Consider the following 144179-nt stretch of genomic DNA (forward strand, 5'->3'; position numbering starts at 1 on the left):
CTGCGAAATGCTTTAGTTCCCATTTTAGAGATGCAGAAACTGAGGCATGGAAGTTTAATGACTGGCCCAGTGTTACCCAGCAAATCAGTGGCATTCAGGAATTGAACCCAGTTGTCTTCTGAGTCTTAGCCCAGTGTCTTATCTCCATCTAAAAAAGCTTAAATAATTTATCAGGGTGTGTACCTATTGGGTTTCTGGGTATCAGGGTGTGTAGTGGGGTGGTTACCCCACTCCTGCCCTGAAGGGCTTAAAGCAGCCCTGGGGAGGGCTGTGGCTGGGAGAAAGCAGCTAATAAGTTGATTGGGGAAACAGCCACAGCTGGGCCATGCCCCAATCAGGCCACAGCTGGTCCTATAAGAGGGCTGGGGCCAGAAGCCAGAGTTGAACTCTCTCTCTAGCCTTTGAGAGGGAGGGGCCTGGCTGCTGGGGAGTGTACCTGAGGTGGAGCAGGGCTGGGGGAAAGCCAGAGGAGCTGGGGAGCTCTGGCCTGGAAACTCCCCAGGCTGTAGGTCTAGAATAAGGCTGAATAGGTATTGGGATTGCAGGGGGCAGCCCAAGGGCAGAGGAAAGCAGCAGGCCCAAACCCTCCTTGCCTGTGATGAGTGGCTTATACTGCAGTCAGACCCAGGGAATGAGGGCTAATTGGTGACTGGCAGTAGCCTATGACTGAGGTGAGGTGGGGATAGGGGGTGGGAGGTTCCCCGGGGAGGGGAGACCCTGAGACTGAGGGGTGTACAGCCAGGGGGCAGCACCCCAGATAACGGGGCACCGGAGTACAGGGAGGGACACGGGGGCCAAGCAGCAGTGGGAAACCGGCCTGCAGAGGGCACTCCAGAGGCTGGAGAGCTAATTCCCTGAGATGACCAGCAGGAGGTGCCGCAGTGATGAGTCCTGCACCATCACAGAGTGGCATTGGGGTCTGGTAGATTAATCGCAGGCCTGGGTGTTAAGAGCTTGATCCTGCCCCATTGAAACCAATGGGAGTTTTGTCCTTGTCTTCTGCAGGAGAAGAATAAGAACCTCTGCCTCTGCCTTACGGGATGGGTACATTTCTGGAGTGATGATATTTACCTACTAAAAAACTGTTAATAAATGTCAAGTATTAATATTTCTAACTCTACCATTGGGTAGCCTTAGAGCATGGGATCTACTGGTTTCAAGCCCCATGCTTAAATCACCAAATCACATGGCTTTAGGAGTGGCGGCTCTGTGTCCTCCTCCAGGATAGCTTTCAAAATGAACAAGATGAATGTTTGCATAAAAGCAACTTAAATATTCTGCTCCTTCAGTGTGAACAATTTTCAGGAACCCGGAAAACAAAATTTTGGGGGCTTCAGAATAATACGAAACCAACTGGTAAACTATGTTGCACAATTTTTTATGGCCTATTTTCCCAGCTCTAACTTCTCTAGCCTTCCCAGTCAGAACTGTAATTCTGACTCATTGGACAAAAAGACCATTTTGTGTTGTAGAACCTGTTCTTATGTGCATAGTTAATATGGTTAAGCAAGACGAGAGTAACAATCTTTCTTAACCAGAGCCATGTAAGCTCAGGATTAACCGCGTTGATGTCCCAGCTGATATTTCTGTTCTTCACTACAGGCATCAATATCACTCACAATTAATACAAATCTGATTTTATAGCTAATAAAAAATGGAACACTTGCCTGATTTTTTTTGTGAAAATCAAAGTCAGGTATCATAGGTGGGTAATTGCCATTTTTGAACACTAATACCCGCAACAGAAAATTGGCATTTTTGCAGAACTCTTCCCTTAACAGACACTAATGAAGCACAGACCTATTCACTCTGTAGCCTAGACTTATCCCCATGTGTTAGGGTGGCATTGGTCATTGTGACCAGTGACAAGGAAGCATGTCATTTTCAATAGACCCAAATGCTTACCAGTGATGGACTAAATAGCTAGTAATGAATTTCTGTGGCAGAAAGGTTTTTCCTTGTGACTAAAATGCCACATTGATGATCAGAGACTAATTGCATTTGACACGATCTCTCTTCATGAGTGTAGATTAACTCATTCACTAAAAGAAAAATTTGGCATGCTTTACAATAATGATGTTCATTCTTCTCTGCATCATGGATGCTCTACAGTCTGCTTTTCTTTGCATGGCACACTAGGCACAATGGTTACCTCTTGACTCCTGAAGTTATGCAGTGGTGATCAAACAATAGCTTTCCCAGGTCTCCCTGGATTTCCCCCCTGCCTTTCAGCTAGGTTGTACATACATTTGGTTCATTATTTGTATTCTATGCCTTCTGATTCTTCATCATAGAATTGTTCAGAGCACAGTGATTATGCTCAATTTTTTCCCTCCCTTTTGAAAGAGTATCCATTTGAGATAGCTCTCCTATTCTTACACTATGTGAAATATCACTGAAATCTGTCATAAGGGAGGAAACTTTATTTAAGTGTGGCCATTTATTGTTCCAATGTGTCTTTCTTTATTCTTGTACTCAGTCTATGGCTACTCTAAGTACTATATAATTCCCTATACTTTATGCTGTCAGAGATGAAGACCATCAACAGTAGTGTAATGGGTTCATTGGTCCTATCCAGTTGCCTTAGGAACTTAGGAATTTCCTTAGGAATAAGGAAATACAAAACCTTCTGTTGAGTTCTATGATGCCTATAGTTATCCCTGATTTGAGGTAACTAGAAATGGAAAGATGAATCTCAAATTTCATTTAAAAAAATGTTTCTAGCCCTTTTCCTTTCAGAGAGAACTTAAAAAATGCAATTCAATTTGAATCAACGTCTGCTGATTGTAAGGATTGAAAGGAATGAAGCAGCTGGACTCCACATCTACAGCAGAAAGCTGGGATGAAAGAAGCAGGGAGTCTGATGATTCCAACACACACAAACATACACTGTCTCTCTCTCACTTTCTTAATGTAAACTCAACCAATTACACTTGGGATGTACCTCAAAAGATCATCCTCAAAATTCTTTAGCTTCCTTGTGCAAAATGATGTGCAGGAATTGGCTATGTTAGGAGTGTTGATACTGGGAAAGTAGCAAAATATCATTTCAAAAGCTCTGCCCAAAAATGCTTGGGCTGACCAGTTGATATAATAATAGCTCAGTATGAACTTGAAGGTACTGTGTTGATTATACATCCTTCTTCACTCTTACAGCAGACAGGCCAAGACATGGTAAAATATGGATGAACTTGATATTTCTAATTGCTTATACAGTCTGTATTTGCAGATCTGATACACGCTGAAGAATGATAATACAAGTTTAACCATAATTTAATAAAAAAGGTAAACCTATGTTTAGTAATCTTCCAACTTCTGCTGCATGTTCTAAAAGCCAACAGAATCTCAGTCCTCATAAAAATCTCTTAGCAAAGTGCACAGGCTTCTGTTACAATCCAGCTAAGTGCTTAAGCATGTGCTTAACTTCAAGCATGTGAGTACTCCCATTCCCCTTAAGAGTGGAAGAGAGAGACATAGAGAGTCCCTACAAATATTCTGCACAGTGAGGGTCATATTTCCAAATAGAGGCACATAGTGATGGTGTCAGTACTATACCCAGTGCATCCATCAGCTATATTACCCTACACATTGTTTGGGTTAACATATGCAACTGTGTTTACTTCAAACATTAAATTGTAGTTCTATCTTCAATCCTCTAGTTTTTTTTCTTTCTCTCCATTCACTGAAGCTATTAGCTGAGTCTTTCTTCCTCTGATGAGGAGTGGGGATTCTACTGGTTAAGTTAGCTAGCAGGAAAGGTGCAATTAATATGGATCATGATGAGCTGAAATTAGCAAGAATGGTCTCGGGAAGCTTAACGTGTCCACACAGCTCCACTTAGCAGCCCATGAAGATGAGCCAACTGGAGCTCAGGGAAGGGGCACAAAGCAACGTTCCAAGAGGTACCAGGGCATTTGGGGTTAAAGGAATGTGAGCAAGAAACTGTCAGGTTTTTTTTGGTGAGCCCAAAGACAGTTGTGGATTTGTTGTGTAATAGGAATGCATGTCTTTAAAAACAAAACAAACATACCTGTTAAATCTTACTCTAAGTGTTATACTGGCTACCCTTGAGAGCTTGTCTAATAAGTACTTTGATTAGCCGTCTAGCATATGGTCTAGTGATACAACTGCTTCTACTATTATTAGAGTGGTTGCAACCAAATGAATGTCAGCTTTGAAAGATGTAATTCTATTTGCTCCACAATTTTTCCTTGCTGTAAGTGAGTCTCAGCTCTCCAAGAGCACAACTCCTCATAAGAAAGCTGCACTGAAGATTTTCAGACAAAAGCAGCAGTTGCCTTAGCAACAGGAGTCATGTGCAACCTCTCAGAACCCCTCCTCCTACACTCCTGTTTCCTTGGCAGCAGGTTCCTGTCCAAGTGTATGAAGAGTGAAATTGACGCGAGAGGGATGGAAAGAGGGACTTATCTCCCAATCTCAAAAAATAATTTAGCAAGCTGCTGTGCCTCTGTTCCTTTTGCATTTGAGAATGTCTGGCCACATGATCCACATACCTACAGAATCGGTGGCCCTCCCTCAGACTATCTTATACACTCCCCTCTGCACCAGCCCATTTGGAGCTGCACCCAGCCTACTCCCCCAACATACAGATGATGTAAATGTTCGCTGACTTATCCATTTGCTGGGGCAGCCCCACTCACCAGTAAGGGTCTTTTGTGGCTCTGCTGGCATCTGCTGGATTCATTTCACCGCATATGAAAACAGGATGGAGCATCCCGAAAAACCAGCCAATAATCTCCCCAGCCTTCTTTCCTAGGAGCAAAAAGTAGGTAAATTGGATGTTCCAGTAAGCTGTCTAAGACACTTTTCACTGCATGGTTCCAGCCTTGTTAGGCCTGCAATACAATTAAGAACTAAAGACGCACACATTATATTGTCTAGCTTGCACACAGGGTGAAGGGGGGTTACATTTTATTTCTTAAATAACTATAACACAAATGAAAAATGTGCTCTTTGTATTATGACATCAGGGCAACAATAGTGTCTGCAAATGCCAACTCATAAGTCAGTTTGGAAGGAAGCTTAAAGATTAAGGCCCCAGATGAGATTTTTTTTGACAGCTGTTCCACACACCTGCACAGAACCCCTCTGATTCTTAGGCAATCTTTCTACATGAAGAAACAATTTTAGGATTTTTATATCTCATATAAACACAGTCACTTCTTTAAACTAAAACTGGAACCATGGGTTAAAACTGAAGCAAACTTATGAAAATGTTTAAACCAATAAATCTATTCCAACAACCAAGAAATCATGAGCTCACTTCAATTAGAACTTCTAAAAGTCTTAAAAGTTGGATAGATGATGTCCCATTTTAAGGGCTTATTCTGGTCCTGCTGAACTCAATGACAATTTTGCTGTTGACTTCAGTAGGAACAGGATCAGACATGCTCCCCTCCTCCCCAATCTTCTTCAAATAGTACTTCCCAACCACTGGTATGCATGCCAGTGCTAGTACTGAAGGATTTTGTGACAGCTAATCTACACATCCCATCCCAACTTTAATAATGCATCTCTGTGCTGGACCACTGCTACCGGCCAGCCAATCATTTTTGTTCACTCTAACCTACAGAAGAGCTTCAGATGTCTTGAAAAGAGCCTGGGGTTTGGAGCTCTACAAATGACATTGCTAAGTAGAGGTGAGGGGCACTACTAGGTGCACAAGTGAGGTCCTACTGTAGTAACTTAGTACAATTGCCTGAAAAAAAAATAGGAACCACACTCCAAAAACAACCACTGTATTAAGCAGATGAATTTATTAATTCCTTTTTAATACAGTTTCTGGTAAGTGTATGTACTGCTTACTTAAAATTCTCCTTTTAGTTTTCAGTCAATATGGTATTTTGCTGTTCCTGGTTTAAACTGTTGCATAATGCTGTTAACCAGCTACTGGAGGCTGTAACAGAAGTGACTCTCAGCACCATGACAGACGTAGTGAAGTCTATATACTGTGATTAAGGCTTGTAAAGTGCTTTGAGAGCTTCATATGAAAAAGTGCTATGGAAGAACAAATAATTGTATTATTATTATTCAAATCTAGTTTGTTAGTTGTATAGTAAAATAGACATTATGGGTTAACTGGTTGACTCAGAATATTTTGGGATGGAGTCATGCCCCAGCCATCCCTTCCTTACTGTTTTGTAAGTGGGGGGAGGGCGGAATGTCTCCTACCCACTCTGTTTTGTTGAATAGTTGGATAAAGCAGCAAGTTCCCGTCTGTTAGTCTATAAGGTGCCACAGGATTCTTTGCTGCTTTTACAGCCTGGAGTGCTGTGACCAGAGAGGGATTGTGGTTGTACTAAGTGGTCCCTTTTCAAAACTTTGTCTCCAATATTGCAGATTTGCATTAGTGTTTTCTTCTTTTGAAAACTAAGAGGAAGGTGGTGTTGATAGCATATATAAATATTTGCCAATGGGAGTCATATAATCACAGCTGCATATTTTGTGCTTGCATTGATGTGTAAGGATTTTCTGATGACTAGGAGATCTTATGTGTGAGACAGAGTGAATGTGTTATTGTTCAGATTGAATTATAAAAATGGAAATTAGAGCCAGGATTTCTGCAGTACCAAATGGCACTCACACAAAACAGCTAAATATAATTTATTGGGGGAAGATAGCATAATTTTATTGCAGAACTGTCAATCATTATCGGAAAATGTTATTCCAGTCAGTAACAGCCACAGTTAGCCATACAGAGTCAGCTATTTTTCTTCCAGTCTACCTCAGAACTATAGCACAGGTGTTCAGTTATTGTTGGATTGGCAGTGGCAATCTAGTATGTGATATGATACAGCCTAGGGCAGTGGCTCTGTTGATGAAAGTGCAATCCATAATAGCTTTTACTGTGCATATCCACGTATGGAAACTGTATTCTGGGGAGAAATATAATGGAAGGATAAAAGTTTTTGAGGTGTATTTCTAATGTAGATACTGAAACATGTGCAGCCAACATCCAAGTGTTTACTGGAATTTCATGTATTAAACCCTGAAAGATAAAAGTGATTTTTAATTTACATAATTGTCTCAACTTTAGGGAAAGTCAATTAAGTTAAATGCCTGGAGCAAGGCCAGAAAGAACAGCTCAGTGATCTAACCATGACTGAAATATTAAGACTCCCTTAGGGTCTGTCTACACTGCAATAAAACACCCCTGGTTGACCCATGTCAGTTGACTCAAGCTCATGGGGTCCGGGCTATAAAATTACAATGTAAATGTCCAGGCTGAGGCTGGAGCCTGGACCCTGGGACCCTGGGAGGGGGAAGAAGCTCAGAGCCCAGGCTCCAACCCAAGCCCAGACACCTACACTGCAATTGTATAGTGCTGCAGCCCCAGCCTGAGTCAGCTGACAGAGGCCAGATATGAGTGCCTTATTGCAGTGTAAGACATACCCTTAGAACGGGGTTTCTCAAAACAGCCCCCAGTGGCCTGGAGCAGCTATCTGTGGCCATTGGGAGCCGCAATCAGCCAGACCTGCGGATGGGGCAGGTAAACACGCCGACCCGGCCCGCCAGGGACTTTCCCTACACAAGTGACAACCTGTTTGAGAAACCCTGCCTTAGAAACTATGCACCAGTAGGATAATCTGAACTCTTCATCTTTACAAAGCCCATACGTGAATGACCATGCTGTTTCCTTGTATGAGTCTGTTGGACGAGACTTAATTCAGCAAGGTTACTGCTCCACATGGCTCATAAAGTTCCCATTGCGCTTTTCCTAATAAAACCAGAAATTTGTCCTAGTAATATTAGCACAAGTTTCTGATCCCAGCGTTGCAATGCAATGCAACAGATGCATGCTGGCTGATTGCTGTTAGCCACAAATTAGGAGCGATTGAGGCAGCCCCACATTAGAATATCCCATAGCTCAGTGGTTAGGGCACTTTCCTGAGAGATGGGATGCCCCTGTTCAATTCAGTCAGAGGGGTTTGGTTTAGGATACACCCCTGTCCTTGGAACATCCCATTGACTAGCATTATCAAGTGGAGTGCCCCAAGAGTTGGTCCTGGGGCCGGTGGTGTTCAATATTGTCATTAATGATCTAGAGGATGGCGTGGACTGCACTCTCAGCAAGTTTGCAGATGACACTAAAGTAGGAGGAGTGGTAGACACACTGGAGTGTGGGGATAGCATACAGAGGGACCTAGATAAATTGGAGGATCGATCCAAAAGAAATCTGATGAGGTTCAACAAGGACAAGTGCAGAGTCCTGCACTTAGGATGGAAGAATCCCATTCACTGCTACAGACTAGGGACTGAATGGCTAGGCAGCAATTCTGCAGAAAAGGTCCTAGGGGTTACAGTGAATGAGAAGCTGGATATGAGCTGACAGTGTGCCCTTGTTGCCAAGAAGGCTAACAGCATTTTGGGCTGTATAAGTAGGGCCATTGCCAGCAGATCGAGGGATGTGATCATTCCCCTCTATTCGACATTGGTGAGGCCTCATCTGGAGTACTGTGTCCAGCTTTGGGCCCCACACTACAAGAACGATGTGGAAAAATTGGAAAGAATCCAGTGGAGGGCAACAAAAATGATTGGAGCACATGACTTACAAGGGGAGACTGAGGGAACTGGGATTATTCAGTCTGCAGAAGAGAAGAGTGAGTGGGGATTTGATAGCGGCTTTCAACTTCCTGAAAGGGGGTTCCAAAGAGGATGGATCTAGATTGTTCTCAGTGGTAGCAAATGACAGAACAAGGAGTAATGGTCTCAAGTTGCAGTGAGGGAGGTTTAGCTTGGATATTAGGAAAAATTTTTCACTAGGAGGGTGGTGAAGCACTGGAATGGGTTACCTAGAGAGGTGGTGGATTCTCCTTCCTTAGAGGTTTTTAAGGTCAGGCTTGACAAAGCCCTGGCTGGGATGATTTAGTTGGGGATTGGTCCTGCTTTGAGCAGGGTGTTGGACTAGATACCTCCTGAGGTCCCTTCCAACCCTGATATTCTATGATTCTATGATAAGTGGCTCCCTGACTAGCATTTTGTCTTTTGTGAACAGTGGCCCAGATCCACAAAGGAACTTTGATGTTGTAATACTCAGTATCATGGCACTCAGAAAATCACACGCAGAACACTGTTATCCTCAAAACCTGAGTTAGGCACTTAAGCTCCTATACAGTGAATAGGGAGAGAGAGGAACCTAACAGTGCAATCCACAGAGCCAGCACACAAGGCAGGGAGCCATCTAAGGTAGCCAGTGAGGAATACTAACAAGATGAGTGTATGTTAAGCCCCCACCTTCTCATGGAGATGGGTCCTAAGTCTGACCTGCAGGGAGGTTCCTCGTTCAGCTTGCAATTCATCATCCAAGGGGAGTTAGGTAGCAGAATGCCTAAGTTTCATACCTACAAGGACCAGGAAGAAAAAACCGGAGACTTGCAGTTCAAGTCCTCCCTACTATTGACTTGGGTTCCCTGCCCAAGATAACCAATGGGAGATGCATAACAGGGGTGCATGGTAAGCCTCATCCCTCTCATGGAGACAGGGCTGCTAGGAGGCATAACAGTTAGGCCTCTTTCCTGAGATGTGAGGGACCCAGGATCAATTCACCGCTCTCTGCTAGAGAAGGAGAAAGGATTGGAATGGGGGTCTCCCACCTCAGAGGTGAGTGCTCTAACCTCATTTCCTCTCTCTTCTCCTCTCTCTCCCTCCCCCCATGTGACTATTTAAGTATTTATCCACAGTGTAACAGTCACTGGGTGATAGAGCGAGTGATTCTATAAGGTGGGAGACCCAGGGTCCAGTTCTGCAGCTCCAGTGAGTCTTTCATTAGTTATCCACAGTGGAACAATTTCATCAGGAGAAATTAAGGAAGTCTTATGTTAGACTATTCCATAGCTCTGTGGTTTGGGAACTCTCCTAAGATTTGAGAAATGTTTGTTCAAATCCTCCTCTCACCCCCCCCCCCCGCCCCTGAGAGAGAAGGGGAAATTGAACGCTACTCTCACCGATCATAGGTGAGAGCTCTAATCACTGCACTAAAAGTTACAAAGTATGGACACCACCGCCATGGCCTCCTCCTCTGGCTGGATTTTGAAAGGGACCTGAGCTGGTAGGCAGCCTCTGAGCATGCCTACCTGATTGGGCCCCACACGTGATGCAGACAGACAAATGTCTGTCTTTCCCAATTCATGAATCTGTCTGGGGGCTTCAGCGGGAGACAGGCCTTTAGATGCCTAGCGAAAGGTAACAGCACGTATGCCTAGAGGCAGAAACATAGGTACCAAGGGAACTTTTATTTTGAAAATGGGTGTCAAATGAGTTTGCTGTCTACCAGGTTCGGAAGGAGTTGTGTAAATGACAGTCCACCCAAAACTGAGACTTAGACACCTAAACTCGAGACAGGCTGCTTAATACCTTTCTGGGCCTTCATGTATATAATTAAAACTAGAATTGTGTGCTTCATAATTATGGTTCTGTGTGAAACAGGGCTTAAAATTGAAAAGAAAATGCGTATACTTGCTATTGGCGAGAGCACATGTAGCTGTTTTTGAGTTTTTGGCTGCATGACTGTTATGCTCTGTTCATAATATAACAATTTTAATACTCATAATTAATTTTAGAAATGATTAGTACAAGTGCAGAGAAGCTGAGAACAAAAGCAGGTGTCAGGCACTGTAAAAACATAGTCAGAGACAGTCCCTGCCCTGAAGAGCTTATAATCATCTATATAGACAGACAGATGAAAAGTAGACAGGGAAACAGAGACACAAAGGGGTACAGTCACACCTCAGTCGAGTGGCAAAGCTAGCATGAGAAGTCAGATTGCTTGTCTGCCATGCCAGTGTCTTATCAATGAGACCACTCACGAGGCACTGTATTTAGTTTACAATTCATTCAAACAGTTCATTCTAGTCTTTTTCTAGCCTTGGCTTTGTGGGACACAAACTAGCTTGTTAGTTTCTTTCAGGGGCACAATGGGAATAGGAGCTGCAAGAAATTTGCCTTCTAGAATCCCCTGCAAAGGGAACAGACCTAACTGCAGTCCATGTGCTGTTCTGTGCACAGGGACAGTACCCTGCTAATGCTCTCTGACATGTTGTTCACCCCAAAGAAAGCTAGGTGGGGCAGAGAGAAGACAAGTTTTTGGATTCTCCCATCACCACACAGTCTGCAGAGGGAACCTGTGTTATGCCCTCCCAATGAAGGGCTTCTTTCTCTGGCATGCCATGGAGCGCTGAGGCCCAGTGCCTACTGGAGCCTCCCCACTGGGGGCAATGAATTTCTGCCCTATCCTCAACACAGGTCTATACAAATAGGCACAACCTGGCCCCATGTGTTGCCTCTCAACTGTTCTATGCTGCCTGACTCTCTCTGTGGCAGTGAGAGGCTGTGGGAGAAGTGCTGGACAGAAAGAGGAGGAATAGAAGCAGCCCCTGCTGCCTGGACTACAGCAGTCACAGTGGCTCTTTATAACTGAAGACAGAGACTGCAGCAAAAATCTCTTCCCTCCCTGCAGCTGGGCAGAAATGTGGGATGTCAGCAAAGCTGTGGAAAGGCATGATGGTTGTGGTACGGAAAATGCAGGGATTGTGTGAGCATCATAGCCAATGAGTGCAACTGGATGCTTATGTCCCTGTTGGCCAGTTATTTGTTTCTAGTCAAACCATAAGAAAAATGTGAACATGCCCTTCTGCTTATTTCTGGCAACTGTGTGTTAAATTTTCTCTTATTGTTTTGCAGTTGTATAAGTAGAGGCTGCTGACACCAATACTCTGGGCTCTTGCCCGGCCCCGCTCTGAAGCACTGTGTGAAATTCAGCGAAGGTCAGGGAGCAGTACGCAGTACACAGCAAGACTCATTCTGGGCCTGATTTTCACTTACCTATTTATTCCACCTGATTCTGGCATCATGAAGGGGCTCTTAAGTAGGTAGTAACAGTCCATAGAGAAAGCCTGCTGGACAGAGCCTTCTTGGGTGGTCTAGAACCAACATAAGGTCTTCATACCAGCCATGCTTCCAGCTCTAGTGCAGGGGTGTATTGGGAATGGGCCACAGACAACAGAGTACTATTCTCTGCTTCCAATGGGCATAACCAGAGTGCATAGCGCTGCTATTACCTGCTTGCCAGGGCTTATAGGGGGCCAAGGGGAATGGAGCATAAGTTCTATCAGCCTTGAGTCTGCTCTACTCTACACCAAGGGGCAGGGCCTCAGGATACAGGGAACATAGAGGTGGCTTAAAGCCACCATTTCCCCTCTTTTAGGTGCATGCCGCAAGGGCAGAGATGAAGTAACAGAGATTTGAGTCTGGATATTTCTGAAAAATATGCTTGTGCAGTGAAGGAGAGTGCTGGAAGTAGGACAAGAACCTGCAGCAAGGAGGGGAGAGGGAAAATATATTTGTATTTCAAATATTTGTACTAATTATAGCGTGAAACTGGGAATGTGGGAGGCAGTCAGCAGCTCTTGGTAGAAGAGGGTGGGCAGAGCAAGAGGATTTGCATTTTAAGTTTGTTCATGAAAAGATGGCTTAAAATGGGAATGGGGATGGGAAAGCACTGATGGGAAGGGCAAATGAGGAACAATCTACAGACTTCTTAAAGATACGTTCACTTAAGCTTTAATGCACCACTGGGGAAGGAGTTGGGAGTATCTATCTCCATACACTAGCAAATTACTTTAATGAATAGAGATTCACTTTAAATAAAAGTAGCAGGTCACTAAATGGAGCTTTCCAGACCCTCAGAGATCTGCTTATTTGTTGTTCTATTTCACTAACATCACAATTGCTAAATTACTAAACAGAAGTTACAGAGCTGTCTTTTTCAGTGATGCATCTGATGTAGCCAATCAGCTTAGAGAATGGGGTTCTGGGAGTGCTTCCCTCCCTCCTGGTGGTAAGTAAAAGGGCCACCAAGAAGGATGCAAAGCAGTTCTGCAAAGAGAAACAGAGAGTGTATTCCGCAAAGAAGAAGATGGAGCAGAACTGAGGAGGAAGAATTTTCAGGCAGTACAGCAGATACAGATATGGTAAACTACTGCTCGGATCTGTGAGAAGTTACAAAAAATTGGGGACAAAGATTCATATCTTGAGTTGAAGAAGAATCTGCATTGTTAATAGCAAGTGCTCATTTACTGCTATTTTTGTTGTTAAGTATAACAACCTGCTTGGCACTTGTAGGGAAGAGTCCAATTTGTAAGAGAAGGAACCAGGAGGTCAGTCTGTGTGCACATAGCTAGAATGCTAGCTGCAGTTACAGCATCTCTGGAATTACTTCTCTTTATTAAGAGCCAGTTTAGTTGGAGTCCTTTCATATGGCTATCCAGCATATGGTCCATGAAACAGTTAGGCCAAGTGAATGTAGGGAATCAAGTGCTGTCTGACTGTTTACATAGTGTAAATGGCAGCAAAATTGGAGAGGAGATGTGTGTTGCTGATCAGAGGGTGGAATTGTCATTAAAAAGGGTCTCCCTAATATATGTGTGCATATAGTTAAAGCTGATTCTAACAGGAGTGCAGAGGTGCATAAAATGGCACATGCAAAGGTTTGGGGCCAGACTCAGTCAGGCTGGGCCGACAATGTGTAAAATTGCCTCTCCCTTTCGCCCAGGCAGGGACAGCGGATAGTGTTTCCACTGCCACTGCACGACAGTTTTTTCTGCTAGTGGCTGGACAAGATAGCTGTAAACTCTGCCTCCCTTCTCCCACTTACCACAGCAGGAGGATGATTGAAGCCACTTTGCACACCTGTAAAAACACTGGCTGATTCTGCCATGGAGGACCTCTGCTGGGTCCTATGGTAGCACCCTCCAAGCATAAACTCGAGCTGGAGGTGGCCTGCTGTACTCTTTTACAGTTGCATTTGGAGTTCTAAGTGCTTTTCTGAAGGTAATTCTGTTGTGTGTGATTGTGTGTCTGCCCTTGATTGCTCACTTAAAATTGACTCTTCATAAATCTAGCCCATTAGTCTGTCTGAGGATAGATTCTAGATTTCTCTGCATATTGATTGTAATTGCAACCTATTCCATTTCCCTTCAAGTACTCTCTCTCCTTCAACTACTTCTCAACACACTTTATAAAAGGGAAGTATTCATACCAGGGCTCAACTACTGGATGTGTTACTTAAAAGAACAAAATAAACTAGCAGCAATCTCCTAGCTGCTGCAGCCTCTTTATCTTAGCCAGGCAGGGTTGAGCTCTACATTATTTGTCAAGTATATCTGCAATACAATAGAAATCCCTTAATTGCATCCTAACAGATAGAAAATTAACATTATGATAGATGATTAATTAGCATAAAAGCCAAGGAACCAGTTCACTGCAAACTTCTTCAATGACTCTAAAAGACTGGAAAAATGACTTACTGAGTTGGTTTAATTCTCATGCTTGATCTGCTATGGTTTACAGGTGTAAGCTGGTTAACTAACATACATTTCCCACTGACTGTCCCTTTGTTCCACTTCCCTACTCTGCTTTGGGTAATAAAATAAGATTAAATATACTTTGATATTGAGTATTATTTTTTTTAAAGTAGTAATACTTAGACTCTTGCCACTAGGTTTCTCTAAATCTCCAGAATGGGGAATTTTCAGCTGTGCTAAAAAGTCTCTCATAATCTTTACTGTGGCACTAGTTTCTAAACAGAACACAGAGTGTAACACTCAAGGAGAGTTGTTAACTGTGCCTGGAGTACAGAAAGAAAAGTAACCCAACAGGAGGAAGGTTTTTACTTGAGGAAGGCTACCCTTATAAGTCTTCATGGATATTTAATATTTCTAGCTGTGTTTACATTTCACTACTCTTTCTGTATTTTGCATTGTAACATTACAAAAAGGCATAGGTGCACACAGTGTGGGATTACAAACGTTTCTGTATTGGTTGCAATTCTGTTTTTTTTCTGAGCTTGCTTGACTTATTATTTTCCTGTGTTTGTTAGGAACAAAGTTCTATATTTGAGAAAGAAATCTCTTCCCCTTCTTCAGCTTCTCATCCTCACCACATCTCCCAGCAAAATATATTCCTGCAAGCCTGAAACCTGGCATAATCACTTACTAGACACGTTTCTGTTTCCATCAGGGTGCTAACAAAGAGAAATCTGCTGCCCATCAAGTTTTTTTGAAATATAGGACATGCACAGTAGATAAACTAAATAACTGTTTCACAGTTCAGTCAAACTAGACTCATGATGTGCTAATTATATTCTGAGTGCATTAAGGAATGACATATGCAGTCCCAACACTGCAAAGTATCATAATACTTTCTCTTGTTAGATAATTTCGTCTTGGTATAAAACTTTCTCCTCTTTCTTCCTTCACCCTATAAAGTCTCCGTGCATTCCCCCCATGCCTAGAACTCCCCTGCTAACCTGTTCGACCATGCTGCTACATTCTCTCCCTTCAAGTCTCTTGTAAAATCAAACTTCTTCTGTGAACTCTATATATCTTATTCTTTTCAGTGAGAAACAAACAAATGTCACGGGGTAAAAAGTTCATCCGTACCACCCATATTTCTTCAACCACACTCTAATATATGCCTACTGTCATTAGCACTAGTCAAAAAATGGGGACAACCAGGTTTTTTCTGTAACAACTTTTGTTGAATTTTTTATTTTTGAGTGAAAGGGAATTAAGAAAAAATGATTCTTGTTTTTTTCACCTTTTCTGTCCCTTTTCCTTTAAAAAAACAAACCAAAACAAAATGGGAAAAAACATTTTTATTCCTCCCAATTAAAATCAAAATGAAAAGATTTAATTGTGAATCAATTCTAAATTATTATTTTTTTCTGTTTTAAATTTTATAAACAATAAATGGGAACATGAAAAATTCTAACTGTCCTTTTTGTCTACTTATAGTGCAAGTTTTCTGGGGGGTCTTTTATCTCCACGTCACTCTGTAGAAGTTCAAACACACTATTGGTGCTCAACATATATTAATCAAAATCATCTTATTGTAGGAAAGCATGTGTATTAGAACTGGCTGAAGTTTTCAGAGTTTTGAAATATTTGATATTTCAAAATTTGAAAAAAAATCACAATACTTGTGCAATTTTTGTCTCCTAATTTTTGGACTCACTATAGAGCTGGTTGAAATTAAATTATTTTTTTAAATAAAAATGTGATTTTTTGTTGTTTTGTTTTTTCAATTAGTTGTATTATGGGCACTGTTAAATTATTTGTTTAATCATTTGGACTTTCCAGATCAGGTGACCTTTTTTGAAGATCTAATATTGGAAATAAATGATAGCCACATTTTTTGCCTTTTGCTTATATGCTATATCACACTGCACTGGATGATAAGGAAGGATGAAGCTACAGTTGTGAAACATAGATTCCTAAAGCTAGACACCTATATCCATATTTTGGAATTTAAGTATGCAGCCTGATTTTAAGAACATAAGAACATAAGAATGGCCACACTGGATCAGACCAAAGGTCCATCTCATACAGTATCCTGTCTTCTGACAGTGGCCAATGCCAGGTGCTTCAGAGACAGAGGTACTGGAACAATTTTTATAATGGGGGTGCTGAGAGCTATTGAACCAAATTGTAAACTATATAATGGAAAATATAATGGAAACTACGTCAAGCAGCAGCACTACCTGCACACCCATTTCCAGCACTTATGTTCAGAGGGAATGAACAGAACAAGTAATCATCAAGTGATCCATTCTCTGTTGCACATTCCCAGCTTCTAGCAAACAGAGGCTAGGGACACCATCCCTGCCCATCCTGGCTAATAGCCATTGATGAACCTATCCTTCATGAAGTGCTGAGTGCCCACTACTACCAATGAAATTGTCTATCCAAACTTTGGTGCAATATATAGGGCCTAATGTTTTTCAGAGGTGCTAAGCTCCTCGTTTCCAATTATTTGATTTGGAGTGTGGGCACTCAATATTTCTCCAAATCAAGCTATATTGAGTTTTGGGGAATTTTTCATCCACAGTGGGAGTTTTTGTATACTTGTGTAACCCCTTTAGAGGGGTGCTCCTGGAATACCACACTGAGCCTCTAGGGGACTTGCCCTGGACTACAGCAGCTATGGTGGCAGAGGTTCAGGACTCCACTTCCCAGACTGCCTCGGATATAGGGCGGCAATAGGATTGGCTAATAACACTACCGGTAACGATTATAAGCCAGAACTCAAAGACAAAGGGTTTATTTTTAGTTTTGGTTTTGGCTTTGTTTGGGGAGTTATCATGGAAAGAAGCATCACAGACCCTGCTACCTTGCACACTGCTACCCAGGGAAAGACTTTGAGTCCTTTTGAGATTTCTGGGACATTGAATGGTGTCAGCTCAGCAGAGAACCGAAACCCAGGAGGCTGACAAGAGTCACAGTCAGGCTATCAAGAGCCAACCTAACTGCACGCTGGAATCCAGACCAGAGAGTCACAAGGACCATGTGCTTGATTGTTTGTTTGAAAAGTGTAAATTGGGAGTGCTTTGTTCCAGGTGGGCCTTGAGTGGGCCTGACTGTTATAAAAGGAAGTCAGCAGTGAACCAGCTGAGTGGCGAACAGTGGAGGCTAACAGAGGGAGTTTGCCTGGGATCTGTCCAAGAGGAGGCAGGGCCGCCCGGGGGGGCAAGAGGGGCAATTTGCCCCAGGCCCCGGGCTCTGCAGGGGTCATCAAGAGAGTTTTTCGGGGCTCTGGGAGTGAGGTCCTTCACTTGCTCCGGGGGGCCCAGAAAACTCTTGCGGGGCCGGGCCCCAGAGCTTCTTCTGCTCCAGGTCTTTGCCGGCGGGGGGGTCCTTCTGCTCCGGGGGGAAGGACCCCCTGCCAGCGAATTACTGCCGAAGCGGGACCTGCTGCCGAAGTGCAACCCAGTCTTTGGAGGTAATTCGGCGGTGGGGGGCCCTTCCGTTCAGGGACCCACCGCCGAAGTGCCCCGAAGACCTGCGGCAGGGGTCCCCCGCCACCGAATTACCGCCGAAGAGCGAGCTGCACTTCGGCAGTGGGTCCCACTTCGGCGGTAATTCGCCGGCGGAGGGCCCCCGCCACGGGTCTTCGGGGCACTTCGGCGGCGGGTTCCAAAACAGAAGGGCCCCCCGCCGCCGAACAGGGCCGGCTCTAGAATTCTGCAGCATGGGGGGCGCCCTGCCGCTTGCCGGTCCCGCGGCTCCTGTGGACCTCCCGCAGGCATGCCTGCAGATGCTCCACCGGAGCCACGGGACCAGTGGACCCTCCGCAGGCAAGCCTGCGGGAGGTCCACCGGAGCCGCCTGCCGCGGATGGCCCCAGGCCCCCGGAATCCTCTGGGCGGCCCTGAGAGAAGGTATGCTAAGTGCTGCATAGGTAGAATCTCCTTCCTTAGTGGTTTTTAAGGTCAGACTTGACAAAGTCCTGGCTAGGAAGATTTAGTTGGGGATTGGTCCAGCTTTGAGCAGGGGGTTGGACTAGACAACCTTCTGAGGTTCCTTCCAACCCTGATATTTTATTATTCTATTCTATGATTCTATTTATCTTTGAGTTTGTGTCTTTTATGCTTTCCCCAGCTAAGAAAAAGTGAGAGGAAATATAAAAATATCTTAGGTCCTATGTTCTTATATACGTGATGGAAGGCTGGGCTGCTGGGTGGCTAGGTAGGCGAACATAAATATTTTAATTGAAGTGTTTTAGTCTCTCCATCAGATCAAATCTAGTTATATGCACTTGTATGTCTAGACGCTTCCCAGGTTAATTAGGTTTATAATGTAGAGTCCCTAGTGGATTTCTTGAGTCTTCTGCTCATCTCCCTTTTGTAGGGGAAGAAGGCCCTAGGTAGGATGTGTATTTTATTAGCTTTCCTCTTTAGCAATCTTTGCTAAACAGTAACTGAGGGCCTGGAGGAGGCCCATGACATCAATCTACAAATATTTATTAAAAGTATAAACACCAAGAAAGGAGAGGGATTATTTATTCTGGTATACAGACATGTAACTAGAAGCAATGAGCTGAAATGCAAAAAGAACATTTAGGCTGAGCATTAGTGATTTCAGTTATACCATAAATTGCTCACAAGTCAAGTGTTGGAAGCCCAGTCATTTGGGATTTTTTAAAAATAAGTGGTACAAAATACAGGAAAATATACGGCAAGGAACGATTCTACAAGGTAAATTGAATCTGGTACTCCTTCTATGAGTTTGTGGTTTCCCCTTTGATTGTGTTCCTTCACATTACAAAACATTTGTCTAGTTGCTGCACATCAGGAATCTTGATGCAGTGCCTGGGTTTGAAATAAAGATTTATTTTTCTGGAGTAGCATTTTATAAATAGCATTATTTTGAACTCTAGTCATTTCATTAGATATTTGTAGCTGTCTTTATAGATATGGGAAGAATTTGCCATCTTGCTTTTACTGTTGCTTTATGCATATTTTTATCATGCTTAAAGAAAAACTCATAAATAGTATTTGATTATTAAAAAGGATGCTGAACTTTATTTCTGTATAAACTGCATGTTGAATAGCTGCTGGTGCCACCTTCGTACTGTCACCATGTTCTTTGTTGCTGGACGGAGAGAGAATTCGTGATCAACCTTCTCTGCTGTTAGCAAATAACACTTCTGCCAAGTACCTTCTGAGCTAACCCTTGAAGTAAATACAATTTTTTCTTGCTCTGATGATCTCTCAGATACATCAGGTCAGATCTTCAGCTGGTGTAAATAAATGCAGCATATTTAACCAAGATGTTGTTCTAGCTATGATGTAGGGACAGATTCTGCAACTTGTCTGAATGTTTATTTCTTTATTTTTATTTTATATAGATGTAGTCATGTGAGTCGTCCCAAACACTTCAGTGGGACTACTCACTTGAGTAACAGCTATACAGCATAAGGGTTGCAGAATTTGGATGAAAGTCAGTTTTCCTGAACATGCATTTTGAAAGGGATCAGGTAAGAATGTCAAAATATTGGGAATATTTTATATTCATCCTTTATTCTATATTTAATAACTTCTATTCTGAACTTTTGTATAATCTTCATTATCACTGTAAACTGTGTTCTGAGATCGGCCGGTTGCCTTTGCGAATCATGACCTAATTATATCATCTTTTTCCAAGTCTCTTGGGTCCTGATCACCTCACGTGGGATACTCAATTACCTCAATTCCATCTGAAGTCATTTAGAAGTTCAAGCTGCTCAGCACAGCTCAGGCTTGAGCCCATAAATAACTTCAGACTGTGCTTCCACTGGCTTCGTACCCAACACCTTCTTCAACAGATTTTAAAAATGAGGTGATAACAACAACAAAATCTGTTGCACACAAATTTAGGATCCTTGGACTGTTCACAACTACCCAGAGTCTTGTTCTAAATATTCAGACTTGTACCTTCCTTATTAACAATATAACCCTTCTGAAACACTAACACCTACTGTCATTTTGGGACTGGAATCAAATTGTCACCAGCTTTTGGCTGGGTGAACTCTTACTCCATTGTAGATAGCCCTGTGAATAATTCATTCCTCATTACAGGTGTATGAGGCATTATTTCTTTTTAGAACAAAGCTCTGGAACCACAGGAGTCAGTGGGGGACTGCATGGCTCAGGGCATTGACACTAAGCTATTGAAACCAGTGGCTCAAACCTGGTAATGACCAAAAGTGATTCTCATTTTATTATTGTGTCCTGGCTTGTATAAAATGAGTTGGTGATATCCAGCTAACTGCTAGCTGGGGCCACATCACAAAAATCGCAGCCACAAACAATTGCTGGAAGCCTTAGTTGAGAAACCAAGCACTGAATCAGCATGGAAATTTCTCGAAGGATAAGAAGGTAGTTCAGAGCATTGAAGGGACATTGTCAGGGCAGTGTGGGAAAGCTTAGGGCTTGTCTACACTACTGCTTTAGTCAATGTAACTCAGAGCCCTCAGGGATGTGAAAAAACCACCCCTCAGAGCGATGTATGTTATATCGACGTAAAGCAGTGTCCACTCTGTGCTATGTTGGCAGGAGATGCTCTCCCACTGATATAGATTCTACCTCTCTTTGAGGTGGAGTAATTACATTGACGGGAGAGCGCTCTCCAACAACATAGTGCATCTTCACCAGACCCTCTACATCGGTGCAGCTGCACTGATGTAGCGTGGTAGTGAAGACAAGCCCTTACACTGATGTTGATCACATATACATATTAAAGTATTTATATCTGACATAGTAAAGTGTATAAAAAAATTGTTCAGGGCCTTCTTTTAAAATGGTTATATAACTTCATTCACAGAGGTAAAAAGTAGCCACCTGAAATCAAATGAAATAGATGATGGAGGAGGTTTATGATTACAAAATATTCAGTTTGGAACTGAGATCTGGCTGTACATACTTCCAAAAAAGATGGAATGACATGTTCTTTTGAGTCTGCTAGCTACATGCTGCACTCGGAATGGTATGTCTGGTTGGATAATTATGTTCACATGCGTTATATGTACCTTGTCTTTGAATGACCAAAGAAGGGGTTGGTTTCTCTAAAAGATTGAGGTTTCAGAATAATTCCTTCACTTCTTCATCAGCTCCTGTCAAAAAACAAGTGCAAGCCACTTCACATAAAAACAGCATCACACAGAAGCTGTTTTAGGTGCATAGGCTCTGAGGAGATTGCTGCTGCTGTGTGATCTCAGAGATTTTTCAGGTAATTCAGGCCATGTCTACACTACAGACTTAAGTCGACCTATGGTATTTCCAGCAAAGATAAGGAGGTGTTAGTACCGTTATATAAGGTGCTGGTGAGACCCCACCTGAAATACTGTGTGCAGTTCTGGTCTCCCATGTTTAAGAAGGATGAATTCAAACTGGAACAGGTTCAGAGATGGGCTACTAGGATAATCCGAGGAATGGAAAACCTGTCATATGAAAGGAGACTCAAAGAGCTTGGCTTGTTTAGTCTAGCCAAAAGAAGGCTGAGGGGGGATATGCTTGCTCTTTATAAATATATCAGAGGGATTAATATTAGGGAGGGAGAGGAATTATTTAAGCTTAGTACCAATGTAGATACAAGAACGAATGGATATAAACTGGACACTAGGAAGTTTAGACTTGAAATTAGATGAAGGTTTCTAACCATTAGAGGAGTGAAGTTCTGGAACAGCCTTCCAAGGGGAGTAGTGGGGGCAAAAGACATACCTGGCTTTAAGATTAAGCTTGATAAGTTTATGGAAGGGATGGTATGAAGGTAGAGCCTAATTTTGGCAATTGATCTTTGATTATTGCCAGATAAGTATGCCCAGTGGTTGGTGATGGGATGTTGGATAGGATAGGATCTGAGTTACTGCAGAGAATTCTTTTCTGAGTGCTAGCTGGTGAGTCTTGCCCACATGCTCAGGGTTTAGCTGATCACCATATTTGGGGTCAGGAAGGAATTTTCCTCTGGGGCAGATTGGCAGAGGGTCTGGAGGTTTTTCGCCTTCCCCTGCAGTGCGGGGCAGGGGTCACTTGCTGGTGGATTCTCTGCAGCTTGAGGTCTTCAAACCACAATTTGAAGACTTCAATAACTCAGGCATAGGTTAGGGGTTTGTTATAGAAGTGGATGGGTAGGGTTCTGTGGCCTGCTTTGTGCAGGGGGTCGGACTAGATGATCACATTGGTCCCTTCTGACCCTAAAATCTATGAATCTATGAATCTATGTTAAGTTGACTTACAGCCACTGCAGTAATTACTGCAGTGGCTGATGTCTGAACTACCCTTCTATCAGTGGTGCGCATCCTGACAGGGAGTGCTTCCACTGACTGAAGAGAGGCAGTGTAGGGGTCTGAGAGCCAGGCTTTTTAGCTCCACTCAGCTCCCTGCATTCAGTGGGGAACAGATGGCAGCCTCCCAGGATTCTTGCCTCCTCACTCTGAGTAGAGGCCAGCCACTCGGGCTTCTCACCTCCCCTTTCCCAGACAGGAGCAGGAGGGCAGCCGCCGAGGTTTCTCAGCTGCCTGAGTTGGGAACCAGGAGGGTGCTGCCTGGCTGGAAGTGGAAAGCCAGGGCCAACCAGGCTTTAGTTGCCTGGCTTTCTTCACGGTTACACCAACGTAAGCCCTACACCTCCTGTGGAAATGGAGTTATTATGTTGGTGTAGGTCTGCTACATTGGTGGGACAAGGCTGCAGTGTGTGCACTGAGGCCTGGTCTACACTACACAATTAGGTCAAGGTAGGGCAGTATATATTGAAGTATATACAAATTATATCAGTGTACACACAACAGCCCTGTCCTGCTGATGTCACTTACATCTTTACTTACATTGGCTATTGGCGGGGAACAAGGAGAGGAGAAGCCTGGGAGGATGCTCCCCACTCCCGGCAGGGAGCAGGGAGCTGAGCAGAGCTGAAAGCCTTGTATCCCAGACACCCACACTGCCCCTCTTCAGTCCGTGGAAGTGCTCCTAGCGATGACCAGCACCAACAGTAGAAGGGTAGTGTGCACATCAGCCACTGCAGTAATTACGGTGGTGGCTGGAAGTCGACCTAACTTAGGTCAACTTAAGTCTGCAGTGTAGATATACTCTGACATAATTAGGTCAATGTAAGGCAGCTTACGTTGACCTAACTGTGTAGTGTAGACCAGGCCTCAGAGATCAGACTGTAAATGGCAGCATGCGTATCTTGTAGATGTGTGGCACCGATCTTTTTAAAGATAAAAAAGTAACTAAAATTATTAGCCCTTCCTTTTCAGTTATGGTCCTTTCTTTTTCTTGCCCCTGCTCTTCTATTACTGTAATTCATTTTAAGGGCACACAACATTTCTATGTAAAAACAAAATGTAACAGAGCAATGCAACTTATAAATGTTCATAATTGAAATATGCAACAGATGGGTTATATGCATCTATGTCACTTTTTCCTATATTCATATAATTATTAATAATTTAAACATTATTCCAAGAATAGTTCAATGCATGTTACTAATTCATTACTGAGTTTTTCATTTGTGGAAATTTCCTTTAAAAAAACAGTACAGATGGTACTACAGCATTTTGTGACATGTGGAGTAAAACGAAAAGTATGTCACATCATAGTTTTTAGAAGAAGGGTACATGTTATAGTTTAAAAAGCCAGCTTGGAATCTGCCTTTATTTTTACTGACGAGCATGCCCCATGCCATTGAATATTGCGACTCTAACAAACTGTTGATGTACATTGGTAGAACATTAGAGAGGCAATGAAGCCTGGCAGGCTAAGCATGGGACTGTGTTTTAAACCTAGCTCTCTCATTCACTGTGTGGCCTTGAGCAAGTCACTTTTCCTCTTTGTCTATCCTCTACCTTATAAGGAAGTATAGAGCTTGCTCATGGGTTTCCACTTGAAGGCCAAGATTATAAAAAGTGATTAGTGCCTCAATTTTTGGATGCCCAACTTAATGGGACCTAGCAGTCAAAGATTTGGTGCTCAGCACTGAGTCCATGCTTCAGTTACCACTCTGAAATCCCTGGCCAGAACACAGTTTTAGGTAAAACTAGGAGAGCCTAACTGGATAAGAGAGGAACATTTGGTTGGAAGAGCTCAGCAGATTGTCTGCCTCAGTAAGTAGGGGCCTAGAGAAGCTTTTAAATATATACATATATTGTTGAGGAGAAACACTTTAGAAGTCCATGCAGTCAGAACTGTGTTAGAAGATCCTGTCCACTGAACACCTGTGGAAGGATATGGCCACCATGGCAAAGGTCAACCCAAAGTGGAGGGAGCGGGACAGGTCTTCTTTAAGCTGGAGGCCAGAGAGGTGGAAGGAAGAGCTGGAGGCATGGGTGGGTTGGGGAAGAAGAGATGGAATAATGGTTGTGAAGAAGAACTGGAGGTCTTGGGACAGATCACCTGGTCTTGTATATGTTGAGGAGTAGAGGAAAGCTGGTTTTTCAGGGAAGAGAGAGGACATAAATCCTGGAGGCATAGGTGGGTGGGAGAAGAAGAGATGGAGGCCTGAGTGTGAAAGAGAGAAGAATGAGATAGGTATGGCAAAAGGCAAATGAACTGGAGGCATGCATACAGGTGGGGAAGGAGCGAGAGGTAAGCATGGTTGAGAGTTGAAAGAAATGGAATTTAAAGCTGTATATGGCAGAGAAAAAGTCAAGAATGCACAGATAAGTAGGACTAGGAGAAGAGTTTAAGGTGTGTGTGTTGTGGAGGAGAAGTTGTGGAGGGAGGCATTGCAAATATGTGGTAGAAGGTAAAGAACTAGATATTTAGGGATAAGGAAGAGAACAGTTGGGGGTGTGCCATGTGGATGTGTACAAGGAAGAAGAAAGACAAGGTGGGTGAGGTAATATCTTTTATTGGACCATCTGTTGGTGACAGAGACAAGATTTCCAGCCACAAACAGCTCTTCTTCACGTCTCAAAAGTTTCTCTCTCTCTCTCCAACATAAGTTAGTTCAATAAAAGATACTATCTCACCCACCTTGTCTCTCTAATATCCTGGGACCGACATGGCTTAACTACAGTGCATAAGAGGAAGAAGTCAGAGGCAAATGTTGAGTAGAATGGAAAATGATGCCATAGTGTTTATGTGGAGGTGGTTGAAAAGGAGTACTAGAAAGGGAGAGGCTGCAGATGGTGGTTATGAATGGGCGGACCCCAATGACCAATATTTGTCCAGTCCTTCCCATCTGAGGAAAACCTTCCAGCTCCAAAGCCAAGAGAGCCCAAAGCCTATTTCTCACAGGGCTCTGAAAATCTCAGAGTAGGTCGGGGTAGGCGGGCGAAGGAGCATTCAGGGCAAAGGAAGTCAGATTTTAGAAGTACCCTGTGGAGCAGCCAGCACACAGTTGGCAGTGCCAACCTGCCTAGGAAAAAAGCTGCACAGCAGAGGAATGGCATGCCTGCTTTCATGGGGCTTGGGAGGGAAGAGGTAGGGCTGGGGGAGGAAGTGCATAACCACTTTTCAAATTCATTCCTTTATTACCAGACTTGGCCTGTTGTCTGCACACTTACTCTCCTCTTTCATGTAGTCCCAGTGTGTGGCTAAGTCACAGAATTAAAACGTGCATTTTATTTTTCACAGCATGTAAAGCAACAGCTTAGAGAGAAAAAAAATCTATTCAAGGTCACAGATTGCAGTGAAAAACTGTATTTAACCTACCATCATGAAGGTCCTGGTTTGTTTGACTTAATTTGAACTCCTAAGTTTCATGAGCAGAAAGCAGGGTTGGTTTTTTTTTTTTTTAAAGAACTGGTTCCCACAGGGTAGTTTTGAATGTTGTGGAGAAATAGCTAAAAAATCTACTTCAAAGATCCAATTTGTTCCATAATGAAATCACATTAGCTTTCAAAGTTCAAGTGTACTTTACATTTTAAAGACATTTTCTTAAGAGAATATTTACTAGAAATAAAGGGCCTCATTTTTTTAAATCACTTACACCAGTATATTTCTATTGACTTCAGTGGAGATACTTCTCATGTATATAGGGATAAACAAGAACAGAGTCTGGCTCCGGGTGATTAAGCTTGGGTTATAAAACACTGTGAAGCACACGGAGTTAGATCTCCCAATCACTGTTAAAGTCATTAGGAGGTGTAAGCACAGTGGTGAAATATGTTTGGAATGTATATACTTGTACTTTATATAACGTCTCACGAGATAGACATGTTGCTTTGTAGAGACTCCTGTAAAGCTCCGTATTGAATAGCTTTATTTTATTATTAATTTGTTGTATTTCTACAGCATACTTGGCAGTGTACACAAGACAGAAGATGTGCTCCCTGCCTAGAGGCACAGCTTAAAAAATCCTGGGACACTTGAAAGTATAGTATTATAAATGCCTGTACCCTATTTTACCATAATAGTTTAGTTTGCCTAAATAAAGACAATTCATCTGAATACTGAAGAATACTTTATGTAACCAGAATAGTCAGATCTCATTCTAGGGAAGAACATTTTGTCATGCAGGTGTTCTATTTCACAGCAGCTTGTAATGAGTGTAATGAGCTACTCATTGACTTCAGTGGAACTATTTTCAAATGGAGGTATCACTCAGTATGACTAAGGGGCTCACAATCCGGCCCTTAATAAATGCCCTTTAATAGCCCGATTTTCAAAAGAGCTCAGGGATAGATTTTCAAGTGTTCAACACCTGCTGTTGGGGCCAGAATTTCAAAACTGTTCCTCTAAAAGCTCTGTGTGAAAATGCATTTGGCAAGATGCCTGTTTATTTATCTTCTTCCTTCAGTTTTAAAAAATAATTAGCCAGATCCTCTGCTGATGTAAATAAGCACTGAGCCACTGAAGCCAACATGCCAACCTCAGGATCTGGCCCAATATTTTCAGGAGATCAGCTGTCATTATGGCCACAAACCCGGTCAAATTTATATTTTATTACAATGTCATTTTAAAAAAAAAAGAAGATTGAAAAGACACTAATCAAGTCTGAAAACCTCCTCTAGTTTTTGTTGTTCACTTGTCATTGTTGAAAGGATGTTAAGCCTGAAATATTTGTTTGCTACTAAACCTTGAAGTGAAATACTGCATTATTCTACCTGCCCAAATCCCACGGGACCCAGCAGATTGATTCTTCTCCGCCGGGGCTGGCAAGTGATTTCATTCATTTTAGAACAAGAAAATATGAAAAGGGCCATATAAATGAGCTAGTTTCAATTACAGAGAAACACATACCAACATTCAGCAACCAGAGGAGATTTATAATACATAAAAACTTTAAACTACAGCATTCTCACAAGGTGCTATGGAGGGGAAAAACAGCATGCCTAGACTAGTGGTTAAAAAATTAACCCTTTGACACTGAACATCAGCAAGACCATTACAGGTATTAATTTTCCAATTAAAATTCTCTTTTGGGAAAAGAAAGGTCAAAATAACTTTAATATTTCTTCTAGACATATTTATTAACATTTGATTACTTGAAAGTAGTTGTCTTACTTTAAATCATACAAACTTGTGAAATTTAATTATATAATATGCATAAAAAGAAAATAATCTGGATCAACTCTTCTCTGAGCATCTCAGTTCACTGTAAATGCATGTCATGCCTACTTAAAGTCAATAGTTAATAATAATAACAAAAAGGTTGATTTTAAAGAGAACATTGATCAGAAGATGGCTATTGGAGCTGACTAAAATTTTACGGAAAAGTGCTTTTATTTAAATTTTTGTATTAATTTTTCCAAATACAACAAATGTACCAAAATACTAGATTCATCATAATACACAAGGTGGATAAGGGGAGGGGAGGGAAAGCGACATACCTACCTTCAGGATCTATTTTAATCATAGGCCTCTAAAAAGTCAGCCCAAATTGCTTTGAATTTTCTGGGCATTCCCCTTCTGCAGAATGCCAGTTGTTCATTAACTCTGAGGTTAGTCATATCACTGACCCAAGCATCAATATTTGGTGGGGACCAACTTTTCCATTTTTTCAGGATTACTTTTTCAATTATCACAGATGCGTGTTGAAACTATGCTGTCTTGTTACCATATAATCTCCAGATACCAGGAATATATTCAAGAATGAAACTTAAGGGAGAGGGCTCCAATTTAGCATTCAATATCAAATTGATCCTATGACCTACCACATACCAAACATTCTTAGTACAGGGGCACTCCAAAAGCATATGAGGACATTCATTTTTAGTATATTAATTTTATCCCACAAACTGAGGTTTAACAAACTCCATCTCCCCAAATCATTAGCCACTTGGGCAATAAGTGGTTCTATATTTATCTTAAGGTTGTCTTGAATATTTTTGGGAATCAGTATTCCTAAATATTTCATATCAGAGGATTGCCATTGACACTCCTAATTTAAGAAAAGACCTTGGTGGGCATATCTGTTAATTCCTAAGATTTCTATTTACCCTGATTAATTTTATATCTTGAGAGGTGATATAAACTTTTATATTATATTATATTATTAATAGTGATTGCAAAGTTATGAATAGTAATTTGGAGCTTAGATTCAAATACAAGAACACCGTTGGCATATAGAGCATAATTTTATGCTCTGTTTGTTCCACATTGATATCACGAATATATGTTGATTTGCGTGAATGGCAATGGTTAAATGTTCTAGACCTAAATCAAACAGAAGAGGAGAAAGGAGGCAGCCCTGCCTCATACCTCTTTGTAATGTACATGGTAAAGAAATAATATCTTTGGTAAGTACCCAGGAAGTCGGGGTAGAGTATAAAACCTTATTCCAAGCAATACATTGGTTTATTTTGCTAACACATGAAAAAGATAGCCCCAAACTACGTGGCCCAAGGCCTGTTCTGCATCCAAAGAAATGACAGCTAAGGGTTCTTTAGAATGTCTCAAAGCAGCAATAATATCAATCAGTTGATGCAAATTATCTGAGGATATCAGTTCTACGAGCTCTCCATTTCAGCATGGCAGCCGATGAAGCGGTGGGAGCATTTGTTTTTCATTTTTTATATAAAGTTCTAACTCCTGCTGGATAGAGTTAACAGATGATGTATCAAACAGCAGAGAGGTATTTAGTCTCCACATTGTAGCTGAGAGTGCATAATCTGGGGCCTAAAAGACATCTGTTTAGAAGCATGGTCAGACATAACAATAGTACCAATGTCACAATCAGTAACAGAATTGATCAAACCTTGTGACAGTAAGAAATAGTCCAATCTTGAATATGTTCAATGAGCTGCAGAAAAAGAACTATAGTGTCTGGCCATAGGATTACGCAATCTCCACTCATCTTGTAAACCTCAGTCAGCCATATATGCGTGAAGTACCTGATGAGTATTAGTGTTTTTATATGGAGATGGAAAAGATTTATCAAGGACCAGGTCTAGAGTTTTGTTAAAGTCTCCAGAGGATGGTACCCTTGTCATTGATGCTCATTAAAAATTATGAAAAATTTGAGCTCATCCTGGTTTGGCCCACAGAGATTGGCAAAGATGATTATAGAATTGCCAATTTCACCATTAAGGGAAGTAAGTCTGCCCTCACTGTCAGATCTTGTGCTCAGAATATTAAAAATCAACTTTTTATGTATTAAAATACAGACAGCCCTTGCTTCAGAATTAAAGCAACTAGAAACTGAGAGGCCCACCCAATCTCTCTTTAGTTTACAAGCTTCATGTTCTGTCAGATGTGTTCCCTGGAACATGGCAATGTCAACATTCTTTTATAAAATATTGAATATAATTTTATTTTAAAAGAGTAATTAAAACCCTTTATATTCTAGGGGACACATTTAATTATCGGCGCCTTCATTGTTAAAAAGTACCAGCTGAACTAGAAAGTTGCTCTGTGAATAAATACGAAATTGCAAATTTTCCTAAGCAGCACACAGCTCTTGCATGTCTAAGCAACAAAAGTTATACAGTCCAGGGGTAGGTTGTTGCTTCCCAGGACATATTCTACAGGAGTGGGAAAGAAGCTCCCAGCATGACAGGGTGAGAAAGAGGAATTAAATAAATGAAAAAACAAAACAGAAAAAGATAGTGGCGAGAGAAATACATGTTCATACCATACAATCAAAAAGAAGAATCTATTTAAGCAGTCCAAAAATATACACTTAACACCCAAAGAGGGAGGCTTCATCTAGTGAAACTTGGAGATTTTCACAGTCCCCGGGGGTTCCAATCATTAAAACTACAGTAATCATCTACTACCAATAGAAGCTTGATACTTTAGCCTATAAGGAAGCACCATCTAATGAAACAATGCAAATATACATAATTACTGATCAAATGGTAGATTTTACATTGATGCTCTTTTTCTGTAAATTAAGGCAATAGGAAGTAAATTGGTAATAACCCTTCTACCCCAGTGAGAGAGAAAAGAAAAGAAATGAAACTAACGTATCAGTAACAACTAGCACCCATCAATTTGTTTAGACACGCATATCACATCTCAGAGAACAATACATGCATTCCATATGGTTGTATCATTCCATAGATAACTCCTTTTACGAGGAAGGAGGTTGCAGATTTTTAAAGATATTATTCTGCTTTCTGGGAGGAATGGAATGATATTATCTTATCGTTTTTAATATGGAGCATTGCAGAGTATTTAATACAATACTTCAAGTCCATCTTCCTGGCCAATTGTTCTGCTTGATTAAAAGCTGCATTCACTGCAACCATATCACAGTCATAATCTTGAACAAAGCAATATTTTAAGTGCAGGTTCTCCCCAAAACAGTTTCTTTTCTTCCCTCTGGATTTCTGCAATATGCATCCTTAGTGGTAAACTTCAGGAACTTCACAATCAATACTCTAGGCTGACCTCCTGGAGCTGCCTTGAGGGTAAGAGCCCAATGTGCTTGTACTATATCAAAACAAAGATCCAACAGCAGATCCATCAATTTAGTTAGCAGTTTAGAGACAAATTTGGGGTGGGTTACATTTCTCTATTCCCTCAGGAATACCCAAAATCTTGATGTTGTTACCTTGTCATGAGCAGTTTGCTAGATCAATTAGCTTGGTTTTAGTAGTCTTAATACTATTACAGTTCTTCAGCACCTGTAAATTGTTCTCTTTGAAATCATCATCCACTTCAGAAATTCTGTGTTCTGCTTCACTCATCCATCTGGATAGAGCTTGTATCACGCGCAGAATCTCAATCCTGGTGTTCTGTAGGATGGAAACTTTAGGTTTAATTTAATTACAATCTGCAGCCACCTATTTTATTACATCCATCAGCTGCTTTCCATCTGGCTCAGACATCATTTTGTTTGTAAAAGTCAGGGAGGCAGATCTCTGTTGTTGTTTTTTTAGTGCTTTTGGATTCAGAGAGGAAGATGCAGAGCTAGAGGGCATCCTGAGGGTTTCAGAAGTCAGGTGCAATATTTCTTGTGGGTTGGATGGTGCAGTTCAGGAGAGGATGTTTGGGGATTCCCATGGGCCACTTCAGAGCTTACGCAACCTGCATCCCCCTTGGTCGCTGCATTCTTTGGCATCCTGAAAAGTATGTCTTACTATTTATCTTTTCATCATTGCATCCCATTCTTACAGGATGTGAAAATGGCAGTGAAAAATGGATGGTTTTATTGATAGTGAATAGTAAGATCCCACTCACAAATTCCACATCGTAGAAAGAAAATCCTTCTAGTGCAAAATAAAGGCACGTGGCACTGCTGTGGTGATAGTCTTGAAAAAATTAGAGTATTAGGGAAATATTAAATCTCTTTTCCCAACGTGAAAATCCTTTGTAGAACTTGAATGCAGCTCTTCATTTGTATATATTTTTTAAAATATGTTTGGGTAACCAACAGATTGATAAAGTGAAAAAGTCTGTGACTTCTAGAATAGTCATTCAAGTCCTGATTGGTAATAGCCAAAAGCTTACTATGTGATGGTTATTCAATGGCAGTAATATTTGTTTGGTCTCATTCCAGTAACCACTGGACTGGTGTTCACATCAGAACAATCACCACTGTAATTGAGATCCTGGTTTCCAGACTTACTGGAGAGGTCAAGGACTGAGTGGGCATGGACGGCGTCTATCTTAAAGTCTCCAGGTGAAATCCTGACCCTTTTGAAGCCAATGGAGTCAGAACATCACTCTCCAGATCAGAACTGAGGCATATTAGCATGGCCATACAAGTAAGCTTGTTCAGTTGTTGCATGTGCTGCATTCACTCTGTGGAGAAATATAGGGCTTTTTCTCCAAGCTAATGAGACCAGCACATCCCCACTATAGTCATGTGCCTTATAATCTGTTTTAAGGAACTTCAACTCTGATTCAGAAAGGCATTTAAGCAGCTACACATGTGCTTAAGTCCCATTGACCTTAATGGAATTTAAGCACATGCTTAAAGATAAGTACCTGCTTACATGTTTTTCTGAATAATGGACCTTTGTGTCCATTAACGTATGTCTGACCATGCTCAAACCTTTCCAAAGTTCCCTGAAGAAAATGTTTGAGCTCATAAGTGTGCTGAGGTTTAGTCAGATGTGTTTTAAATGCAAGATTGGTGGATTGCTTTCCCCTCTGTGTGTATGATTAATAAAAAATGAAAGTCTAAAATAACACTTATCATAGGTTAATAGCTACTAAAACTCACACCAATACTATGAGGATAGATTTAGTACCTAGAGATGAGGAATTGAGAAGAGCTACCAGCCAGTTGGATTTTAAAAGCATCTAAAACTGATACAAACAATGGTATTATTAGTATTTTTGGTAGTATAGTGCTCTTTCAAAAATATTATAATTGGTATAGTAGGATATATAGTATTTATCACATTGCTAAAGACACTTTTTAAGTATTAAAAATGTTACTTGATGGATTTTTTAAATCAGGAAATAACATTCTAGGCCATGCTAAAGTGTTGTCTAATATATTAATATCAACAAAAGTGTTGACACTTATCAGATGTCCTAGTACTCACCAAGGCATGCATGATTTAGTAGTGTACGGGATAACTTCTCAAGAGTAAAGGATAACATAAGGGGGATGGGCGCTATAGCCACCATTTTCAAACTTGAGTACAGATATAGCTAGGAATCTAGTTCCATGTTTTGGTACTTAAATAAAAGTGGCCTGATTTTTCAGAGGTCATAAGCAATCTGTCATTCCCAACTAAGTCAAGCATAGGCCACTTGGTTAGGTAACTTCATATGGATATTGAAACTGAACCCTGGGCACCCAAACTCAGACATAGTATGATCTGATTTGCAAAAATGCTGAGTACCAGCAATTCCATTGACTTCAGTGTGAGCTTTTCAGTGGAGCTGAGCACCCAGTTCAGACAGTAAACCTGTATCTCTAAGAAGAAAATTGCTAGTCCACTAAATTTACCTAGTTACAAAAATAAACAGGGTTTGGTGTTTACATGTATGGAAACAAACATTGAGCTGAGGAGAGTGGAAGGGATAGAAATTTCCAGACAGTTTGACAAGATTCAATATGGTGCAGTAGTTGTATTGGTTTTGGCTTTCAATTGCTTGAGCTAGAAGTCCTGATATTAAAAAATAAACAGTCTATATGCCTCACTCTCTCTATTCATATACTTTTAGCCAAGAGTTAAGTCTTACAAAAATTAATTCTCAGGGGGGAAGCCCTCTGGATAGATTTTATTGTCCCTTTGTAAAGTTAAGCATAAGAAGAGGTTGAGGCAAAACCAATGAGGCAAAGAAGATGAGCAGTTTATGCTGGAAAGTTTTACTAACCATCATTTTTGTAACCTAGAGAGAGCATCCCGTGGCATGTAAGTTTCTAAGTAAATTAATTTCCATCCATCCCATTTATAAAGAAGTAGCTGAGAGGAGAAGGAGGCTTGACCATCCTCCAAAGGAATCTTTCCATGGTAGGAAGAGGCCCTCTATAGCAAATGGGTGGATTCTTCCAAACAATTTCATACCCCCGCCGACAGTGAATGAATGAAAAGGTCCAGACTTTTCTCTTAGCTGAACAATCTCCACTCTGTCATTGGAAAAATAACATCAGTTCATTTCAATATTTACAAATCCAGTTACTATAGCCTCAGCTTTCAATAACTGTAGGCAATTGGGTAAAGAATCCACAAATTGTTTTCTTTGCATCCTGGATCTCTCTTTATTTCTTCTCTTCTGTGCACTGTCACATCCACACATGCATGGAAATAACCTGTCACACCACTGAAAGTCCTGAGATTTGAGTGACAGTCCTGAGAGTGTGAGAAATCCCCTGCAACATCCTGAGGCTCTTGTCAAATCCCTGAAGGTAAAGAACTATGCACTCCCAGATGTTTTCTTTTACAGTTTTGCACAGTCAGAACAGATGGTGTTCCCACTCATAATGATGCACGGAATTTACACCAGTCAGCCGTAAGAGTTACATTAATTCCCACAGTTTGCATGGCTGCAAGTACCAGCAGATTGATACTCAGTGGCCTAAAATCCAGTCCAGCAGAGCACACAAGGTGGGAAATTCATTTCCATGAGCTCTCCTCTCCCCCACACAACTTGCCACCACAGACCTGTGAGTTAATTTTCTCGAATGCTTCAGACTTCCATTTAACCAGCTCTCAGGGTGTCCTGGGCTCTGAGTATGCTATCAGTGGAGTCAAGCAATTTGATTATAGGCATAGAGAAACAAGACAGATTTTACCTTCTATAGTGGAGCTATACTGTTAAGAACCTGTGCTGTCATGCCTCTAGCTTCTTCTTTTTCAAGTCCATCCTAAAAATACACCTCTTCAACAGGCCTAGAAACCCTCATTCTCCCTTCTACATAGAGTTATCATAAGATGAGTGAGATAATGCAAGTGTGAGGGTAACAAAGGTAAATATTACATTAAAAATATCATGGACCTAATTATTGTTAAGGCTACCATTTTGTCATGGATGCTACAGAAACTGAATTAGAATGAAGTCCATGAAATGCCCCCAGATTGAGTGGCATTGTGACCTAGCACACAAGATCTGTAGATGGAGATAGAGGAGTGGAGACTCCAAACCTGAATGGAGTAGTGGCCACATGAGCCAAGTTGCAACACCCAGAGCAGGGAGCACAGCCAAGTCCTCTCGGACAGGAGCCACCACTGCAGGGCAGGGTTCGCTTTACAACCCCACCTCCCCATAGTCCCCCACTTTTCCACTTTCTGTGACATATTGTTGTTTTCCCATACCTCTGTCATGAAATGTATTAAATATTGGCATGACAGAACCATAGTGCTAATTGTTGGTGATCACTTGTATTAATCTAATGCCCAACTGAGACGGGGGCCCCACTGTGCTCAGCTCTGTTCTACCCACCATGAGAGACATGAGAGTCCTACCAGCCCTGAAGAACTTACAATCTAAAAAGAGAAGACAAAGGACAGGAAGGTAAATGGATGCAGAATAGGGAAGTAACTTGCCCAAAGTCCCACTCACAGTTCAATTCAGTGGCAGAACTGGGACTCCCAGTCCAGTGGCCTATCCATTAGACCAAGCTGTCTTCTCTAATGTAACTTTTGCCTAACTGCAGCAGCTTTTGTTACTCTCTTTTTAACTATATTTTTGATTGTTTCAAATGTATATTCTTTGGGGCTGGGACCATGTTACTGTTTTTGGTCCCTGAAGCACCTAGCATGATAAAAACTCTAAAGTGGTGTTACAAGGTCTCAGTTGGTCTGATGAGTCTCTGAGGGGCAGTGGGGAGCTACTGCCTTGCCGAAAGGCCTTGGTCACACCTCTCCGTCAATGAGGAATTAGCAGAGGTAGGTGTGCCGTCGCAGCTGGCACAACACAGGAGTACTGGCCAGAGTTCATGACACGTCCCTCAGGCAGGGAAGCGCCGGCAAGAGTCTGTGGCGCACCTCTCAGGCAGGGGAGCACCAGCCAGAGTCCTTAGCTCTTTATTGGGGTTCTGCCACCCCAAGGTGGGGTGGCATGGGTAGGGGAACACAGGCCCACCCAACTCCACTGCATTCCAGCCCAGAGCCCTGACAGTGGTGGGAGGAGAGGGTCACCACTGGGTCAGCAGGGATCTGTCCGCCACACGCTGACCAAACACTAACTCACCACACTGTCCAGTTCCACCCCTGGGCTACTTCCTACCCAGTCTCTCGAGTGGGTCCCTCTGGTTCCTAAACTAGTCTGGGTATTCAGTCCCCGGTAGCTCCAGCTCACCCTCAGCATTGGGCTCACTTAGGCTCCAGTTGCTGCCCGGCTCCTCCAGTTCCTCAGGGTACTCTGCAGCTGGCAATCCTTGTAGCCCAAGTCCTTCCTCTGGGTCAGGCTTCCCCTGGTCCAGGGTGTCCCCTGGTTCAGCAGGAGGGTCTACAGGGACTAGCCAGAAGCCTCTGTCTGTCTCCCTCCCTGGTGCTGCCCTGACTGAGCTAAGGGTCCCACCCTTTGTACTTCCTGTTCTATCCCTCCCCTTCTGGGGGATGGAGTAAGCTTGGCCTGGCTCCGCCCACTCAGGCTGAGAGAGCGGCTCTTTACCCTCTGGTTCAGAGAGAGGTCACCCTGACTCCCTGCAAGTGGTAATAAGAAGAAACACATTTTCAATAAACATTAAAACAAAACTCCGTCTTTTAGTTTATCCTTGATAGTTGGAAGTATTTCAAATTGCATAAGTAATAGAGAATAACCTGTCACCTGCTTAGATAACTACTTAGAAGCTGCTTAGATGGACTGATTTAAATAACAAAAGGTGCAAGAGGGGATTAGACAAAAGCAGACAGCTTACAGGGAGTGGAAGAAAGGCAGGATCAGTAAGGAAAGCTACCTTGGTGAGGTCAGAACATGTAGGGATAAAGTGAGGAAGGCTAAAAGCCGCATTGAACTGGACCTTGCAAAGGGAATCAAAACCAATAGTAAAAGGTTCTACAGCCACATAAATAAGAAGAAAAAGAAAGAAGAAGTGGGGCCGCTATACACTGAGGATGGAATGGAGATTAAGGATAACCTAGGCATGGCCCAACATCTAAACAAGTACTTTGCTTCAGTTTTTAATAAGACTAGTGAACCTTGCGATGATGGAGGGATGATAAACGGGAATGTGGATATGGAAGTGGATATTACCGCAACTGAGGTAGAGGCCGTACTTGAACAGCTCGATGGGACGAAGTCGGAGGGCCCGGACAATCTCCATCCGAGGATATTAAAAGAACTGGAGCGTGAAATTGCGAGCCCGTTAGCGAAAATTTTTAAGCAATCGGTAAACTCGGGGGTTGTGCCATATGATTGGAGGATTGCTAATGTAGTCCCTATTTTTAAGAAAGGGAATAAAAGTGATCCGGGTAATTATAGGCCTGTTAGCTTGACATCTGTAGTATGCAAGGTCTTGGAAAAAATTTTAAGGGAGAAAGTAGTCAAGGACATAGAGGTCAATGGTAATTGGGACGAATTGCAAGACGGATTTAGCAAAGGTAGATCGTGCCAAACCAATCTGATCTCCTTCTTTGAGAAGGTGACGGATTACTTAGATAAAGGAAATGCGGTAGATCTAATTTACCTAGATTTCAGTAAGGCGTTCGACACGGTTCCGCACGGGGAACTGTTAGTCAAATTGGAAAAGATGGGAATGAATATGAAAGTTGTAAGTTGGATAAGGAACTGGTTAAAGGGGAGACTCCAGAGGGTCGTATTGAAAGGTGAATTGTCAGGCTGGAAGGAGGTCACTAGTGGAGTCCCTCAAGGATCGGTTTTGGGACCGATCTTATTTAACCTTTTTATTACTGACCTTGGCACAAAGAGCGGGAATGTGCTAATAAAGTTTGCGGATGACACGAAACTGGGGGGTATTGCTAACACGGAGAAGGACAGGGATACTATTCAGGAAGATCTGAACCACCTTGTAAACTGGAGTAATAGAAATAGGATGAAATACAATAGTGAAAAGTGCAAGGTTATGCATTTAGGAATTAATAATAAGAATTTTGGATATACGTTGGTGGCGCATCAGTTGGAAGCGACGGAGGAGGAGAAGGACCTTGGGGTGCTGGTTGATAGCAGGATGACTATGAGTCGCCAATGTGATACGGCTGTTAAAAAAGCAAATGCGATTTTGGGATGCATCAGGCGGGGTATTTCCTGCAAGGATAAGGAGGTGTTAGTACCGTTATACAAGGCGTTGGTGAGACCCCATCTGGAATACTGTGTGCAGTTCTGGTGTCCCATGTTCAAGAAGGATGAATTCAAACTGGAACAGGTTCAGAGACGGGCTACAAGGATGATCCGAGGAATGGAAAAACTGCCTTATGAAAGGAGACTCAAAGAGCTTGGCTTGTTTAGCCTGGCCAAAAGAAGGCTGCGGGGGGATATGCTTGCTCTATATAAATATATCAGGGGGGTTAACGTTAGGGAGGGAGAGGAATTATTTAAGTTTAGTACTAATGTAGGCACGAGGACGAATGGGTATAAACTGGATATTAGGAAGTTTAGACTTGAAATTAGACGAAGGTTTCTAACCATTAGGGGAGTGAAGTTCTGGAACAGCCTTCCGAGGGACGTAGTGGGGGCAAAAGACTTTCCTGGCTTTAAGACAAAGCTTGATAAGTATATGGAGGGGATGTTATGATAGGATTGTTAATTTGGGCAATTGATCTTGGATTACCACCAGATAGGTCTGCTCAATGATCTGCAGGGAGATGTTGGATGGCATGGGAACTGAGTTACTGCAGAGAATTCCTTCTTGGGTGCTGGCTGGTGACTCTTGCCCACATGCTCAGGGTTTAGCTGATCACCATATTTGGGGTCGGGAAGGAATTTTCCTCCAGGGCGGATTGGCAGGGGCCCAGGAGGTTTTTCGCCTTCCCCTGCAGCGTGGGGCACGGGTCGCTTGCTGGTGGTTTCTCTGCAGCTTGAGGTCTTCAAACCAATTTTGAAGATTTCAATAACTCGATCCTGGGATAGAGGTTGTTATAAAATTGGATGGGTGGGGTTCTGTGGCCTGCCTTGTGCAGGAGGTCAGACTAGATGATCAGATTGGTCCCTTCTGACCTATGAGTCTATGAGTCTATAAGTAGCTTTTTCAGCCTAATGTGGTGAAATAGGTATAAATCAGGGAATGGCAACCTTTGGCACGTGGCCCATCAGGGAAATCCGCTGTTGGGCCAGGACGGTTTGTTTACCTGCAGTGTCTGCAGGTTAGGCTGATCGCAGCTCCCACTGGCCACAATTCGCCGTTCTAGGCCAATGCGTACGGCGGGAAGTGGCATGGGCTGAGGTATATGCTGGCCACCACTTCCCGCAGCCCCTGTTGGACTGGAACGGCAAACTGTAGCCAGTGGGAGATGTGATCAGCCAAACCTTCGGATGCTGCAGGCAAACAAACCATCCCAGCCTGACAACAGATTTCCCTGATGGGCCGTGTGCCAAAGGTTTTTGATCCCTAGTATAAATCATTTACTATGAAACAGTGCAATGGAAAGCTGATAAAAGCCTGGCCGCAGAATGCTATTTAAAATATATATAGTCTAATTTTAGAACAGATTTCACTTTATTATTCATGCTTTTATGCTCTGGTATAAAGAATTATAACAGATCTTATACTCTATTTTACATTTTGACACAATATATGCTTGCAGCAGTTTTATTTTTTGCAGGTAGGTAGTCATTTTTAGGGTTGTGATTATTGGCAAATTCACTATTTAGTATTTTCTGCTTTGTAGTATAATTATATGGTTTTTACATTTAAACATTTATTAAGAGGATTGCAGCAAATTTCCCTCAGGATTACATAATTTAAACTATTTTAAAGTATATATAGATATCATACATAGAAAATATTTTAAAAATATTCCTTTGCGTACCCCACTCTGTTATAGAAATACGTAACTGGAGACAGAGAGCAATTACTGCACTCAGCTGCACCTTATAGGGTGGGCCAGGCTCAATTAAAGATGGGTCCCAGCTGAGAGGGCCAGTAGTCACTAATAAAGGAAGGAGTTCAGGGCCGTAGGAAGGAAGACTTCCCAGGTAAAGAGTAGGCCTTGGGATCCTCTGCCAAGAAAGGAACTCTGGAAATGACCAGAAGAGATATTGAGAAGATGTGTGGAGCAAGCTTTGTGGAAAGGGCAAGAACCTGACCTCGTGGGAGCAGATCTAGGAGGCATTGCCCATTACAAGAGCTGGTCAGAACTCTGCAGAATCTGTAAAGGGTATGGGGGAAGAAAAGCCTAAAGACAGGCGTGACATCCCCCAGGATACAACCTGAATCACTGTACACCCTTAACTCTCCATCCCAGGGTGCCTCTTACACTGCTTTGGTAGTGAAAAGCAGCCTCTCCAGGCTCCGCCCACCTACCCTTTAGCATGTAAAAGCAAACCCAGCAAAGTTATATGAATTCTCTCCCAGTCACTCATGAACTATGCACAGTGTGACACCTCAGAAATGTGCATCTTGTACTATCCAGCACACTACTGAACAGAGCAAGCTCATTAATGCTTTTTCATTTTATCAGAGAAAATAATTATGCCCTAGCCTTTGTTTACCTGAGTTGAGATTCCCCAAACACTTCAACTGAAATACACTGGTTTAGATAAGACAGTAAAACAAGTTTATTAACTATAGAAAGATAGATTTTAAGTGATTATAAGTGATAAATCCATAAAAGTCAAAACAGGTTGCAAAAGAAATAAAAAGATAAAACCGCAAACTAATTCCTAAAATTTACCAAGCTAAATAAGATTTGAAAGCAAAAGGATTTCTCTCATCCCAAAACTTTCAGCAGTCCATGCTAACTGGAAAGCCTTCCAGTTAGTACCATTTCCTCCCAGTTCAATGGTGGTTCTTTGTGTTTCAAATGATCTTACTGCTGTGACTAGAGATGATGGAGGAGAGGTAATTTGTGTGTCCTCCTTCTTATACTCCAACCCCTGGGGTTAGGCATTTCCATTACATAATGCTCTGCAATCAGTCCTTCATATGAATTGTAAATTTTTTTGTTATCCTTCACCTCATTTCTATTGAATTTCCAATTAAACAGGTAATTGCTCCAGCATTTTGTTGGCAAGCAATATGCCTTTGCTTCTGAGAAATTGGCTTGTGAGTGTTCCCCAGAATTACAACACATTTCAGTAACAATCATTCTGTAAAATCTCATAGTTTTGCACACAGTGTTGTTACACACATTTTTACAAGACAATGATATTCAGCAGATTGAGTTTTCAAATGAAACCTCAGAAGGCATACTTTGTACAAAATATCCCAGAACTATATAAAAGTGGTGAATACAGGGGCCTAATGGGTGTCACATGGGATACAGTGTATCACAACAGGCCAAGATAGGAAGTAGTCTAGGGAGACATCAAGGAGTCTGAAGGGGCAGACCTGACTGATCTCTACAGGTTTCTGGAGTAGAACCCAGAGTACAGGAAGAGTCTGTGTTGCCCTACCAGCCACTAAGGAAAGTGTCATGGATTTCCTCTCTCCTTCCTCCTCGATATAATAGGTATGGAGTATTAGAAGCTCTGAGGTAAGCTCTGTGTCTTTCCACATCCCTACAGGCTATGAGGCTGCCTTAAGATGTCAGGCAAAATCATCCAAAGGCTTAGATGGGCTTCGAGCTGAGAAATGCTAGTCATCGACACCCTAGACATATTCTAAGGCTGCCAGAAAATGACTTGGTTCAGCTTATAAATGAAAGAACTTGTCTACATCCAGAGCGGAGGGGCACATGTGGAATGAAGGTGGCACCATCCCGCAGCTGTCCTTAGCCAAGGCCAGAAAGGCTCACTTTTTCCCAGCTGAATGATGCTATCAGTGGTGATGCGTAAGCACATGTGTCATCTCAGCTCTTCCACCAGTGAGCAAGGTAGCTTGGGTTCAGCCCCAGTAGCCTAATGGATAAATCAGTGGCCTCCTAAAATAGAGATTGCGGGTTTAATCCCACCCAGGGTTCTCTGCTCTGTGCCTCTTCCTTGTGCTCTCTGCCCTTCCCTTGGGAAGACAAGGTGTTTGTCAAGCCCCTGGTATGACTAGGAAGATACCTTATATATACCCACACACACTATAAAAGTAGTACCCTCCCTCAGACACTCTTGCAGGAGAGGTGGGGCTCTCCTGCCTCCAAGGGCTGAAGACAAAGTGGGCTGTCTGACTCTCTCGATTCACCAGGGAAAGATGGTCCTAAGGAAGGCAGGACTTGAAGGAAGATCTGCCTTGCAAGTAGACAGCACTCCAAGGTGTCACAGGAGAAGCAAAGGGCCTTGGCCAGATCCAGAGGTCTGTCTGCTACTTTTGGAAAGCTTAAGGCAAGCATGCAAAAGGGAATGGCTCATAGATTCAAGCCTACACAGGAATTGCCTAGTGGAGTTCTACTCTGTTGCCATAGCTTCTCAGCCACAACTACATTGCAGTTTCTGTGAGAGAACCTTCAAGGCCTGACCCTTTGACTGTGAAGCATAGCACTTTCTCCTCCTTTTCCAGCATCATATCTCAGTTTCTTTCTATGTCCCAAGAGTGGATGAGATTGCCCTAAGATAGAAGGTGAAGCCATCCCAAGACAAAGGCCGGAGCCTTAGATCCAAGAAGAGCGAGCAATAGATATCCTAGAAGTATGCCCTGGCTCATCTTGAAAATGAAAGAGCTTGTCTGGGTTGAAGGTGGCAGCATCCTGCAGTTGTCCTTTGACAAGTCTGGAAAAGCTTGCTCCTGCCCTTTCCAGCTGAACAAGACCATCAGTGGTGATGCAGCAGCTGGTATGGTAGCCCTTTCACAGGTGGGGACAGCATTCATCAGCAGTGTCCTAAAGAATAGGTATTGGTGATCTAAACCAGGAATTGTGGGTTCAAATCCCACCTAGGATGCTCATTTTTAGCCTCTCCCTTGTTCTCTTTGCCCTTCCCTGGGGAAAATAAGGCATTTGGTAAGCTCCTGTTGCTGGCATAGCTTGGCAGGCACCTGCCATCCCCTTGAAAAGTAGAAATCTGCCTTGGAGTCTCTTGCAGGTGGGGCTTTCCCACCTCCATGAGCTGCTGACAAGGGGGGCTGTCTGGCTCTCTTGAGTTGTCAGGGAAAGACAACCCCAAAGAAGGCAGGACGTGAAGGAAGACCAAACACTGACCACCACCCTCTTCTACTTCAGGAAACTCTGCCTGGCAAGTACCAAATTGGAAGCAAGTGGCTCTGCAAGGCACCACAGGAGCAACAAAGGCTCCTAACAAATGAAACTGAGGTCCATAGGCCTGTATGCTATTTTTTGGAAAGCTCAAGGCCAGCAAAAGTAGAGCACACAAAGTGGAAAGCCCATAGTCATAAGGATTCAAAGCTGTGTGGGTATTGTTTAGTATATTTATAGTCTATCATCATAACCTCTCAGCCCTGACTACCCAAGTGCAACTGAGCTGCAGCCTATGTGAGAGAACCTGCAAGACCTGACCCTCTCTATCCAAGCAGCTCGCTCTCCCCATCTTGCAGTGTCTCACCTCAGTGTCTTTTCATATCCCCAGAATGGATGAGGCTGCCTTAAGATGACAGGCAAAGTCATCCCAAGAGAAAGACCAGAGTCTTAGAGCCGAGAAAAGGTAGTCATCAACACCTTAGAAGTATGGCAAAGGCTTCCAGAAAATGGCCTGGTTTAGTTTGCAAATGAAATAACTTGTCTGTATCCAGAGCGGAGGGGCATGCATGGACTGAAAGTGGCAGCATCCCGCAACTGTCCTTGGCCAAGGCTCATTTCTACCCCCCTAGCTGAATGAAACTAGCAGGGGTGATGCATCAGCCCACGTGCCTTCTTAGCTCTTCCATCATTAAGCAAGACTGTTTCACATCACCCCCAGTGGCCTAATGGATAAGGCATTGGCCTTCTAAGCCAAGAATTGTGGGTTCAAGTCCCATCTGGGGTACTCTCCTTTGAGCTTCTGCATTAGCCTTCCCTGGGGAAATTAAGGTACTTGACCACCCCTCTGTTGGGGGAAAATAGAAAACTGCCTCAGACACTTGGGCATCTCTAAGCAGGATCTCTTCTTTTCTTGCTCTCTCACCTCTGTGGGCTGCAGAGAAGGTGAGTTGTCTGGCTCTCTTGGGTCATCAGGGAAAGATGGCCCCACAGATGGCAGGGATGTTCAGACCACTGGGCCAGGGGTGAAGCCACTGGTGGGCCTGGATGGGATGCAGCCCCTCTCACTTAGCATCCAGGTCCAGAGCAGGATGTAGTGCTGCCGGAGCAGCCTGGATTATCACCCAGGCACCTGAAATACAGGAATGAGCTATGAACCCACCCTTCAGAAAGCTATGTTCCAGCAGCTCTACCCTGCCATTTCCTGAGCCAGCACATGCACGTGCCCAGCTTGGCAGGTGAAGCCCTGTGTCTGGCGGTATCAGGGCTATGAAGAGGGCATGGCGTCGGGGGAGAAGCTGAGCTTCCACAGTCTGTCATTGCCCATCCATCCAAAAGTCACGACCCACCCAAATTTCCGCTTCTCGCTACGCCACTGCACTGGACTGAGAGTTGGAAACGAAAGATCTGACTGAAGGCCATTGGACTATTTGTTGGTAGGACTTTCTGTTACCCTGGTAGGGCTGGGACACAAGAAGGAGTGGACCATTGCAAGGCCGGAGAGGCTGTCAGCACCAGAGGAGGAGAACCCGCCTCTTCTGCCATGAGGGGGCACACCAGCTGGTGAACCATTCTTCTACACCATCCAGTGATGTGTAGCTAGGCTGACAAATAGCACATTGAATGCTGCTCAGCAGAATGGAAAGCTGAGAGTAGACAGTTATGGGCAAGGACACTAAACTTGCAAAAAGTACCATTGGTTCTTTAAGGCACATGCTATACAACAAAGAGAGAACTTCGATTTTAAGATACCCACACAATAAAGTTTTGAGAATTCAATATATTTAAACGTGGAACTGTAGGAAATAAGGCTGACTTGACCCAGACAGGCTTGGAACATCAGGTTCCAAACTAAGTATTTCAGACTAATGCTTAGATTCTTAATACAACACTGGAGAGGATTACATATCTGGAAATTATACCATCAAGACACCTATTCTGAATAGAAGATTAATGACTAATTTTGAGACTAACATTTTAAGTTAGTCCTGCATTTTAACATAATTGTGCAAACATTGTATCTATAAATTGTTAACATTGTTTAGCTATGCACATATAAATTATTATAATTCAGAGTTCAATTCATTAATGTAATCAGGTTTACTGCTTACCCATGACAGCATGAGATAATCAGAAAGGAAACCTATCCTTGAAAGATAATTACACTTTTAGAATTAAAATCATACTATTCATTTTGCCATAAATCACTGTCAGCTATCTAGCTGTAGCTCTTCAGGAAATGACTCATGCCTTTTATATGACTAACTAGGCTGAATGCTTAAAAATGGTAAACTGACAAAAACATTGCAAAGTTTGATTCATTGTAGTTATTCCAAAAGACTGATGGAAGGAAGTAATAGTTTTATACTCTTAACTGCAATAGCTAGGTGAAAATTATATTTCATACCATGCTGATTTCAAACCATTCAGAAGGCAGTGATGATTGTGGTATTCTTATTTAACTTACAAAAAAAGAGATTAGTTTACAGGTAGGTAGAAAAAGGCTTTTGATATCTCAGATATAGGCAATCGGATGATTAATGAAAAATGAAAGTCTAAAATAAGACTCATATTAAAATTTTAGGTTAAGGAATAGGGTTACAAGTGACTTAGGTATTTGAGACCTAAATCTCATTGAAAGTTAATGGGACAGAGGTGCTTAAGTCATTTGGTACTTTTGAGAATTGTACCCCAGCTTATTAAAATTTGGCCTTTTCTTTTTCCATCCCCAAATTGTGGTCACAATATTGCATTCACACTAATGGATGCCATTAATTTTTAGAAGATGCTGAGGTCCCATCCTCTGGAAAAAGAGACCGTTCAATATGTTTCAAGTTGGCCATTGAAAAAAATCAAGACACACAAACTTAGAAGTCATTTTGAAAATCTTGATTCTACTCTCTCTTAAGCCATACAAGAAGTTGATTTATGTTTTACTGAACCAACATTGTCCTCTTCCTTTGCTTTCTGTTCTAGCCAGTGAAATACAGCTTGCTTAGAAATCATGCTGCTATTGGCTCTCCATGACAGAACATGCTTGCACACTGCTCTGGGGGTGAACTAAAAAGTGAAAGTTATGCTACTTTAAATTCCACATGTTTTCTCTTGGAAATCTGCTATAGTCAGAGTGGAGCATGCCACCTGGGTTAGTTGGTCCCTTCCCACTTCTAAACCACAAATATCCCAGCCACAAAATATGCCACGGAGGAGGCTCTTGCAGGCGATGGAGAAGTGGAAGAATGTCACGGAGCAGCTGCTCCCCTTTTCTGCATTCACTGCAGATTTTCTGACTGCTTTTTCTCCACTCTGGTTTATCTGAGTGGAGGGAAGCATGCAGCCCTAACTTATTGTCTTGCATGAAATGATGCAGCATAAAAGAATCTGCTGTGACAGAAATTAAACTGAGTTGGAAGTCAAATTACTTCTGGGGTGGTCATGTTAGCTGAATATTTTTGTCCACATTTGTAACACCAACAGACCCCAGTCGTCAGCAGGCAGGATTGAACCTGGGAACCTCTGCTAAATGCATGAGTTTCTACTGCATGAGCTAAAAACCACATGATCTTTAGCTAATGCTAGGGCAGACTCATTAAGTGCTCTTGGAATGGTCTCAATGCCACTAGATGGGACAGAGCACCATACCCAGGAGGTGTATGGGTTACACATGGGTAAGAGATCATGTTCTAAAGCTAGGGCTGGTGAGAACTGCACTAAAAGAAGGATATAAATGAGTGGAGTGCAGATTTATACTTTTAAATCAAATTGATAAGTGCTTGATTATTATTTATGACTATACAAGATGTGGTCTTGAGATCAATTTGTATGTATGTCAGAATGCTGAATTGCAAATGGTAAAATTGAAGTAAAATTGACACTGAAAGATAATAAAGGGACTATTGTAGAAGAGGGACATCTTTACAGGTCTCTGCATACATGTGTACATGTTTTAAACAGTAATGTCATATATCAGCATTTAATTAAATATTAATAGAGAACGGTGAGCATTAATTTTAAGACCATTCTGGCAGATCTGCTCTGTGTTAGGGCAAGTGGGAAGCTGCTTCCTACAAGAAAAACATTACTGTATACCAATTCCTTGCCTTTACATTATAAGTAAATACCAATACAGTATAGATAAATTGTTTTTTTCTAATGTCAATAGGACAAGAATACAATGAAGTAAAATTGCTACAGTGAAGAATTTTGGATGAAAGAGCCCTTTACTTCTGCAAGATTCAAAACATAGGAAGGAACAGTATTACATTTACCAGTACAAAAATATCCACATAAAATCTTATCTTATTGCAAACTTTAAAAGCTACCTATTATTTATAGCTGTCCATGAGGACTGAGGACATACTTAATGTGCATATGTTACATATCTCTCAGCTTTGATTTAGCTGGTTTAAACTGAAGTTGATCATCCATGTAGAGATGCTCTCCCTCTTTTAAAAAAATAATAATGTATGCCCCTTTTCCCGTCTTACGAAATGTGACTAGTTTCCCTAAATTTTAAGATGATTTTATGAAGCCGGGGAACTAAATCTGGGCATCCATTCTTTTAACATTTCAGCAGAATTGTTCTCAAGGACAGGTGATTTGCCATTTCATAATTATTGACCATAAATATCATTACCATTAATGTCACTGGCCTATTTTCTGCTGGGTTCATTTTTGGATTAATTTGTGGTTTACATCTGAATCAGGATCTGTTAATTAATTCACAAAAATGTTCACGCCAATGCTTAAATTGAGCACCAATATCCTGGCAGTATTTTCCATTTTTGTCCTTCATTGGTGGAATCTGTGAGAATGGACATCCGATTAGGACATTCAAAGGCTCAGATGTATTTCTGGTCATGCCTTTCAGAGACTTCCTCAATGTGCTGTGCTATACTAACCCACCACTGATTAGGGTCATTCCAACAGGCCCTCTTAACTGCTCATTCAAGACATTTATAGCCCATTTCCTCAATTGCCCATTTTCTCCTCTCTTCACTAACTGACCTCTGACCATCCATTCAACACTGTCTCTTTCTCTCCCCTCACCCTAGTTTTGATGGTATCATCTGTAATCCAGATTTGCTTTTTCATGCTCCTTAATCCTCCTTGTTCCCTAACAATCTCTGTAACAGAATCCTGAAATAAAGTCCACTCTTCCTATGCATAAGACAGCTAGTCATCCAAAATAGAATATTTATTGGCAATCCTCACCTCATAACTGTTAGCGATTGCTTCATTATGAAGCATTTTGATGCAGTATGTACTAGTCCAGCATTTCTCAAATGCTGCCACTGGGGGCTTTTCTTGTGGCAACAGCCTTCTGGGTTATGATGGTGGGAGGGAAGCAGTGGCCCCTCTTCCGGGGCCACCAGTGGAGGTTGGGACCTGTCCCCCTCTGGAGACACAAATGCTGGAGGTGCAGGCAGCTGGTGAATTCCTCACTTCCCTGGAGTGTGGGGAGCAAGCTTCAGCCACAGGGCTTCAGGTTTCATCCATGCAATAGCAGGCTCTTGTTCCAGAATCTGGTCCCAAGCTCACCACCCATGCCATCATGCCTGGGTCTTGAGGCCACCCTGCCCACCTCCCCATCCAGGGCTTAAATTGTCCCAGAGCTTGCTGGGGCTGAGTATGTCTTCTGTGAAAAGTGATATTAACAAACATACAAATATCTCTTTTCACAGCAGCAGACTTACTATCTAGCAAATTTTGTTGTTGTTTTTTTTAAAAAGCAACCAAAAAAGCAAAAGAAACAACAAAAAGACAAGAACATGCAAAGCACCCTATATGTGTTTCTATTCTGTTTAGGTCCAGTAAAGAATGGAGACCACTGTACATTATTTTTATTACTAAGTCTGAAAAACCCCTACATAAATAAATTATAATGATTTGGACATGTATATGTGCATATTTATTTGTTTTTCCTAAAGTTAATTAAGTAGTTTTGGAAAAATTGTCAGCACGGCCACCAGCAAGAGTTGGTGGCCGCACTCTGAGGCCACCAAAAAATTGTGTTGTGAGAACCCCTGTACTAGTCTATGAAACTTTATTAAATGGAGCATCATTGTTGCTATTAGGAGTCGATGTTCAGATTATGGAGCAAGATCAAAACTAAAGTTTCCAAACTAAAATGTGATGTGAGGTTGCATTGTTGCCCCAGGGATATTGAAAGCAGGCATCTTTCCTGACTCTGAATTCAAAGCCATGAATGGTCTCTTGGAGTTTGCTGCCTAACTGACGAAAGTCAGCCTTTATTATAAAAAAAAAAAAAAGTGGTGGTATCACACACTCTTTTATGCCCAGTAGACTAGTAACTAAAGCACTCATCTTCCTAGATGTAGGAGATCCAGGTTCAAATCCCTACTGATTCAGAGCAGGGACCTGAGCCCAGATTTCCCCACCTCCAAGGTGATTGCCCCCCACCCCAACGACTTAGCAATTGGGTATTTTGAGGTGAGTCTCTGTCAATATCTCCTGTTGAAATTGTTCCACTTTGTTAGAAATACTTAAAAATCACGGAAAAGAGACTGGAACCTGGGTTTCCCAAGTGAATCCACTCACCATTAGGTTCTAGAGTCTGTCTGGCCTAGTGAATATTTAAATATTTTATACAAAGTGGAGGGATGATAAACGGGAATGTGGATATGGAGGTGGATATTACCACAACTGAGGTAGAGGCCAAACTTGAACAGCTTAATGGGACAAAATCGGAGGGCCCGGACAATCTCCATCCGAGGATATTAAAGGAACTGGCACGTGAAATTGCGAGCCCGTTAGCGAGAATTTTTAAGCAATTGATAAACTCGGGGGTTGTGCCGTACGACTGGAGAATTGCTAACGTAGTTCCTATTTTTAAGAAAGGGAATAAAAGTGATCCAGATAATTATAGGCCTGTTAGCTTGACGTCTGTAGTATGTAAGGTCTTGGAAAAAATTTTAAGGGAGAAAGTAGTTAAGGACATAGAGGTCAATGGTAGTTGGGACGAATTGCAACATGGATTTACTAAAGGTAGATTGTGCCAAACCAATCTGATCTCTTTCTTTGAGAAGGTGACAGATTACTTAGATAAAGGAAATGCAGTAGATCTAATTTACCTCGATTTCAGTAAGGCGTTTGACACGGTTCCACATGGGGAACTGTTAGTTAAATTGGAAAAGATGGGGATGAATATGAAAGTTGTAAGGTGGATAAGGAACTGGTTAAAGGGGAGACTCCAGCAGGTCGTATTGAAGGGTGAACTGTCAGGCTGGAAGGAGGTTACTAGTGGAGTCCCTCAAGGATCGGTTTTGGGACCGATCTTATTTAACCTTTTTATTACTGACCTTGGCACAAAGAGCGGGAATGTGCTAATAAAGTTTGCGGATGACACAAAGCTGGGGGGTATTGCTAACACGGAGAAGGACAGGGATACTATTCAGGCAGATCTGGACCACCTTGTAAACTGGAGTATTAGTAATAGGATGAAATACAATAGTGAAAAGTGCAAGGTCATGCACTTAGGGATTAATAATAAGAATTTTAGATATACGTTGGGGACGCATCAGTTGGAAGCGACAGAGGAGGAGAAGGACCTTGGGGTATTGGTTGATAGCAGGATGACTATGAGCCGCCAATGTGATACGGCTGTTAAAAAAGCAAATGCGATTTTAGGATGCATCAGGCGAGGTATTTCAAGCAAGGATAAGGAGGTGTTAGTACCGTTATATAAGGCGCTGGTGAGACCCCATCTGGAATATTGTGTGCAGTTCTGATGTCCCATGTTCAAGAAGGATGAATTCAAACTGGAACAGGTCCAGAGACGGGCTACTAGGATGATCCGAGGAATGGAAAACCTGCCTTATGAAAGGAGACTCAAAGAGCTTGGCTTGTTTAGCCTGGCCAAAAGAAGGCTGAGGGGGGATATGCTTGTTCTATATGAATATATCAGGGGGGTTAACGTTAGGGAGGGAGAGGAATTATTTAAGTTTAGTACTAATGTAGGCACAAGGACGAATGGGTACAAACTGGATATTAGGAAGTTTAGACTTGAAATTAGACGAAGGTTTCTAACCATTAGAGGAGTGAAGTTCTGGAATAGCCTTCCGAGGGAAGTAGTGGGGGCAAAAGACTTATGTGGTTTTAAGACTAAGCTTGATAAGTATATGGAGGGGATGTTATGATAGGATAGTTTAATTTGGGCAATTGATCTTGGATTATCACCAGATAAGTCTGCTCAATGGTCTGCGGGGAGATGTTGGATAGGATGGGAACTGAGTTACTGCAGAGAATTCCTTTTTGGGTGCTGGCTGGTGAGTCTTGCCCACATGCTCGGGGTTTAGCTGATCGCCATATTTGGGGTCAGGAAGGAATTTTCCTCCAGGGCGGATTGGCAGGGGCCCTGGAGGTTTTTCGCCTTCCCCTGCAGCGTGGGGCATGGGTCGCTTGCTGGTGGATTCTCTGCAGCTTAAGGTCTTCAAACCAATTTTGAGGATTTCAATAACTCAGTCCTGGGTTAGGGGTTGTTATAAAAGTGGATGGGTAGGGTTCTGTGGCCTGCCTTGTGCAGGAGGTCAGACTAGATGATCATATTGGTCCCTTCTGACCTATGAGTCTATGAGTCTATGAATGGCTTCAACAGTGGAGCTAGAAACCTATCCCAGCCTATTCCATAGCCCAGTTAGGGTGCTCATGAAAGATATGTGAGTTCAAGACACTGCTCTGAATAGAGCAGAGTGGGGATTTATACCTGGGTCTCTCCCACTCACCTGAGATGTGGTCTCCAGCAGCAACAGAATTTTAGGCACCTTCAGGGGTAAGCAGCAGCTGAGCAGGAGTTTTGAGGTTTTAACTTTTGGATTTAGGTGCCTAAAGTAGCAGTTAAGCACAGAAAATTCTTTGTAAATCTAGCCCTAAGTAATCTGCAATAGTTAGTAAAAAGTTGACTACATTTTTTTTTCTGAAGACATACATTTTTTCTTAAAACACTTAAGGATGAATTTTCAAACTCAATCAGTGTTGGCCTAACGCAACACTCATTGAAGTAAGAGGTAAAACTCCCCTTTCATCATCCAATGGGAGCTGAGTTAGGCCAATAAAGAGCACTTTTAAAATTCCTGACCTTATTTTGAAACAATAGTTCTCTCCACATTTCAGTATCTATAAAAGGCTTTTTCTTCTACCTCCTGCCATCCTCATCCCCAAACCTCATAAAGTTGACCCACGCTGAGTGATTTGCAAATATAACTCCTTCCCTATAATCACATTACATCCCATCAGAGTATTTCAGGCTATTCATATATGGTCCTAACTCATACATGTAGCAGCAAAGTGGGCCTAATCACAATCTAATAGGATTATCTTTCATGGGGTGTTTGGATGTTATCTCATCAATATTTTAATCATAGTGTATATTTTAGCTATTACTAATGGTTCTGAATAAACAATATACTATACCTTCAAGATAAAAATGGAGGCAATGTATAGCCTGGAGTAACCAGATGTAAACAATTCAGCAAGAGTCAGTTGCAAAACCATTCAGTGAAGTTTATAGAGTACTTGATGGTGTTCTGTTTACACAAATTGATTTTATTGTTGTTTCTTAATTTAAATATTATATATGCCTATGTTGTTTTCAAAAACGATCCACCAATATGTTGATCAGAATTAAAGATGAGGGAGGCAAGAAGAAGCTGAGTTAAGGCTGTATTCTTATCTGACTCCAAAGCACACATTTTCCATGAGAAATGGTTTGAAAGAGCCAAGTCCCTTGCCCTAGCCAGTCCAGGTCTACTCGTAAATTACACAGCAACAGGGATCTCATCAAATTCCCTTTTAAATCAACAAGATTTTTTCCAGTGGAGTTAGAACAGGCCCCAACAAATCTTTGGGCTTTTCTCTCTCTCTCTCTCTCTCTCTCTGGTTTACCCAGTGAATCCAAATGGCTGTGGAGCCATTGGCTACATCCATGTCCCTTCTCTGGACTCTCTGCTTCCAATGCTATCCCTTTGCTCTGTGGTGTGGAGAGAAAAGACTTTTAAAACTCTAAAGGAGCAGCACACAAAAAACTAAACCAAAATAGTTACATGGTGACATGCACTGAACTAGTGAATAATTTTGTAAAAGTCATGATGTTTTAGTAACCTGAGGCCTCAGCACAGTGCTGAGAAGTGGCATGAGACTGCTGTGATGGGTAAGAATCATCATCCTGGTAGATTAACAAAGTGCAATAGCACAAAAATGTTAACAAGTATATGACAGGTACTTCCAAGTACCCGTTAGTAAGAAAACAGATGGAAATATGGAGTCCCATTTTAGCACCATCAGTAAAAATAAAACACTTTAGATCTTAAGAGCATTCTCATTAATCCTTCCAATTTAAAGATGTAGGTTTACCAGATGGCTAGTAAAGCATCATGCATGGCCAAGGACAGCTCGCTTAAGATAGGACTGCACTAGCTATATTGCAGAATAGCAATATCCGTATGATTTTGTTCACATTGCGCAAGCCAAGATAATATATTATAGAAAAGTTTTAAATCGATTTAGTTCCTAAGAAAAGCCTGCAAGCTCAAAAAATTAAATAAACTGGTTGAATTATATATCTGGAAATAGTTTATGCAATTTTTTCCCATCTATCATCATATACACTATTAGTGATTATCTTTTCCTACTATCTGATCATCTCTACAGATATTTAATATTTTATTGATTTTAGATTTGTACCCCAAAATAAAAAGGGGCACTTATCCAACAGCATAGGTGCTCTTGCCATAAATGATGACAAAAACAGAAATAAAATTGATCATTCAGCAGATTGTAAAACTCTCCATCACTCCTAGATAAACCCACATCAGAATCCACCCATTGTGGCAGGTGGCAAAAATGATGTTCCTCACAGGGTACCATGAAGGTCATAACAGCAAGTTTACTTTTGACAAAATGGGGATGCTTGTCTAGAGACAAGTAAACTGATCTCATTTTTTTCCCCATCAGTTAATAATTCATTCATTTTTTATTTTTTTTAAGTATTCAGTCCTCCCTAGAATTCTTACATGGTCTGCAGGGATTTGTGCAAGCTTGTTTTTCGTTTTGCTGTGCGTGATTTTAAACCCCTGGGGCCAGATGCTCAGCTGTTGTAAATCGACTTCAATTTAGCTAATCTAGTTAGTGATCTTTGGTAATAACTTAGAGCTAAGTACAAATGATAGCAAAGAACAGAATTATCAGACATATAGATGAACACAAGTTGTTGAGTAAGAGTCCCAATCTATTAGAATTCTTAGAGATGGTCAACAAACATGCGGACAAGCATGATCCAATGGATACAGCGTACTTGGACTTTCAGAAAGCCTTTGACAAGGTCCTTCACCAAAGGCTCTTAAACAAAGCAGTCATGAGATAAGAGGGAAGGTCCTCTCATGGATGTTTACATCTGAAATTTTATAGAGTTGTAACCATAGGGGTCCAGACCCAAAACAGGGTCATGGGGAGTTGCAAGTCTGTTGTAGGGGGGGGTCATAGGATTGCCCTCTCACTTCTGTGCTGCCTTCAGAGCTTCTGCAGCCAGGAGGGGGGTGGTTCCCAGAGGTGGAGGTGGGTCTGATCTTCCCCATGCTGCTGGGAGTGCCCCAGTCAGAGGCTCCTATCTGATAATCCCAGTCGGGCTGGGGAGGGACAGGACTTCCTCTTCCCTTCCATGGCTGCTTTCAGGGAAGAGATCAGACCCACTTCCGGGTACCTCCCACAGCTGCAAGAAACTCCACGGCTGCTGCCTTCAGTTTGGTGCTGCCTTCACTTCTATGTATTTATGCTTCAAGCTTTGCTGAAAGGATGGGCTTCTTTTTTAAATTCAAATTTGTTTATTTTCAAAATTAGATATTAATATAACCCATTCATCAAATTGCATTTGACGGGTGAGTATTTTGACAGGTGAGTATTTTTGTTCACAATTAATGTACACCAAATCAGAGCTACACCTTGAAAAATAAGTTCAGTTTCATATTAGACCTGAACTTGATCTCATTTAAAGTAAAGGGGAATTTTGCCATTGATGTCAGTGGAAGCATTATATCAGTACTAATGTTAGACTCTGTAGGTTAGACTGAAGCCACATTACATTACAATCCCAGCCTTCATAAATACATTACTACTCTCAACCAGATGATGGCTACCTAACTCAAAACAGATCTATAATTCATAAAGTAACTCAACTAATTACCCAGAGCTTTCTCTGTTTCACGTGGGGCTGCATATGAGATACTTTATAATGCAATTTAGATGAAACTATCATAATCAGCTCCGATAACTAAACAGAACAGAAATGGAATACTAACATTAATAACGTGTGCTTTCGTTTCCAAAAGCACTGAATTTACGCTATTGGTTTCACATGTCAGATCAATAAACCATGTGTCTGACAACATTTTGCACTTTCCAGAGATATTTGAGTCCAAATAATATACATATGTCAAAGACCGAGAATATTCTGTCACTGGCACATCTTTGGTAGTTTCAAAATATTTTGCTTTCATTGTAAAATATATGTATGTTTCATCTAATATGGGACTTAGGTAAATTTCAATTCAGAGTCTGGTGTTTTAACAGGGCATTTCTGAAACTGTAGATTCACTATCCATAGATGCCATGGATAGCAAATAATGTGTTCATGTCTGCACAGGTTGGTGGTGGAGATAGGAAGAGTTTGATCAAAGAGAAATATGGTCCTGGGCAGCATACTACAGTGCTTATTTTCAGATAAGGGATGTTAGCATAATTCAGGCATGGTAACAAGAAAGCATGACACAGGTTAGAGAACTTCCCCTAAATAATTCCTTGAGCATATCTTTTAGAAAAATGTCTCATCAGTAATGCAGAATTCACTAAACCTTGGCAAATTGTTCCAATGGTTAATTACTCTTACATTAAAAATTACCCCTTATTTCCTGATGCTACCCTTTTTGGGTGGCAAGGCTATTGGCACCATGATGGAGAAACATCTCTTGCAATGTTTGGAGTCTTCTGTTACCTTAGATCCATCAGTGTAATTGAGAACCTTAATATGGTATTAAAGACTTCATTAGTTTCACTGGCATTGTGATCTCCTCTCAGACTGAGGTGGCAGAGCTGCTGTCATTGGCTCTTGTCATAGTCTAAGAGCTCTCAGGTGTTGAGATCAGCATTGCCAGATTGAAGGTTGGCCTTGAGAGTGTCTTTGTAATGATTTCTTGGTTTGTCCCTAAAACGAGTGCCAGTCTGCAGTTCTTCTTAAAAGACTGCCTTTAGTATTCTACTATCATGTATATGGACAACATAATTTCAGCAAAGAATAAGGACCATAGACCACCCCAAAGGTTGTTTGAATTGGTACTAAGGTGTGCATGACTAGTTGACCTCTCTTGTCTTTGTTGTCCATTTAGTCCAGTAGGGAAGAAGGTGGCAGTAGGTGTTTCAGCTGACAAATGAAGATGCAGCAGTTTGCGAGGTGCAAGTGAAGTACTTTAGACAGTCTCATGCAAAACCCTTAAAGGCCAAAGTGACCACCGCCAACTGCCTGGGCTGTGCAGTTGTGCCAAAGCTTGCTTGCTATTGCCATTGTAGACTGAAGCAGAGAGCCATTGTTCCACTGAGGTTCATTGCCCATGATTGGCTACCAGGCTGGACAGTCCATTTTGAATATGGAGTATATCTTCTCCTAGACAAACTCCCTGTTGGGCTAAGGAGTCTGGTCAACCACAATAATGGACTGCCTTTTTTCTGGTCCCTAACCTCTAACCTGTCTGGCTGGAATGGCCATACCAGGGGTTAAACTCCTGCTGGAATAGCTATCAGGGTCATTGGAATTCACAAACTTGCTCATCGAGTCAAGGTGCAGCCCCCAGGGAAGGAGATAGCATTGTAGAGAGCTTATTTTCCAACACAAAGGCTTGTCTACATCAGAAAGTTGCAGCGCTGGTGAGGGAGTTACAGCGCTGCAACTTAGGAGGTGTACACATCTGCAGGGCACCACCAGCGCTGCAACTCCCTGTTTGCAGCGCTGGCCGCACTCCCGTTTTGTCTCGGGTGTAGAGGATCCAGCGCTGGTAATCAAGTATAGACACTTACCAGCGCTTTTCTTGACCTCCGTGGAATAAGCAGGTATCCCAGCATCACCGAGAAAGCCTCTGGTAATCAAACTGGTCTCCTTCCCCAGCTTGCTCTCGCGTTCCCGGAACCCCCGAGCAAGCAGGTCTCCTTCCCTGCGGTTTGCAGGGTGGTTCGGGGAACGCGAGAGCAAACCGCAGCGAAGCTGGTCTCCTTTCCCGGTTTGCTCTCGCGTTCCCCGAACCCCCCTTGAAGCCGCCCAACAGCGCTGCAGTGTGGCCACATCTAACACCACTTGCAGCGCTGGTTGCTGTAAGTGTGGCCACTCTGCAGCGCTGGCCCTATACAGCTGTACTAATACAGCTGTAACAACCAGCGCTGCAAAATTTTAGATGTAGACATTTTCTCTTGCAGGTTTCCCAGGATACTGTTTTGCTTTCCTCATTTGACATGAATGTGCAATCTATTGCCATCAATACATGGAGAGACTCAACTGTATAACGTCTTCTCACCTGACCCAGATGTTGCAGTACCTCCATGCTGGATTGGCTTGCTAAATGATGCATTAAGAAGGAGATAAAATGTTTAGGATGTATCAACATACACCAAAATAAATCAAAAACAGCCCAACAAATTATAGGTAGAGCTTGTTGAGAAGGTGCCAAATTATTAGGAATTGCGGTGACTGATTTGGATAAATGTGGCAAGCATGAGTTTGGTATGGCTTGGTATGTCTGAACCTACTAGAGGATTCTGGGAGCAGAATCCTCTTAGCATTAGACAAATGGAGTGGAATACTACTGAAGGTACTGAAACTGCACTGGAATGGTTAACAATGGCTCAATGGGCGTGTGTGTTTTAATCCCGAACTTTGGAATATATCAGCAGACAACCTGCTCAAAAAGTGAAAAACTCATAAGATCATGTGATCAGTGAGCTTGGTGACATGGCTGACATGGCTCAGAATTACCATTTTTGGATAATCTCACGCTAAGAGCTTGAGAGAATGATTTATGAGAGGATAAACTATAGATGAGCTTTGTTCTGTCTGTGTGTTCGCTTTGCAATCCCTTCCAAAATTATGAAGTAAACCAGTAATAAACGCCTAGGAGGCATATTTCTGGACCATGTGACTCCTTTGAGAACAAAAAAGATATATAAATGCGAAGCAAAGTGAATGAAATCAGATCAATTCCCCAATTAACATCTGAAGTGGTTCAAGACTGTGAGACAGAAGTTGTCGGGGTAACCAAGGTTCTGCCTCAAGAGACCTTAGAAACAGAGGCTTTCATGGTAGCCAAGGCCCTACTTTGAGGGACAGACCAAGTGTCTGAGAGGGGAAAGAAGAAAAAGAAGTAGCCTCCATCTAGATCTGGTAGATATATCTGCTTTGTTTGCCAATCAGAATACTGTGTAAAGCCAACATAGTTACTGAGAATTTATGCTTGGGGAACTGAAGCTTATGGAAAATAATGTATACTAAGTAACCTTAACTGTTTGTGTGATTCTCTCTCAATAAATGACTGTGCATTAAGCATATTGGTTTCCAAATTCTCACTGGTATTGGCAAACACTGCCCAACTGTGGGCCATTAAAAAATCCACTTCAGCAGAGCTGTCATTCATTATCTAAGAAAAATCAAGTTATTTACAACTAATTCTTAAGGCTTCCATCCTAAAATTATTTCTATCCTTTTTTCCCCAGGCTTCTGCTGGGCTTTGAAGATATATGTCAGAAGTCTTATGTTTCCTCAGATTCTGCTGATTGCAAATGCTTGCACCTGTGCCCTTCATCTAACCAAAGCTGGGCAAGTTAGGTTCTAATGACTGCTCATAACTAATAAATATCTGGTAAATTCCCTTTCCAGACCTGGACACAGAGTGTACACAGAGACCACCTTGTTACATCCCCTACCCCTTAATAGGAAAAATTGATTTCTGATTTTCTCATTTCTTCAGACCCATCCAAGTACATGATCTGCGCTTTTATGCTTGTTTCCCACTCTATGCCTCACCTTGCACTGTTTAGACTGTAAGTCTAAAAGCCACTTGGCAATGCATGCTTTTTTGCCTCACTTCTTATTAATTCCAGTGAATGAATGGTGACCTGTAATAACTGTGAAAGTGATGCCTAGGAGGTAATAACTCAACATTGCCACTTCAAAATAAGACATTATTTTCAGCTCTACTGTACTGTTTCTTCATTAGTCAACAATTTTCTATATGGCAGAGGATATTGTTCTTCTCCTTTCTCCTGGCACAAAACTGCTTCCAAATCTACCTCAAATGTGTTTGCCTGCTCTGTGAAAGGTTTAGTAGAGTCCAACTTAATAAAAAGAGATTCTCAATTCACAGTCTCTTTCAGAGTATCACAAATTATGTGGTATTCCTTTGTCCAGCTTGCCACTTTCCTCTTTTAAGCTCATTTATTAAAAGTGGAGGCTGTTGGCTAAGTGACACAGAGATATATTTATGTCAGCCACTGGAGTGACTACCTTGTATTTCAGATTTGTTATAATAATATTGTATTGTTTAAATTTTGCAGATTCAATGGGTGCATTTCTTAAATTGGAATTAAAGAGCCCTGGCTTTATTTCCAAACACATAAATAAAACCTTAGCTAACCATACAGCTGTTGAAAGGCTGCCATAAAAGAGATGGAGAAAAAATGTTTTCTCTTGCCACGGAGGGCAGGACAAGAAGCAATGGGTTCAAACTACAGCATAGCAGATTTATATTAAATCTCAGGAAAAACTTCCTTACTGCAAGAACAGCAAGACAATGGAAAAGACTGCTTAAGGAGGTTATGGAAACTCCTTCATCAGAGGTGCTGGAACTAAGGATGCTGGGGGTCCTGCTGCACCCCCTGGCTTGAAGTGGTAATAACAACCCTCTTACATGGTTTCTGCCTTTAGCATTCCTCTAGAAACATTGATCAGCACCACTGTCCTTCACTGCAGGTTTTCAAAAGGATAGCCACCTGTCTCACATGGCTTACAGTATGACTATACTACCCACCAGATCGGCGGGTAGTGTTCGATGTATCGGGGATCGATTTATCACGTCTCGTCTGGATATGATAAATCAATCCGCTAATCGACGCCCATGCTCCACCTCAGCAGGAGGAATAAGTGGAGTCAATGGGGGAGCTGCAGCAGGCGACTCACCGCCATGAGGACAGCCAGGTAAGTTGAACTAAGATACTTCGACTTCAGCTTCACGCTAGTGTAGCCTAGGAACAAATCCTGCATTTTGACAAGGGGCTAGACTCACTGGCCCTTGCAGTCCCTTCGACACTATGGTTCTATGATTTCATACCAGTGAATCAATCTCAAGCACTTTCCAGAGAACATACAATGGGGAGTGGACAGAGAACTTATTGCAGTCTCACAGAGACGTAATGAAGGGGCTTGACTTTCCCTCTTCCATGTGATTCTTACTGATTGATTAGAGGCTTTTCTCTTGATTGAGAAAGGCCAGGGCTTGGGACAATTCTCCTGAAGTCTGTGGCAAAGCTCCCATGACCCTTTCAGCCCGACATTTCTGTGATTCTGTGTACTGCACTGAGAACTATATTGGGCACCAATGATTCTGATACATTTGCTGCTTCTATCAGCCTTTCTTGTCCAGCTAAATAGAAGACTTTAGTGCGGTGAAGGTCAATAGCTTGTCGCTGCAGTGCATTCAGATGGAATTCCCTGTCCTACCTGTCTTAACCTGCAAACAACATATATTTCTGAGTTTCAGATGTTGCTTTCATTTAATGTATCTTCTATGGACTCTGTCATTTTATCTTCAAAGGGTAACAACATTGATTTGCTGTGTTTAAGGAGCAGCTGTGGATCAAAACCACAGCCTCTCCTCCCTGGAAAGAATGTGCATTTGAAGCGCTGGAGACTGGAAAGAGGTAGATTATTGCAGATCTTTTGATGTTTTCATGTTTAAAACAGCAAACAACTTCACCTGTAATAATTGGGTATCTACTGTATGCCTATACAGCGTAAGAAGGCATACGCTCTAAAGTTAGTCTGTGCCCAAGAACACGTTATTTTTTATTAATATGCATTTACCCAAACCATCAGACTGCATGGCATAAGTGCCTAGGGATCACTTTTATGCAGTCTCCCTCACCAATGAATGTGCCATTCACATTCTGGTTCATTTTATTCCTAATCCACAGCAAATTGTTTCTTATGCAAAGAATATTTTAATTTTTTTATATAAATCAGGTCACAAGACTAATTCAGATACATTTTACCTGAATCTCATTTACTCACCCATTTTAATATTCAATAAACCTAGATATTCTGCTTCCTAATTCTTTTCCCTTTCAAATTAAATTGCTTTATTTCTTGCAGCCTGTTAATGATGCTCAGCCCAACAGGGACTGAGATCATATCTTCCTGGAAGCTCTGCTCTGCATCATCTTCAATGCATATATGTCTTATGACAAGTTTGCTTTTCAGCACCTTTCACATTCCGGGAAAAGTGATCTCCTTAATAGAGTTCTGAGGCTTAATATTGTGCTTTGTGTACATCTGACTCATTAACAGCGGCTGGTATTGCAAGATTGTAGCTCACTGTTAGTTTGGTTTCAGGGAATATTAACAACTACCCTAATGAGCTAATTCATTTCTTAAAAGTAAACAGCAGGATTTTTGCTGAGGGTGTGATAGTGAATTGATAATACATTTTGCACACTTCTTTTGAAAAGATAAATGAATTTCAGAGACATTAATCCACATGGAGGTCCAATTTAGGAGAAGATTTAAAATGAAACCCTCAAAGACAGACATGGAGAATGTCCATCTGTATCAATATAAGAAACAAATATAAATGTGTCTCTGTGCAAGAATGTATCCCTAACCTAAAATGGTGCATCTCCAAAGGCACTTAGGAATTATGTGTTTGCACTGCCTCACACAATGGGAGCTTGATCTCAGCTGTTGCCTCTAGGTCAGGGGTCGGCAACCTTTCAGAAGCGGTGTGCTGAGTCTTCATTTATTCACTCTAATTTAAGGTTTCATGTGCCGGTAACATATTTTAACATTTTTAGAAGGTCTCTTTCTGTAAGTCTGTTATATGGACTTTCTATAAGTCTATATGGCATGCGTGTCATAGGTTGCCTACTCCTGCTCTAGGTGCTACCATAATACAAATAATAACCATTAACAGAAGGGGAGAAACAATGTATTTTGAAATCCATGCAACACTGTGCTTCATTTCAGAATATTGCTACCAAAAACAAAACAGTCTGGTCTCTTATTTATGAACCACATTAGGTCTGTTGTCACACATAATTTGTGACGAGCAGCTCTTCCAAACTGATATCCATTTGTAGCAATTAGGGATGGAAAAGACTTCTTAAATCATCAGTCCATTCCCTCAGGGAATAATGCTTCATACGCACAATGATCAAACATCAGATCTTTGGCCCAAGTTGTAAATAGCTCTGATGCTGCCTCTCAGACACAAACAATACTAAAGATAAGATCTATCTTTCTGACAATATAAATGCAAAGGAGTTGCATAGTGCTCTCACTGTGCAGATGTCTCCAAGTTACACATTGCTGTTACCATAACTATGCTACTCAAAAGAAGCTACACTCTCCAGCAGAAGTTACCCATAAGGATAATTGTTTAAGGGTAACATTACATGATAAGGCAGGAATTCAATTTTTGCTACACTAAATTGAAATGATAGGCAATCGGCTACCAAAGAGCAGGGCCGGCACTACCATTTAGGCAGCCTAGGCAATTGCCGAGGGCACCAGGATTATTCGGGGGGGTGGCATTTTGCTGCGGGGGCAGCAGGTGGCTCTGGTTGACCTGCCGCAGGCATGTCTGCGGAGGGTCCGCTGGTCCGCGGCTCTGGTGGAGCTGCCGCAGTCGTGCCTGCGGACGGTCGGCTGCTCGCGTGGCTCCGGTGGACCTCCTGCAGGCACAGTTGTGGTAGCTCCACCAGAGCCAGGGACCAATGGACCCTCCACAGGAATGACTGCGGCAGCTCCACAGGAGCCACAGGATCAGCGCGGGGGGTGGCGAAATGGCCGTGCGCCTATGGCGCGAGAAACCCTAGCACCGGCCCTGCCAAAGAGTAGCTGGTTTGGAGGTTTAAAGAGTAATCTTGACAGTATGCAGTCCTAAAATGAAGCAATTATGAGTTTTCTCAGCACTTTAAATAGTAATTGCCTAACTATGCTAAAGCAGAAATGGATCTAACCAACAGTGTTCTTAGTTCACTGTGACAAAGTTTCTCCTCTACCTTGGTGGGTCCTGTGCTTATTGGCAGATTTGCTCACCTCAGTGATCTTCCCCACAGTCTGGTCAACTCCTCTTGTGTCTGATCAGGAGTTGGGAGGTTTGTGGGGAACCCGGGCCCACCCTCTACTCTGGGTTCCAGCCCAGAGCCATATGGATTGCAGTTGTCTATAATACCTCCTGTAACAGCTGCATGACAGCTACACCTCTCTGGGCTACTTCCCCATGGCCTCCTCCAAACACCTGCTTTATCCTCACCACAGGATCTTCCTCCTGGTGTCTGATAACGCTTGTACTCCTTAGTCCTCCAGCAGCACATCCTCTCACTCTGAGCTCCTTGTGTCTCTTGCTCCCAGCTCCTCACACACACTTCCTCTCCTCTGGCTCCCTCCTCCCTGATTGGAGTGAGTTCCTTTTTAAACCCAGGTGCCCTGATTAGCCTGCCTTGATTGGCTGCAGGTGTTCTAATCAGCTTGTCTGCCTGAATTGATTCTAGCAGGTTCCTGATTACTCTAGTGCAGCCCCTGCTCTGGTCGCTCAGGAAACAGAAAACTACTCAGGCAGTGACCAGTATATTTACCCTCTACCAGACTCCTGTATCACACTAGCCTGGGTCTGTCACATCACCCATTCAAGTGATGAGGTGCTATATGTTGCTTGTCTTCCAAAAGTTCCCACCAACTTTAGAAGAAATTAGTGCTGCCAAACAGTATCTTCAAATATAGTTACCCCATTGCTAGCAATCAATGATCAGAGCTCCAGTGGTGCTGAAGTGACCTGTCTGAATAAGCTTACCAGAGTATCAGTGCTACTTGCAGGCTCCAAATACCCTCATGTAGGAGGTTTCTTCACCACCACCATCTCATCTACACTATAAATGGCAGTAAGCCTTTCTATGTAAAATCATTCATTGTATTAATTTCATGACAAGTAAAAGCTTAAAATAATATGAAATAATGATACTTATTTGAAAACCTATTTTTTTTCTTTTTTGCTCCATATACTGCCACCTCTTAGATGCATTAATGTGTTCAGACTTTTAAGGATTTAGAACTTATAATGATCTATAGGACAGAGAAAATTAGATTTAGAAGCTACTAAAATCAATGCCCAGTATAACTGGTAAAACTTGAAACAAATAATAGGCTACATAACAGAGGAAAACTGGGAACATAGTCAGCAAGCACTTTCAAATTATCTGACTTGATTGGCTGCCTGCTGACCAAACTGTGAAAAATTTGTGAAGGTTTGTTCTTGGCAGCAATATTTTGCTCAAATAAATATGTAGTACTGTCCAGATTTCCTGTAGGAGACACAGCAATGAGCAGCTAGCTACCCTGAAATCACCGCTGACACTAACATTCATCATGGTAACACCTGAGCTCCTCTTTGATATCATCTTGCCAAATGGAATGTTACCTTTTACACATCCTAGTGTGTAGGGTCAGCTTAGTTTTCATGTTTATTTAATACAGGATCTCTGTGGGTAAGAGAGAATTAGATTAAGTAGCAGTCACCATCAACCTACTGTCGAGGAAATTAAGATTTGTTTTTGAGCACCTCTGTTCTTTGATGTTTGAATCATTTATGCCAATTTACGCACCTGAAATTTTAAGTGTTTGGCAGCTGGAATGAATTTGAAGGTAATCTTGTTAATTGTTTAATACAAATATCTCCTGAGCAAAATGCTTTGTTATTTGAAGGGTGGACCTTTGTTTTATCAACATTTCTAAATTGAAATGTTTGATAAATATTGTAAAAAGAAAGAGACTTTAGCCAGAGGAAGGAAAGAAAAACATAGGAAAAGGGATTGAGGGTGCCTATAGTTCATGCCCATAGAGATATTGACCGTGTCTGTGTCTGTACAGTGATAGAGTGATCCTTCTAGCCTAAGTGTGGGGCCTGGTGACCACCTGTTACAATGCCATTTAAAAAGCTTGCATCTGTTACCTGCCACATAAAAAGAAGCAATATATGATGTCACATTAATCAGGGAAATAAAGGGCTGGAACAGGAAAAAATACAGGCATTGTCATAGCCAAACCCAGCTTCAGACTCAAGGTAGTTAGAACGGCTTTTAATTTTCTATCTACATGAAAGGCAAAGAAAAGTCCAACTTCTTTCTGACTTGGAAGCAAATTAAACAGTGTCGGCTGGATTTTTCACAAGAATCTTAGTGAGTTAGATCCCCAATTCCCTCTGAAATCCAATGGGAGTTGGGAACCTAACTCCCCTTAAGTTGGGATTTTCAAAGTACAGAATTAGAGACCAGGTGTGCTCCAAAGGCAGCTGTGCTCCATTCCAAGGCAATAACATTTTATCATTGCTTTAGAAAGGGACTCCCAGAAACATTCCACTGACCCTGGGCCTGTTCAAAGCCCACTGAGAGAGTTTTCCCACCAAGTTCAGTGGACTTTGGCTAAGGTCCCTACTCCATTTGCTTGCAAAGAAGTAGGGTAAAAGAGTGGCAATCTGTGTATTTGTTGTTCCATTTATAAAAACATTTAGTTTTCAACAAAGAAGAAGGCAAAGCACTTAGGCAAACATATTAAGGACATTGTAGGGCAAAGTCTGTAATGTAAAATATACAGCTAGTACAGCACACAATTCAACCTGTTCAATTTGAAAAGAAAGTTAATGCTCCTTTTCAAAGTAAAGGAGGGCAGAGTTTGGAGGCAGGGTTTTATTGTTTTAATGCAATCTGGTGCATTTCAACAGCAAAATGTTTACTCTTCTAAAAGGTTTTCTGAGCCTTAGGAAATTTCTCCCTTGATTTAACAGTATACAGAGAAAACTGAACTGAATCAGAACCAGGAAATTATACAATTATGCTTTCATTTTGATAAAGTTAATTTCAACAGGGGGCACCCAAGAGCTGCTTCTGGCACACCGTAGTTCCTGGGGGAGGAAGTATTACATGTTCCTTAATAATAAGGATGGCTTTGTATTTGGACTTGGAATATACTCAGATTCAGAGGTCCGAATATTCAGATACCTGCATCTAAGTATTATGGTATTGTTGTGGATTGGATTAAATCTTATTGTTATGAGTCTGGCATAACTGCCACTTTTCATTCAGGATAAATGTTAAGATGCCATTGTAAGCAAGTGTATCAAACAATAGGAGTAGCACATGGAAAAGCCCAAATAGAAGCTGAGCCATTTGGCATCAGGAGTTTCCCAGGATACTGATAGCAAATGCAGAGGCTAGGTCTTTGATTGGTGGAAATATTTTTGTCTCTTTGTAGGAGAGAGAAGGAGCGAAGAAGCAGAAGTGGCCAGGAAGCCAAGCAGACAGTAACAGAAGTGCTGGTAATATGACCCCAAGACAAAGCAAAAAGAGTTATTTAGGCAGAGTGTTGGTGGAAAGCAGGCTTGGAGCAGTGAACCAAGTACTGTCTCCTGCTGTTTGTTTCTTACTATGTTCAGGGAAACAAGACTTTGTATGTAATCTTTGTAAACAAAAAAGACTGCATCAAAGAAAATAGCTTGTTATAGCCTCACGTTCTCCTCCTAGTGGAAACAACCCACAAGGCCCTGAACTTTGGATATCTGTTCAAGTGAAAAAGAGATAAAAGTTATTTATCCAAAACTCACTTTTTCACACACTCTCTCTCTCTCTCTCTCTCTGTTGCCCAGAGATAAAGCTTGAATTTTTCAGGTAATATTGTGGGAAACAATTCTACATAAAGAAGAACATAGAAAAAGCAGAATTTTTTTTACATACAGTTGGCTTATCAGAGATCACTGACACAATGTTTAAAGTATGCAGACAGTATGTGGGCTTCTTGGCTTCCCCTTAAACACAGTAAGTTAGCAAAGTCACCACTTGAGATTTTTAATGAGTCATTCTCCATCTAAATACTGCTCCTTGGTCACCAAGATTTGGTGTCAGACTGATTCATAAGCAGGAAAATTCTTTGTCTTGTATCTTCCAGACCTACAGTTTCATAAGAAGTTACTGCAGAAATCCCTTACTAACACATTGGATGCTGTTTTGCCTCATAATTGCTCTGGCTGACTGATCTTACTTTAATATCATTTTAATGAGTCATTCTCCATCTAAATACTGCTTCTTGGTGTCAAACTGATTCATACGCAGGAAAATTCTTCGTCTTGTATCTTCTAAACCTACAGTTTCATAAGAAGTTACTGCATAAACCCCTTAATAACACATTGGATACTATTTTGCCTCATAATTGCTACTGCTGACTGACCTTACTTCAATATCAAATAGTTTTGAGCCTGCAACTGACCAGTTTGGCTTTATCTGATTTAAAAGTCACATTTATAAGGGTTGATCAGTATTTATATCCATGGCTGCCAAAGAGACCTCTGCTGCATGGAGTTAATACAGGTATTTTCCAGATTTAACTTCAGTTATCGTTTCATAAATTTGAGCAGCAATTTTTACTAGAAATCACATGCTTCTATTATGGTTAAATATAAAGCTATATGATATCTTAAAATGTTGCTTTCTCTGTTCCAGGAAAAAATTCACACATTGTATGGAGTTTTATACAACTGATTATTTTTAGCATACTTATACACTGTAAAATTATACAAAGCTTAATCAAATATCTCATCTAGCTAAACTGCTGGGCATGCAAACTTATTGTACTTCTAATAAATAAGTATATAAGGGCACTTTGCAATAGTCTTTTTATTTATATGAGCCTTATTGACATAGTATCAGAGCATCTCACAACTTTTAGTAGATGTATCCTCACAACACCTGTAGTGGATAACTGGACCTACACATGTATACTCTGGGTACGTCTATACTAAGAAATTAGGTCAATTTTATAGAAGTTGTTTGTTAGAAATTGATTTTATACAGTCAATTGCATATATCCCCACTAAGCTCATTAATTCGGCATAGTACGTCCTCACTACCATGGCTAGCATCAAATTACAGAGTGGTGCACTGTGAGTAGCTATCCCACAGTTCCCACAGTCTCCGCTGCTCATTGGAATTCTGGGTTTAAGCTCCCAATACCTGATGGGGCGAGAACATTGTCGCGGGTGGTTTTGGATACATGTCATCAGTCGCCCCTCCCTCCATGAAAGCAATGTCAGACAATCGTTTCGCGCCTTTTTTCCTGGGTTACCCGTGCAGACTCCATATCACGGCAAGTATAGAGCCTGCTCAGCTCACTGTCACTGCTGCTATTGTGAGCATTGTAAACACCTCGCACATTATCCTGGAGTATATGCAGAATTGGGCTAAGATATGCCAGCACGAGGAGGATTTTGATGAGAGAATGGACGCAGACATTCCTGAAAGCACGGGCTGTGGTAACTGGGGCATCATGGCAGCAATGAGGCTGGTTGATACAGTGGAACACTGATTCTGGGTCAGGCAAATAAGCACAGACTGGTGGGACTGCATAGTGTTGCAGGTACGGGATGATTCACAGTAGCTGTGAAACTTTCGCATGCATAAGGCCACTTTCCTGGAACTTTGTGAGTTGCTTTCCCCCGCCCTGAAGTGCAGGAATACCACGATGAGAGCTGCCCTGACAGTTGAGAAGTGAATGGCGATAGCCCTGTGGAAGCTTGCAACGCTTGACTGCTACCAGTCAGTTGGGAATCAATTTGGAGTGGGCAAGTCTACTGTGGGGGCTGCTGTGATCCAAGTAGGCAATGCAATCATTGACATTCTGTTATCAAGGGTAGTGACTCTGGGAAATGTGCAGGTCATACTGGATGGCTTTGCCGCAATGGGGTTCCCTAACTGTGGTGGGGCAATAGACAGAATGCATATCACCTTCTTGGCACCGGACCACCTTGCCAACCAGTACGTGAACCGCAAGGGGTAATTCTCGATGGTGCTGCAAGCACTGGTGGATCACAAGTGACGTTCACCAACATTAATGTGGGATGGCCAGGAAAGGTGCATGACGCTCGTATATTTAGGAACTATGGGCTGTTTGAGCAGCTGCAAGAAGAGACTTACTTGCCAGACTATAAAATTAACGTTGGGGATGTTGAAATGCCAATAGTTCTCCTTGAGGACCCAGCCTACCCCTTGGTACCATGGCTCATGAAGCCTTACACAGGCAGACTGGACAGTAGTAAGGAACAGTTCAACTATAGGCTGAGCAAGTGCAGAATGATGGTAGAATGTGCCTTTGGAGGTTTAAAAGCTTGCTGGCACTGTTGCCTGAGTAGGTCAGACCTCAGCGCAACCAACATTCCCATTGTTATTGCTGCTTGCTGTGTGCTCCATGATATCTGTGAGACTAAGGGGGAGATGTTTATGGTAGGGTGGGATGTAAAGGCAAACCACCTGGTTTTGAGCAGCCAGACACCAGGGCTATTAGAAGAGCACAGCAAAGCACGCTGAGCATCAGATAGGCTTTGAAAACCAGTTTCGTGACTGGCCAGGCTTTGGTGTAACAGTTGTACATGTTTCTCCTTGATGCAAACCCGCCTGCTCTGTTGATTTTAATTCCCTTTAAGCCAATCACCCTTCCCCCTTTGAAATAAAGTAACTATTGTTTTGAAACTATGCATTCTTTATTAATTCAAAAATAAAAATTAAGATAACGGACAAGGTAGCCCGGGTGGGGTGGGGGAGGAGGGAAGGACAAGGCCACATTGTTTATTGTAGCCACGCTAAAAATCAAACTGTTTGAATGGCAGCCTTCTGTTGCTTGGGCCAGCCTGTGGAGTGGAGTGGCTGGGTGCCCGGAGCCTCCCCCGTACCGCATTCTTGGGCATCTGGGTGAGGCAGATTTGGAACTTGGGGAGGAAGGCATGCAATTATACAGTGGATGCAGCGGGGGTCTGTGCTCTTGTTGGCTTTCCTGCAGCTCCAACAGATGCTTCATCATGTCTGTTTGCTCCCCCAACAGATGCATCATCATGTCTGTTTGCTCCCCCATTAGCCTCAGCATTGTGTCTTGCCTCCGCTCTTTGCGCTCACTTAATTCCTCTGCCAGTGAATGCCTCCATGCATTAAACTGTGTCCTATCAGTGCTGGGAGGACTGCATGAGCTCGGAAAACAAGTCATCACAAGTGTGGTTTTTTTGCCTTCTAATCTGTGATAACCTCAGGAACGGAGGTGATAGGAGGAGCGCAGAAACATTTGCACCTGAGGGAAGATAAAAAGGGAGAGTAAAATTTAAGATGATATATTTATGAGGACAAAAGGGAGACTCTTTCACAGTGAATCAAGCAATTCATATCAGACAGCACATTGCTTTAGGTACAAGGTCACATTTTGCCTTTTATATTGAGCACCTACCGGTATGGTGACACATCACACATGGCTGGGCAACAGAATTCAGTTTCCAGGAAGCCACAGTAAGCCTTTTGGTACTAGGGGTTGGCTTCTTACGCCTTCATAACATGTGGGAATACTTTCCCAGAGCAAGCAATGGGTTGGGTTTCACATTTGAAAGGAGGGGATGTGGTTTTCGGGTGGATGTGCAACACGCACCTACCCCCACCCCACCAAGTGGCTATTCTCTGGGATGATCCCTTCACCCTTCCCCAGACGTGTGAACAGACTTTTCCAGCAGCTGTACTGGCCATGAATGCATCCCAATTCTTCAGGGCAAATCAAATACTAAACACTATTGCAAAGGGCCCTGCAGTGCTTTAATGTCCCTGCTCCATTGCCTCTCCCCTCCCCCGCAGCCTCTGATGTGCCCTTTAAATCAATATAGGAGCCCCAGGTAGCACGGGTGGCCTGAAATGGCTGGTTGGGGGATGCTGACCCCCAGCCCCGTCCCTTCTGCCCGAGGTCCCACTCCTTTGTAGGGATATTAAAGAAGGTACTAGCAGTGATTCCCCCAAGTGACAGTGATCCCCCCAGTTTCACCAAGAACAAAAATCTTTTAGTTCTTCTGTTAAAACTTGTAAGTTCTTGTCTGCAGAAAACATTGATTGTATCTGTCCTGTGAAAGATACTCTATTACTATGTAAAACTTACAAACAAGTTAATTGACTTTGTTCTTGAAGTGAACGCTGTGAGCCTTAGGCTGTAATTGATACAATGTAAACAAATGCTCACTTCATTGTAGCGGCAACGGATCCTAGGCACACATCTCGAAAGTGGTGGAGACAGTAAATTAAAATATGGTTAAGATATGTAATGTATGTTGACGAATGCTTGATGTGCATGAATGGTTAGGGAGGTGCCAGCCTAGAAAGGGAGTATCCATTGGCCGAAGAATGTGTCCAGTGGACCACTAGACAACCCCCAGAAGGTAAACTGGGATCCACCCCAGCACCTGGAAGGATGAGAAACACAAACTTTGGATGGTATGGAGCCACCAGGAATGTGCCATCTGCTGATTGAGTTAGCAACAGCAGGATGAAACAGCTCCCATAGACTAACATAGGAATTAATTCCTATAAGAATGAACTCCAAAGACTGAGGACTTTGAGTCTTTGGTTCTGCTGCCAGCCTCCAGGAGCATCAGGTGCATCTGACACAGACTCAGCTCCATCCTCATGGCCAAGATACCTTCTAGGCTGGTAACTATAACACCTATACAGAACTTGAATGAATGATCGTGTGAATGAATATGTGTGTGTGTGTGTGTGTGTGTGTGTATGTGTGTGTGTGTGTGTGTGTGTGTGTAAGGAATAAGTAGTAATAGGAATTAGTCAAACAACATTGTTTACTTTTATCTTTTGCTTTATTATTATATTTACAATAAATGTGGCATCTTTGCCTTATCCCTCTTAATAAGATCCTGCTGGTTTTTATTATATTGGTATAACACCTTCTGGGGGCCGAAGGCCCCCGTGGCCTATACTGGTAAGTGGCCTAACTTACTTTCACCCCTGTGGGGAGGTGAGCTGGTGGCCCAAACAACAGATATCATGAGCAACCTGCCAACTCAAAGCATCTGTCTGTGACTGACCATGCATCCTGAGAAAATCAGCAAAAGATATATTTTCCTCATTTTTATTATCTTTCCTTTCTGTGTCTGTCTGTTTGGTCTAAGATAGGAATGTGACTACAATTCTCAGTTTAGAAGTGAGCAATAGAACTAACCCTTTCTCCATCACCAAGAAGGGCTGTTTGAATCAATAAGAAACATTAACTGCCCCCAGAATGGACTTGAATAGGTTTTGATTAAGTTTGTTTTGCATAAACAATCAATTTCAGTCCCAGTGCAACCTCTCTTCAATTCTATTCCTTTTGTGTATTTTAAATTAATGAATTTCTAGTCCGACTTTCATAGTGTGTTTGCCATGGTATTAAGCAGGCTGTAGTCTCTATATATCAAACCCCTGGCCTTACTTAATACTGTTTAATGTTGGGTAGTGACTGAGTTAACATCTTTAGCCCATGTTCTCCAAATAAATTAATGCAACACACCCCTGTGCTGCTATTCCCATTTTACAGATAGCAAGTTGAGACACAGAAGGACTGTGACACACAAGGTCACGTGGCAGAGCAGGGCATTGGAACGCAGCTCTCCCACGTGCCAAGTTCATGTAATACCCGCTGGGTGATACTTCCTCATTGATGAAATCCACATTCTCCTTGCACTGAAATTTGGAAAGCTGTTCAGGGAAGTCATTTCAGGTTTTACTTTCAGAGGTTTCATCCCTTTGCTCTGCTGGCTTTAGAAAAAGAGGTTTCTCAGCAGCCGTACATAGGCTTTAGGTTTGTTGCATTATTATTTTTTAGTATCAAGGATATTAGCATGAAAACAGATTCCTTGTTTCATATAAGTTCACTTCCGGATAATGCCTCTTGCGCGCACACAACCACATTTTGCTGTCTGTTAACGAGCCATCCCAGTTTGTTGTGTAAGCAATAACCAAATGCCTGGAGATGGCGCAGTAGTGCCCAGAATCAGCAATCAGGATCAGGGCTGTTTGGCACTGCACACTGTAAGAAAACATATCTGCCGCAAGGAACTAAGATGCTAAGTTCCCAGTCCTGCAATGAGCTCCATGCAGGTGGGTAGCTGGAGCCCCTCTGACTTCTTCGGGTTTGGCCCTCCTGGAGCTAATCATAGGATCAAGGGACTAAGAATAGGTTGGACAAACACCTGTCAGGGATGGTCTTGGTTAGGGTGCTCAGATAGCAACTGTGAAAAAACAGGACAGAGGGTGAGGGGTAATAGGCACCCATATAAGAAAAAGTCCCAAAAACTGGGACTGTCCCTTTAAAAATGGGACACCTGGTCACCCTAGTATTGGTACATTTCCCCCCTGCTTCAGTGCAGAGGGCTAGACCAGATGACTTTTCAAGATCTCTTCCAGCCCTATATTTCTTTGATACAGTCTGACTAAGGAAACAAATAACTCGTAAGGGGATGGAGGGAAGGGATAGAATCAAACATATTCAGTCTTTATATTTTATATATTATACACTTGCATTTTACACATATATGAAAAAATTCCAGCTATCCATATCTGCCCCTCAACCTAGCCATCATTAACTGGCTGGCTTCTTATGGACATTGTGGCATATGTGTATTATGGTCACTATCATTTTTTTTTAAATGTAATCATTACCACCCACTGTGGTGTCAAACTCACAGGATTCTGGTCATCCCACTTATTGCTTGTGTCTTTTCTATAGAAAATCATTCTATGATTAGAGAAGCAGAATTCTTTTCTACACTTAGTGTTTTATAAAGTTGCCATGGAGTATCAGCATCTCTTTATGCTAGGATTAAGAAGAGAATACAGAGAATACTTTCTATATGTGAAAGATTTTCTGCTGCTATCCAGAGGTAGTCTCTCTTTGTTTTTAAGAGGTCATTTTGACCTATTAATAATGTTTTACAGGTCAGTTCTGCCAAGCCAAGTGAATTTGAAAGACATTAGGTCACATAACCCATGTATTTTGGAAATTCTATAAATTAAAGAAAAAAGAACATAAAATATCAGCAAGTCTCACTGTGTCTGGATTCTAATCCAATTAAAATTCAGCAAATTTGAAGGTCCCCCTATACTCTGGAGCTGAGACCTTAAAGTGCTAACACAATGAATTGGTATTGATGTCATAAAGAAAATACTTTACCGGCAGAACACTGTCTACTGAATTCAGACTTGTAAAGTTCACATTCATTCTTGACAAACTCCAGTGTGGCTAGTTTAAATTCCATTCATCCAGTACTAAAATAATGGAGCATAATTTCTTTATTACTACATGTTTTAGGGGCATTAGTTGAAGTTTGGCCTATCATGTTCAGGAAAATTTGGATATTTCCAAATATAGAGGTACCCACATAAAGTAATAGAGTAGCATGTTTATCCAATTGATCAATCCTTGGAGCAGTAACATGACAGCGCCTTAAATGACACCACCACAGGAAGTATTGTTTTTAGAAGTTGTCATGGATCCCCAGGACCGGTTCTTGGAAAAGCCTCTGGGTGGAACTTCATCAGTATGCCAGACCAGCTAGGGATCTCACTCTTCCTCTTGTGTAAGCCAGGCAGCTTCACCACCTCCTTCAACGAGACCTTCAGCACCCAGCTTCACACCGTGAGCTCCGTTCATCAAATCCAACTGAGACAAACCCCTGAAGGAAACTTGTACAAGCTTAGGGAGCAATGCACCCCAACATTTGCAGTAGCACTCTGTCAGCATTGTAAAAACAGCAGGGTTTATTAGTTAACTGGGCACAGTGTAAGAAGTCCTTAGTTAGCATAGAGAAAAGCAAGTTACAGCATAGTTCCTTTTGGTTAACTTAGAACCCCAGCTAAGCTATAGAGAACTCCTGGGCTCCCACTCTGTCTCTCTCACTGCTGTTTGTCCCAGTTCCCAGGTGAGTATCCTCCATCTGGTCTCTTCTCACACTCCTTTGTTCTCCAGCTGGTCAAACACTGTTGGCTTCTTAAGAGGAATGGTCCATCCATGGTGGTTAGTTCAAATCTCTCAATGACTTGCCATGGTCTTCACAGACTCTCCATTGACCTGGGCCCCAAACCCAAGATAGGTAGGCATCAGTCACACCTGCATCTCTGGGCCTGTGCAGAAGGTAAACAACCCTTTCCCACCACCTAGTTAACAATGCAGCATATAAGGGAAACTGAACCACACATGGTATTCATACAAATATTACAGAAAATTACCACTCCATCACAGAAGCAATAGTTCTTTCCTTGACATCAATATAGATTTCAGGGTGAGCTGCATGGAGATATGTAGGTATTTAAAGGATAGCTGTAGATAACCGAGTAGAATGGACACAACACTAAGGTTATGTCTACATTGCAAATAAAGCCCCATGGCAGTGAGTCTAAGAGACTGGGTCAACTGATTTGGGCTCACACTGCGGGACTAAAATTAGCAGTTTAGACATTTCCTCCCCTACCTGGCAATTTCAGAGTCCAGGCTCCAGCTCAAGTGGAAGCATTTACACTGCTATTGTTAGCCTCATAATGTAAGCCCGAGTCAGTTGACCTGGGCTCCAAGACTCTCTGCCCACCCGGTTTGTGTATCTGTTTTTTGCATTGTAGACTGACTGACCATCTCTTAATTAGGATTTCTGCCTTCCTAGAAAGCCCTGTCAGATTTGACAAAGAGATATGAACAATTTTTGTGTCTAACAACTGAAATCAGGCAATTACAGGAACACTCTTCCTTCCTGGAATAACATTGAAGCAAGGTCAACATCAACATTTTGTTCTTAGCTTAAAAAAGATTTTTAACTCCAGCTACATACCACATAATGTGCAACAGCACTCCTCATGGGAGCCTACAGTGCTCATCTCCTGCAACTGCATTCATTTTGCTCTAAGTGAGCAATCTGCAATTATTTCGGAAAAGAGTATTTAGGTTGAGCTTTGTTTTGGTTGAGAAGCTTTTTCCTTGGGGACCACAATGATTGCAAATGTGGTAAAATCTAAAACGGAGACACAAAAAGGCCTGGGCAGGTGCATGTCTGTGATGGAGAGAGCACATGCTTGATTCCTCTTATTTAGCTGCTCTATTTCTTTCTACCTGCTCCGCCTGACAGCCATCCTTCCTCAAATCTGAAAGGGCTCATTTTCTTCTTTATCCTCTTCTGCACCATGGCCTTGTCTAGGAGCCTGGACTGACAGTCACTTCGGTTGATTCTGTATTTTATTTCCCCTCCCAGTTTTTTGTTGTTGTTTACCCCAGAGCATAAATAAATAGGATTAAAAATACTGGCTCTTTAGGGCATATGGTGGAGAGAGCAGATCCTGCAAACCCTTTCTTACCTGAGCAATAGCCCTGACTCATGGGAGTTATCACATTCACGGCAAGGCCTCTATTTGCATCAGTCAGGAGGTGAACTCATGTGAGAAAGCAGCAAAGAATCCGGTGGCACCTTATAGACTAACAGACGTTTTGGAGCATGAGCTTTCGTGAGTGAATACCCACTTCGTCAGATGCATGAAGTGGAAATTTCCAGGGGCAGGTATATATATATGCAGGCAAGCTAGAGATAATGAGGTAGTTCAATCAGGAAGGATGAGGCCCTGTTCTAGCAGTTGAGGTGTGAAAACCAAGGGAGGAGAAACTGGTTTTGTAATTGGCAAGCCTCTCACTGTGGTCTGTGTAGTATGTAGATAGCAGTGGATTTTTTTACCTTTAGTCCATTTGGTATGATGTCCATCCGTTTGTATTTGGAAAGGAAGATGATATCTGTCTGTATTTGTGCAAGCTTCTTCATGAGGTTGATGGATTTCCACTCCATACAGCTAAATGCAGTGCCTTACATGGTGTCAAGTATCAGAGGGTAGCCGTGTTAGTCTGGATCTGTAAAAGCAGCAAAGAATCCTGTGGCACCTTATAGGCTAACAGACGTTTTGGAGCATGAGCTTTCGTGGGTGAGAAAGTGTTTGCAGGAAAATGCTCAGTATTTTTATCCTTATACTCTAAGGCCCTGTCTTACCCTGAGGCTCTGCCTAGACTAAGACTATGTCTACACTATACAGCTTCTAGCAACATGGTTGTGTTGCCACAGCCGTGCCACTCAAAGTCGCACAGTGGAGCCGCTGTTTGTCAACTCTCCTGCCGACAAAAAACTTCTACCCCCAATGAGCTGCTGTCCACATTGGCACTTGTTGCAGCAAAACTTTTGTCTTTTAATATCTCTGAAAGACAAAAGTTTTGTTGTTCAACTGCCAGTGTAGACATAGGGTTTGTCTATACTTTGTCTTTGTCTATACTTAGGCTTTGTCTATACTTCACTTTCAGCAGTAAAACTTTTGTCACTCAGAGGTGTGAAAAAACACATCCCTGACCGATATAAGTTTTACTGACGAAAAGTGCCAATGTGGACAGCGCTTTGTCAGTGGGAGACGCTCTCCCGCCTACAAACCTACATCCCCTCATGGGGGATAGGGGCATTTTGTTGGCACAAGAGCTCTCTCCTGCTGACAAAGAGCAGCTACACTACAATGGCAAGGCTTTAGCAGCACAGCTGTGCTGCTGCAAGGTGCACCGTGTAGCCATAGCTTAAGAAAATGAAGGGGTAACCAACTGGCCCTCTCTTTGTCAAAAGTAGCAGGTATTTAAAAACGTGTTGAGTTAGCATGGGTTAGGTCACATTTTCTGAACATACCTCATTTTCTTAGTCTAGGCAAGGCCTAAAATGGGCGAAATTCACCCCAGTCTCAGAAACCAATACAATGCACCACTAACCCTTAAAACAGGTAATTCTGAGTCTAAATACTATGGGACTTAGAGGTGAATGTCACCCAGTATGAACACAATGTTTAGGCTAGTGTTCACTAGGAAATACATATTTTTGTAATAAAACATACAGGCATTTTGTACCAAAGCATTTTGCTGTGTTGTGGCAATATTTAGAAATATTCTGCCTGAGGATTGTGTTCACTTTGAGAAAGGGAAGCACCCACCAAGAGTTAATCCTTCCTTAGTATCTGCCTGTTCAAAAGGACAGTGCTTATACAAGATTTACTGCCAGATCCTCAGCTATTCTAAATCAGCATAGAGGCATTAACGTCAAGGGACCTACACTGATTTACACTGTCTGAAAATCTGGCATGTCTATATGACAAAAAGACTTAGCTGAATTTGTTAAACGGCCAGTTTTTCAGCCAGTGCAAATCAGTATAGGCCTCTTGACATTAATTGTTCTATGGGGTGATTTACATCAGCTGCAGATCTGTTCCTAAAACTTATAAACACTGTACAAAAGAGGTTCTGTTTAATTTATCAGCTACTCCACCATGTGAGATGTCCCAAACATCAGATTTAATCTGTTCAGCTCAGATAAGCATCACACCAACCTCTAAACTCCTTGATCTTGCCTGTGCAAGCCTAATTTCACTACTCCCATCATAGTCTAATTTTCCCAATTCCCAGTCCTAAATCCTCTGCTCCTTTCCTATTTCTGCTTCCTCTGCACCTACCTTTGATAATCTGGTCTAACAGCATTACTGGGTCCCAAACTGCTGTGAGCTTCCTTTTCCCTGCACTAACAAACTTTGAACTGTCTTATTACTTACGCCACAGAATGTGCTGACTCCAATGAAGTCAATGGAGTTAGGCTGCTTTACAGAAATAGAGAATTTCATCCTTGGTGCTTTGTTTTTTTACATGGGTTAGGGTGTTATTGGTTTTTGTTTAGGTCATTAGTTTATCTAATTACTTACTCAATGTCTTGTGTGTTATTCCCAAAACTGGATTTCCCAATAAAGAAATAATAACTTCCAGGTTTATTATGATTCTTTGGAGGAAACAAGAAATTATTAGCTTCTTTCTCAGCTTCAACTTCAAAGCTCAAAACTTAGACTAAAACTAGTCTTTTTTGTTCCTGAGTTGGGCTATCCGTTCCCACTGAGGGGCTGGGCAGTCCTGGCTCATCATAGTCCCAACAAACAGCTTGTCCATATCACCCTATGCAAAAACCTCCTAATTAGCCTCAGCAGGAGCTTCTACTTCATTCTGACCCCCACCTCTCACTTCACACATGCTGCAGTCCAAAGCCTCTGAGAGCCATTGTTGTTGTTGTCCATCGAGGCTCAGTCCAGAGTTCCAGCTGGCAAACTCTCTGGGTGTTATGTATGAATCCCTGGGAATATGCCAGGTTTGGACATTCAGATCTTGTAGCTAACCCCATCTCCCGAAGCAGAAAGCTAGGGGAACACTGTGAGATGATCTCCATGGAGGGTTCTTCCACCAGAGCTGCCTCCTACAAGTTCTACCCTGAAAAGAGAGGATCAGGCCTAAGAATTCAAAAACGTTTTTGATCATCATATAATGTACTTAATATATCACATTAAAAATGCATACCGTAAAACAGGTATACAGATGTTCTTGCATATTCTTTTAAGGGATGATCACAAAGGTGCAGTTATATCATATACTTTACTAAATGTCAGTGTGAGAAGCTACGAGACAATACTATATTGCCAGAAAAGTGAGCTAGAGCACAGGTTTTAGATAACTACTGGTACGTAAATTCCACCCAATAAATCATGCCATTGTGGAGGGGGGCCTTTTTATTTTAAACAATAATAATCTGTTGTGAACTTCTCAGTCAGGATAGCTTGAAATGGCAAAAAATATAGTTTATGTTTCCCAGGCAAGTCTTGTGTTAAGTGGATAAATTTCCTCACATCTCCTATTCCAAACAAGTGTCAGATGAAATCTCAGATGAAATCTCATGCAATTGTTTTTCAAAAGGAGTTGACTGCTTTTAATGTCAAACAGTTATAAACTTTTCTGTTAGCATCCTAGTTTATTCTGTTCATTGTTCACAACAGAAGGTGCGGGAACAAAGTTATGAAGTTTACAGTCTAAACAGGTTGTTTTTCCAAACACTCATATGCCTTTTAGCAACAGGACACTAAAAAAAGAGGTTGTTTTTTTTTTAAGAAAAAAAGGTAGAAAACAAGAATAATGAAAACAACATTTCCATTCTAGGGTAAGGTGACCATCTTACAGAGGAAAGATGAACAGATAGCATCAGTCTTTCCAGATTGTAGCTTCCCTGCTTGCTCTCGTCGTAGTGGCATGAAAAGTACCAGTGACTGCCTGATTATTTTGAAATAAAAACTGACATTGTTCTTTTGCGTGGATCTCACACACCTTTAGTAAAACTGACCTCAAACTCTGTTTCATATACTAGCATATGTGACTAAACAGTTGCCTGCTGTGAACAACAGGTCTAGGAAAAGGGGTGTGCCTATTTCACTGGAGCCACTGATCTGGGGCATGATGTAAAAAATAACAGTACACCGATATTCTTTATAATCATGGCCCAGAACTGCAATAGTTCTACTGTGAGCTGTACTGTTTTGAACCTTTACTAGAGAAAGTGAGTATTTAAAAAAAATAGTGAGTAGCAGCATATTGAGTTGAACTAAAGATAAATATTTTAAATGTTTCTCGAAGCCAGAAAGTGTGTCTGTTTTTGGTATCTGTCTGTAACACGCTGTTTTTAAAGTCACCTCTACAATCTTCTCATTCCCATTTTTTCCACCTTTTGATGCTGTGTAGCTGAGTGAGGCTCCATGAGCTGTAAGTGTATAACTAATCTTGAGCTCACAAATATCAGACAATTGGTTGGGGGGAGGGCAGTTAGGAAACTATCAGAAAGAGAAGCTTCCTGACAGCAAGTCCTGCAAGTCTTTCTAATGTGGACTGTGCAGGTTCCTTCCCCTTGAAATCCCTAGACCCATAGCTGTTAAACAATCAACTACATAAGACCTTGATGGAGCAGGTGCCACCTAATCTAATTTGCCATGTGCTGCTCAGTTTGCTGAGAATGCTGTGTGAGTTGGATAATTATTTAGCATTCAGAGGGCTTGGGAGTTGTGACTCTTCATTCAAGCACTGAGTGAGGTATGGAAAAGGATTCTTAATCATAATTATTATCTTGGTGCCAGTAGATGTAGGCAACTCTCTTTTTTGGTTCACTAACAAGTAAATACAAGATGAAACATCTGCCTGCCAATCATTCAGAACTGTAGTGTGTGCCAGTGCCGTCCTTTGTGAGAAGGCTCTGGGCCTGTGGAGGGAGAGTGATCATCACAACATGGTTCAAAATCTTTCCTTTCTTCCCACTCCTCTCATTTTATCCATTTCCATAGTCCAAAGAAGTGTGTGTAGTGGGGAATGCCACCTTCTGATCTTCCTGTGTCGGCAGTAAGTAAAGGTAAAGAGAGTACAGCCAACATTGGCTCTGATCCCTCTCCCACTGAAGTCAAAGCTAAAGCATCCATTGGGAGCAGGATTGGGACCTTGGCTTAATAAATGCTAGAATTAAACACGTGGGGTGGAATTCTGTCCCCACTGAGGTCATGGGGAATTTTGCCATTCACTTCACTGAGACCAGGATTTCACCCTTGGTGCCTAATTTTACTCTCATTAATACCATTCACATCCGGAATAACTCCACTGAGGTGAAAGCAGAATTGGGACCTTGACCTTTCTTTATCATAGTAACAGGCTGGTGTGATTGCCTGTGTTAGGATAAGAACAGTAGCCTGATCCAGCTAGACATATCAGCATCGGTCCATCTCTAGCTACCTTCCACAGGGTCTGAGGGAACTTGTGCTTTCCAAAACCACAGCTAGACAAAGTCCCATTCCCGCAAACAGTTTTATAGACACATACACATAGACGCAATCTATTCAGTGAGAACTGTCCGAGTGGGTACGTTACACCTGCATTGAGCCCCATTATAATCAATGGTGGGCTACCTATATGGTTCTCAATGCAGGATCTGAGCTCAAATAATAAATGATGAGCACTATTGGGCACACGTGGCAAGGGAAGGCTAAGCTAAAAAGGACCAGATTTTCAAACGTATTTGGTTGCCTAAAGAGGCAGATAGGCCCCTAGTGGGATTTTCAAAAGTACCTAACTCCTATTTATCCCACTAGGCATCTAAATCCCATTAGGCACCTATTTGCATCTTTTGATGCCTAAATACCTTTGAAAATATGGCCCAAGATTCTGCAACGCTAAGAAAAAATTACAAACCAAAATAAAATTAAATGTAAGTGCAATTAAAAAAATCAATCATCTACTCCCTCCCAGGCAGCAATATAATGGGAAATGTAAAGTAAACTTCCAGCTTTCCAGAACTTTTTAATTCTTTGAGTCACTACAATTGATCAGAAAATTTGGAAAGTGGGACTAACCATTCAGACCCCTCCTCAGCCTGGCAGAAGAGAACCTCCAGCAAACTAGCAGCCACAATGGCTGCAATGAAAATCGGACTGTAAGAGCAGCAGTAGCAGCAACATGCCATATTTAAATCATTGCCCATTAGTAGGATGAAGACGATTGATTAGTTAAAATAAGTGGGCCTCTCTGCTCAAACCTCCTTCCTTGAGCAAGCAATGGGCAATAGACATCGGGTGCTAAACAATAGTCGTTGCTGCTGAAGTGATATCCTGGAGACGTACAACCCTTATCTGAGATCAATGATTGAAACAACTTGATGAAAACTAAGGCCCAAGTCCCCAAACCACTCCACTGTCCAAATCATTGGGTTGTGCGTGGAGGAACTCTGCAGAACTACGCCAGGCTGTGCAACTGTTTGATTCCCATTGCACAGATGTCATTCTTCCCCTTTGCAAGGAAAGCCGCTGGGAGATTTGCAGAGTCGTGAAGCTTTCTGCACATTGGAGAACAAAGTCTTTATGCAACATACTAAAATCATGTCCTGCCCTTTCCAGAGAGGAACAGGTGTACCAGTTTTGGCCTACAATGAAAAGCAAAATAAAGCAAGCAGCATTTATGGAAAGGAAAGGTAGACTCTCGCTTCAGAACTCCCAGAAGGCAGATATGTTAATCTGAAATGAATGCTTCATATTAAAATGCAGTATCTCTTAATTAAATGTGCATGCTTTTGAGATCATCTGCATAGAGATGGAGGAGGCACTTGCCGTGTCCTGTGCTGTAAATGGAGCTTTTTGAAGGTATGTTCAGAGAATTGTGTGAGAAGGAAAAAATGAGCATGGTTCAGTGCTTTTAGTAAATCAAAAGTGAGGATTTCTGGCTTCTGTTCCCAGCGTGGTGCAGAAGGTCAGACTAGACGATCATAATGGTCCCTTCTGACCTTAAAGTCTATGAGTCTATGAGACACTGGCTTCCTCTGAGACCCTGGGCAAGTCACTTAACTTCCCTTGTCCCATCACTTTGCCAATTTGTAAAATGGACAATGATAGCATTTTACAAGAATGATGTTGTGGGAATTATTTTAATGATTGACTTTTGGGTTTAACAATGGAAATGGAAATCTATACACCAGCTCCCAGTGCCCTGTCAGTAATTAGATTCATATCCATGTAAAAATGTCACCCTATATCAACCCTCGGTTAGGGTTGCCAAGCCTCAGGTATTGCCCTGGAGTCTCCAGGAATTACAGATTAATCTTTAATTAGAGATTATGTCTTGTGATGAAACCTCCAGGAATACCTCCAACCAAAATTGGCAGCCCTACCCTCAATATAGATAACTATACCAACAATGAATGCAACAGCAAAAAACATAATCTGATTCCTCTCTCTCCGGCCCTGCTCTCCCTCCCTCCTCAGAGGCCTTACCAGAGAGATGTCCTGAAAAGCCACATATTCAGGCTATTTCTGAGCAATTAGTGTTCGTAAAACACTGATATCAGGACCTTTGTCTGAAGAGATCTTCAGACTGGTGCAATAAAATGTGATTTATTATTTTAAAATGCTACGTATGTGAAATTACACTACTACTGTATTTCATTTCAGATCTGCAGAAAGTGACCTTACAACCTTTCACCCTGTTCAGTATGAAATGCATATTCTTTCTTTCTTTCTTTCTTTCTTTCTTTCTTTCTTTCTTTCTTTCTTTCAGTGACTGATGTTGAGTTTAATATTCTACCCTCCTCCTGAAGTAGAGACTCTCCCTGGGGTACCACAGGCAGACTTCGAAGTCTGGTGATCAAGCTGTTCCAGCTTTGGCAAGTGGGTCTGCTTCCACGTAAACTGGGTGTCTCACGAGGCAAGATGGGTGTCCTATGTATTTCTATACTGTGTACATTGTACATTTTGCTTGCACATTTTTTTTCTTAACTGCAAATCATGGAGTGATCCCTGAAGCTGAAATAAAGGAGGTGAATGTGAAAACAAGATGGAGGAATGTGGTGTAATTTTGGCACACCTAGCAAGAAAGCGATTGTATTTATCCTTGTCCATCTCATCCCATGGCATCGCTATTGGGCATAATTCTTGCAGCCTTTAACTACTTGAATTAGCTTCAGGGTGTCTCCTCATAGGAGTTAGGGCTGCAGGATCAGGCCTGCTATTTGTCCCCGATTACTATTTGCAGCTTAATGATAATCACATTAGCTTCTCTGTGCAACGTTGACTTGCCACTGGGAAATGCAGCAATAAAGATGATGAATCTAAATTCCTTAGTGTTGCATCGTCTCCTGGCTTTTTTTTTTTCCTGCTTAAATTCTATCTTTTGGGAATGCATCTTGGATTCTTCTTAGAACATAATATAGATATAATCACCCACTGCAGAATGATTGAGGGATAAACTATGTTATAGTCCTCTGCTGCTGTGTTTGTGTGTGGCCTGACAGCCAGTGTGTGGTGACCTGCAAAATAAAGTGAGTAATAATAACTTGGACTTCAAGATGGAATTGCTAGCAGTGGAATATTTTGCCTAAGGCAACAACAATAAAGACAACAAACCTGCCTACATGCTGGGCCTGTTTTCCTACAGACACAGTGATTCTGCACACCAAGACAGATAAATGTACAGGGTTTCTCCTTCTAGTTTATAAAGGTCTGATAAAATTAAATTACAGAGGTCAGCTAAACACAGCCTTCCTCTGGTGAAAACTCTGATACTGCAGGGCAACAGTTTTGACTGGACAGGACAGATTGAAAGCAGAGACCTGAGAGGTAGCAGAGCCCAGTTCACATCCAATCTTCCCCACAGGCAGAGCAGACTTGAACTGGGGCTCTCCTCCAATCTGAGTGAGTTCTCTAACCATTGGCTCAACATTATGAAGGAGCTGCACTTCCCCCTATACACTCCTACCAGCTTCTTTCTAAAATAGCATAGGTACCTAACTGCAAGAGAGGATTTGCAGGTGAGAATCCTAAACCAAGGGAGGTGCTTGTCTCCAAAATGGGGCAGGGCTTAGCACATACCCCTTGGCTTGGCCTCTCCCATTGGCTAATTTAGAGAAGGAGCCACACAGCATGCTGTGTAACCCACACACCTCCAGGGTATTGTGTTCTGAACCATCTAGTGGCACCAAGACCACTTAGCAAGAGAGAGAGAGAGAAAAAGAGATCAATGAGTTTGATCTGTAGTTGGCTTTTAGCTCATGCAGTAAAGACTCATGCACTAAGATCAGAGGTCCCACATTCGATCCCGCCCGCCAATGACTGGGGTCTGTTGGTGTTACACTGGCTTTTGTGAATCCCATTCTGAGGTGCCTATCACACCCAATTCATTGTATAGCAAGTGTAAGTGCCTAACTTAGGCTTTGTGAATCCTGGTTATTTTATAGGTACCTAAAAGTGAGAGGTGATGATGCTCCATGTTACAATGCCTATGTTTCTTTGAGAATCTAGCCCCAAATTGCTAAAAATATACAGTCTAGAGAAACACGAATTAAAAGCATGGTTAAAAACAAGCAAAACCATTACATTTATTAACCATGGATATTTTATTATTAAAGAAAGGAAAAGAAAATATTAAACAAAGCAGCATAAAATGGAACACATAAAACAAACAAGGGTTGTTTCTGTTATAATCTTTTTGTGTGTGTCTCTTAGGGTACGTCTACACTATGGGATAATTCTGATTTTACATAAACCGGTTTTATAAAACAGATTGTATAAAGTCGAGCGCACGCGGCCACACTAAGCACATTAATTCGGCGGTGTGCACCCATGGTCTGAGGCTAGCGTCGATTTCCGGAGCGTTGCACTGTGGGTAGCTATTCCGTACCTATCCCATAGTTCCCGCAGTCTCCCCCTCCCCTTAGAATTCTGAGTTGAGAGCCCAGCGGCTGATGGGGCAAAAATCATTGTCGCGGGTGGTTCTGGGTAAATGTTGTCAGTCATTCCTTCCTCCGAGAAAGCAACGGCAGACAATCATTTCGCACCTTTTTTCCCTGCATTGTCCTGGCCGACGCCATAGCATGGCAACCATGGAGCCTGTTCAGCTCTTTTGTTTTACAGTCACCGTGTGTGTACTGGATGCCGCAGACAGAAGCGATACTCCAGCGCTACACAGCAGCATTCATTTGCTTTTGCATGATAGCAGAGATGGTTACCAGTTGTTCTGTACTGTCTCCTGCCAATGTAATTTGGCAATGAGATGATGATTATCTGTCCTTCTGTGCTGTCTGCTGCTATCATGGGTGCCCCTGGCTGAGGTCGGCCGGGGGCGCAAAGGCAAAACTGGGAATGACTCCCTGAGTCAATCCCTCCTTTATGGTTTCTAAAAATAGAGTCAGTCCTGCCCAGAATTTGGGGCAAGTGTACTAGAGAAGCAGTGTATCAGAGAGTACAGCTGCTCTGTGTCAGATCCCGCAGAAATTATGAGCTGCATGCCATTCACGGGGGGTGCCCCTGCAACAACCCCACCCGTTGCTTCCCTCCTCCCTCAACCTTCCTGGGCTACCGTGGCAGTGTCTCCCCCATTTGTGTCATGACATTATAAAGAATGCAGGAATAAGAAACAGTGACTTGTTAGTGAGATAAAATGAAGGGGAGGCAGCCTCCCGTGCTATGACAGTCCAGGCAGGACATTAAGTGGTGCGGGGGAGACGAGCCCAGCATGTTGCTGCTATGATAGTCCAGGCAGTACAGAATCTTTTCTTTACACCAGAAAGGGAGGGGGCTGATGGAGCTCAGCCCCCCGTGGCTATGATGAAGACGGTTACCAGCCGTTCTGTACCATCAACTGGGAATGACCAGGAATCATTCCTATTTTTACCCAGGTGCCCCTGAGGCCAGCCAGGGATATTCAGCAGTTATCAAGAATGTACCGTCTGCCACCAGGGAGGGGAAGGGAGCAGATACTGCTCTTCACTGCTGCAGCATCGCGTCTACCAGCAGCATTCAGTAGACATAGGGTGACATTGAAAAAAGTCAAGAAATGATTTCTTTCCCTTTTCTTTCATGTGTGGGGGGAGGGAGTAAATTGACGAGCTATTCCCTGAACCACGCCGGACAATGTGTTTGACCCTACAGGCATTGGGAGCTCAGCCAAGAATACTTTTTGGAGACTCCTGTGGACTGTGGGATAGCTGGAGTCCTCAGTACCCCCTCCCTCCCTCCACGAGCGTCCGTTTGAGTCTCTGGCTTCCTGTTACACTTGTCACGCAGCACTGTGTAGCCTGTAGATTTTTTTTTCAAATGCTTTGGCATTTCGTCTTCTGTAATGGAGCTCTGATAGAACAGATTTGTCTCCCCATACAGCGATCAGATTCAGTATCTCCCGTACGGTCCATGCTGGAGCTCTTTTTGGATTTGGGACTGCATTGCCACCCGTGCTGATCAGAGCTCCACGCTGGGCAAACAGGAAATGAAAATTAAAATTTCGCGAGGCTTTTCCTGTTTACCTGGCCACTGCATCCGAGCTGAGATTGCTGTCCAGAGTGATCACAGTGTGGGATACTGCCCGGAGGCCAATACCATCAATTTGCAGCCACACTAACCCTAATCCGATATGGTAATACCGATTTTAGCGCTATTCCTCTCGTTGGGGAGGAGTACAGAAACCGATATAAAGAGCCCTTTATATCGATATAAAGGGCCTCATAGTGTGGACGGGTACAGCGTTAAATCGGTTTGACGCTGCTAAAATCGGTTTAAACGCGTAGTGTAGACCAGGCCTTAGTGGAGATTGTGCTTTTGAGAATAAGCCTGCTTTTTGTGAGAACTCTTCTTTTGGTAAGTTAAGATCAAAGCACATTATTTACTAGTGAGTGCAGTCTTTTATATCATAGACACTAAAACAGTTTATAGATGGGAACAAGAGTTTTGTTTAAGAGCGGGGGAGTCTTGTCGAGTTTATTATAGATAACCTAAACAGCTGAAAAACGAGCAAGGAAAGTATTCTTAACTAAATCCAATCCAATCAAAAAAAGTATTTAAATCAGTTATTTAGAAGAAATCATTTACGGAGTTGTCTTAAGACAGGCTAAATAATAAATATTAAGAATCTTAAATCCAAATCAAGTCACACTATGTCTCTGTCTACCAATGTTGATCCTCTATCTCCTCATGAGGAACACATGGTCTAACAGATTTAACAGGAGAAACTGCAAATGTTTTAAGTTACAATAGCATTTCCCTATCCCAATAAAATCATTAAAAGAATTTTTAAATCTAACTCCTTGCTAGTGCTTTAGCTAACTTCATTTTACTCATTCATGCTGAAGTCTTGAGGATGTCATTTGGAAGGTTGCTTCTTTCTGAGGCTTCTTTTGTTCTTCTCCTTTGACATTTTGTAGCTACTGTCTTGCTTGCAGAGATGAGCTGTGCTGGTTGTTGTATAAGGTGTGAGCACAGAGAGAGTGCTGCTTATTCAAGCCTGCAGGGCCATCCTTAGGATTTATGGGGCCCTAGGCAGTATTATTAAACTGGTGCCCCTATGCCGGATGGCAGCCCAAGCTCACAGCCTGGTGGGGGAGGGGGAGGGGGAGGAGGGACTTGACAGCAAAGAATAATGAGATGCCCAGCCTGCTTCATGGTGGCGGAGATCCCCGCAGAGACTTCCATGCATTCTCCCTCATGCAGAATGGACATGAAGAAAGTACCTAATTAAAAGCACTAAAATTTGGGAATAAAAAATGTCAGTCACAGGTTTTTTGATATGCCCTGAAGTTTGTCAGAGATTTATTTGCAAAAACTTCATAGTAAGGGTGAGTCAGCTGTCCTGCTGAATACAACATTACATATAATGGAATACATGATGCAGCTCTTCTCTGTTTTACATTTTCTTCATCAGTATTTCTAAGTTGAATTTATATTTTAAATGTACTCAAATCTTAAACCAGCATTCCAGATTACTACATATTTAACTCACTGAAACAAAGACATTCTTTTAAATTAATCAGAGAGATTTAGTGTGTTCATAACAATGTTCATTGCTTTTAGAAAAAGGGAACAGTAATTTACTTTGTGTGATCTCCATAACAAGAGACATGGTTATGAAATTTCACCAACTTTAAAAAAATGTTTCCAAAGATTTTAGGTATAACAAGGATTTTATCTTACTAAGGTACTGATTTTGCTGGAGGGTTCTTTTAAAACTAGTTTGTCGGATAGTCAGAAGTAAAGAAAGGGAACTCTTTGTCCAGCTATCTGGAAGGGAAGGACTGTTGTCCCTTTAAGGGCTCTCTTCAGTGGTGAGTGGAGGGAGAGGTGGTGAAGGGATGGGCAGAAAGGACAGGAAGACTTGGAAGCACTTTTTTTTTTTAACTATAGGAATTAAAATGTGTATTTTAGATAAGGGAGGTCTTTTGAAGGATTTATTTAAAAAACTATGTGTGAAGATCCACACATTTAAGGCTAAAGATGATTGTGCATCTAAAACTCTATGCAAGCATTTTTTAGAAATGTGATTTTATAATCTTCACCAGCTCACTAATGAAATATTTTTAAAGCAAATTTTAAACTAAGGTCCTGTAGACTGACATGTTCTGTGTAAATATTACATTAATGCACAACTGTTTTTGTCAGTAAAGTCAGAAACTGACAGTATAAAAATTTATTTGGGCATAAGCTTTCGTGGACATCTGATGAAATGGGTTCTAGTCCATAAAAGCTTATGCCCAAATAATTTGTTAGTCTTTGAGGTGACACAAGGACTCGTCCTTGTTTTTGCTGATACAGACTAACAGGACTACCACTCTGAAACCTGTCAGTATATACCTTGGGGTTGGCAAATGCCTGTTAAATGGATTTATTACCCCTTGAATGTCTCTTTAACAGTTTCAGTGTTGTGCTGATAGGTCTGGCAGGCTGGAGATTTTTTCACTTTTAACTACTAGATTCCCTCCCAAGGAAGACTCACCAGGCTAGAGCAGCCATCTGTGGGAGCCTGCAGGAAAGGTCAAAACAGGGATAGGAAAACAAGCGGGTGGACACTAAGACCCAGTGGTGCACCAAACTTTCAGGTGCCCTACGCAGCTGCCTATGTTGCCTATGCCTAAGGACTGCCCTGCAAGGCTGAGAGAGTTTTAGACCCCTCTCTCTAATTTCATGAAAGGGGAAAACACACCTCTTTTAGGGCTTGTTTAGACTTAAAATTGGCTGATGAGATCCTTTCATTGACTCCATGTTTTTGGTGACACCTTCACCTCCGCAGCATGCAGTCAGCTTGAGGAGTGTGCATCAAACTTGCAATTAGAATGGATCACCAGCTCTGCTTTAGCTAAGTTTTAAAGAAGCTATCTGTTTAAATCTCACCTCGTCTCAGTGCTCTGAAATCCACATGATTACACAGATTGCCTTGACTTGTTTTTTGTTTGTTTTTATCTTATGCTGGGAGATTTTCAGCACATCCTTTTAAAGTTAGCATTTTAATTTGTTTTTCTTCCATTAAGTTCCTAAAATATTTCTTCAGTTTCATTAGGTATCAATAGGAATTGAAATTCTGATTTTAAAAAGTCCAAACAAACCTGTTATTCATATAAAAGATTTTAGCTCTTAAAGAAACTCCTTGAAATTAAGTAATTCTCAGAGGGTCTTCAAACCCAAAGAGACATTCAAGAAGTCATTGTTGCTTTTATTTTATTTTTTTAAAACAATCCTTCAGAGGTGATTTTTTGTGTGTGTCTTTCTGAATTGGGTGAGGGAATTTCTTAAGTATTGTCAAACAATTAATTATTTCCCATATCTAGTTGAATGGATTTTGTATCTGTAATCAATTTAGTAAGGTTATTAGATTCCACATAGGTATGTAAAGCATTTTACCATCTATATGGCAATGACATTATGAAATTATATTACAAGCCTTGCCGTTAGCTAAAATATATGTATACATGCATTTCAAGAGGGCTTGCCATTTTAACATTTAAGAGCTAAACATGTTTCCTACAAAACATTTCCCAGCTGTACTTTTTTTTCTTACAGTTTTCAGGATAAGGTATCTAAAAGTGCTCATAAAAGCATTAGTTTTCATGAGGATTTTGAATTGGTTTTTGTTGTGGGTTTTTTGTTTGTTTTTCCCCACAGGGAGGGATGCAAAGAAATCCACTTTATGACCTTTTTTTGTGGTCCTGATAACACATTGTTACATTCCTTTTTGAGGTATCACAAAAAAACATTTTCCCCTTATTTTACTCAATTAGGTCTGTCCGGGCTGATTCCCCACTCTGGCACTTTGAGTGCAGAAGGTGGGGGCCCGCAAGGATTTAAAAAATTAACACTGGCCGCTCCAGGCTTGTATTAAATTCCTAAGGTTACAGCTCCTTCCTGACCTTGGATGGGTAGATGCTGCCTCACCCAAGTGCAAAAAAACCCTTTGAAACTAGAAAGGCACACTTGGGAATTTCTTCCTGTGGGGTACTCTCAAGCCCTTTCTGTAACACACACACACACACACACACACACACACACACACACACACACACACACACACACACACGGAAGAGCTGAGAAAGAAAAACAAAGGAAATCAGCTGTTGCCACCAGCTAATTAAACAACATATGCGCAAACCTCTTAGGGACACAAAAATCCAATCCTGTTCTTTAAAAAAGGTAAATTTTTATTAAACCCCAGAAGAAAGGAAATACATTTGGAACTTAGGCTTTTTGTTAGATCTTAGAAGAAACAATTACAAAAATTAAGCATTGAGATAGCTCTCTTGAGGTTCAGCTTAAAGGTTACAACCAAAACAAAGGTTACAAGCTTAAAGATTACAAGCATCTGGGGTTAGTACAGAGGAGTCCACAAGCTAATAAATAAACAGAAATAAATCTAATCACATCCTGATCTACTTACATATCTGGGTTGTTAAATAAATAGTTTTAGATATGATCTGATGATTTTCATATCTGGCCCTCAGCTTCTCACAGCATAATTGCTCCCTGTTCCCCTCTTTTCCGGAGCACAACAACAAACAGACAAAGGGAAAGCTTTCTTCACAATTTTAAAAAGCTCTAGACTTCCCATTGGCTCTTTTGGTCAGGTGCCCACTCCCTTCCTTTTACCTGGACTTTTTTAACTCTTTACAAGTAAAACAAGTAGAGAACAACTAACAAGAAGGACTATATAGCTAACTGGCTGGCTGGGTGTCCATAGAAGGGAGCTGCCCCCTCCCCCACCTTCATTTATCACAAGCTCTGGTTATGTTTTCCTGAAATAAGGATTATCTAAATATTAAACAGATATCTCATACAAGGAGATAATTTTTTAAAACGTTATATATATCTTTTTTGGTTTTTGTTTGTCTTTTGATCCAAACTCTCCTTAGAGCAGGGATTGGCAACCTTTGGCACGCAGACGGTCGGAAATCAGCTGGAGGGCCAAGAAGGTTTGTTTACCTGTGGCATCCACAGGTTTGGCCAATCGCAGCTCCCACTGGCCATGGTTCACCGTCCCAGGCCAATGGGGGCAGCGGGAAGTGGCTACCAGCACATAGCCTTAGAGGTATGATCTGCCATAGCATTCACAACTTGCAACTAAAACTTCTTATTAAATATTTTAAACAAAATACAAATCATAATGATCATTGGTTATGATTTTCAACTATAGCATTAAAGCCAACAATATGGATTTAAAGTAAAACAGGAATTATAAAAAATGAATTTTAGTAAAGGCCCAGGAAAGTTTGTAATGATATAACATTATAAAAACACATTGTTATTATTATTATTATTATTATTATTATTATTAACAACCATTTTGCATCAGTATTGAGATTTCTCTACCACACAGCCCAAATCAGCAGAACGCTTAAACTTGTGCTACCGTGTACTACAACAGCGCTGTTTTTAATAGGGCTGCAGCAGGTACTTAAAGTCCAGTACCTGCCAAAATTTTTGCTTCATAAGGATGGTCTTAAGCATGTACTTAAGTGCTTTGCTGAATTGGGAACTGTGATGGGGCAGAAAAACCTCATACTAGCGGAAAAGGGGTTAAAGAGAATTTATGGGCCCAGCTAGCCCTACCCTGCTACACCTGCTGCCAATGCCAGAACAGGATGGGGAAGAAAAGGAGAGAACCCGGCTCAGTTCAGGACTGGCTGGTAAAGAGGCACTAGGCAGCTCTGACTCTCTATGTGAGGGGAGCATCACTACAAGCCAGATTGCTGCTGGGGAAGAAGCACTGCATCTCTAATTTAGGGAGACTGGGGACCACCTAGCAGTGAGAGAACTTAACTCTTTTGACTTTAAAGACATTGTGAGTGGAGGTCCCTCCAACCTTACATCTGCCTCTGCCCACAGGTATGCTGCAAAAGGTCCACAAGGGAGTGCTGCTCCAGGTGAGCGCCTACAAGCTGTTTTGATGATAGGGACCATGACCCAAGCTGAAGGGACATAGGTAGAAAATAGCCCAGGGCAGTGGATTTGGCTGCTGAGGGATCCTACTTCTATTGCTTCCCACAGAAACATGGGCTGGGATCTGGTGGAGAGGGAGGACCTGGTCCCCCACCATGCACCCTTAAGGGCTGAGACCAAGATGTGGTTGAGTCCTGAAGATTCCTGGTCTAAGGTCAGGAATCCGGCGCCTGTGCTACCTAGCCAGACAAGTAAGGGTCTGGAAGTCAGATGTGCTCACAGCCAAGCTACGTGGCTCTCTGAGCACCCTATCACAAGGACATAATAGCTCCCCATCTGCTTAAATGGTTACTGTACCAGCATTTTAAGATGAGTTGAATATGAAATGCTCTGTCTATATGTATATAAAACCCTACATTATTCTCTATCGCATAATAAAACTCATAATATATTTTATAATTTGTACAGCAGTGTTAACTCACCAGTTCTACCTATCGTATATGAAGGTATACGTTTGACTGCAAAATAAGTGATCCCAAGTACTCCATATGTGCAATGTGGGTGAGCTAAAAGTACTATGTAAATCTTAATTTATGCTTTTCCTAGGATGGGTCAGGAAAAAGGCTTAAGTATGTGCTTAATATTAAACACATGCTTAAGTCCCATTTACTTCAGTGGGATTTAAGCATGTGCCTAAGCACCCTTCCTGAAAATGGATGTCTTCTAAAAATCATCCCTTCAATATTATATTACAACTGTTTCTTATGTTACTTTCCTAGAATTTTTTTGAAGGAAATTACGACATTATTTTTACCAACAGCTATTACTGTGAAATTCCACAGTTGAAATGTTGCACAACAGCAGGAGTCCACAATGAAACAGAAGCACAAAACTGCAAACTAAATAAATATCATTGCAGTCAAATTATGACCCCCAAATATGGAGGAACATACATGCTATCTGCTCATCTATATGGGCAGGAGTACTTCTTAATGTATGCTCATTAGCAGATTTTTCAAAGTACCTGTAATAACATTTATCTTCCACCTGTGAGACAGTCAGTCAGCTATAGAAGTGTTAGTAAAATACAGTAACAAAAATAGAATACTTTTTACCTTTCATTTGGCTAAGGATTTATAAGTTAGTTAAATCTCTTGTTTTCTTTCAGGTCAGTTGATGATTAATTCCATCTGCACAATTATTTTCCATCTTTATACATTAATGTGTAACGAAAAGCAGAAATGTCATAGACTGATGATAAAATTTGACCTACCTATCCTGCATCATCTGTTTACACTTCATTTCTTAAATTATTCTTATGACGGTAAGACCAAATAAAACTCTTGTTTTGGTCAAGCAAAGCCAGGTCCAACACTAGCTTGATAATATTTCTGTTTGTGCATCTGATTAGTTACAAAATGTTAACTCATTGTAAATAGTGGAGCCATGAGGAACATTATTACTTAACATTTATATGATAGCGCCTCATGGCCTGAACTAGGTTAAGGTCCTATTTGTGCAGTTGGCATAAATCCCAGGCTTCATGTATCCTAGCTCAGAGGATACATTTGTAAAGAAAAACTTGGCTTAATGCCACTTTGAAAGAACTGCTATAAATAAAAGATCTGCAGAGGAGCTGAGCAGGCTGCATTCTCCTGACTCCCATTTGTTGTATCAAGAGCAGGTAAATGCTATGCTCAGTCTGAATGCTTGACGGCCACTTACTCTGCATTACCATCTAGTCAAATTCTGTATCTCTACAGTCAGGGTCAGCTCCAGGCACCAGCACAGCAAGCGGAAAGGGGCGGCACGTCCCGCTCTTCGGTGGCAATTCAGCCGTGGGTCCCTCAGTCCCTCAGAAGGACCTGCTGTCGAATTGCTGCGGAAGAATGAAGCAGCGGTGGTAGAAGTGCCAATCGCAGCTTTTTTTTTTTTCTGCCGCTTGGAACGGCAAAAATGCTGCAGCCGGCCCTGTCTACAGTATCATATTCTATGGTCTTGTCTATAACAGGGATTTCAGTGGTGTAGCTGCAGCAGTGCAAACCTCCAGTATAGACACAGTGGTGCTGCTCACTCCAGTTTGAAACCAAGGTAAGCAGCACCAGCACAAATAGCATTTTACATGTTTGAATTGTGTTTGTACTTATGATTTGCACTGATGGTTGAAATGCAAGTATAGAGATAGCTTAGTTCAGGACTTATATATACTACCACACAGTTTAACTATAGGGAAGTGAATAGCAGTGCACAACTGCACGCCACAGTGCATAGCTCCCCCCCCACCCCCCATGGACACAGCAGACATGAACTAAAAGGTTCCTAGTTCATGTTAACATAGTCCTTTTCAATCAGTCCTACATTCATGTAAACTAGGAACTCTTTAGTTCACATCTGCAGCGTCAACACAGGGGAGTTGCAGTGCAGCATGCTGGTGCACACTGCTATTCAAATCCCCACAATCCAGACTGCAGGGCAGTGTAGACAAAGCCTTATTTGCTAAGGGCCAGATTCTGCAGATGCAATTCAAGATCAGATAAATTATGCAGCTGCCAGATTCTGATACTTTATACTTCCAGAGGCTGCAGAGTTGAGTAATGGATGAAGGAACTACTAAACCTGAGTAAGGGTATCAGAATCTAGCCTTACTTAGAGACTGATTGCTGATTTCAAATGAGTTCCAAAAGTCTGATTATATTTGAATGACGCTTACTCCTGTTGATGGTTATCATCTCTAAAATTCCACTCATGATGTAGATTATTCATTCGCTTAAACCATTGCATCCCACCAGGAGTCTTTTCTAGTTATGTTCTACAAGGAACATTTCATATTGTGTTTTTAATATATACTCTGCTTTGTGTAAAGCTGGCCACAAAAGTATATACAGAATGGCTGCTTCAACTTTCTTCACCCTTCCTTTACTTAAACTACTTATTACACACCTGCGGTTGATGTTTCTCTGTTTATAGATTCAGGAGAAAAATCCAAACTGTCTTTCCCTGTTATATAATTCAGCTGAGGAACATTAATAATTACTGCTTCAAATACAATTATTGGAACTTACTATCCAGTCCCTTAAAATTTAGCCTCCTGTGGCAGTTTTATGACCATTAATAACATGTAAAAATGATGTATGTCATGCCAGACAAGTAGACTTGTGGTCTGCATTGAAATGGCAGTTCCTATGATAGTTTGTTTATTCTTTGCTGGATCTATGACAAACTCTCTTCTGTGTTATCAATATTGGTATAATATTGAATACTGGACAGACACTAATTAAAGGATTGCTAATGTTTAAAGAAGTAAATCTTTTTGTTTGCTGAATTGCCCACCTCTGGAAAAAATCTATGCTTTTACTGCCTTTACTAAACATGCATGTAGGAACTTTAGATAAAACTATCAGGAGAGGCTAAACCCCATTTTCAAAATGACTTAAGCACTTAGGCTCCTAAGGCTCATATAACTCAAAATCAGCAGAGTCACTTTCCCTCCTCACATATTCTAAAAAATAATTCACCATTCATCTGAGATAATCAACGTGGAGCTTTAGCTACACAGATATTTTTGACAATAATCTAAGCAAATGAAAATAAGGTTCTAGAGTGAATGGCACTCAGCCAGAACTATACCATGTGACCAGTAGAAGAGCTGGGCAAATGCACCAACAATTAACATCTATCTATGCAGTAGGGTAATGTGCACTATAGGAGTGTGATTTCTAAAGTGCACCAATGTGTTGTGCATTAATTGGTCTGTGTGGATTCTGTTGGCGTGCACTAAAAGTTTCCTAGTGTGCTTTAACATAGCATGGTTGGTGGCAACCAGCAGGCTCTACACGGACCAATTAATGCATAAAGTTAGTACAATTTAGAAATGACAACATTGTAGAGCACATTGCTTCTCTGTGTAGACAAGCCCTTAGTTCTCTGGCTTTTTAATTAATAAAACCTGTAAATCCACTTTGCTGTTACCCATTATCCTTTTAATTGCTTTATTTATGAACATTCAAGGGAGTGACAGGCAGACAGAAAGCCCTCAGAATCACAAGAATCATCTTAGGGTATGAATATATTGTGTCCCTTTAACTATACTGGTATAGCTAAAGTGGTACAACCCACCTAGTGTGGATGTAGTTTTATTGGTATAAAGCTATTGCTGTATGGGAAGGAAAATGAGCGCTCCTGCTATAAGGCACCCTTTATAGTGGCATGACTTCCTACAGGATGGAGATTGTACCACTTTAAAATATCAGCAAGTCTAAATTAACCAAGTTACACAGTACAAAATCTGTGCAGAGCTAAAGCCGTATGAAAACCAGACTAATTACTTGTGAGAGTTTATATATCGGAAGAGCTGTTGCAGCTGCTTTGGAAAACTTTTTATTTACACAAGATTTCTTAATTACCAACAGAGAGAAATTTGTGTGTAATAAATAAAACACACACACACTTGTGATATGAAGAGAATAAGGGACTCCGGTTTATGACTAACAGTTCATCCAATCAACGAACAAAAATAATATCTTGTGATTTAGAGAACCAGTTACATCACAGAAATAACAAATCACAACCACCCAATTAATGTACAGGCCAAAGTATTTGAATTTCTTCAGACAAATTCCCATTGAAGAATTGTGAACTAAGAGATAGGAAACAAAGAGTAGGAATAAATGGTCCATGTTCAGAACGGGGAAAGGTAAATGGTGAGGGGTGGGTGATCCCCCCACCATCTGGACTGGGGCCAGTGCTGTTAAACATAGTCAAAAATGATCTGGAAAAAAGGTTTAAGAAGGTATCCACAATGGTGTGTGGAGTCATGGTGGGGTCTCCAACAAGTAGAGTATACAGCTCTTTATAAAAGGGGCAAATATGCAGCTCGGCACCTGATCAATTGTTGACTTTCCTGACCTTCTGGTATGGCACTGCTAGTGATTCCTATTATATCCCTCCTGCATCCCCCAACAGATCTGCGCATAGATGTTGATGGCTGGTCCATAGCTGTGCTTGCACAGCCTCTTCTCCTCACGGGTCCAGAAAATCCAATATTTCCTGTCTACTCCAGGCAGGAGCATATCTGGAGCATGTCGCCAGCCTGGTCAATGGGGCATTTGCATGCAACAATGGAGATCTGCTAGGCATGCTTGCTCAACAGGACAATAAATGGAGGGTACTGGGGGCTTCCTGTCTACCTGATCCCCTGAAAGTGGAGTTAACAATTGTTAACAGTTGACCAGAGCAGCCACTGTTGGGAATTGTGGGACGGCAGCTGAAGAACGGTTAAGGTCAACATAGGTAATGCAGTGATGTTTCTATGTTGGCATAATGGGTTACTTACAACAGTGGGAGACAAATTTAAATCTAAACATGTGCACAACTAGGTCAATGCAAGGTGGCTTAAATAGCCCTAACTCCATAGTGTAGACCAGGCCTTAGATAGAAACACAAGGTGCCTGGTTTTCACACACATAAAGGCCACTTTACACTAACTTTGTCAGTACAAAAGCCAGGGGTCACCCGAAGAAATTAGTATTCTTGCCAGCAAGTTAAAAAAGAATGAATTTAAGGTTGATAGAAAGCTGGCTAGATTGTCGGGCTCAAAAGGTAGTGATCAATGGCTCGATATCTAATTGGCAGCCAGTATCAAGTGGCGTGCCCCAGGGGTCAGTCCTAAGGCTGGTTTTGTTCAACATTTTTATTAATGATCTGGATGATAGGGTGGATTGCACCCTCAGCAAGTTCGCAGATGACACTGCACTGTGGGGAGAGGTAGATATGCTTGGGGGGAGGAGGGTAGGGATAGGGTCCAGAGTGACCTAGACAAATTGAAGGATTGGGCCAAAAGAAATCTGATGAGGTTCAACAAATACAAGTGCAGAGTCCTGCACTTAGGATGGAAGAATCCCATGCACTGTTACAGACAAGGGACCGAATGGCTAGGAAGAAGTTCTGCAGAAAAGGACCTAGGGTTTACAGTGGACAAGAAGCTGGATATGAGTCAACAGTGTGCTCTTGTTGCCAAGAAGGCTAACAGCATATTGGGCTGCATTAGTAGGAGCATTGCCAAAAGATCAAGGGAAGTGATCATTCTCCTCTATTAGGCACTGGTGAGACCACATTTGGAGTGTGCCCCCCCCCACTACAGAAAAGATGTGGAGAAATTAGAGAGAGTCCACCAGAGGGCAATGAGAATGATTAGGGTGCTGGGACACATGACTTATGAGGAGAGGCTAAGGGAACTGGGCTTGTTTAGTCTGCAAAAGAGAAGAGTGAGGGGGGGGATTTGATAGCAGCATTCAACTACCTGAAGGGGGGTTCCAAAGAGGATGAAGCTAGGCTGTTCTCAGTGACGGTAGATGACAGAACAAGGAGCAGTGGTCTCAAGTTGCAGTGGAGGAGATCTAGGTTGGATATTAGGAAACACTATTTCACTAGCAGCATGGTGAAACACTGGAATGGGTCAGGGAGGTGGTGGAATCTCCATCCTTAGAGGCTTTTAATGTCTGGCTTGACAAAGCCCCGGCTGGGATGATTTAGTTGGTGTTGGTCCTGCCTTGAGTAGGGGGTTGGACTTGAAGACCTCCAGAAGTCTCTTCCAACCCTAATTTTCTAAATAAATATAAATAAATAAATCTTCTATGATTCTATGAATAGGTATGAGGTTTAATACAAACAAGAAGCACTTTCTCACACAATACGGAACTCATTACTATGAGATATTGTGATGGCCAAAATTATAACTGGGTTCAAAAAAATGTATGGAGGATAGGGCCATCAATGGGTATTGGCAAAGATGGTCTGGAATGCTAGTCCATGCTTGGATGACTAAAACTCTGACTGCCAGAAGCTGGGAGGAGAAAATGGATTGATTTATCCAAAATTGCCCTGTTCTGTACACCCCCACTGAAGCTCTGGTTCTGGCTGCTGTCAGAAGATGGGATACTGGCTCGATGGACCATTGGTCTGACCCAGGATGATAGTTCTTATGTTCCTGTATTCTTAGTGTAAGAGGGCCTTAAACTGGGCATAAATTATATTGCACTCACTTTAAGAACTCTACCCTGCTGGAGTGGTGTAAAGTGGCCTAAGTTTAAAGGACAATGAGAAACAATATATTAAAACCATAAGATAAAGAATCCAGTGGCTTCTTCTTCTCTTTTCTTTTTTTTTAGTGGAAGGTATCAGTCCACGGGCTATTTTGTAGCTGTTCAATCTAGATCTATGGCTGTAACTAGTGTGGGCAAGAGGGGCAGCTGCCCAGGATGCCAAGTTGGGAGGATGAAAAAATGGGACAGTGCAGGCTCGGGCACAGCAGCATCAGTCCCTCTTCCTACAGGATTGGGCCCAGCAGCCTCTTTGGACTCCATGGGTGTGGTTGAGCGTAAGGGGGACATTCTGGGCTGGGAGCAGAGTGGGGTGGCCCACAGCTGCTTCACCTGCGAGGAGCTCCCTGCTTGTGCAGCTGGACGCTGTCTGCTGGGTCCTAGTGCCGGTCGACTTCCCCTTCTGTGTGCTGGGTGCCCTATATAACACCATCCTGTTTTCTGTACAACAATGAGTGCTCATGAGAGAGCAGGGCAAGGGGGTGGGGCTGGAGGATATGTGGGGAGGAGGGGAGGTCGGGGGAAAAAGGCAGTGGGAAAGGAAAAGGGATGGCGAATGGGGTAGGGGAAGAGGGATATGAGAATGGAGGATGGGGCAGGGGACAGTGGGGAGAGGAAAGAGGATGGCGTGGGGAGAGGGAGGGCAGTGTGAAATGGGAATCCAATGGGGATAGGTGAATGAGGGGGAATGGGCGCCCCACACTAAGTATCCCCTCAGCAGCAGCAGCAGCTGGAGCTCCCCCGTTAAATTGGCCCATCCTCCACCAGCATTGGCATCACACCACCAGTGAGTACCCCAGCTACAGGTACCCCCTCCAAATATAGACTTCAGCACTCCCCAAAATCCTTCCCAATACACAGGTACCTCTCCAGCACCCCCAAATATCTGCTCCAACTCCTCATCTCCTTCCCCCTGGCAGCATTCTCTGTTTGAGAACTTGAAATATAGTAACCCTAGGGGTCATTCTGTTCTCATGGCCTTGGTTTCTGCAACTGGTGGGGTTCAGTCCATCCTGCCAGCAGCCGCCTTTCCCCAGTGCCTGGGATGGGCACTGGGCTTGAGTGGCTGAGCTCAGAGTTCAGGCTGTGTGAGCGTGAGCCTGGTAGCCATGGGGCTGGGGCAGGGCAACCAAGGGGAGCAACGGGTGGTTCTACACTGCAGGCAGCAAATGTGGGGAGAGTGATTCAGCTGCAATAGCAGGTCCCTGGGCGGGAACTGGGGTGTGACCAGGCTGAGACACAGGTGCCCAACGGGGATGAGTATTCCAGGGAACACCTCGGGGAGCATCTCATCACAGCCAGGCTCCATGGGCAGGGGCCAGATCCAGGGGGTTTTGCCAGCCAGCTCCAAGCTATTTGAGGGCAGAGGCAAAAGCATGTCAGGGAGCAGCTCAGAGCTGTACCACTAACCCTGCCTGGGGAACTCACAGCTGTGCAGAGGTAGCCTGGCTGGGTGAGCAGTGCCCCAGCCAGTGCCCCAGCTCCCACAGCATGGAAAACCAGAGGCCTTAGCAGACTGGGCTGCTCCCACCAGCTTCCAATCTGCTGGCTCCCTAGTGGGATGTGCCCCGCAGTTTGAAAATCTCTGTGCTAAATGGGAGGCAGAAATCTGGGAGGGTACATGTTTCCGCTGACCACCCCATATGTCACCTCTAGGAGGAACAAATATGATTGCTTGTCCTGGGCACTAAAATGCTTAGTTACAGTTCAGCTAGATCTCTCCTGCTATCCCCATTCTCCATTTCATTCTACTTTTGTCAAGCTTGGTCACGATTTAGTTGATGGGGATACTGACAGCTGGATTATCTCTTCACCGCCACAGCATACACACAAGGAACTGACTTCTAAAGAGAGAGAAAAATGAAAAAGGTGTTAAATTCCCAGATGGAGAAAGCACAACAGGGAAAATATTCTTAATATAAGATATAAGATAAGCCTTACAGTTAATATTAAGAGGTAAGAGGACAATTAGTGCATTCTTCTGGAGCTGACATATGGTTTACAAAATGAACAGAACTTGACACTAAAGAAAAACAAAATCTGTGAATTTCATACCATTGGCAGAGAGCAGCAATAGCTTCAGGATATAAAATAACAATTTGCCTGGTATTTGTTTAATCATTGCCTTCAGGTGCAGCAGAAGGAGGCACTGATGATATAATTTGATCATCTTCTCTACTTTTCTCTCTTTTCAGATAGTGATGACTCATTGTGGGAAACTGATTGAAAGGCTTTAGGTCTGATTCTGATCTCAATGACACCAGTTTCATATCTGTGGGCAGAGCTGGCCCACAACATTTTGGCACCTGAGGTGGGGAGCTCAAATGACGCCCCCATTTCCCCTCGCTTGGGCCAAAACTTTGAAAGGTCTCACTTCTGCCTTCTTCCTGTTCTACTCCTCTCATGGTACTGCTCTGCTACCTACCCCAATAAAGGAACTAACAGCTTAAATTGCTTTGTTCAAAAATTGAAAGTAACACTAAACTTTCTAACACCTGAACAGCAAATGTAACTTTTCTTGTCTGCATAGTAAACACTGGCATTTTTATCTGTTTGAATAATCAAAGTGGTGCTTTCCGTGCCTTCTTGGTTGCAAAGATTTGAACTGCTTCCTAAAAGTCCACAGTCTGGGCCAGGTCATGCTCTGTTGAGATAGTTGCAAGGTCGATCAGCCTCTCCTGTGTCATTGTGGAGCCTAAATATTTTTTTTATTAACTTCAGCTTGGAGAAGCTGTGTTCTCCACTGGCAACTGTTTCAGGAAGTGTTAGAAGTATGCACAGAGCAACAAAAGCATTTGGAAACTGGGTGGTCATCTTACTTCTGCATGTATATTCCAGAACAGACTTTGGAGTTGATCCTGCTGAAATGTATCTTGAAAGAGCTTTCAGTTCATCGCTTAAATCACTCGCATCATCGCACATGTCATCATGTGTCAATACTCTCTTTAGTGGCCTGCATTGCTGGTGTAGGTCTTCTTAAGGTATAGTGAAGAGTTCTGGAATATCATACAACATCCCAAATACACTGCTGTGTTCCTTGAGCTGCATGAAACATTCTTCAACTGACTGTATTGCACAATCTAGCACCTGGTTAAAGAATTCAACTTTGAATTGCTGTTTGGGGTCTCTTAGGGGATTATCCCATGCCTCGTAATCAAAATGTCTTCTTTGGTGATTCTTCTATTCTTTAATGGGTGGGAAAATAGCTTCAGTGTGAAGTTCCTCTGCCAACTTCTGTGCACTCTTCAGAATGTTTTGAAATCCCTCATCTGACCGGTAAGACTGTAGGTATGACTTTGCTTTGTCCAGTTGTTCCATTGCTCCAGATATATCAAGGTCAACACCTTGGAGTCCCTTGCTTACAACATTTATTTCAAACAGTATGTCATGCCACAACACGAAGCCACACAGAAATTTGAAGTTATGTATGTTTCTGGTGATTCCTTTCCCTCTGCCACTGTTCTCCCACAAACAGTTCCTCTCATAGCATTATCCTCCATAATGGCAACGATGGCATCATCTATCTTCCCAATTTGGTGTTTGATAGGCTTTATCACCTCCACTTGACTTTCCCACCGTGTGGCACTCAGTGATTTCAGTGTCAGAGAGGATGTTCCCAGATGTTGCTTCAAAATTTGCCATCGATGAGTTGATGCAGAGAAAAATACATTGATGATTTGAATTACATTAAAAAATTCAGCAGCCTCACTAGAAACTGATGCTGCATCACTGACTACCGCTGACCACCAAGTTCAATGAATGAGAACTGCATGAGACAAAAAAAGCTCCAGGGTTTAACCCTCGGATCCATGTCTGCACTTCTCTGTTCTTACCTCTCATGTTGGCACCATTATCGTAGCCCTGACCTCTCATGTCAGCTATCGCAATTCCTGTATCTTCCAGCTTTTTAAGATGCACATTTGTCATACAAGCTCCTGTAGTATCATGAATGTGAATACATTTTAGAAAATGCTCTCTGACAGTCATCATTGCAGGGACATTTTCACTCACTTCTGTTGTAGCTACAAAACACTCCATTAAAGTAATTTGTTCTATATGGCTGATGTCAAGTGTGCAGTCCAGAACAACAGAGTAATATCTTGCTGACTTCAGATCTGCCACAATCTTCTGTTTGACTTTTGTTGACAGTAACTGTATGATCTCATTTTGAATTGTTTTTCCAGGGTGGTGGTGGGTGGACATTTCTTGAGTGGTGACTCTTCTTAGATGCTCCTGGAGTACAATATCAAACTCAGCCATCAACTCCACAATTTTAAGGAAGTTTCCATTGTCTGGCACATGCAGCTAATCAGAAGTGCTAGGTTTTGGGTAGCAAGCATTCTCACAGTGGCAATGAACGTTTTCAGCACATTTTGCCAGTAAAGAGACTCTGATGCAATCTTCTCTTGATGCTGATCATCTATGGTGGCCTTAAACCCTAGTCTCATCTCAAGCTCTTTCCATCTATGGAATGCTCTCTGGTGATTTGCTGCCTTCCCATGGCATGCGAGATTTTACCAGTCCTTCATTCCTATAGAACGCAATGTGGCTGGAACGTTAGACTGGAAGAGTTTGCAACAAAAACAGTATACAGCATTCTGGGTTTTTGAGTACATAAGCCATGGCCTCTCCACTTTATCACCATTGGGGATTTCATGACAGTAATGTGTTGGATGAAATCTTCTATTTTCCTTGTCTTTGGGGAACATGAAGTTTTTTACCTGCTGCGACCCATGCAGTACAAGAAAGTCCCTTGGGCTACTGCTCAAGTGGGTCTGCAGTCCTGGATCATCTAGACATAAGGAAATAAACTCAGCAGCAACCGTTTCTTGTGCCTCCACCACACTCTTCTCTGATCTACACTTTTCTTCAGGTAAGTGCATGGTTACATCCATCTGAGATGGAGATATGGATGCTGCAGTAGCCAGGTCACCTGCACTCTGACTAACCGGAAGATCAGGCATCTTCTCACCTCTCACATCCTCACTAGGGCCGGAAGGTTCACCGTGAACATTTGTGTCTATGTATCTCAGGAGAGCTCCTTCCTGCTTAGATAGAAAAGCTTCCTTTGCTTTCTTTCTTTTTCTGAATGCTGCCCCAGAGGGGCATTTTCTTCTTTCACTCATGGCTGCTGTTCTGTGCCAGCTATAGTGGCTCTCAATACTCAATTAAAGGGGACAAATAAGCAGGCTGGTAGCAGGGCTTGAGTGAGGGAAGATATCAGCATCTTAAGGGCCTAAGTGCCTGTTCTCCTCAAGTGGGGTCAGGGAAGCAGGAGGAAACAGGAAGCTCCCTGAGAAGCTGGTGTTAATCAGTCCAGACTCCTGGGAGTGCTAGAGAGGTACATAAGAGGCTCCTTCTCTTCTCTCTCCCTGAAAGCTCCTGCTGCTTTCTGTTATTCCCTCTCACCTTTTCTCCTGCCTGCCTGTTATGTCTCTTGTGCCCTCCTTCCTCCAGCCCAGCACTCCACCATCTCTGCATCTAGAGCAGAAAGAATACATATGCACCAGCAGCAGACACAATTTTCTACATTCTGGATCCTAGTGGCACCCTGCCCCCACCCCCTACACAAACACATTCTGGCACCTGAGATGGCTGCCTCAGTTCGCCTCATGGTAAGGCCAGCCCTGCCTGTGTGACACCATTAACTTCAGTGCAATTGCTCCTGGGTTAGAAAACTCCATTTGGTTTCTGGTGCAACCTACTGCTCATTCTCCACTTTTTCCTAGGCTACCAGAGTCCTATTAAATTAGTCATCCAACAGGACTATGCCCTGGTAGTGTCACCCTAGCCCAATATTGCTCTATTCCTTTCCTGGGTTCAGTGTGGGTTCTGTAGATCCCGTCACAATTCAAGAAGGCAAAGTCAAAGAAATGCATTTTGAACTTGTAGGAGGTGGTAACATTTGTGATGGTCCTTAATTCCTTTGAGAGTTTGTTCCACAGTCTTGGTCCAGCCTTTACCGTTGTTATAGAGAGGAGTGGAGTTGTTGACCACAGTCTTTATCCCAGGTGGTCTTTTGGATAATCGTGGGTTTGGGCCACTGAGTGCCTTCAACTTAAGGACTCATACCTTGAACTTGATTCCATATCTCATGGAAAGCCTATGTAAAGAGCAGAGGACAGATGTGATGAGTTTGTAATGGCCTGTGCTGCTGAACAACACACTACTGTGTTCTATATTAGGTGCAGTTTCCTAAGGGCTAAAGGCTTCATGCCCACTTATGTTGGACTTATATGATCCATGCAGAAAGTGATAAAGGCATAGAATCTCCTAGCCACCAGGAGGTAGTAGAAATCATTACTCATGGATGCTGCTATATGAGCACTCCCTGTCAGCAAGGAACCCCAGAGCATCCCCTTAAACTACAAATCAAATCGACTGCTTATAGGTGTAAGCCTTCAGCCAAAGGATACTGCTGTATGGCTACAAACTCTTCAAAGTGCTTTCTTTGTCCCAGCAGCATAACCAGTCTTGCACAAGTTCAGCTTCAGCTTCAGCTGTTTTTTCATCTATAAGCTGATCTTGTCCAAGCATCGGGCCCTCTTGATGGTACTGGTGTGGTCGCAGGGCTGGATTACCCAATAGGAAGACTAAGCACATGCTTAGGGCACCAGCGAAGCAGAGGGCACCAAAAAAAAAGAGATTTTTATTTTTGAAAAAAATTGATATTTGATATTTAAAAAAAAGCATTGAAATAGTCATCATGGGAAAAATAATAACTTTGTTAGACCTCCTTACACTCCACTCCACACTCTTCCCCTGTTTTTATGTTCTCTTTTTATTACTTATCACCACTTAAACCAGGGGGCGTCCTACTAACGTAGATTGAAATAGTGCAAGGAAATCAGATCCTGTCATGTATTGCAATATATTTATGTTTTATTATTGATACATTCTTCTGAGTTACATGTACTTGATTCATTTTTTCTTTCATATATATATATATTGTGTATAGTGTATAGTTGTATATAGTGCATGTTGTGTAATTTTTTTTTTAAGTTCAGATAACTGAGATAAGGGGCAGGATGAAAGGTAATCAACTAAGTGGAGCACAAAAACCTAAACTGGTGGAAGAAAAGAAACAAAAAACTAGTGAAAATTTCCAAAATCTTCCAAAGCTGACATCAATTTTCAAAGCGAATTCGTCAGAAACAACATCTTCTCTCAGTAGCACAGATAGGGTGGCCAGACAGCAAATGTGAAAAATTGGCATGGGGATGGGGAGTAATAGAAGACTATATAAGAAAAAGACCCCAAAATCGGGACATCTGGTCACCCTAAGCACAGACATTGTTCCAAAACCTGTAGGTGTTTCAGAGAGTGACCATTCTATCGGTGAAAGAAACACCATTCCAGGACATGTGGATGTGTCAGAGACTGTAACTGATCATTCTGCTTCCGGTGGTAAAACAGACATTGTTTTAGAAGGTGTGGATATGTCAGAGACTGAACCTGCTCATGATGTTAATAATAGGAGAAAAGATCCTGGTATGTTGGTTGATTTCAGTACGGATGATGTAGCTTACTGGATGTGGACCAAATGACCCTCAACACCACATTGGGCCATTTGAGAAATCATGTCGGACTTTTACCAATGGCCATCAAACAAGATATTGTCCGCAAAAAACATTTTTGGGCATGAAAGTGAATGGTGAGAAATACACTAGAGAATGGCAACTGTATTTGCCATCAACAAGGTCTGTGTTCTGTTTTGTTTGCAAACCTTCAACATCCCTGTTTACTGCAGATGGATTTAGTGACTGGTGGAATACTGTTTTAATTGAACAACATGAAAATAACACTGCTCACAGAGATCCAATGTTGACATATTTAAATTGAAGACAGGACTTTGGATTGACACAAAAATTGGAAAAACAAATGAAAGAGGAGCGTGAATACTGGCAACATATCTTGCAGCGTGTTATAGCTGTTATTCAAACATTAGCTGAACGTGTTCGGCCTTTCTGGAGATCAAATGACACATTTAGATCATTGCAGAATGGAAATTTCTTGAGATTGTTGGAGCTTGTGGCTCAGTTTGACCTGTTTTTAGCAGGCCATATCTCAAAATATGGGAATGCTGGCAAAGGTAACCCATCATACTTATCCAAGACAATATGTGATGAACTCATTGGTCTAATGAGTGACAAAGTTCGTTCAGCTATTGTGGATGAAATAAGTACTGCTGGGTACTTCAGTTTATCTGTCGACTCTACACCTGATCTTTCACATATTGATCAATTGAGTATTGTACTAAGATATGTGTCTCTCACAGATGGAAAACCAGTTGAACGATTTATAACATTCCTCAATTTGAAAAGCCACACTGCTGAAGAAATGGCAAATCAAGTACTGCATTATCTGTGCTAAGTTTGCAAAATAGATTTCTCAAAGTGCAGAGGTCAGTCTTATGACAATGCTACCAACATGTCAGGGTGTTATCAAGGAATGCAGAAGAAGCTTTTAGAACAGAACAAATATGCCATATTCATACCATATGCTGCACACTCTCTCAATCTTGTTGGCCGCAGTGCTGTTGATTGTTGTCCGGTGGCAGTAAGTTTTTTCTCAACAGCCCAGTTACTTTATACATTTTTCTCTGCCTCAACACACCAATGGGCAGTTCTTAAAACATATTTGGGCAATGATCGTGTGTTGAAATCTCTTTCTAACACTGGCTGGGAGGCACATGCAGTGGCAACAAGTGCAATTCTGGAGTCCTACTCAAAGATTGTAGATGCATTAGAAAGTATAGCTGAAGACCAATCATAAAAGGGAGAAAGGGAGAAACTATATGAGAGGCAGAAAACATTGCAAACAAGATGCAAGAACTAGAGTTTGTATTCATGTTGACCATGTGGAATGAAATTTTATAACACTTTTACCACACAAGTCAAGCTCTCCAAGAAAAAGAATTGGATTTGAAAACATGTGCAGACCTCTGTCAATCATTTACCACTTACACATTTTGAGGAATGATTTTGAAAGATTTGAAGACATATCAAAAGATATCTTGCCTGATACTAACTACAAAGAAGCCCAGTCCCGCAAGCGGATCAGGAAAAAACAAGCAAATGATAGCAGTGCAACAGAAACAGCACTGAATTCTAGAGACAAATTTCGCGTATCTACTTACTACGCTATAATTGACACACTTGAAGTTCATATGAAGAGCAGAGGTGAAGTGTACAAAGAAATATCAAGAAGATTTTCTTTTCTAAATGATAAGGACTTATCTGATGAACAATATTCACAAGGTTTCCAAAAGCTAGTTGACTCACATCCTGTTGATTTGAACATGAATCTCTGTGAAGTACCGCAGTTCCACTCTTACATGCGTGCAAAGTTTAATGAAACAGGAAAAATGAAATTCGTCACATTGATCTTCATGACACAATATTGAAAGATGGAATACAATGTGTATTTCCAAACCTAGATATCCCACTATGTATTTTTCTAACACTGATGATTGTTAACTGCTCTGCAGAATGCTCTTTATCTCAGCTGAAAAGAATAAAAAACCCTCAGAAAACAAAAATGTGTCAGGACAGACTTGATTCACTTTCCTTATTGTGTATGGAAGTGGACATGCTTCGTCGAGTCAGCTTCAATGAACTTATTCAGAATTTTGCAATCAGAAAATCTAGAAAGAAGCTATTTTAATTTCAGCATACATGTAAGTTTTGTGTCATTTCAAAAAATAAAATTTTGTTTTATGGTATAGTATTGTTTTTATTTTGAATTACATAGGGGGGCACCATAATCTTTTCAGTGCCTAGGGCCTCTAACGGTCTTAATCTTGCCCTGTGTGGTCGTATGTAGTGACGGATAGGTAGAGGTGTGTGTCAGCTGGATATTGCTGGCACTTCAGCCCATGTCATCTAACCAGTTCAATTAGTAGCTACATGTAGATGTTGAACATGACCAGAGAGAAAATTAATCCTTTCAGAAGTGAGGCAAGTGAGGAGATGAGGTTTTGGGCTTTTATAACTGCGTCCTTGTTGATGTCCGTGTTGAAATCTCCCGGGACCAGTCTGGGCTATATGGTGGCAAAACAACAACGGAAAAGTGTCAGCGAGCTCTTTTATGAATTCTTTAGGCTCTGGTGGTCTGTAAATGAGATCCATATTACCTTTGCCTCAGGTTTCTGTTGTTAGATTCTCAAATTCAAATGAACTTATCTTACTTGAAGCATCTCCCTTGAGTCTGATATTTGCAGAGAAGATGAATTCAATGTGCCTGCCTTCTTGTACTGTCTGGGTCTGCGACGTATCAAATATCCTGGGGAGAATGTGAGCTAGCCCAGATCTTAGTGTCCTCTAGGTTGTGTATTATTTATTGTTTGCAGGAAGGAGATCTCGAGTTGATCAGATCAATTTAAGTTCATGTTGATTTGTGCTGTTTGCTTCTAGCTTGTTCCCAGGTAATTGTCTTGTTCAGGGTATAGGAGTTAGATGTCTGGAATATGGTTTTATGCTCTTTTGTTTCTTTAGAAAGTTCCTCCCTATTTGGACTGTGATAAATGAAGTAGTGCAAGGGGGTGATCTGAATGGAGAACAGTTGTCTAGGTCACCAAATGCCCTGGGAAAGGTAGATGTGATGGATGCCTTTGGGAACTGTAATCTGGTTGAACCCCAGAAACAGGGGTATCTGGACTGATCCATTCCAGGATTAGTGACAGTGTGTTGGTGGCATAACAACAATGGAAATAATAATGATAATAATAGGTAGTGATGAACTCAACAAAAAGGGGGTGTCATTAGCATCAGGACTCCATTTCCTTCAAGATGAGATAGATTAGGATTTTAGAAGGAATGCATGGAAACAAAAAACAAACAGGATAAAAGCCAGCCTTCATAACTGTCAAATCAGTGATAGAAGATGTGAAAATAGGAGAAGTTAATCCCCTAAAAATGGTGGAATGGATAAAATGAGGTGTTGGATTCATACAAAAAGCTAAAATAATGCAGAGTGGAGATCTAGTGATAGAATGTACATATAAGGAGCAAGCTGAAATACTTCTTAAAAGCGTAACATTAAGAAAAATGAAAATTACTTGTGAACTGCCTGAATTCCTGATGGAAGCAAGAAGGGTTATGTATGGAGTGCTGCTAGGATTGTCTGAGGATGACTTCAGTATAGGTGAAAATGAAGTATTGTTTGCTAAATGGCTATTTAGTAGGCGAGAAGGAGAAAACCAGCCATCTATGACTGTATGCATAACACTTAAAAGTGGCAGACTTTCACACAGGATCCAAATAGGGCGTCAGTCTTTCCACATTAAACTATATATTCCCTGGGTGAAGTGCTATAACTGTGAAAGGTTTGGACATGAAAGTGCCATTTGTAAGGGACCAGTGAGGTGGAGGAAATCACTTATGAGAACTGTGTAGAAGGAACAGAACCTAAATGTAGGAATAACCGGGCAAAAGACAATGCAACATGTGAAGGATGAGCTAAAGAAATACAAAAATTAAAAGAATTCAAAAAGTATCATATGTGGAGGCTACCAAAAAGTAACCACTGCAGAAAATAGAAAAAGAGAAATACTCAAGTAAGAGAAAATGTACAGGGGAAGCAAAATACATGACTGGTCAGGAAGGAGAATATGAGAGGAATGGGAGAAGATATATTGCATGTAGGTGAAGGAAAATTGATAATGTTCAATGTAAAAGTAATTAACTACACCTTGCAGATGGGGAAAAAAATGAAAGGATTAAAATCATAGCAAAAGCAATGAAAAATATCTAAAGACTGCATTCACATGATTTTAAATTAAAGCAATAATACAGCTTAAATATCATGGTTTTAATGACCATTAGGTGGAATGCACATAGTTAATAATGCAAGGATAGGCATTTGAGAAAGCCATCTTTGAAATGGAAAAAAAAAGGTCAGATGTAAAATGTGTGCAAGAAACATGGCTAATAAGTAAACTTGTGTTCCGTCTACCAGGATATGATAAACTCCAGAGGGATTGAGAGGTTATAATGGATGTGCACAAACAAAATTTTGAACATTTAGAGGGGAGAGATAGCTCAGTGGTTTGAGTTCAATCCTTGAGGGGGCCACTTAGGCATCTGGGGCAAAAATCAGTGCTTGGTCCTGATAGTGAAGGCAGGGGGCTGGACTCAATGACCTTTCAAGGTCCCTTCCAGTTCTAGGTGATAGGTATATCTCCAATTACTATTATAACATGACTGAGATTCCCATGCAGGAAAAAACACATATATGGATTTATAATGTTTATAATTCAAGTAAAAATAATTATATTAGAATTAGAAAAACTAGTTAATGTCAAAAATCCATTAATAATTTGCAGAGACTTTAATAGTCATAATGAGCTATGGAGAAGTAAGAAAATTGACCTAAATAGTAAATCTTGGAACAATTTATTGCTATGCATAACCTTGTAACATTGAATACAGGAGTGCCTACTAGATTTATTTCAGTGAATGGATTCTTTTCAGTTTCTAATTTGTGGCAATTCCCAAATCCTATAACTAGTAAATGCAGCTGGTAAAATTATAAAGAAGTAACGGGAAGTGATCACTGCCATGCACTTATTGAGTACCAAAGCCAAGCTGTCATAAACATACAGCAAAGGGTAGCATAAAATCCCTCCTTTGCCCTAAAAACCCAAGCGTCTGGTCTGTGCTCACCTTGGGTACCTATTTGATTGGTATATTATTCTCAAGCCTCCCCAGGAAAGGGAGTGAAGAGGTTTGGGGGGATATTTTGGGGAAACAGGAAAGCCAAGTGGTCCTTTTCCTGAATATTTGTCTAACTCACTTGGTGGTGGCAGCGATACCATCCCATGGCAAGGAATTTGTGCCTTGGGGAAGTTTTTAACCTAAGCTGGTGGAATATAAGCTTAGGGGGTCTATCATGCAGGTCCCCACATCTGTACCCCTGAGTTCAAAGTGGGGAGGGAATCCTGCCACAAGCAAACGTCAAAAACACAATTTTTTTTCCTAACTGGAATTTTTGGAAAGCTGATTGGGATCTTTTCAAGATTAAATGTGATGAATATTTATGTAGTAACTGTCCAAGTGAGAACCTAGGAGCATTCTATAACAGCTTACTAAAAGAAATTACAGCAGCAGCTGATCTGTCCATCTACAAAAAATCAAATTCCTTCAACCTAGAAATCAGGTTCTCTGATGGAATAAGGATTGCAAATTAGCAATCAAGAAAAGAAGTAAGTCAAACAAGAAAGCAAAACACACAATGAATAGTAAAGATTTAATTATAAAAGATGTAAGGTGGTGCAAAAAGGATTATCAAAAAGACAGAAAAAAGAGAGCTGGCAAATTGAACAAAGATTCAGAGCTTTTGGAAATATATAAGAAAATTCAAAGAACTAATGGAATTCAAAGTAAATGTATACTGGTCTTATTATACACAATGAAATTGAGGTCTCCATCTTACAAAAGACAGACATTTTAGCAAAGGTGTTCCAAAATGTCAGTGTAAATCAAAACAGTATGGTTCATGGGGGCAGGAAAGAGGTTCATTGAGGAGAATGGCTCTAGGCACCAGCAAAGCAAGCATGTGCTTGGGGCACAATTCCAGGGGAGGCATTTCAGCCATTCTTTTTTTTTTTTTTTTTTTTTTGCTTGGGCAGTTGCACTCTCAGAGCTTGTATTTATTCATTGCTTGGGCAGTTGCGCTCTCGAAGCCTGGGGCGGCAAATTTTTTGCTTCGGGCATCAAAAAACCTAGAGCCAGCCCTGAGGAGAACTCTGAACTATTAAATGCTGGGAGAGAATATAACAATGATGTGTTACGTTTCAGTATGCTGTAGCTTATTGCAACCGTTAGAAAATGGGAAAATACAGCTCCAGGTAGAGATACTTTAAGTAATGAAATGCTTCAACAGTTGTCTGAGGGGAGTCTAAAGATTCTATTGTGGTTATGTAATGATGTATGGGAAAAAGGACAGCTGCCAACAGAATTGGAAACAAGCATCAGTGATAGTAATTAGGAAACCAAGCAATGTATATACAAAACCTGATGCTTATTGTCTGTTCCCCTCAGATAATGTGTGGGGAAATTCATGGAAAAAATGATAAATGTAAAACTACTGGAATACTTGGAGGAAAATGATATTATAACCAGAGCACAAAGTCGCTTCAGAAGAGGAAGATGCACAGTTGACCATATAATGGGACTAGAAATGGAGGTACAAAACAAGCATAAGGACTATTAACTTTATGGCAGGTCTTCATGGACATTGAAAAAGCATATGGCATGCTATGGAAGGAAGGCCTCATATATAAAATAGCCAAAATTGGAATAAAAGAGAGATTTTTTTGGTTGGATAAGGGATTTTTAAGTAACAGGCTTATACAAGGCAAAGTGGGAAGAGCTTTATCAAAAATCTACATGCTTACAAATGGAATTCCGCAAAAGAGTATCATCAGCCCTACTTTCATTTCCATTATGATAAATGACCTGTCAGAAAGCGTGCAGGCGGGAATAGGTATTTCCCTTTTCGCAGACAAAAGACAAATGAGGCACTCCAGAGAATTTCCAAGAGGGGGAAATAATTTAGGATATAAATTCTCACTTGCAAACACTTAAGAAAATTAGGGAAGACTGAGACTCATTTCTTTATGGTGAAAAAATCCAGATAGTTCAAAGGTTTCTGTTCCTAGGAGTAGTGTTTGGTAATAAATTAACTTGAGAAAGTCACATAGATAATATCATACAAAAGTGTAAAAATAGGATGAACTTAACTTAAAATGTAGCTGGAAAAAGTGGGCTGCAGATATGAAGGTATTGATGATGACGTATAGAGCACAGATAAAACTAATTTTAAACTATGGATGCCAAGCTTTTGGTTCAGCCTCAAAAACAACTGTTAGAAACTTGGAACTACACCACACCCAAGCTTTATGACTTGCATATGGCACAATGATAACAACAGCTGTGTGTGTGGGTGTGTTGTAACTAGCCACTGGAGAAGCATCTGTAAATCTAAGGCTGAACCTATTAGATCTAACCTTTTGGGCAAAGGTAAAAGAGAATCATGAAAAAAGAAGTACACAACAGATGTATGAGGATTGCTGGGACCTTAGTAGACAAAATGTTATAGATTGCCACAGACTTCCTCATACAATCAGGGTCAAAAAATGGGTAAAGGAGATATGTAAAAAAAAATAAAAAGTGAGAGAAATAAAAAAAAATTGTCATGGGAAATCAAATTACAGCTGGACAGTTATTCCCCAATTTGTGGATTTGGAATTATATGAAAAAAACCAAGACAAGGGAAGGAAAAATACATTATGACCAAATGGGGACAACTTTGTCAAGTCTATATACATGGATCAAAAGATGGTGACACTGGTAGAGTAGGAACAGCCTTTTGTGTTCCTAGACTTGGAATCCAGAAATCTAAGATGCTATCAAATTATGTGACCATTCTGAAGGCTGAACTAATGGGGGTGATGTTGGCACTAGCCGGGATTAGAGGTGTGACTGGCTGCAGCTGTAACTGTATCTGATTCCTCATCAGGCATTATGACAATCAGAATGGGGATTTTGGAAAGTAAAAATGACATAAGTGAAATAATGTTCCTAACTGCGGAAATAATGAAAGCAGGTATCTGTGTAACAATAGGATTGTGTGATAGGGTCCTACCACACCCTGCCCCAGAAAAGGAGCAGTGAAGGTGTATCCTCCAGGTCTGCCTAGAAAGGCTGCAGGGAAGCAGCCAATCGGAGTGCAGCAGGCTCAGTTAAAAGGATCTGTATGGCCTGCGCAGGTCAGTTCCTGGCTGGTGTCAGAAAAGTGCTCCAGGCAAACAGAGAACAGACAGAGATCCCAAGGACCGTAATCTTAAAGTAACAAGCAGCAGCAGCAACTGTTAAAGGAATCAGCACATTGCTGCTATTTGTAAGGTCCCTGGGTTGGGACCTGGATTAGTGGGTGGGCATGGATCCGGCCACTGGCGAAGAGGCCAAAGCCCCAAGAAGGGCACAAGTTTTGTTTTGGAACTCAAGCAAAGGGCTGGATCTTCTACTCTCTGGTATAGGAGAAAGGCTGGAGAAGGGAGCCAACAAGAAAGTGTGCCAAAGCAGGCGGCATGGAAGAACTCATGCATTGAGTAGTGGAACAGCAGGAAGAGTTGCAGAAATCCCTCCAAGTGTTTCAGCAGGCCCAGTGACAAGAGAAATAGTCCCTGTTATCCTGGCAGGCAGGACCTACCGCAATTCAGTACGGGCCAGGCGCAGGTGCAACAACAGCTTGGAGAATATGGTAAGTCCCAGATAGGGAGAGATAATCTGTCAGTGGACATAAAGCTGTGAGAAATGGACCTTATGGATGATCCAGACAACTTTTTGTTAACATTTAAAAGGATGTCATCAAGAGTAGGATGGAAGAAGAGGGTATAGATCCTCCAGGTGGCTTCCTAACTCTGGGGAGAGGCACAAAGTATGTATATGGCACTGGGAGTGGTTCACAAACTGCTGACTATGATATATAAAGCTGTCATTCTAGATCAAATGGGGCTACCTGCCAAATGGTACAGAAGTTTTGGTCAGTCAGGTGGTCGGTGGGATATGAGCTAGGGCCTTTGCCCAAAAAGTATCCCTGGGCCAGTAGGTGGCTGAGACCAGATGACAGAGGAATTGGGGAGGTCACGGATTCTATTATTTTGAAGAAACTATTACAGAGTCTCCCTGATGTCACTAGGGTTTGGGTGTGACACCAACATGCTACATTGCTATAAAATTCACTGAGGAGTTTGTGGAGGTATGCATCCTGAATAAATCAACCCATGCACGTAGAGAACACAACCCAGGGAGGAAAGGCAGGGAGCCAATGATGATAAAGACACCAGAAAAGAAGATGGAGGACAGGAAAGAGACTGTCTCCACACACTGTCAAATCATGTGTTTCAAGTGTGGGGATTCAGGATGTTTGAAAAGGGATTGCCCCGTAGGGATTGTAATTTTTTTCTGAGTTCTGTGGGTGGACAGAAAGTCTTGGGAGGTAGTCGGAATAAAACTTACTATCTCCACAGGACTAGGGTGCCAAAAAGGGATGTCCCTGATAGACTCTGCCACATGGTGCTCATTGGCCAGGAGGGTCTGGGTGAAGCCCTACAGGATGGTGCCGGGATTAAAATTAAGACTGACGTGTATGCACAGCCTCACGTTCACAGTTTAGAAAATCTCTCATTTCTGTTTGCAAATGTTTCAAAAGTGAAGAATGGTCACTGCTCTGCTACTTCTGGGGGCATGTGTGGTGGCTGGAGCTGGTTCTCATTGTTGCTGTGTCCCTGTTAATGAGAGGGAGGATATTCAGGATTTGCCTTTTCCTGCATCTCTATTGTCTTTATATACTAGATGTAGGCCCACAATGAGAAATTTGATTCTAGAATCAATCTAAATTTGAACTCTCTTCAAATGGATTCAGTTTTGAGGTCCAGGCCATTACAGAGGGGAACTGAGTTATAAACTCAGATTTGAATTAAAATATAAACTTCTGAAGTTCAAGTGGTAAAGATCCAGAATTCTAATCTGAATCCACACTAACTCTCTACTTTATTTCCCTTACAATTAGCTCACAAAGAAATCCATCTGGCCAAAATGTAACTCCGTTCTCTGTTTGGAGGTTGTATTTGATACTTCCTTTTCTCTAAGATGTTGAACCATTGCAAGAAAAATCCAAGTGTTCTCAGCTTTCAGACAGCACCAATAGACAATGTGGAAGCAAAAGGATAAAAGGGCACAAGTATAAACAATTTTTGAAGTAAAGAGCTTTTCATTTTAATAATATTTTCTTTAGAGATGGGTAGATTTTGAAAAACCTTTGACGAAGCCTTGGCTGAAAATAGAGAAACTAGGTGGGTCGGTAATATCTTTTGTTGGATTAACTTCTGTTGGTGAAAAGAAGAAGCTTTTGAGCTACACAGAGCTCTTCGGGTCAACCCCAGATCTAAAGAAGAGTTCTATGTAGCTCAAAAGCCCATTTCTTTCACCAACAGAAGTTGGAACAATAAAAGATATTACTTCACCTACCTTGTCTCTCTAATATCCTGGAACCAACACGGCTACAACAACATTGGCTTAAAACTGACATACTGCTTAAGTAAATGAATACTAAAGCCTGCTTATCATTTAGAAAAATATCAGTTGGGAATTTAGGTCAAAATTTTCAAACTTGTTGCCTAAAGTTAATCACCTTAATACATGGGCTGCATGATTGTCAAAAGTGCTGAGCAGCTGCAGCTCCCATAGCCTGCAAGAGGTATTGCACATGCTCAGCATATCTGAGGGTATGTCTGCACTAGGAATGTAAGTTGACCTATACTAAGTTGATTTACAGCCACCTGAGTAAATACTGCCGTGATGCATGTCCACACTACCCTCCTTGGGTTGGTGGTGAGCATCATCACCAGGAGCATTTCCACTGACCTAAGGGAGTGGGTGGAGTTGAGACCAGATATGACTGTGTAGAACAGGGAGCTGTGCATCTTTAGAATCCCCAGTCAGAAGAGAATAAAATATGGGTATCTGCCCAGGACAGGTTACAGCTGGGAGACAGAAACCCTTAAGAGCTTGCCCTCGAAGGATCACAGAGGGGGAAACACAGGTTCAGTTTTATCCTGAAACTATGACAAAGTATTCAAGAAACTGCATTGTTTCCTTACAGAATGTAAATGTTGTTGACAATTGCTTTATTGCATTTTCCCCCTTATCGTTTTCCTAGCACAAATATTCTGTGTATAATCTCCAACAAATTCTTCTCACAGGTACTTCAAGTTGATTTAAGGATGGCTCTTTTGAACTCCTTTGCACAGTTTAATATTGAGCTCTCAAACTATGTTTAAAAAAATTCACTGCATGAGAATACAGCTGTCTCATCCAGTAGCACGGAGCAGGCATTTAGTTGCAAGTAATTATGTTAGGCCAGTATCGCCTTAATATCATAGTCAAAGCTCAGTTTCCTTGCTGCTGAAGGTACTGCCACTTGCAACTTGACTTTAATATTTGCAGGTGCAGTCCAAATAGTTCTATCTTGCTGTTGAATAACTTGAGTGAGAAATGATATAATAAGCAAGCATGTATGAGCAGCAAATCGTATCTGAAACTGGGTTGAGATTAGAATTTCTCTCTCCCACCCTGTCATAGTATAATTCCCAAATCTGGACCTTAGCGTCCAAAATATGGGTACTAGCATGAATTCCCCTAAGCTTAATTACCAGCTTAGATCTGATAAGCTGCCACCAATCAGGACTTAAGTAGAGCGCCTGATAGACTCTGGTGTCCCCAAACCCTTCCCTGGGGACCCCCAAGACCCAGATTCCTTGAGTCTCACAACAAAGGGAAATAAACCATTCCCTCCCCCCTCTTTACCTCCTCCCAGATCTTTCCTGCCCTGGGTACACTAGGAGATCATGTGATTCAACTCCGTGAATCTAACACAAAGAGGAAATTTACCTTTCCCTCCCTCAAGGCAATACAGATTCAAGCTCCTTGAATGTGACACAAAGAGGAAACGTATCCTTCCCTCCCCGCTCTCTTTCCCTTCTCCCCACCAATTCTCTGGTGTACACAGACTCAAGTCCTTTGAGCCTTAACTAGGAGAAAAAAATCAAACAGGTCTTAAAGCAAAGCTTTTAATAACAAAAGAAAGAAAAAAAAAGTAAAAGGTTTATCTCTGCAGTTTAGATGGTAAACAGTACAGGGTCTTTTAGCTTATAGAAAATGGATAAACAGCCTTATCCAGAAAAAATACAATTTAAATTATTTCCAGCACATTTGCAAATACAGAAAAACAATGTAAAAGCCTATATTGTCTTTCTACCGTTGTACTTACAAATTGGAAACAGAAGATTAGAGAGCCTGGAGATTCATGTGGTCACTCTCAGAGCCCAGAGAGAGAACAGGCCAAGAACAAAGAACTCAGACTCAAAACTCCCTCCACCCAGATTTGAAAGTATCTTGTCTCCTGATTGGTCCTCTGGTCAGATGTTGCAGGTCACTGTTTGTTAACCCTTTATAGGTGAAAGAGACATTAACCCTTAGCTATCTGTTTATGACACACCCTTTGCACAATCTTTTTGAATTGATAATTGTTTAAAGCATTTCATAGATTCATAGAGTTTAAACCCAGAAGGGGTCATTAGATCATCTAATCTAATCTGTATAGCACAGGCTATTAAATTTTAGCCAATAGCTTATGTGTACTACCTTTGAAGGGTCATCTAGAAACCTCAGTCAGAACCACCTACATATAATTAAGGAGACCTCTATCCCTAGACCTGCTCCACCTGAGGACTACCCTATTTAAAACAGAAAGAGGAAGCTGAGCGCGGGGGAGGTTGTCTACACTTAAAACACAGCAGTGATACAGCTGCAGCACTTCAGTGAAGACACTACCTGCACTGATGGGAGGGCTTCTCCTATTGCCATAGGTATTCCACCTTCCCAAGAGGCAAAAGCTAGATCAATGGGAAAATTTTCTCATCAGCGTAGTTCTGGTCTTCCCCAGGGGTAAGGTCTGTATTGTTGCATCTCTCAGGGGTGTGGATTTTTCACACTCCTTAGAGACATGCTATACCAAAGTAAATTCCTAGTGTAGACCAGGCCTGAGAGCGGCACAACTGGGAAAGAGAAGTGATCTCTATCCAGGTCCCTGAAGAGTGGCCTGATCAGACACAGAGACTTTTGTTTTGAGGTTGTGAATGGGGGCTCTTAGAAAAGGACTTCTTTCTTGGGGCTTCACTAAAGAGAGACGCAGTTATATTCATTCATATGTTTGGTCTCATTTTGCCCTGGGCCGTTAAAATGAACCCATTGCTGCACAATGGAAGGGGAAACTGAGGCAGGCCTCAGCAGAGACACACTTGGCCAGAATGAGGTGCTATGGGGCAGGCATGCCTTCCTACACATCTTCCAGAAAGACATCCAGTCTTGCTTTGAGTTGGAGAATCCACCACTTCCCTTGGCAGTTCCATAGGTTCATCACCTTCATTGTTAAAAGTATATGCCTTATTTCTAATCTGAATTTGTCTGGCTTCAGTTTCCAGCCACTTTTTCTTATTTTGCCTTTCTTTGCTAGATTAAAGAACCCTTTAGCTCCCACTGTTTTCTCCTCATGAAGGTACTTGTGTACTATAATCAAATCACTTCTTAATCTTCTTCTTTGATAAAATAATAGATTGATCTCCTGAAGTCTCTTAATATGTGTCCACACAGCTGCTGGGAGTGAATCTCACTGCCCAAGGCTATAGATTTGTGTTAGTGAGGTTCACATTACCATGCTAAAAATAGCAAAGTGGATGTTCTGGCTTGGAAGGGAGCTCGGGTTGTGAAGCTTAGGGGTGAGTTAGCACAAGTCTGTTGACCTGGGCTGCAAGACCCAATCCAGCAGCTCTGTTGATATACTCTTGGTGTAAGGCATTTTCTCCAACCCTCAAATTATTTTATGGCTTTTTTTTCTTTGCCTTTTTTGGATTTAGACCCCCAATCCCCAACATATTTTTTTTAAAATATGGACACAAGAACTGGATGTAACATACCAGTGTTGGTCTCACCAATGCTGTTTACAGAGGTAAAATCACCTCCCTGCTCACTATTTCTCTGTTGACAAATCCAAGGACTGTATTACCCCTTTTGGTCACCGCATCACATAGGGAGCTCATGTTCAGTTGCTTGTCCGCTATGATCCCTAAATCCCTTGTGGAGTCACTGCTTTGCAGGATACAGTCTCCCATTCATCACTTTACCAGCCAGCTCAGTTTGGTTTGTGTGACAATGGAAAAGGGAACTGAAAGATCACCAAGGAAACAGTTCAAATTACAAAGTGGGGAGTAGAAAAGAAATAATTGAAGCATACTACTACTCCTTTTTATATTAATTGACATGTAAAAATGGCAGAGTTGTATAAGTTATGTCACTATCATAAAATGCATCAAAGTATCATTGCTTTTTTACTTTTTTAAAAAAAAAAGTTAAAATGCCTAAAATCTTTGTTTTTTGCTTTGGAAGGGACACACACACACACACACACACACACACACACACACACACACACACACACACACACACACACATATATTCTGGAGTTCCATTATTATAGAATTTTTAAATAAATCCACATCTGAATCTGATAAACTATTGGCTCCAGCAATATATTCTTCATCTTGTCTACTATTTAGGCTATTGCAGACTGCTCAAATTAATCCAAACCTGAATGTTGAAAAAGTTTGATCTCCAAAGCAAATATGCATCTTTAGTAAGAAATGGGACTAGCTATTGAGACAACATTGTTTAATTCTAATTAAAGAGCCATTAATACTTTTCTTCTGCCCTCATTAATGTGCAATATCAGGGAAGAGTGAACATGCTGTCCCAGGAATAATATACCATGCTGTGTCCAAACGATAGATGTTGCAGATCTGTCTGTTTTTAAACAGATCCAGAACTGGACTGTGATCACAATTATGATCAGTGACTTTAATGGTGGTGCTCCCAATTGGTCCTCCTTAACCCCAAATACATGTGACTTAGTTTCTGATCACAATTTTTAATTTAACTTCAGGGATGCATTTTTTTTCTCAACATTGTCCAGTTCTACTGACATAATCCCAAATTTATGGAAGGGGGGGGGAATTACTATTAATCAGACTCAGATGAGATTAAGGCAAGATATTAAATGCTGACCCTGTTTTCAGTTGGGAAGAGGTGCCTGGGAACTTGAGAGCCTCTTCCTGGGGAAGAATGAAGAGCAGATTGGGCTGTTAGGTCCTCAATGCCAGAGGTCAGGGAAAGAGTTTAAGGGGCTCAAGGACTAACCCACTGTGACCAAGGACAGAACAGGGCAAATGTGGGGAGGAGCCAAGATTAAAACTCCTGACTGCAGGGTGGAGGGGAAGAAGATGTGGGTGGGCTGGGGACATCCTGGAAGTAGTATGAATCCGAGGGGACAGCCTAAAATTCCTGCACCAAGGGACAGCTCTGGAACTTCAGGGAAGGGCTTGGGGAAACCTGGCTACAAGGGACAAAGATCTGAGGATGTTTTGGAATTGGTGTTTGAAGACTTAAGTGAGTCATAAAGAAGAAGGAATTTTTTTAAAACTTCAAGGAATAGCTCAGTAGTTTGAGCATTGGCTTGCTAAACCTAGGGGTTATGAGTTCAATCCTTAAAGGGGCCATTTAGAGACCTAGGGTAAAAATCTCTCTGGGGATTGATTGTCCTTTGAGCAGGGGGTTGGACTAGATGACCTCCTGAGGTCCCTTCCAACCCTGATACTCTATGATAAAGGAGGGGAAATGGAGGCAGCAGCCCTATGCTAACAATAAAGTTAAGCAAAGACAATTGTGTTCTTTTTCCTTTGTAACATCACTCTGACAGGAACTTACACTGATACTGCATTTACTTAAATGGAACATACACCACTTTGGTGACTCAAATGTTATTTACATACATATGGGAGCTTACAGAAAGCATGATTAGGATACATAAAGTAATATAAAAGAACTCAACACATTCATGCAATATACATTAATTGGTAAAGTAGTGCAGAGGCTGCTCTAAAATGAATCATGGAGCCACCAAAAAGCCCTATGTCTCTTAAGAATAACTTTGGTTTTATCTGCTATCAGAATTCAGTGAGAGAGAACTATGCTGTTGTAAACAGATTTTGGTATGTGAGAGGTCTTGATTAAATATCTCTGGTAAAGGTCATTTTAAAAGACTGATGTTAAGGAAGGCTTGAATTGGCCAGAAGGAAGGTGGGAGGATGATTTTTATCCAAGGAAAATATAATGCAAAAGGTCAGATTTAAGATAAAACTTTCTAAACTTGCAGCTACCAGTGCTAATTATCTACCAGTACAGATCAAAGCCTATCAGAAATATCTCTTCTATCTTTAATGCTATCAGAAAAGGAGAGCTCTAAACACGGCTATCAAATCACTACACTTCTCCCATTATACAAATACCATAGTTTAAATGAGTGATTGTCTGCAAAAAGTTTGCTTAGATTAGTCGATATGACCCAGTCAAAGGATAGAGGCCCAGATCCGCTCTGAAATCAGTGGAAGTTAGGAGTCTTAATCTCTTCTGTAGATCTAGGCTGTAGTGCTGTAAGTTAAGATCATAAGAATGTCCATATTGAGTCAGATCAGTGATCCATCTAGCCCAACAGCCTGTCTTCTGACAGTGACAAATGCCAGGTACTTCAGAGGGAAGGAACAGAACAGGCAATCATCAATTGATCCCTGTTGTATACTCACAGCTTCTGGCACTCAGAGGCTAGGGACACCCAGAGCATGCAGTTGCATCCCTGACCATCTTGGCTAATAGCCATTGATGGACCCATCTTCCATGAATTTATCTAGTTCTTTCTTGGATCCCGTTATAGTTTTGGCCCTGGCTTGACTGTGCTTTGTGTGAAGAAATATTTCCTTTTGTTTGTTTTAACCTGCTGCCTATTAATTTCATGAGGTAACTCCTGATTCTTATGTTATGTGAAGGAGTAAATAACACTTCCTTATTCACTTTCTCCACACCAGTCATGATTTTATAGACCTCTATTGTATCCCCCCCTTAACAGTCTCTTTTCCAAGATGAGAAGTCTTTGTCCTTTTAATCTTTCCTCATATGGAAGCTGTTCCATACCTCTAATCATTTCTGTTGTTATCTGAACCTTTTCCAATTCTAATATATATTTTTTTGAGATGGGGCAACCAGAACTGTGTGCAGTATTCAAGGTGTGGGCATACCATTAATTTCTATAGTAACATTATGATAGTTTCTGTGCTATTATCTAATCCTTTCCTAATGGTGCGTAACATGCTATTAGCTTTTTTGACTGCTTCTGCACATTGAGTGGATATTTTCAGAGAACTATCCACAATGATTCCAAGATCTCTCTCTTGAGTGGTAACAGCTAATGTGGACCTCATCATTTCAAAGATATAATTGGGATTATGTTTTCCAATGTACATTACTTTGCATTTATCAACACTGAATTTAATCTGCCATCTTGTTGCCCAGTCACCCAGTTTTATGAGATCTTTTGTAGCTCTTTGCAGAACTTAACTATCTTGAGTCATTTTATATTGTCTGCAAGCTTTGACACTTCACTGTTTACTCCTTTTTACAGATCATTTATGAATATGTCGAACAGCACAGGTCACAGCACAGATCCCTGGGATACATCACTATTTACCTCCCTACATTCTGAAAACTATTTATTCCTACCCTTTGTTTTCTGTCTTTTAACTAGTTACTGATCCATGAGAGGACTTTCCCTCTTATCCCATGACAGCTTACTTTGCTTAAGAGCCTTTGGTGAGGGACCTTGTCCAAGGCTTTCTGAAAGTTCAGATACACTATACCCACTGGTGTACCCTTACCCACATGTTTGTTGACCCCTTCAAACTTACTATACTGTTCCACAGTAGGGCTTTATATGGTAAAATAGCATAACAGAGGAAGGGAGCTAGTCTCCCCATTGCCTTGTATGAAAAAGATATAGCAAATTGGCTAATACAGATGTATTACTAATCTACATGCATTCTGAAGTGTTAAGCCATATCAGAGAAGATACAAATGTATGAAATAACAAGAAAGATATCATATATAATAGTCTAATTACTATGATCTTTGAATCATGTTCCTTCAATTGGTTATTCATGAAAATATTAACTGAACTGTAACAATCATCATCTGTGGTTCAAGGAGGTAGAGTTTATCTTACACACGCCATCACAAAAGCATCCTGAGCATTGTCAAGGCAAAAGAGACCTTTGCATTCAAACAAATTACTGGATTTTTTTTCACTATTCACTCAGCTCTAGTAACACCACCTGCCTTTGCTCTCTAAAGAAAATCCTGTGAAACAAATCCCTTAGCTTAGTTACAATGCATCTCTGCTGTTTATCATTGCTGCATTTATTTCCCCCTTTTTTACAGTGGAAGAAAATGAAAGTCTTTCTGGACTAAAGGTATTAACTCAATAATATACTAGTCATTGTGCAGCACAAGCAATGGAACTCAAGGACAGCAGACGGTAATATCTGTAATAATTCTAACTGCTGCACATTCTATGTATAGTAATAACCATAGGAGTGACTGTGACAGCTGTACACAGACACCAGCACACAAATTCCAACCCCAGTGCTTGAAGAGTATGTCTACGCAGCAATTAAAAACTTGCGGCTGGCCCAGGCCAGCTGACTCGATCTCATGGGGCTTGGGCTAAGGCTGGAGCTCCCCTTTCGGGGAGGTCAGCCCCCAGTTATGCCCCTTCTGCTCATAACCCTCCCCCCCCCAGGGCCAAAGCCCCAAGCTCCCCTGCCGTCCTCCCAGCAGGAACCAGGAGCTCCCCCTGCCTGAAGGAGCCCAGAGTCCCCTCCTTCCCTCTGTCAGAGTAGCCCTGGGATAGCTTGAGCTCTGAGCACTGCAACCCTGTAGCCAGAGGAGCCCCAGGCCAGCTGGAGCCCTGATCACCCTCCCCGCAGCCATAGGAGCCTGGGCCAGCTGGCGCCCCCCAGCCACATTTCACTTTCCCAGATCCCAAGCCGCCCCATGGGAAAATCTCTTGTTTCTTCTCTTCTGGAAAAAGAACCTGAGGTTTTGATGTGCGGCATGCAGGTTCTGAGGCAGATAAGGAGGCAGTATGTGTTACTCAGTTTCCTGGGTTCAGCAGTAATCTCCTGTGCTACCTGAATAGCAGATACTGCTGCCATGGCAGCCCCAGAACCTGCATGGGGCATAATAATAAGCAAAAACTTTCCTCGCCAAACCCACAACCGGCGTCTTGCAGCCGCACCAGGTCAGGCTTAGCTATTATACCCATCGCCCATGGGCTAAGGGGCTGTTTAACTGTGGTGTAGATATTCAGACTCAGGCTGCAGCTCAAGCTCCGAACCCTCCCACACTGCAGGGTCCTAGTGCCTGGCCCCCAGACTGAACCCAACATCTACACTGCAATGAAACAGACCCTTAACCCAAGCCCCGTCAGTCTATGTGAGGTGGCAAGGGCCAGCCATGTGTTTTTGATCACAATGTATACATAGCCTTAGGTTCCTACATATGGATTTAGGTGACAAAGTTTAAGCACTTAATTTTAAGCCCAGGTGACTTTTCCTTTGCCACTCAGTAAACAAGTATCAGAATACTTGAGTTCTTTGCTCACAGCACCATGTCTGGCTCAATCCTACTGGATCAGAAATTATTGCTCCCTCCCCCTCCTAAAAATTGTACAATATTCTTGTTGCAAAATGATTGCTGTGTTCCAACCCCAGCTGAATTTCAGTTGCATTTGGAGCAAAATTAAAAGCATTCCCTGGTACAGTAGTATTGCACTGCAAAACTGAATGGAAAGACAAATAACTTACTCAACACAATGCAAAGAAACAGGTAGAGAGCCAATCTCATAGGGAACTTCTATTTCTCTTGAGCTAGAAATAGAAAGGAAAAGAAAAGCAAATTGCTCACCCAGTAAGTAGCAGTTGAAGTGTTATTATACTCTGCACTCCACAGGTGATTCAGGAGAATGCTCAGTCAAAGATCTTTCATGTGAATACATGTTCTTAAAGACTTCTAAAAGCTTTGGGGTACACTCCTCTTAAAAAGGAAGAAAATAAATACGCAAAATTGCTTTCCTTTAGAATTCACACAATGTTCTATGCTCAGAATAAACAAATGCCAGTTGCCCTCAGAACAAATGATAAACCTATTTCACTCTGAGAAAGTGCACTCCAGCCCTCCCCTTTCTCAACCCATCATGGAAAATACTAGGTTAGAAGATTCCAAATGTCAGAGAAAGCAAATTCCTGTCTTGATTGTATAGGACAACCACTTACAAATGGACAAACCAACCAATTAACCCTCTAGCTACACCTCTAGCAATATATTATAACAAAGATATTACTAAATGCAACATATAAACTGGTAGTGAGTGTGTAGGATGATTTTCTGACCAGATGTTTGCTATTTGGTTCTTTGAACCCACTTATCAGAAATGACTTCCGATTTTGTACTTATATTTTTGTAAGTACATTGCACAGCATGTAACTTGCAGGGTCAACTTGAATTTAGACTTCTGAGTGCTATAAAATATCCTCGCAAAAATAAGGGGTAAATTGAGGACCTTATGAAAGTCCCCCTTAGCAAATATCTAATCTGGAATATGGCCAGCAAATAAGAAAAGATGTTAACTCAAAAGAGAGAATATCCTAAACCTTTACTATCCTGAATGTTTACTGTTCTTTTGTACTGTATATTTTAAGTCACACACCCCACTATAAAATCATTAAAAGATAAGATTTCTCACAGGATACAATTAATTTCCTAATTAAGAGATTGAAAGACGAGATTATTTGTTAAGATAAACAGAAACCGAATCAATTTTAAGGAAGGCCAACAGCTGTGTCCAGATATTTTACTGTAAATGTTGATTTTTTTTAATGCATTTTTCTCAAGAGAGCCATATGGGTCCTTTGGCTGGAAGGAAATCATCAACCCATATAAAATGCAGCAGTGCGATGCCATCTGGGTAGGGGTTAACCAACTGCTTTCTTGAGTGCTGAATTTAAACATGGAACGGAGCAGCCTTTTTAAAATATATTTAATAGGTTCGAAATTATCAATACATTACACCTCACAGACTACAGAGTTGTGGCACCTATATTTAAACTTTAGGTAATATAACCACATGCCTAAACAAGCTAAATGACAGGTGTGACGGCATATGAATCAGACTTTGGTCAGTGAACAGGGTTCTCGAGTTTTAGAGGCACCAAATAAAGTGTAGCCAACTTCAGATCTTCAAAACACTGCAGAATAAGTAATGTCAGCAGTGCTTTAGCAAAGACTACTGGTGGAAGCTCCTTTGCTGGACACTCTTCCAGAGAAATTGTTCATTGGAAGCTTTGTGACTCATAAAACTGAGAAAAAATATTATCTTAAGACTTCAGCCTGTGTGTATCTAATATTGACCATCTACCTCTCACATAGTCCAATCCTTGTTTAAAAATACTCACATCTGGAGTCTAAATATTTACAATTTCCTTTGCACATAACTGCTGTTACAACAGTATGGAGCATACTGTATATACTAAACTTGGGGACTACAATGAATGATGCAATGACAATGGCTGGAATTTTCAATGGGATGTATGATCCTACATCATTCAGGAGCTTTTGAAAAATTTCACCAGTTATTTATTTGCAAGGCAAAACTGTAAAGGTTTTAATGCCAATCGAGCTCAGTCTTGGCAAGTAATTAGTGTTTCTTGGGAACCATCAGCTCCCTGTGGGTTTTGAACTTTTCCATTTTACAACATTTTACCTCATTTCTGATGTGGCACAAGCTAACATGACTCAATAATGATTACTTTTTCATTTTTGCACCAAGGTCCTTATTCAAAGCACTTTATAGTCAATGAAATAACTCCCATTGACTTCTATTGGTTTTTGATTTGGCTATGATTTCAGCACAACCTCACCAATATAGTGTGTAGGTTACTCTGCACTCTCTTCTTTGGCCACGTGGTTGATAATCATATTGCATTGTGGACTCTCTACATATTGTAACATGTAGAAATGGTCTGTCAATGGAGTATTGTCTCAGCGGTGTAATGTCATTGTCTCATTCACTGTGTTGCCCTAACTATACTTACATAAGCCACCCATGGAGGTGGAGTTACTGTGTCACTGTAGTAGGGCACTGAGGCCCTGTCTACACTACAGGGGTAAATTGGTCTAAACTACGCAATTTAAGTTACATTACTAGCCTAGATCTACTTACTGCGAGGTCCACACTACACTATGTTGATGGGAGATGCTCTTTCATCTACTCCCCTTACTCTTCTTGTTCTGGTGGAGTTCCGGAGTCAACGGGAGAGCAATTTTCAGTTGATTTAGCAGGTCTTCACTAGACCTGCTAAAACAACCCTGGGTGCATCAACTGCTGCAGTGTTGATCCCCCGGTAAGTGCAGACAAACCCTTATATCAGCTAGAGCACGGCTGTAGTATAGACACTGACATATTTAGGTTGACATAACCTGCCTTACATCGACCTAACTCTGTAATGTTGACCAGGCGTTGGCTACAAAACCATCCTTCTTCCTATCATTCTTCTATTGCTGACTAGCTCTGTAGTATCTGCAACTAACAATGGTTTCCATTTCATATGAGACTTGCATTCAAAAACACAATTCTTTTAATTCTATGGCAAAGCTAATATATTCTATCTTATACAGGAACTGGAGAAGTCAACAGATGGATGTGATAGCAGGCAGCCATTGAATGTTGGGGCAGAACTAAGGTTATTTTGAAATATGTAGTGTTCATTTCATGAAGAGGTCGTATTCACGATGAGAGTATTTTGATATATATCCACTTCCCCATAAAGATGAATTTCTATACTTTTAAGAGTTAGGGCTGGTTTAGGGGGAAAAGGGGGATTATGTCTAATATACTTTAGTATCCACACTTATTTGAAATTTAAATTTAGTTACCAAACTTTTTTTCTGTTAATTTCCTGATATCTATGTACACACATAGACTACATCTACACTGGAGCTGGGCATATAATTTCCAGTCCGTGCAGATGTACCTACACTAGTTCTGCTCAAGATATTACACTAAAAATACCATTATAGCCGGGGTAGCACAGGTGGTGGCTTGGGCTAGCTGCATTAAATACATACCTGCCCAGACCCCTTGGTACGTACTTTGGAAGCTACCTCAGCTACACTGCTATTTTTAGCTTGCAAGCTCAAGCAGAGTTAGTGTGGGTTTATCTGAATAAGCTGGGACTCACACTCTGAGCTCCAAGTGCAGATGTAGCCTCAGACAATATACATACATAAACACACAGAACCAATGCCACAGGGTCCCCAGCTGTTCCAATAATTCTTGTAAGTGTGGATCTTGAAATTGTGCAAGCTATGGCCTTTCCCTGTGTCTCCCCCATCAACAGAGTATTGGATCTTTGTTTTCTTCTCAGACCTCCCATTATATCGTGAAGCTCAGCTTGATCCTGGGGACAGCTGCAGCGAGGAATCAGCTCCACTGGGTGGGGTGGGGTGGGATCTGGTCACAAGAACACAGGACCTCCAAATGGCTGGCCTTTGCTTCCTGGGTTCCAGACAGGATAATGTGAAGGGATCTCTTTAAAGGGACCCTTGTGGAGATTGCCTCCCACTAAATCTCTTTCCATGGGTTTTTCCTTTAGAAGGATAGCCTATGTAAAGTTACTCTTGTGTATAAGTGTTCACAGATCCTTAGTGAGTGGTCCCAGTCACAAATGAGTTTTCTTCAGGAGAAAATTCAAGGTCAAACCTGTGACCTTGTGAGGTCTGGATCATCCACAGAGTTAACCAAATGAAATTTTCAGTGTGGTCTAGAACATTGATTCACAACTCTGCCTGAGACTTCCTCATCTCTAGTTAGGATACGGTGATGGTTTCTTTGCTTTTCCTAATATCATTAGCTTAATCTGACCGTGGTGTATTTTTCTTTTCTTTCCTTTTTTATTTTTTATTTGTGTGAGTGTGGTTATGTTGCAAAGATAAACCATAGAGTTAAAAAAAAAGTTCATTCTTTTCTTTCTTGAAACCCCTATTGTAATTGATGCAAGCTGTTAGATGAAACCATTTAAATAATGGACTGCTGAGTTAAAAATCAGCTCAGTGTGGGAAGGGCAATCCACTGCTGGAAAACTGCTTCCTGTCAACAAGTTCCTATCAGTCATGGAAGGAACTGTTGTGTTAGTATAATTGATATTGCAAGTGCATCAGCAAACAATCAATCAGGGATATCTCTCTGAAGCATACATCTTCATTAAGGCCACCTCATGCTCTGGAAAATCACTGAGCCATAAATTTCAGTTGTTTGCACCATGAACTGGATTGATCTTTGTACATATAATTATTCATTTTAGCATGCCTAGAATTATTTTGTGATCGCATCCTTACTGAAATGTTCTCTGTTCTTTCAGACAGTTGCACTATAAATACTTTGGCAATCTGCTAAAGGATAAATATGCACTACAAGATTATTAATGTATATGCATAAAATCATAGCAGCAGCAGCATATTTTCCACATTAGTGGGTAACATTTTCTGTAGCATCACTTTTTAACAGCTGAATGATTCAGAAAAGACAAAATAATAGTAATAAAATAATAATAAAATAAGCAATAATTTCAGTTAGCCATATAGATTTTCTGCTTTAAACCTTGACAACAACTTACTCTTAAATAATAAACAACTGTTAATAGAAATGAAGTACTTTACAATAGACTTTGTGATCTACTCTTTCACTTTTATAATCTTTATTTAGAGAAAACAAATATCCCTTCGGGAAGATGGCTCTCTCAGAAAATCTGCGAAAGTGTTTACCACAGCCCATTCCAAACCAGCTGACACTGTCTTTTGTTTCCCAAACAACTGGGAGTAGTATTGTACCTTGATTTAGGGCCTGTTCCCACCCTCAAAGTTGATGGGAATTTCTCTATCTGTGGGTTTTAAACTGTTAGCCTTCAACAAAATATCAGAGAACCTTTAAAATCAGCAGCACTAGTGAAGTCCCTAGTGGACTTTGTGGAGTCCCTGGAGCTTTTGACTTTTGGGGGTAAAAACTCCACTTGGGATTCATAGATTCACAGATTCCAAGGCCAGAAGGGACTATTGTGGTCATCTAATCTGAATTCCTGTATTGCACAGGCCATAGAACTTTCCCAAAATAATCCCTAGTGTATATCATTTTGAAAAACATCTAGGGTAAGGGTTTTGCTTTTGATGTGCCTAGATTTTATTAATTTTCTATTGGGGTCGGGTGTGATTTGGGGCCTGGTCTTCAATGGAAGCAGAAGCAGACTTTTAATTTGTTTTTCATTTTTAAATTAAAAGTTTCTCCAATTCTTTCACAATCCTGATTCCCACAGGCCCTGCCTTTCTATTTATGAAGGAGAGAGATGAATCACTCTTCCTGTGTAGTTTATACATGCCTCAAAAGCTTGGATATGAATTTAAAGAATAAATTATACAAAGTATATCCAATATTAGATACTTTTTCTGACTCCAAGAAAATTTCATTTCTTAGAGGAAAAAACCATAAATATAATAATTACAGTACCAGGCTAACTCACTTCTGATCCCTCCTGGTTTCTTTGAGTCCACCCCATTTAGGCCGCAGGCTGTCACCTGTCTCAGGGTGAAATGACACAATTCTCCTACACTCAGATTGGCCTTAAAATTCAGTCCCCTGTGATCAACTGTGAGTACCTCAGTTGGTCTGACTTATGTTAACTTCCTGCAATTTTCTTCCCTTTGGGTCCAGTGACAGCGGTATCCAGTAACCAAATAGCCTTCTTCAACCAAAGTATTATTTATTTAGAACCAAAGCATTTACAAGAAAAATATATTAAAATAATAAATCAATCTATTTTTGAGCTTGTCTTTCCCTAAGGTTTATCACTTCCTGGATCTGACGGAAGGCCCAACTTCTTTACGCTCCCTGCACAAAGTCTCTCCCCATGTCCACCTGTCTTCCTAGAGAGCTCCTGACTACATCATCTCCTTTGAGAAGACCTTTTTAACATTTGAGTGTTCTTTTGATCTCTTCATTCCCAGCAGTGGCAGACCAGGTGTGCTGCTTCAGCCAGGGGCCTGGAAATACGCTATTATCCTGTAACTGCTTCTGCTCTTCCAGTTGCTTATCTGTAGTTATTTTGTTACTTCCTTGCTTGTTTTTCCCTCAGTCCCCTATTAAGCTAAAACAATACATTCATACAGGAAAGTCTTATAACCCAATATACAATAACTGTACCTCACTGACCAGGTCATATACAATATTCCTAAATTATTACATCTCAGTATTCTTAGATTATTGCATAGCATCACCATGTCTGTCACAGCAGAAACAATTAATAGATTACTGCAGTGGTTTTGATATTCAGGAAGTTTCAACAGGTTTACAACTCAGCCCCCTATAAGTATCAGAAATAAAATGTCAGTCATGACAACACTGAGCCTATATTTTTGTTTAGAGAAACATTATGTAGTAATATAATCATCAAATCTTTCTATCTGGCATTGTGGTACCATCGTACAGAGTGAGCCCTTTTTCACCATCAAAACATTCAGCAGGGATGCTGTGTTTCTGCAGATAAATGTACTTGGTCTGAGTATCTACCAATTGGTAACAAAAGTGCTGTCTGGCTAGTTTTATAATTAATTTTTTTTCAGTTAATAATGGTAAAAATTCACAATCATATCTCTAGAGCTGTTATGAGACTCAGGTGAAGGGAACAATGTCCTATGCGCTTTTACTTCTTCCAGAGAGCTTGGATTTAATAAGATATTTATCAGATGTATCAGATGAAGATATCGCCTTCGAAACTTTCAAGCAACCCCTTAATTTTAATGTTGTTACTCATCTCTCTATTTTCAACATCACCTAATTTAAGATGCATCTCTCTCTCTTTCTCAGGAGTGCCATATGGCTCTTTAACTTTGTTTCTCTCTTGTTTCTTCTAAGCCAGTTTCTAGCACAGCAACTTGATTTTCCAGGTCAATAACTTTCTTTTTTACTGCTAGAATCTTGGACATCAGATTGTTTCTCAAGGCCTTAAACTCAGAGATCAGCTCCCTGATGTACACCTTCATGGACAGTTAATTTTCTTCAGTCTTGTCCTTCCTGCCTGTTTTGGTGGCTATGTCCTTCACTTGCACTCAGAGAGGACTCTGTACACTGTGATCCTGAAGCACTCTTCTTAGGGAGGTGTAGAGGACTTTTTAAATTTTCTTTTATTTGCTGAGGAGGGGGCAGGAGAGCCCATCCTCAGCAACTTTGTGCTCTGCTTTCTTCGAGGGGTGGGGATTAGGGTTTTTAATGGAGGCAGATCACTTTGTTGTCCCCTCAGAGCTCTGGTTTCAGGTAGCCATCTTAGTTCAGCATCCCCTGGATTCGCCTTAATGACCCTCTTAGTGACATTATCTCTGAAAATTTGTGGTAACCAGGGAAGGTCCCGGATGATTGGAAAAAGGCAAATATAGTTCCCACATTTTAAAAAGGGAAGAAAGAGAATCCAGGGAACTACAGACCGGTCAGCCTTACTTCAGTCCCCGGGAAAACCATGGAGCAGGTCCTCAAGGAATCCATTTTGAAGCACTTGGAGGAAAGGAAGGTGATCAGAAACAGTCAACATGGATTCACCATGGGAAAGTCATACCTGATCAACCTGATTGCCATCTATGATGAGATAACTGGCTCTGTGGATATGGGAAAAGTGGTGGATGTGACATATCTTGATTTTAGCAAAGCTTTTGATACGGTCTCCCACAGTATTCTTGTCAGCAAGTTAAAGAAGTATTGATTGGATGAGTGGACTATAAGGTGGATAGAAAGCTGGCTAGATTGTCAGGCTCAACAGGTAGCAATCAATGGCTCGATGTCTAGTTGGCAGCTGGTATCAAGCCGAGTGCCCCAAGGGTCAGTCCTGGGATCAGTTTTGTTCAATATCTTTATTAATGATGGAATGAATTGCACCCTCAGCAAATTCACAGATGGCACTAAGCTAGGGGGAGAGGTAGATACACTGGAGGGTAGGGATAGGGTCCAGAGTGACCTGGACAAATTGGAGGATTGGGCCAAAAGAAATCTGATGAGGTTCAACAAGGACAAGTGCAGAGTCCTGCACTTAGGAAGGAAGAATCCCATGCACCACTACAGGCTGGGGACCGATTGGCTAAGCAGCAGTTCTGCAGAAAAGGACCTAGGAGTTACAGTGGATGAGAAGCTGGATATGAGTTAGCAGTGTGGCCTTGTTGCCAAGAAGGCCAATAGCATATTGGGCAGTATTAGTAGGAGCATTGCCAGTAGATTGAAGGAAGTAATTATTCCTCTCTATTTGACACTGGTGAGGCTATATCTGGAATATTGTGTCCAGTTTTGGTTCCACCTTTCCCCCCTCTACTACAGAAGGGATATGGATAAATTGGAGAGAGTCCACCAGAGGGCAATGAAAATTATTAGGGGGCTGGACCACATAATTTACGAGGGGAGGCTGAGGGAACTGGGGTTATTTAGTCTGCAGAAGAGACGAGTGATGGGGGATTTGATGGCAGCCTTCAACTACTTGAAGGGGGGTTCCAAAGAGGATGGAGCTAGGCTGTTCTCAGTGGTGGCAGATGACAGAACAAGAAGCAATGATCTCAAGTTGCAGTGCAGGAGGTCTAGTTTGGATATTAGAAAACACTATTTCACTAGAGGCTGGTGAAACACTGGGGTGGGTTACTTTAGGGAGGAGGTGGAATCTCCATCCTTAGAGGTTTTTAGTGCCTGGCTTGACAAAGCCCTGGCTAAGATGATTTAGTTGGTGTTGCTCCTGCTTTGAGCAGGGGATTGGACTAAATGACCTCCTGAGGTCTCTTCCAACCCTAATAGTCTATGATTTGTGACAAAGTTCCTCCTTCACCTTGGTGGAGTCTGCACTTATTGGCAGATTTGCTCACCTCAGTGATCTTCCCCACAATCTGTGTCAACTTCTCCTGTGTCTGATCAGGAGTTGGGAGGTTTAGGGGGAGCCCGGGCCCACCCTTTACTCCAGGTTCCAGCCCAGGGCTCTGTGGATTGCAGCTGTTTATAGTGCCTCCTGTAACAGCTGCATGACAGCAACAACTCCCTGGGCTACTTCCCCATGGCGTCCTCCAAACACCTTCTTTATCCTCACCACAGGACCTTCCTCCTGGTGTCTCATAGCACTTGTACTCCTTAGTCCTCCAGCAGCACAGCCTCTCACTCTCAGCCCCTTGCGCCTCTTGATTCCAGCTCCTCACATGCACTTCTTCTCCTCTGGCTCCCCCTCACCTGACTGGAGTGAGTTCCTTTTTAAACCCAGGTGCCCTGATTAACCTGCCTTGATTGGCTGCAGGTGTTCTAATCAGCCTGTCTGCCTTAATTGGTTCTAGCAGGTTCCTGATTACTCTAGTGCAGCCCCTGCTCTGGTCACTCAGGGAACAGAAAACTATTCATCCAATGACCAGTGTATTTGCCCTCTACCAGACTCCTGTACCACACTGGTTTGGGTCTGTCATAAATTCTATGATTCCAGCTATCCCATAGCCCAGTTGTATAACCCTTACTCATACTAAGCAACACTTACTTATGTAGATAATCCTATTGCAGGTACTAGGACTACTTGCGTGAGTGGGTACTATTCAGCAAGAATGAAAGTTCCAGAACTGGAGCCTAAATCTGAAAGCAGCAATGCATCGAAAGCGTGACAGTGGAGGAGGTAAAGGCCTTCTCCATAATGTAAATTAAAGGCAACTTTAGTGATCATTTAGGGAAATAATTTAATTAAAACATTATACATTCTGATTAAAGTAATGTACTTAGTCTAAGAGTCTATGTTTTGGCATACTCCAAGCAGAACAGATGCAAGCAAATTACATTTCCTAGCTGTTATTTTATATCCTGTCATCAAGAAAGGGAGTCTGAATGCAGTTCTGAATTAGGGCCACTAATGAATCTGAGAGTGCCCTCATCATTCATAGATGCTACATATCAGTTTTCAAAAGCCACTTCCTATAATATATTAGCTGTGCAGAGAAAACTGCCTTCCATACTTCCATGTATTCCATCATGTCAGACTTCCTTTGGCAAACTTAAATTTCCCCAAACTTTTTCTAGAATTCTGGACACATGGTTAGTATCAAATCTTCCTTTTATAACTCACTTTAGCATAACTGTAATGTTCCATGTGTGTCAACAGATATGATCACCATGATCAGGAACTAAAGTACATGTGGCATACGGAATAAAACTTGCAAATCTTAACTGCTAATCAAAATGTAATAAATGGAAGTATCAAGTCTAATCACTGTAGAAATTGACTGGTAAGGACAAAGACTCAAAATAATCAATTGTTCCATTATTTAGAAGAGCGCTTAAGGAGGTAGATTCTTCATGCACAGCATTTTGACTAACAGGCTTCATTTTATGTAAGGCAGTGCTAAAAATAAAAATACGTCCAAACAACTATGAGATAAAACTAAAAACTACTATAAACAAGAACTGCAGATAACAAAACTGATCAGCAAGATGGTAATATAAAAGGATAAAAGTTTGGGAACAAAAGAGTGTTAATTTAGTTGTCTTAAAAGAATATATTTCCAGAAAGACCTCGGATAAAAGAAAGAGATGCCCAAAAGGAATAAAAGTAAAATATAAATTACTGATGAAATAAAAAGATTGGGAGAGGATAATAATGTGAATAATATCTCACTATGTAATAGTTTATGGATAACAGAAGGTGACAACATAAGTGGAAGCATACACTGAAAAGAGAAAAATATTATAGGAGAACTATCCAGGACCTCAGAAAATTCACATGACTAGAATATTTCATAGTAGTGGCCTTATTGTGCAGGGAATAAGGATATGTGCAGGGGAATCAGGGAGGGCAATTTCAGTGCTCAGTACCCAGTATGAATACTTAATTTTGGATGCTTTGGAAAACAAAGGCAAAGACGTGGGAGGGCTGTGCTGAAGTTTTGGAGATCCCGGCTTTGCTCTGGGTGAGCAAGCTTCCTGGGTCCTCTGTACCTAACTATGTGCTCAGCCATCAGGATGACAGAAAACATCTGACACACTAGACTATAGTGCCTAGTTATTTGCTGTGCACATTTGTTGCTCCCCTCTCATGTCCTGAGTCCCAAATATTCATTTGGGAGTCAAGCAGAATCTATTATTGTGGCCACTGAGTAATAGGGAAAAACTCACACTGATTCAGGAAACATTACAAGATATCAGAAATGCAAACTGTACTCAGATGGGTAGAGGTAATCCTCACGTCTTTCATATTATGGTAGTTCTGGCTAGATGACCAGCAGATTTTTCAGTACATCAGGAGCTGCTTCTCCTGCCCTTGCTAAAATGAACACCCTGCTTAAATACCTCTATGATGTGGGCTGGCACCATCCCTTTTGGACAGCGCTCAAGTGAAAAAGCTGGTTGGTAGCTGGTTGTCCATAGTATAAAACTGATGTTTTGGGCAGGGGAAGTGTTGAGTAGAATTCTCTGCAGGTAGAATACCTAGTTACTGTGTGTCTGTGTGACTTCATTAGAATTAGATCACTTAAGGAAAATCACATTAATAAACAGATCTGAGAAAACTTGCAAAACCTTGTTAATGTGTGTTTCACATAGTAAAATACACATACATCAAAATGGTCGTTTGAGGGAAAGCAAACAAGAACCAGAATTTAATCAGCAGAGCTGCCAGGGACAGGGCTGAAACATTTCCCGTCCCAGACAGCTTGATGTAAGTCTGCTTGCCCAGGGAGCCTCTGTCTGGGCTCTGTTGTGGGGGTGTTGCTTAAATGTGGAAACCAATGCAGATTGCCCCAGCTCCTCCTGTCTGCAGCACAGGCCCGCCTGGGACATAGGGTTTACTATAGGCTAAGGCAGGGGGTTCCCCTTTGATCAAACAGTGGCAGAGACTCCCTGATTGGATACTTAGGCACTACCACAGTAGGCTCTATATAGAGCTAGAGCTGGGCAAACAATGGATATTTCAGTTCAGTGGCACTTATGAGAAATACATTATTTTAAAGTTTTGTTTTGGGTCAAACTGAATGTGAAATTTTTCAGACTTTTCAGTAACTCAAGGACAGTCCATGGTGGCTCTATTACAGAGCAGAGATTTCAACTGTTGCCTTTTACAGCTAGGGTAAATGCAGCCTAACCACTGGACTAAAGGCAGAGAAGTTGCAACACTATCAGCAGCACCACCTTTCTCCTTCTCTCCTGGCCCTTTTGTGACTGGCCAAAACTGTATGTGTCAAATGCGCTATTCATTTCAGGTCACTCAAAACTGCATTTTTCATTTAATAATCCTCTTCATTCAAAGAACGTCACCCAGTTTGACATATTACACCAAGAGCTAAATTCACAATGTGACTGAGGTGTGGTGACAGTGAATGTCACCATACCTAACTTTTGGATGATTCACAAAACCTAGGTTGTTGCCTGGGCTTCCTGTAGAACAACTGGGACGAGACAGACACCTGAGAAAGGGATTCACAAAAGCTGGCAATGGAGAAGACTCCAGGTTCAAGGTCCACCCTCTAGCTGAGGGGAGAAGAATTTGAATGGGGATCTGCCACCTGTCAGGTGAACACGCTGGGCTTTGGGACAGACTGACAGGGGTTCCCTCAATCACTCCTGTTGAAGCTGTTCCATGGGGTGTGGGGGGGAGAATAATCAAAAAATTGTCGGTGCAGGGAGCCTGGACACTGGGTCTTCCACTTCCCCATCCTTCCCTCACCCTCTGTAAGCTCACTTAGAGGAGCCTGATTGGGCCCCACAGCCAAGTTAGGTAGCCAGAAACACAGATGCCTAGTGAACTTTTACTACAAAAAATTTTACTGTCGAGCGAGTTTAGGAGCCTGCAGTGGTGAGCAGCAGCTCGGCGGGGGGTTGGACATCCCAGTGGGGCCTGATTCTGGCTGTTAGGTGCCTGAAGCAGCAGTTAGGCACTTAAGCCCTGTGGTGAATCTGGCCCCAAGAGGTCAGAAGAGCTGGGAAGGGATATGAGCTCATAGGAAGAAGGAATCACAACTGGGAGGGGCTCAAGAAGTTTTGGGGTCTTAAGTACGTGGGATCCCCTCTGAGCCATTCCCATCTCTTGGAAAGCAAAGAAGTTCCTCATAAACTTTAAGGCCAGGCGGGAACATTGTGATCATCTAGTCTGACCTCCTTCACCTTGCAGGCCAAAGAACCTCACCCATCCCCTCCTGTAATAGACCCATAACCTTCCTGGGCCTTTATGGTTTGGGGCAAACCAACCAGTACTTGGTTTTGTCAGAAGTTGATCTCATCAGGTTCCTTGGGCTAGATACCTCAATAATTCCCAGGCTTGAGAAGCTGCTCGTAGAGGTATCAGCTACAACACCTTCCCTGGGCCAGAGTGCCACCTCATCCAGCCTCTCCCCCCACCCAGTGATGCTGGGGATGGCTAGCCAATGGGTTGCTTGTACTTGAGGCTGCTATCCCTTTAAGGCCGGAAAGTCCTGCTGTAATAGTACCTGCCTCTCTAAGAGGGTTAGCAGAGCCTTCTCTCCAGCCACTTGTCTGCTCCCAGATACTAGGTAGATGGCCCACTTTCTGTTCTCCAAACCTTGGCCTTGCTACGTTCCTGTGCTGCAGGTAATCGAGTCCAGGAAGCTCAGCTAATATGTGGAATGCAGGCGCAGTGAACTGGGGTTTAAGTTGCAGGACACCTCAACTATCCAAGCCTCAGTTCTTGAGATCTCTGTTTTCCACAGCTTGGCCGTGGACATTCATTATACTAAAGCCCCCTTTAATTATTAGTATCTTCCTCCCCTGCTCCAACACCCCAGCCCCATAACATCTCAGCTCTTGGATGGTGTGATGTAGAGGGGAAATTGGGGTTAGTCATATTCCATTTGGATGGCACTCCCCTCGGGTCTGTGGCAGATCTCTCCTTCCTTCGCTCTTTGGTTCAAGGGCCTCACTTCCTTCCTGCCCCAGCCTCACCCTCGGGTCTTGTGTCTGCCAACTTGGAAATGCCAAACTCCAACTTTCCATCACCCCAGGAAAGCCCTGCCCTTTATCTCCTAGGAAGTTTCTCTTCTGAGCCCTGTGCAAACCAAGTGCCCCATGGAGACCCCTGCTTTCCACTCTCTAGTATAAACATCTCTGGGACATTTCTGCCCACTGCTACCACCATTCAATGTCTAGCACCAGGTCAGTTTCTGAAAACTTAGAGGGTTTGCTATTCTCCTCCTCCATGGGTTGTTGGCTTTTATTCACACACATGACCAAAACATCTGTAAGGATGAGACTTCGGCCATGCATCTGCCAAGGAAGGATTGATTCTTGAACCAGATGAGGTCAAATAACAAATGCAGTGAGCTAGTCACACCATCAGTCTCATTAAAGCCCCAAACCTTGCTTTCATCTTGGAATCTGGGGTTAAACATCATACCCCAAGGACAGTCTCTTATCATCAGTCTCTGTGTCCCAGGACAACAAGCGATTGTTCTCAGCCACATTGGCCCATGCTTACAAGGCCCGCTGGTTGCTAGGGAGATGGTGGAATTAGTGGTCCCCTTCTGTTAACGGGCATGCTGGCAGGGTGGGATTCAGTAGTATGGAAACCAGAAATTGTCTAAGGGACCTACCATCAATCAAACCCTAACTCCTCCCCTTGGCTGCTTAAACCCTGCCCCTTAACCTCTTAAGCCCCAACCACCTGTCACTGGAAGTCCCACCCATGGGGAATATTACTTCCGGGGTCAAGGAGGACACATGACCGGAAGCAAATTGTGTCATATGACCCCTCTAAGATCTCCTCCCACTGCTCTGTACCAATCAGGAGGGGTTTCTCCTCCGTAGGCCCACCCCCAGAGGAGATTTGTCCAATCAGGGGTGTTCCGGGGCATGGTGATCCATCCGGAAGTGGTTCATGTGACCTCTCTAAGAACTCCTCCACTGCCCTCTGCGAATCACGATGGGTTTCGGCCACACAGCACCGCCCTGAGAGCAGATTTGACCAATCGGTGGTGTTCCAGGGTGAAGTGACCTGCCCAGAAGAGGGTCCTGTGACCCCTCTAAGAACTCCTCCCAGCGCCCTCTGCCAATCAGAGCGCAGCACCATCACCCCATAAGTCCCAGCAATCGGGGCAGAAGAGGCCATCTTTTACCAAGAACACATGCTTTAGAAACCATGGAAACATGGATTCCTTCACCACCCTAGTGAGAACTTCTGACTTTGTGTTATCCCCGAGGGCCTTTGGACTTGTGTGGAGAAAGCGCTACATGAGTGACAGTTTCGACGAGGGCCCTTTGACTCAGCTGTTGATGTATACGACAGAACCCGAAACCTAAACCCTCATGAGGCACCCCGATGAGCATGAAGGCCTCTCATTGTCCACTCCCCTAAAGGTGGAAGATGAACGCAGCTCGGGGGAGTCAGCGGAGGACAAGGTGAACGGAAAAGATGTCGCTCAGGTAAATGAATGATTAAGAAGTGCCGGCTGATGATGGG

At 41.9% G+C, this 144179-nt stretch overlaps 1 non-coding gene and 1 pseudogene across 1 annotated transcript; both read left to right on the top strand.

Annotated features, from left to right (window-relative positions):
* The first annotated feature begins 42800 nt into the window (after window positions 1-42800).
* LOC115641012 lies at window positions 42801-109891 on the top strand (annotated as a pseudogene).
* On the top strand, window positions 44016-44088 carry TRNAR-UCU. Its single transcript has one exon. It is a non-coding gene; the product is annotated as a tRNA-Arg (tRNA).
* Window positions 109892-144179: the final 34288 nt, after the last annotated feature.

This window comes from Gopherus evgoodei, chromosome 1, assembly GCF_007399415.2.
Source record: "Gopherus evgoodei ecotype Sinaloan lineage chromosome 1, rGopEvg1_v1.p, whole genome shotgun sequence".
Classification (NCBI taxonomy): domain Eukaryota; kingdom Metazoa; phylum Chordata; order Testudines; family Testudinidae; genus Gopherus; species Gopherus evgoodei.